The sequence below is a fragment of the Hemitrygon akajei genome, chromosome 17, assembly GCF_048418815.1.
Source record: "Hemitrygon akajei chromosome 17, sHemAka1.3, whole genome shotgun sequence".
In the NCBI taxonomy this organism is placed as follows: Eukaryota; Metazoa; Chordata; class Chondrichthyes; order Myliobatiformes; family Dasyatidae; genus Hemitrygon; species Hemitrygon akajei.
The window spans coordinates 3784581-3906476 of record NC_133140.1 but is presented as its reverse complement, the minus strand read 5'-3'; the positions used below and the strand labels follow the sequence as shown (position 1 = coordinate 3906476).

The window sequence follows — 121896 nt, the reverse complement described above, 5'->3', positions numbered from 1 at the left end:
GTTTGCCTGTTCTCCATCTCCCTCTGGTGCTCTCCCCCACTCCTTTCTTTCTCCTGAGGCCTCCCGTCCCATGATCCTTTCCCTTCTCCAGCTCTGTATCACTTTCACCAATCACCTTTCCAGCTCTTAGCTTCATCCCACCCCCTCCGGTCTTCTCCTATTATTTCGTATTTCCCCCTCCCCCCACTACTTTCAAATCTCTTACTATCTTTCCTTTTGGTTAGTCCTGACGAAGGGTCTCAGCCCGAAACGTCGACAGCGCTTCTCCCTATAGATGCTGCCTGGCCTGTTGTGTTCCACCAGCATTTTGTGTGTGTCCTCTTGTTGTATTGAGCAGTGGTGCCCTGGGGAAGAGGTGCTGGCTGTCCACTCTATCTATTCCTCTTAATATCTTGTATACCTCTGTCACGACTCCTAAGAACTTTCTACAGGGGCACAATTGAGAGCATCCTGACTGGCTGCATCACTGCCTGGTATGGGAACTGTACCTCCCTTAATTGTAGGACTCGTTTTCTTGGCAACTGGAGCTCCAAACTACATGCAGCTGGTTGACAACATGCTTCAAGCATACAAAACCATGAAGTGGAACATGTCACTAAAGATTCATTTTCTGCATTCCTATTTAGACTTGGTCCCTGCAAATCTTGGCACTGTCAGTGACAAGCATGGTGAAAGGTTTCACTGGGACATTGCAGTCATGGAGAAATATATCAGCGCAACTGGATTCCATCAATGTTGGCTAACTATTGTTGGACACAGTGTCTGAGGCTTCTTGCTTGAGTACAAACAAATAGTTGAACTATTGACAAGCATCAGCACCATTATGCAATCAAATGCATTATATTTAATAAAAGTTAATTTCTTGTTTCTCTAAATTTCTACGTGATTCAAGTGGTCTGAATTTATTTGTGTTCAGCTTCAAGTGGTCTATCATGTCAGAAAAAAATTCTGAAGCAGCGCTTTGGAAAAAATTGCTGTCCAGTGTAATCAAAGTTACACTCCAAAAAAAACCCATTACCCATGCATTTTTGCTATAGGAAAGTTTAATCACTGGCCACAACTTGGACTCCAGCTCACACCACAATAGACCACCTAAAATGATCAGTTCACACAGTAATTTGCTATTGATTATTTTATTTTTTATTTTCACTACATTATTTATATTTGGATGCTATGAACAGTAGAATGGAGGTGACACAGCCCTCAAGCCCTCACACACACATACACACACTCCCAGATTCTGCCTGTCTCGATATCCACAGGCAGAGCTCACCGACTCTGGGCAATCCCAGTTAGGTTCTTCACCTGTGTCACGAGAACAAGAGAAAAAACATTACAGCAGGAACAGTACAGCCATGCAAGGGAAGGGAGCGAAGGACAGTTGATGACTGTTCCCGATCCATACTTTGCATAAAATATCCTCTCGGTCACAAATTATCATGCTAAGATACTCCCAAACTGCAAAATGGATCTCAGTACTGCCCATTCCATCACACACCCTTATTGCTGAGATCATGCCCAAAGGGAATAGATTTAAGATGAGAGGAGCCAAGTTCAAAGGAGACGCATAGGGCAAGATTTTCCCCAACGAAGAGTAGTGGGTACGTGTAATGCACTCCATGGGATGGTGTTGGAGGCAAATATGACAGAGGCATTCAAGAGGCTATTAGATATACACATGAATGTACATGAAATGGAAGGATATGGACATTATGCAGGTAGCAGAGAATAGTTTAATTTTGTCATAGACGATCCCAATCCCTGCTGTGAAAGGAAGAAGATTTGGCTTGGGGCTAGCAACTCCATCCCATAAAAACCCAGTGTTACAGAAATTCCAAAGACTTCATCCCTGGGGGAAGGAAGGATCTTTGTCTAGAAGACACCAAGAAAATGGGCTATACATGGGGGCAACTGGAAACACTGGCCCAAGGCAGGACTCTAGCAACTGCTGTCAGCAGCCTATGCTCCAGTAGGGGTGAAGGGCTAACAACAACAGATTACTTTAGTTGGGCATTTGACCACTAACTTAATTAGTTTGACACAACATAGTGGGCCGAAGAGCCTACTCCTATGATGAAGTGTTCTATATTTTATCAGGAGCACAGACAATGGTCCAAATCAATGTGAAGAATGGGGAAAGAAAGGGGACAAGATCAAGCTTGTTTTCTCTACCAGCTGGAGTCAGTCACCAGCCAGGGATGGGCCTTTGGGACTCAGCAACAACTGAAATGGGTTGTTACACAGCCTGGATTCTGGGTGTGATACTTACAGTAACCGCAGCTCCCATCAGTCCTTGCAAAACAGCCTTCCCTGTCAACTGGGCCTACAAAGAAATACAACCATGGTTAGTCTGAGGGCAGCACAGTGGTAGAACTGCTGTCTCACAACTCTAACAACCCTGGTGCTGTCTGTATGCACTTTGCACATTCTCCCTCTGTGTGGGATTCCCCTGGGTGCTCAGAATTCCTCTCACTTTCCAAGTCGTGCAGGTCAGTCAATTAATTGGTTGCCTCTGCTGCACGTGGGGAATGCAAGAATCAGGGTGGGAGGGGTTGGTGTTTACAGGAAAGTGAGGAGGAAGTGTCGGATTGATGTAGATGGATGTAAGCATGTACTCAGTGACCAGTCTGTTTCTTTTTCAATCTTTTTATTATTATTATTAATATCAACAAAATAAAATTGATATAGATAATGGGATTACAAACATACACATTACAACTGAACATGAAAGAATACAGCAATAGTTACAGTATAAATGAGTATTCCCAAATCATGGACGATACAAGTAACAAATAAACAAGGCAAACCTAGGAATATCATAATATATATTAAAAAAAACAGAAAAAAGAAAAAGAAAAAAATTAATGCAAAAAAACTAATCTAATAACTAATAAGGAAAAAAATGAAAAAAGAAAGAAGAGAAAAAGAAAAAATGGAAAAAAAAGGGCTGTTTATAATATCTCACAAAAATACAAAATCATCAGTGTCATCAACTCTGATCCTCTCAACATATATAAAATCGAAACTGGAAAAACAAATAGGCTTGGAACAGGGTCATATTACATCATGTGAAAATATTGAATAAATGGTCTCCATATCTTTTCAAATTTAATAGAAGTATCAAATACAACACTTCTAATTTTTTCTAAATTTAGACATAACATAGTTTGAGAAAACCAATGAAATACAGTAGGAGGATTAATTTCTTTCCAATTCAACAAAATAGATCTTCTAGCCATTAATGTAAGAAATGCAATCATTCGACAAGCAGAAGAGGATAAATGGAGTGAGTCCATCATTGGTAAACCAAAAATTGCAGTAATAGGATGAGGTTGTAAATCAATGTTCAATACCGTAGAAATAATATCAAAAATGTCTTTCCAATATTTTTTCAAAAGCGGACACGACCAGAACATATGAGTTAAAGATGCTATCTCAGAATGACATCTGTCACAAATAGGATTTATATAGGAATAAAAATTAGCCAATTTATCCTTGGACATATGAGCCCTATGCACAACCTTAAACTGTATTAATGAATGTTTAGCACATATAGATGATGTATTAAATAATTGAAGAATTTTATCCCAATTCTCAATAGGGATAGTAAGGTTAAGTTCTCTTTCCCAATCATTTTTAATCTTATAGAAGGGCTCTGAACATATCTTCATAATTATATTGTAAAGTTTTGATATTAGCCCTTTCTGAGAAGGATTAAGTTCAAACAAATTCTCCAAAATACCTGAAGACACAAAATTTGGAAAAGGAGGAAGTACAGTATTTAAGAAATTCCTAATCTGTAAATATCTAAAAAAATGAAATCTAGGCAAATTATATTTATTAGATAATTGTTCAAAAGACATAAAACAATTATCCAAAAATAAATCAGAAAATCGTAGTAATCCTTTAGTCTTCCAAGCTGAATAAGCTTGGTCTATAATAAAAGGATAAAAAAAGCAATTGGATACAATAGGAATATTTAAAACAAACTGAGTCAATCCAAAAAATTTCCGAAATTGAAACCATATATGTAAAGTATGTTTAACTATCGGATTGTCAATTCGTTTCGGCAATTTAGAAAGAGCAAAGGGAAGAGAAGACCCTAAAATAGAACCCAATGAAAATCCTTGTACAGATTTAATTTCCAGGTTCACCCAATGAGGTCTAAAAGATAAATCCCAATCCTTTAACCAACATATCAAATATCGGATATTAACTGCCCAATAATAAAATCTAAAATTAGGCAATGCCAATCCACCTTCCTTCCTTGCCTTCTGTAAATATTTTTTACCTAATCTAGGATTTTTATTCTGCCATATATATGAGGAAATTTTTGAATCAACATTAGCAAAAAAAGATTTCGGAATAAAAATTGGTACCGCTTGAAATATATATAAAAACTTGGGTAAAATAACCATCTTAATAGCATTAATCCGACCTATCAGAGATAAAGATACTGGTGACCATTTAGTAAACAAACATTTAATCTGATCGATTAGGGGTAAAAAATTAACCTTAAATAAGTCCTTATAGTTTTTTGTGATTTTAATCCCTAAGTAAATAAAAAAGTCATTAACTAATTTAAAAGGTAAATTTCCATAAATTGGAACCTGTCTATTTAAAGGAAACAATTCACTCTTATTAAGATTTAATTTATACCCGGAAAAATTCCTAAATTGAGTCAACAATGATATAACTGCAGGAATGGATTTCTCAGGATCAGAAATAAATAATAATAAATCATCTGCATATAGTGATAGCTTATGTATATCCGTCCCACGATTAATGCCAAAAATGTTCGGTGATTCTCTGATAGCAATTGCCAAGGGTTCTAAAGCAATATCAAATAATAATGGACTAAGAGGACAGCCTTGTCTAGTACCCAGAAATAAATGAAAAAAAGGAGATCTTTGATTGTTAGTAAGCACCGAGGCTACTGGAGTATGATATATCAGTTTAATCCAGGAAATGAATGTCGGACTAAAATTAAACTTCTCAAGCACAGTAAATAAGTATGGCCATTCAACTCTATCAAATGCTTTCTCCGCATCTAGTGAAATGACACATTCTGAAGTGCTATGTGAAGGAGTATAAACAATATTCAATAATCTCCTAACATTGAAAAAAGAATAGCGATTTTTAATAAAACCAGTTTGATCTTCTGAAATAATTTGGGGTAATACCTTCTCCAGCCTGGATGCCAGTAACTTGGAAAAGATCTTGGAATCTACATTCAATAAAGATATTGGTCTATAGGATGCACAGTCAGTAGGGTCTTTATCTTTCTTCAATATTAAAGAAATGGAAGCTCTATAAAAAGATTGTGGCAGATTACCCAATCTAATTGCTTCTTCAAAAACCCTGCATAACCAAGGAGAAAGAGTAGCAGAAAAACATTTTAAAAATTCTACTGTATACCCATCTGGACCTGGTGCTTTCCCAGAATTCATAGAGGAAATAACCCCTTTAATTTCTGCATCCATAATAGGAGTTTCTAATATTGAAAGATCATCTGATGATAATTTTGGAAAATTCAATTTCCCAAGAAAATCACACACGGTATTATAATCATGACGGAATTCAGAATGATACAGGGAGGTATAAAAATCTTGAAATGATTTGTTTATCTCATCATGGTTAACTGTCAGATCCCCATTCTGCTGACGAATCTTAGTAATTTGATGTTTAACCAAAGCATTCTTCAATTGACTAGCTAACAGATTACCCGATTTATCACTATGTATATAAAAATCAGATCTGGTTTTCATTAATTGATTTTCAATCGAAGATGTAAGTAATAAACTATGTTCCATTTGAAGATCAACCCTTTGTTTGTAAAGCTCCTTACTAGGAGTAGTTGAATATTTCTTGTCAATCTCTTTAATTTTATCAACCAATAAAAGAGTTTCCTTCTTAATGCGTTTTCTCAGACCAACGGAGTAGGAGATAATCTGTCCACGAATATATGCTTTAAAAGTGTCCCAAAGTGTTCAACAAGAAATATCATCCGTGGAATTAGTTGAAAAGAAGAAATCGATCTGTTCCTTCATAAATTTAATAAAATCCGGATCTTGCAGTAAGGTAGAATCAAATCGCCATTGTCTAGCACTAGAAGCTGTATCCGTAAATTTAATAGAAAGTTTTAATGGAGCATGGTCAGAGATGGCTATTATATCATAATTACAACCAATTACCGATGGAATAAAACAAGAATCAATAAAAAAATAATCAATTCTCGAGTAGGAATGATAAACATGTGAGAAAAATGAAAACTCTTTGTCCTTAGAATGCCGAAATCTCCAAATATCAAAAATTCTATTATCAGTCAAAAAAGAGTTAATATAAGTGGCCAACTTATTAGGTAAAGTCTGAGTAGTTATAGATTTGTCCAACAAAGGATTTAAACAACAATTAAAGTCACCACCCATTATTAACTTATATTCATTTAGATTAGGTAGAGAAGTAAATAAGGACTTAAAAAAATTGGGATAATCCACATTTGGAGCATAAACATTAACCATAGCAACCTTTTTGTTAAAAAGTAAGCCAGTAATTAACAAAAATCTACCATTCGGATCCGAAAAGATATCGTGCTGGACAAATGCAATAGAGGAGTCAATAAAAATTGAAACTCCCTTTACTTTAGCATTCGAATTTGAATGGTACTGTTGACCCCTCCAAAACCTAAAAAATCAATAATTATCCTCTTTCTTCACATGAGTTTCTTGTACAAAAATAATATGTGCATTAAGTCTTTGGAATACTTTGAAAATCTTTTTCCGTTTAATCAGATGGTTTAAGCCATTAGTATTCCAAGAGACAAAATTAATGGTCTGAGCCATATTTCTGAAATCAACCCTTTGGTATATAAAGGGTTAACCAAATTATGAACTCATGCACCCGGAAGAGGAACAAAAATAAGGAAGTGATGACATCGCGGACATTTTAGTAGTTTAATATCAGCCCAAACGAAGAAACTAAAAAAAACTGATGTAAAGAACATAAGATTTAGAAAAACACCCTCCACCCACCACCCAAGAGGAGAAAAGACCTCCCCAGCCAGGAAAAGGCTGGGAAAAAGGAGAGATGAAACTAAGTCTACCCCCATATCAGAAGGCAACTCCGTATATAAAGGATAAAAAAGATCCACCCAAACTCTAAAGAAATAATAATCACTATACTAAAACCAAGCTTCTTAATATAATTGGTAGTAAAAAAACCAAAAAGAATATAATCACTAGTAACTTATAAATCGGGTTAAAACCCAAACAAACCAAAAAAAATTTAAACTGTGATAAGAAATGCATTATAGGAAGAAGACGAGAGAAAAAAAAAATGGCGAAATCAAAAAAAAAGCCAAAAATATTTTAGAGAAGAAACCGCCATCTTAGTAAAAAAAAATTCACCTTCGAAGGATTAATGAAAATGACCAAAGCTAAAGTACAGTGATTGAAGTAAGTAAAATAAAAAGATTAGCACATCAAAAAAAAACTTTAACTAGAGTATAAAATATAGAGTAAACCTATACCAATAGCCAGAAACAAAATCTGGTTTCGGAAACAAAAACCATCTTGCAACGATCAAAATCACTCATTTATTAGAGATGAGAATCCGTAGCAGTAGGGAAGTTCTCATTCAGAAAGCTTCTCGCTTCAGATGTAGAAAAGAAAACACGCCGTGATGCATTGGGAGACGAGATTCTGAGCTTCACAGGGTATAAGAGCGCAGGTTTTAGATTTTTCTCATAACATTCGGACATCAGAGGTTTAAAAAGAAGCCTTGCCTTCATTACTTCTGGACTAAAATCTTCCACTAATCGAAAATTGAATTCTTGAAATTTGACCATCCCTACACGCCGAGCCACACGAATAAGTTGCTCTTTAACATGCACATAATGAAATCGGACAATTACAACCGGTGGTTTAGCTGAAGCACTTGGTGATCGACGCATAATTCTGTGAGCGCAATCAAGTAACGGAGGACTGTGTGGGAATACAGAAGGGAAAGCATCCTTTAAAAGTTGAGCAAAGTACTTCGAGGGGTCCCCTTGTTCAATACCTTCCGGGAGACCAAGTATGCGTAAGTTCTGTCTTCTGGACCGATTCTCAAAGTCGACACTCTTGGTTTTAAGTGTTTCCACCTGTTTAATCGTCGAAAGTAATTTCTGCTCCAGTTTTTCAATTATCAAGTCTCGCTTCCGAGCGTCCTCTTGCAAAGTTGCGATTAGAACTTGCTGCTGGTTAACTACTGAATCCGTCTTATCCATATAATCTTGAAAAGCCTTTATATCCTGTTTGAAAATTTGTCGTTGTTCTTCAAATTTTTCATTTAAAACCTCCAATAATATTTCATAAGTCGATTCAGTGCGCTTAGGATCGGTCTTTTTCTTCTTCCCGTTCCCGTTAGGATCTTTCCCAGGTTCTCACCCTTTAGATCTAAGAGCCATTTCTGTATTCATTTCTTCAAAATTCACAATAAACTCTTAAAGATAAGTCCAAGAAAGTAGCAAGAATCTTTTGGTGTAGGTAAAAGTAAGTTAGATAAGGGTGATCATAGGTTAAAAAAAGTAAAGGTTATGGAGCCAATCTGAAACAATGCTCACTCCATGAGCGTCTCCTGCTGCTATCGACCAGTCTGTTTCTATGTCATAACACTAATGACACTGCTCGGATTCAGAGTGGGAGAGCGTGTTTGTGAGTATACCTGTGTAAGTGATTGGGCAGTGGGTGCAGTTATCCTGTGCAGGCTGAGTGTGAAGTATGTTACAGCTCAGTTGCACCTGCAACAGCTCCCTCCCCATTGGTAGGACTCACCTGCTTGGCGGATTGAGCTATGCTGACCACGTCATTGACACGGTGCTGCAGGAAGGTCCACGTGTTCTCATAGTCAGGGGACGAGTCCTGCACTAGTACCAGCTCCGTGGTGTTGTAGATTCCAGCCAGGACTGCTCTCTTTGTGTACCAGTTGGACTGTTCACAGGCCGAGAAAGAGAAATTGTTACTGTCAGTGGATGATACGAGCATCAGACTCACTTTGGTGACTGTTCTCCTGCTGCTAGGAGCCACAAGTGTGGTGGGGAGAGGAGTTAACTGACCATGGTGAATGACTCCAGAGTTCACCCAGTCAGTCACAGACCCTGTACAGACCACTGGTGTCACTGTCACAGCCCCAGATGCAGAGAGGCAGCATCACTGCATGACACAGGACAGGCAGAGATGATAGTGTCACTGTATGACAAGCAGAGGGATAACCTGTCATTCTGTAGCTGTATGACAGTTAGGATATCCTCTTGCCAACTCAGGGAAGGTCTGTGAACTGCAGCTCCCGAATGCCCAAGCACCATTCACCTCACCAAGGCACTCAGCCAAGAGGAACCCCACACCTTGGCTGATCTCCTGCCCCACCCAGATCAGGAACCACTGCCTCCTTCAAAGTTGTCCTGGTCCACACACTCACTCTCCACCAAACCACCCCCCTCCTAACTCCATCTGCTCACTTCCTTCCCCAGCTGCATGCTGTTGGCTATTCACTCAGCCCCAGTGCCCTTCCTCTCACTTGCCCAGCAACTCTGCCCCGAGTCTCCCTCTCCCCAAACATACACCAGGCAGCAGTCAATTAGCCCAATCACCTGTACCACATGTCCTTGGGATAGGGGAAGGAACCATAGCACTCAGAGATGGGAAGACCCACATGGTCACAGAAAGAGCATCAGACAGTGACAGAGAAAGAGCCTAAGTCTGCTGAGTGGTGAGGCAGCAGTTCCACCAACCTGACACCTTTCCCACTGCCCTCCTTAGCGGCCACTCTCTCCCTCCTCCCCAGTGTCTTCTAACCAGAACCCGCTCCCAGCTGAGCTCTTCTGCATCCACAACAGACACCCCCTCCATTACTCACATCAGTTGACTTATCTCCCGCGTAGAACCAGATCTCATCCACCATCTCCGTCAGTATCCTCAGACTGTCAGCCACATTCTCTGGCATCAGCAGAAGACTCATTGCCTGTCAGAAAAAAGGGTGCTTGTTGGTGTGTCCGCCGGCCAACCAACTGCAATGTCACCGTGTGACAGAGGAGTCAGGGTCTTGCTCCACCTTTGCCAGCATCCATCAAGGAGCAGGGGCTTATTAAGGGGAAGGTCAGCCTCAGCCTTACACTTGCACTCCATCCTCTCAGACTCTGAGTGGGGTTCGGAGGGGCCCACACCCTTGGATTGTCTGGATGGGGGTTGGGGGGGTGGTGAAGGAGCCTGACCCCCTCAGTGTCAGGAAGGGTCTGTTCCCTTTGGGCAGAAGGTGTGGGGGGGGATCTATTCCCATTCCCTGCATGAGTGGAGGGTTCCCTTGAACTCTCTTAGATTGAGATTCAGGGAGTCTATTCCCTTTGATGCCATCAGAGGTTGGAGGATCTGCTCCCTCAGACACATCTCTGCCCTGGTGCACCCAATGACCAGATAAATTTACAAGGCGTAATGTTCTTGTCCCATCGTTTGTTTATGCCCAGTCTCCTCAGGGTTCCAGCCCTCTCCCTTGGAGTCCATCCTTCATCCTACTGTAGAGGTGGAGTGACCGATGTACTCTCACCTGTGGCCAGCTGTCGATGTAAGGGATTACCATACGTAGACGGGCCTCCACAGCATCCATGATGAATACATCCGTCTTCTTCGACCTGTGGCCCAAGAAAAAACGAATAACATTGCAATAGGTCTGGAAAAGAAATGTGTTTCCAACATTTCATTGGCGCTGCTGCATACACCAGGAATGAGGGACTGGGTAATACTTCATAAAGTTATTTAAAAGACAATTAGATGTGTATAGGGGTAATTTACAGAGACAGATGAAAAGAGGGCAAATAGGACAAGCACTGTGGTTGGCATGGGTAAGTTGGTCTGAAGGGCCTGTTGAATGTTGTAGGACTCTATGCATCTCTGGAGTTTAGAAGATGGGGAGGAGAACTTGAAACATACACAATTCCTATGGGGCTCGACAGGCCATAGCCAGGGAGGGCGTTTCCCCAGGCTCAGGAGCCCAGAGCTAGGATCGTAATCTCCGAGTAAGGTGGGTCTGCTTACAAATTAAACAAACTGATGCCGGAAGGTGGTGAGTCTTTGAAATTTTATATTGCAGGGAATGTTGGAACTCAAGTCACTGAATACATTTAAACAGACATGTAACGGTCACTGAGTACAAAAGGAATCAGTGTGTCAGGGTCAGGGACATTTCAGATTGTGTCCACAGCATTTTGGAGTGGGAGGGAGAGCAACCAGATGTCTTGGTACATATTTGTACCAATGGCCTAGGAAGGAAAAGCAAAGAGTCCTGAAGAGAGAATTTAGAGAGCTAGAGAGAAAGCTGAAAAGCAATACCTACAGGATAGTAATTTCTGTATTGCTACCTGTGCCTTGCACTAGTGAGAGTAGAAACCGGATGATTTGCCAGATAAGTAAGAGGCTGAGAAGCTGGTGCAGTGGGCAGATCTTCAGGTTTTTGGATCATTGGGATCTGTTCTGGGGGGTGGGGTATGATCTGTACAAAAGGGATGGGTTGCACCTGAACCCTAGGGGAACTCACGGGCAGGTTTGTTAGAGCTGTTGGGGATGGTTTGAACTGATTTGGCAGGGGGATGGGAACCAGATTGAAGGGAGCCAGGATACGATGGATGGTAAAAAAAAGCAAAGATAGATGCAGTCAGACTGTCAGGAAGGGCAGACAGATTATAGAACAAAATTGCAGACAGCAGGGTAAGTATCAGTGCATTAGAGATGCAGAATCAAAAAGGGTAGCAAATACTTTACTTTATTGTCACCAAACAATTGATACTAGAGCGTACAATCATCACAGCGATATTTGATTCTGCGCTTTGCGCTCCCTGAAGTACAAATCAAATTAAATATAATAAAAATTTAAATTATAAATCATAATTAGAAAATAGAAAAGGGAAAGTAAGGTAGTGCAAGTCAGGTCCGGATATTTGGAAAGTACGACCCAGATCCGGGTCAGGATCTATTCAGCAACTACAGTACTAAACTTGTTATATCTCAATGCACAGAGTATAAGGTGAATGATCTTGTTGCACCTCTACAGATTGTCAGGTATGATTTTGTGGCCATCAATGAATCTTGGCTGAAGGATGGTTGTAGTTGGGAGCTGAATGACCAAGGTTAAACATTGTATAGAAGGACAGGAAGGTAGGTAGAGGGGTTGGCATGGCTCTGCTGGTAAAGAATGGCATCAAATCGTTAGAAATATTTGACGTAGGATCAAGCCTTGTGGCTCGAGTTAAGAAACTGCAAGGGTAAAAGTACCCTGATTGCATTTATATACAGGCCTCCTAACAGTAGCTGGGATGTGAACTACAGATTACAATGGTAAATAGAGTGGGAAAATCAGGTCGGTAATGGATACGGAGAGTGAATTTTTTGAATACCTATGAGATGGCTTTTTAGAGCAACCTACTAGGGGATCAGCTATACTGGATTGGGTGTAATGTAATGAACCGGAGGCAATTAGGGAGCTGGAGGTAAAGGAACCCTTAGGAGACAGTGATCACAATATGATTGAGTTTAACTAGAAGTTTGATAGGGAGAAAGTAAAGTTTGACCTAGCAGTATTTCAGTGGAGTGAAGAAAGTTACAGTGATGTGCGAGAGAAGTTTGCTAAAGCAAATTGGAAGGAGATGCTGGCAAGGATGACAGCAGAGCAGCAATAGCTAGAGGTTCTGGAAAAATGGGGAAGGTGCAGGATAGGTGTATTCCAAAAGTGAAGGAATACTCAAATGCCAATATAGTACAATGATAGCTGACAGTGAAGTCAAAGCTGATGTAAAAGCAAAAGGAAGGGTATACAACAAAGCAAAACTTAGCCGGAAGATAGAGGATTGGGTAGTGTCTAAAAGCCCACAGAAAGCAACTACAAGAATTATTAGGAGGGAAAAGAAATATGAAAGCCAGCTAGCAAACAATATCAAAGTGGATAGAAAAAGCTTTTTCCAAATATATAAAAGATAAAAGAGAGATGGGAGTGGATATAGGACTACTAGAAAATATAGACGGAGAAGTATTAATGGGGAACACGGAATGGCAGATGAAATAGACAATTATTTTGCGTCAGTCTTCACTGTGGAAGACACTAGCAGTGTGCCAGGTGTTGAAGGGTGTGAGGGAAGAGAAGTTAGTGCAGTTGCTATTACAAGGGAGAAGCACTCAAAAAGCTGAAGGACCTAAAGTACGCAAGTCACCTGGACCAGATGAACTAAACCCTAGGGTTCGGAAAGAGTCAGCAATAGAAATTGTGGATGCATTAGTAATGATCTTTCAAGAATCATTAGACTCTGGCATGGTTCCAAAGGCCTGGAAAATTGCAAAAGTCACTCCACTCTTTAAGAAAGGAGGAAGGCAGCAGAAAGGAAATTATAGATTAGTTAGCCTGACCTCAGTGCTGGAAGATGCTGGAGTCAATTGTTAAGAATGAAGTTATGGAGTCCTTGGTGACACAGGACAAGATGGTTTTCTTAAGGGAAAATCTTGCCTGATGTACCTGTTGCAATTCTTTAAAAAGATTACAAATTGGATAGGTAAAGGGGATGCAGTGGATGTTGTATACTTGAATTTTCAGAAGGCCTTTGACAGAGTGCCACACCTGAGGCTACTTGCCAAGTGAAGAGCCCATGGAATTACTGCAAAGTTACTACCATGGTTAAAACACTGGCTGATTGGTAGGAGGCAGTGAGTGGGAATTAAAGGATCCTTGTCTGGTTGACTGCCAGTGACTAGTGGTGTTCCCCAGGGGTCGGTGTTGGGACCACTTCTTTTTATGTTAAATATCAAATTAGATGATGAAGTGGATGGCATTGTTGTCAAGTTTGCAGATGATATGAAGTTTGATGGAGTGACAGGTAGTGTTGAGGAAACAGGAAGGCTGCAGAAAGATTTAGAAAATTAGCAGAATGGGCAAGAGAGTGTGGCAAATGGAATACAATGTTGGAAAATGCATGGTCATGCACTTTGCTGGAAGAAAGAAATGTGCAGACAATTTTCTAAACGGGGAGAAAATGCAAATCTGAGATGCAAAGAGAGTTGGTAGTCCTTATGCAGAACACCCTAAAGGTTAACTTACAGATTGTATCAGTGGTGAGTAAGGAAAATGCAATGTTCGCATTCATTTCAATAGATCTAGAATATAAGAGCAGGGATATGATGCTAAGGCTTTATAAGGCCCTGCTGAGGTCTCACTTTGAGTATTGTGAACAGTTTTGGGCTCCTTATTTAAGAAAAGATGTGCTGGTATTGGAGATGGTCCAGAGGAAGTTCCCAAGAATGACTCTGGAATGAATGAGTTATCATATGAAAGGCCTAGACAGAGTAGATGTGGAAAGGATGTTTCCTATATTATGGGAGTCTAGGATAAGACGGCACAGCTTCAGGATAGAAAAGAGTCCATTTAAAAAAGATGTGGAGAAATTTCTTTGGAAACATAGAAAAATTATTGCACAATACAGGCCCTTCGGCCTACAATGCCTTAAAATGCCACCTTAAAACTGTTCCCTCTCGTGATAGCCATTTCAGCCCGGGGAAAACACCTCTGACTATCCAGACGATCAATGCCGCTCATCATCTTATACACCTCTATCAGGTCACCTCTCATCCTCCGTCGCTCCAAGAAGAAAAGGCCAAGTGCACTCACCTAGTCTCGTAAGACATGCTCCCCAATCCAGGCAACATCCTTGTAAATCTCCTCTGGACCCTTTCTATAGTTTCCACATCCTTCCTGTAATGAGGTGACCAGAACTCAGCCCAGTACTCCAAGTGGGGTCTGACCAGGGTCCTAAAGAGCTGTAACATTACTTCTCAGCTTTTAAACTCAATCCCATGGTTGGTGAAAGCCAATGCGCCGTAAGCCTTCTTAATCACAGAGTCAACTTGTGCTGCAGCTTTGAGCGTCCTATGGACTCAAACCACAAGATCCCTCTGATGCTCCACACTGCCAAGTGTTTTACCATTATTATATTCTGCCATTATATCTGACCTACTAAAATGAACCACCTCACGCTTATCTGGGTTGAACTCCATCTGAAACTTCACAGCCCATTTTGCATCCTATCGATCTCCCACTGTAACCTCTGACAGCCCTCCACACTATCCACAACACCTCAACCTTTGTGTCATCAGCAAATTTACTAATCCACCCCTCCACTTCCTCATCCCAGTTGTTTATAAAAATCACGAACAGAATTGACTATTTCTTACTCGATAACCAACTTATCCCATTTGCCCACTCTTGTGACTATCAGAGTATACTGATCTCTGACCATGCCCCAATTACCCTCTCTCTGAACTTTCCTGGTCTCCCTCAGAGGAACAAACACTGGCGGTTCGATTCAACTTTACTATCGGATGATGATTTCGTAAAATTTATTAAGGACCAGATAACCTTTTATTTCAACACTAATACATCACCTGAAGTGCCATCCCAGATTTCTGGGATGCCATGAAAGCATATCTGAGGGGTCAAATAATCTCTTACACAGCAAATCTCAATAGAAGATCCCATGCAGATCGAGCAGACCTCATTAACCAGATTAAAGATTTGGATCAAATATATGCCCAAACTAAGAACCCTGAATTATACAAGAAGCGCGTTGAACTCCAAACTAAATTTAACCTTCTGTCCACTCAACCTGTCGAACGCCAACTTCTCGAAAGCAAGAGCCGCTTTTACATTCATGGGGATAAGTCTGGTAAATTCCTAGCCAATCAGCTGAGGCGTTCCAAAGTCAAACAACATATTACAAAGATTCGGAAGGAGAAAATCGGATCATTTAGAAATTAATGACGCATTTAAAAATTTTTATTCTCGGCTTTATTCCTCTGAATCCCTGAATGACAATATCTCTGTGGATCAATTTTTACAGAATCTGAATATCCCCTCACTTTCATCTGATCTCAAAGCCAAACTCAATGCGCCTATATCACCAGAAGAAATATCTTTTGCAATTTCTGCACTGTCCTCAGGGAAATCTCCTGGACCTGATGGGTTCCCTGTGGAATTTTATAAATCATTCTCCTCACTTCTTTCTCCTCAGTTACTTTCAGTATTATCTGACTCGTTTAATTATGGCAAATTGCCACCCTCTTTCAATGAGGCATCTATTATTCTTCTTTTAAAAAAGGGCAAAGACCCAACAGAGTGTTCCTCGTACAGGCCGATCTCTCTGCTCAATGTTGATGTAAAGATCTTAGCTAAAGTGTTGGCTCATAGATTAGAAACCGTTATTCCCTCCATTATCTCTGATGACCAAACAGGCTTTATTAAAAACCGTCTCCCTTTTTTTAACATTCGGCGTCTATTTAATATTTTATACTCAGTTCCAACTGGGACTCCTGAATGTGTTATCTCCCCTGATGCGGAGAAAGCATTTGACCGTATAGAGTGGATCTACCTTTTTGCAGTCTTAGAAAAATTTGACCTCGGCCAAAGTTTCATCTCTTGGATCCAATTGCTGTACCTGTGTCCTACTGCTTCTGTTCTAACTAATTTTCAGAAATCCCAAGTATTTAATCTCAAACGTGGCACCCGTCAGGGATGCCCCTTAAGTCCCTTTCTCTTTGATTTGGCTATAGAACCTCTGGCGATAGTATTTCGAAATTGTCCTGAATTGACCGGGATTTGGAGAGGGGGTGTTGAGCATAAAGTTTCTCTCTATGCTGATGACTTATTACTCTTTCTCTCAAATCCGTCTACATCCTTACCTCTAATGTTTTCACTTCTTGACCAGTTTAGCCAGATCTCTGGCTATAAACTCAACTTACATAAGAGTGAACTTTTCCCAATTAATAAAGAAGCACAAGAACTAATATTTTGTGATCTCCCTTTTAAAGTAGTCCATAATCAATTTACCTATCTTGGAATTACAGTCACAAGGAAGTTTAAAGATCTCTTTCGTGAAAACTTTGTCAATCTTTCATATGCTATAAAACAGAGTCTGGTACAATGGTCACCTCTATCTATGTCCTTGGTAGGTCGTATTAATGTTGTTAAAATGTATGTTCTCCCCAAATTTTTATACTTATTTCAATCTATCCCAATTTTCATTCCTAAATCTTTTTTTGATTCCTTAGACTATTATTTTGTCATATCTGTGGCAGAATAAGTGCTCTAGAATTAATAAAATCCACCTCCAAAAATCTAAAAAAGAGGGTGGCATGGCTTTACCTAACTTTCGCTTATATTACTGGGCAGCTAATATACATTGTGCTGCCTTCTGGTCTTTCTTCCATGGTCAACCCGAGTGCCCTAACTGGGTGGCAATGGAGTTGAGCTCCACTAAAGAATTATCTATATCTGCACTTCTTGGCTCTGCACTCCCTAGCAGTCTGCCCAGATCAATAGCTAATCCTCTGGTTAGACACACTTTGCGTATATGGGCTCAGTTCAGGAAATGCTATGGTTTCCAGGGGTTTTCCGTTTCTAGCCCTGTTGCACATAACCACCTTTTTTTACCTACTACGTACGATTCAGCATTCCATGTTTGGTACAGGAAGGGCATTAGACATTTTGAAGATCTCTTCATTGATAATCGCTTCGCTTCTTTTCAGCAGCTCTCCGTTAAGTTCAACCTGCCTAACGCTCACTTTTTCAGATATCTCCAAATCCGACACTTTACTGCTCCTTTAATTCCTAACTTTCCTGAAATGCCTGCGAAAAATGCTATGGACCTATTTCTTTCCATTAATCACTAGGTAAAGGTTTAATATCAATTATCCGAGATAAACTAGCAGCCTTACGACGGGCCCCTGTGGATAAAATTAAAATGGCCTGGGAGCAGGATTTAAATATCTCCTTATCCGAGGAGAGCTGGGACTCAGTTCTCAAATCGGTTAACTCAACCTCCCTCTGTGCTCGCCATTGCCTCTTACAGCTTAAGATTGTTCATAGAGCCCATATGTCTAAATCTAAACTATCTCGATTCTACCCTGGCATTAGTCCGCTCTGTGATAAATGCAAGAGGGGCGTGGCCTCTCTCATCCACATGTACTGGTTCTGTCCTAGTTTGGAGAAATTCTGGAAAGACGTCTTCACTACACTATCGGTTATTCTGAATCAGCACCTAGAACCTAACCCCTTAATTGCTCTGTTCGGTTTTTGGGGCGAGACAGATTTATGTCTGGGTCCGACCAAATGCCGAATACTATCCTTTGCCTCTCTCCTGGCGAGACGCTTGATCCTCCTTAGATGGAGAGATGTTGCCCCGCCCACTCATGTGCAATGGCTTAACGACATTATGGCCTGCTTGGACCTCGAAAAAATTCATTACTCAGTTCTTAATTCGGATCTAAAGTTCCATAAGGTCTGGGGACCTTTTATCAAGTACTTTCATAACCTTCCTCTTGACTAGGGTTTTTTTTTTCTTTTTTTTCCTCTTTTCGGTCCCTTGCTTTCAGCTCCCTTTTTTTTTCTGGTAGTAGGCATTATTACCCTCTGTTACTAAGTGTATTCACAGTCTGGGAGTTTGATTGTCCGGACTTATACTTTTTATACTGTGTGGTGGTTGGTCTGGAGTTGTTGTTGTTTTTTTCTTGTGTTGTGGGGCTTGGGGAGGACACTAAGCTCACTTGTCTTTAATTTAGGTGCTTTTTTGTTAAATTCTCTTCCTTTGTAGCATATTGTTATTGTATGCTTAATCTTGCACTGTATTAATGCTCCCCATTGGGATTTGGGGTTTTTAATTTTGTAAAATGTTTTGAAAAACTAATAAAAAAAATCACGAAGAGGAAGGGTCCCAGAACAGATCCCTGAGGCACACCACTGGTCACCGACCTCCATGGAGAATATGACTCGTCTACAACCACTCTTTGCCCTCTCCATGAGCAAGCCAATTCTGGATCCACAAAGCAAGGTCCCCTTGGATCGCAGCCTCCCTACTTTCTCAATAAGCCTTGCATGGGTACCTTTCAAATGCCTTCCATATACACTACATCTACTGTTCTACCTTCATCAATACGTTCAGTCACATCCTCAAAAAATTCAATCAGGCTTGAAAGTTATGACCTGCCTTTGACAAAGCCATGCTAACTATTCCTAATCGCATTATGCCTCTCCAAATGTTCATAAATCCTGCCTCTCAGGATCTTCTCCATCAACTTACCAACCACTGAGGTAAGACTCACTGGTCTATAATTTCCTGGGCTATCTCTACTCCCTTTCTTGAATAAGGGAACAACATCTGCAACCCTCCAATCTTCTGGAACCTCCCCCAACCCCATTGATGATGCAAAGATCATTGCCAGAGGCTCAGCAATCTCCTCTCTCGCTTCCCACAATAGCTTGGGGTACATCTCATCCGGTCCCGGAGACATATCCAACTTGATGCTTTCCAAAAGCTTCAGCACATCCTCTTTCTTAATGTCCATATGCTCAAGTTTTCAATCCACTGTAAGTCAACCGGACAATCACCAAGATCCTTTTCCATAGTGAATACTAAAGCAAAGTATTCATTAAGTACCTCAGCTATCTCCCCTGGTTCCATACACATTTTTTCACTGTCACACTTGATTGGTCCTATTCTCTCACGTCTTATCCTCTTGCTCTTCACATACTTCTAGAACGTCCTGGGATTTTCTTTAATCTTGCTTGCCAAGACCTTCTCATGGCCCCTTCTGGCTCTCCTAATTTCATTCTTAAGCTCCTTCCTGCTAGCTTTATAATCTTCTAGATTAGTGATCACCAACCTTTTTAAGCCCAAGATCCCCTACTTTGGCCTTAGTGAAAGGTGAGATCGACCCCAAATCAATTAGTTACACGCACGCGCACTGGGGGCAGAAAAGACCGGAAATAAAACCCCGCAACCCAGAAGTAGAAATAATGCATAAACACCATGGGTACCCACCGTTTTTTGCACCGAGGGACCGGTTTAATATTGACAATATTCTTGTGGACCGGCCGACGGGGGTGGGGGGTGTTGTTAAACACAATAGGAATACAGCGATACTCAAAGCAGGTTTCTTATGTCCAGTCTATTCCGCAATTTAGTTTTTTGCAGCTCTCAGCACTTAGCTGCTGTCCCGCGCTGCTCATGTTTTTTCCCACTTAAAAAAACTCAGCTGCTTCGTCTTTAAGTACAGGGTGCTTGGACTCAGGGTACTGAAGCAGCTTTGAGGGCTTCATTGTCTCATTAGGCAGCCTCCCGGCCCGAACTCCAGCCTCTGCCCGCTTGCCGCCAGACGCCCTGGCCAGGTGCAGCTGGTCGTGGGTGGGGTGAGAGGACAAGGTAAGGGCTGGAGGTCCCCGTACCGGGGACGGGGCAGTCGCAGTCCAAAGAGAACGACCGAGCAAGGAGAGCGACAGGCCCATGCCCACACCCCTTGTAGGATCTATCGGCCAAGAAAAGTTTGTTTCAGTAGATCGCAGCAAGGTAGCTGCTCTGATAGTTACGAAACCTTGAGCCCAAATTAGATTGACTGTGAATATTTGAGCACTGGATTCCTCATGAACATTCAGTGTGCTAAACAGGTTCAGAGGCAGCACCCATCTGTCCGCGCTCCGGGCCAGTAGCATTGGCGGTTCCCACCGACTGCGCTCTGGGCCAGTAGCATCGGCAGTTCTCGCCGGCCGCGCGAGGCTAACACTGGCGTGAGGGTATCACTGCGTTTAGGCGACTAATGACCTCGCGTGGGTTCAAGTTCAACAGTGGCCTTGACAGGGAATGAGGAAAGGTGCGGCTGACTCATATTGTTACCTTGCAGCCCAGTGGTTGGGGACCACTGAAGTACACTGTGTAGTACGGGGGAGCTATGCACATGCGTACTGGGCAGAAAGAACGGAACTAAAACCCCGCAACCCGGAAACAATCTCTCAACAGTATCTGTGTATTTATTTTTCATTTTTTTTCAGGATCTACTGGGAAAGTCTCAAAGATTGACCAGTCGATCGCAATTGACAGGTTGGCAACCACTATTCTAGATCTTTATCATTACCTAGTTTTTTGAACCTTTCATAAGCCTTTCTTTTCTTCTTAACTAGATTTTCAACAGCCTTTTTACACCACGGTTCCTGTACACCAACATCCTTTCCCTGCATAAGGTACCTATGCAGAACGCCACAGAAATATCCCCTGAACATTTGCTTCGTTTCTGCCGTACATTTCCCTGAGAACATCTGTTCCCAATTTATGCTTCCAAGTCACCCACAGAGACTCAGTAGACAATCTCTCCATAACATCCTCCTATTCTGTGGCCGTGACATAACCTCTGATCAGCAGTGTCACGCCCCCACCTCTTCTGCCTCCCTCCCTGTCCTTTCTGAAACTTCTAAAGCCTGGCACTCTAGGTAACCATTCCTGCCCCTGAGCCATCCTAGTCTCTGTAATGGCCACAACATCATAGCTCTAAGTACTGATCCACACTCTAAGCTCATTTGCTTTGTTCATGATGCTTCTTGCATTAAAATAGACACATCTCAAACCATCAGTCTCAGCGTATCCCTTCTCTATCACCTGCCTACCCTCCCTCTTGCACTGTCTCCAACCTTTCTCTATTTGTGAGCTGACCACCTCTTCAGTTTAGTTCCAACCCCCCAGTAATTCTAGTTTAAACTCTCCCCAAAAGCCTTAGCAAACCTCCCCACCAGGATATTGGTCCCCCGGGATTCAAGTGCAACCTGTCCTTTTTATACAGGTCTCACCAGCCCCAAAAGAGGTCCCAATGAATCTGAATCCCTGCCCTCTGCTCCAGTAACTCAGCCACACATTTATCCTCCATCTCATTCTATTCCTATACTCACTGTCACTTGGCACAGACAGTAATCTTGAGATTACTACCTTTGAGGTCCTGCTTCTCAACTTCCTTCCTAACTCCCTGCAGTCTGTTTTCAGTACCTCCTCCCTTTCCTACCTAAGTCATTGGTACTAATATGTACCTCGACCTCTGGTTGTTCACCTTCCCACTTCAGGATATCATGTACACGATTAGAAACATCCCGGACCCACCAGGCACTTGGAAGGCAAACTGCTATCCGTGTTTCTTTTCTGCGTCCACAGAATCACCTGTCTGGCCCCCTAACTATAGAGTCCCCTATCACTGCTGCCTTTTTCCTTTCCCTATTCTTCTGAGCCACAGTGCCAGATTCTGCACGAGAGGTGCGGCCACTGTTAGAAACATAGAAAATGTACAGCACAATACAGTCCCTTCGGCCCACAAAGTTGTGCTGAACATGTCCCTACCTTAGAAATTACTAGGCTTACCCATAGCCCTCTATTTTTCTAAGCTCCATGTACCTATCCAAGTCTCTTAAAAGAGCCTATCGTATCTGCCTCCACCACCACTGCCGGCAGCCCATTCCACGCACTCACCACTCTCCGAGTAAAAAACTTACCCTGACATCTCTTCTGTACCTATTCCCCAGCAACTTAAACCTGTGTCCTCTTGTGGCAACCATTTCAGCCCTGGGAAACAGCCTCCGACTATCCACACGATCAATGCCTCTCATCATCTTATACACCTCTATCAGGTCACCTCTCATCCTCTGTCGCTCCAAGGAGAAAAGGCTGAGTTCCCTTAACCTATTCTCAGAAGACATGCTCCCCAATACAGGCAACATCCTTATAGATCTCCTCTGCACCCTTTCTATGGCTTTCACATCCTTACCGTAGCGAGGCAACCAAAACTGAGCACAGTACTCCAAGTGGGGTCTGACCAGGGTCCTATATAGCTGCAACATTGCATCTTGGCTCCTAATTTCAATTCTACGATTGATGAAGGTCAATACACCATACACTTTCTTAACCACAGAGTCAACCTGTGCAGCTGCTTTGAGCGTCCTATGGACTCAGACCCCAAGATCCCTCTGATCCTCCACACTGCCAAGAGTCTTACCATTAATACTACTTTCTGCCATCATATTTGACTTTCCAAAATGAACCACTTCACACTTATCTGGATTGAACTCCATCTGTCACTTCTCAGCCCAGTTTTGCATCCTATCAGTGTCCCGCTGTAACCTCTGAAAGCTCTCCACACTATCCACAACACCTCCAACCTTTGTGTCATCAGCAAATTTACTAACCCATTCCTCCACTTCCTCATCCAGGTTATTTATAAAAATCACAAAGAGTAAGGGAGCCAGAACAGATCCCTGAGGCACACCACTGGTGACCGACCTCCATGCAGAATATGATCCGTCTACAACCACTCTTTGTCTTCTGCGGGTGCCAGTTCTGGATCCACAAAGCAATGTCCCCTTAGATCCCATGCCTCCTTGCTTTCTCAATAAGTCTTGCATGGGGTACCTTATCAAATGCCTTGCTGAAATCCATATACACTACATTTACAGCTCTTTCTTCATTAATGTTTAGTCACATCCTCAAAAAATTCAATCAGGCTCGTTAGGCACGACCTGCCCTTGGCAAAGCCATGCCGACTATTCCTAATGATACTATACGTTTCCGAAAGTTCATAGATCCTGCCTCAGGATCTTCTCCATCAACTTACCAACCACTGAGGTAAGACTCACTCACTGGTCTATAATTTCCTGGGCTATCTCTACTCCCTTCCTTGAATAAAGGAACAATACCCGCAACCCTCCAATCCTCCAGAACCTCTCTCGTCCTTGTTGATGATGTAAAGATCATCGCCAGAGGCTCAGCATTCTCCTCTCTCGCCTCCCAGAGTAGCCTGGGATACATCTCATCTGGTCCCGGCAACTTATCCAACTTGATGCTTTCCGAAAGCTCCAGCACATCCTCTTTCTTAATATCTACATGCTCAAGTTTTTCAGTCCACTGCAAGTCATCACTACAATCACCAAGATCCTTTTCCTTAGTGAATACTAAAGTATTCATTAAGTACCTCCGCTATTTCCTCCAGTACCGTACATACTTTCCCACTGTCACACTTGATAGGTCCTATTCTTTCACATCTTATCCTCTTGCTCTTCACATTCTTGTAGAATGCCTTGGGATTTTCCTTAATCCTGCCTGCCAAGGCCTTCTCATGACCCCTTCTGGCTCTCCTAATTTTCTTCCTAAGCTCCTTCCTGTTAGCCTTATAATCTTCTAGATCTCTCACAATACCGAGCTCTTTGAACCTTTTGTAAGCTTTTCTTCTTGACTATATTTATTAAAGCCTTTGTACACAATGGTTCCTGTACCCTACAATAACTTCCGTACCTATGCAGAACTCCACACAAATATCCCTTGAACATTTGTCACATTTCATCCATACTTTTCCCTGAGAACATCTGTTTCCAATTTAAGCTTCCAGTTTCCTGCCTGATAGCCTCATAATTCCTCTTACTCCAATTAAACGCTTTTCTAACTTGTCTGTTCCTATCTCTCTCCAATGCTATTGTAAAGGAGATAGAATTATGATCACTATCTCCAAAATGTTCTCCCACTGAGAGATCTGACACTTGACCAGGTTCATTTCCCAATACCAAATCAAGTACAGACTCTTCTCTTGTAGGCTTATCTACATATTATGTCAAGAAACCTTCCTGAACACACCTAACAAACTCAACCCCATCTAAACCCCTTGCTTTAGGGAGATGGCAAATGATATTTGGAAAATTAAAATCTCCCATCATGACAACTATGTTATTATTTCACCTTCCCAGGATCTATTTCCCTATCTGCTCCTCGATATCCCTGTTACTATTAGGCAGCTTGTAAAAAAACACTCAGTAAAGTTATTGACCCCTTCCTGTTCCTAACCTCCACCCACAGAGACTCCACAGACAATCCCTCTATGGCTTTTCTGCAGCCACGACACTATCTCTGATCAACAGTGCTACGCCTCCACCTCTTTTGCCTCCCTCCCTGTCCTTTCTGAAACATCTAAAACCCAGCACTTGAAGTAACCATTCCTGTCCCTGAGCCATTCAAGTCTCTGTAATGGCCACCACATCATATCTCCAAGTACTGATCCATGCTCTGAGCTCATCGGCTTTGTTCATAACACTCCTTGTGGTCTGAGTGCATCCCTTCTCTACCACCTGCCTATCCTCCCTCTCACACTGTCTACAAGCTTTCTCTATTTGTGAGCTAACCTCCTCTTCCCCAGTCTCTTCAGTTCAGTTCCCACCCCCAACAATTCTAGTTTAAACTCTCCCCAGTAGCCATAGCAAACCTCCCCACCAGGATATTGGTCTCCTGGGATTCAAGTGCAACCCATCCTTTTTTTGTACAGGTCACACCTGCCCCAAGTGGTTCCAATGATCCAGAAATCTGAATCCCTGACCTCTGCTCCAATCCCTCAGCCACACATTCTATTCCTATTCTCACTGTCGCGTGGCACAGGCAGTAATCCCGAGATTACTACCTTTGAGGTCCTGCTTCTCAACTTTCTTCCTAACTCCCTGTAGTCTTTTTTCAGGACCTCTTCCCTTTTCCTACCTATATCATTGGTACCAATATGTACCACGGCCTCTGGCTGTTATCCCTCCCACAGCAGGATATCTTGGACATAATCTGAAACATCCCAGACCCTGGCACCTGTGAGACAAACTACCATCCGTGTTTCTTTCTTGCATTCACAGAATCGCCTGTCTGACCCCCTAACTATAGAGTCCCCTATCAGTACTGCCTTCCTCTTCCTTTCCCTACCCTTCTGAGCCACAGGGCCAGACTCTGTGCCAGAGGCACAGCCACTGTCGCTTCTCCCAGTTAGGCTGTCTCCCCCCCCCTCCCCCAACAGTACTCAAACAGAAGTACATATTGTCAAGAGGTGCAGCCACAGGGATATTCTCTAGTACCGGACTCTTCCCTTTCCCTCTCCTAACTGGGACCCACTTGTCTGTCTTCCGTGGCTCTGGTGTGACCACCTGCCTATAACACCTATCACCTCCTCACTCCCCCTGACCAGCAAAGGTCATTGAGCTGCATCTCCAGTTCCCTAACTTGGTCCCTTAGGAGCTGCAGCTTGACACACCAGGTGCAGATATGGACGTCCGGGAGGCTGGGAGACTCCAGGACCTCCCACATCTGTCACCGAGCACAGAAAACTGGCCTTACACACATACTTCCTTTCCGCAATTAACACAGTTAAACCTACCTCGCTTTGTCCCATTGAGCCAAAGCCCTATCACTCTGCTACCTGTTGTTTCCCCAGGTAGGCCATCCCCCCCAACAGTACTCAAACAGGAGTACTTATTGTTAAGGGGGACAGCCACAGGGGTATTCTTTAGTATCTGACTCCTGCCCTTCCCTCTTCTGACTGTTATCCACTTATCTGTCTCCAGTGTGGACAATTTGTGGAACTTGTTACTACAGGCAGCTGTGGAGGCCAAGTCATTGGGTGTATTTAAGGCAGAGATTGATAGATTCTAATTGGCCACATCATCAAAGGTTACAGGCAGAAGGCTGGGGAGTGGGGCTGAGGAGGGGGAAGATACGGACCAGCCATGATTGAATGACAGAACAGACTCGATAGGACAAATGGCCTAATTCTGCTCCTATGTCTCATGGATTTATGGGTACGGGGACAGTGCTCAAAAATGTCAAATTCAGCCATGATTTTGGTGAACAGCAGGCCAGGTTCGTGGGTTTGAAAAACAACACCCTCCACCACCTTCTCAGCAGTCTCCCTGCTGATGTTGGCTGACTGACCTTCCCCACCCAAAAGTCAGCAAGATGCAATCAACACACCCCCAAAGTCAGTTGACCATGACCCTCATTGTCATTAGCATTTGGAGCTAGAGATAGCATGAGCCAGACCCTCAAAGCAGTGTGTGTAGTGGGGACAGGTAGCAAATTATTCCTGTGCAGTGGAAGATTCCTTCCCAAGGACATCAGTGAAACCACCAGATGTTTTATGACAATCCATTAGTTTCACTGCCTTTTGCTGTCATCAGCAGTTTATTACCAGAACTGGCCTCTCACAGTCTGGATTGGATTCCCTGAATCAGTGGCTAGACACTGTCACTATTGTAAAAGAAAACGTTCCACTCAACGGTACTTACTCCTCCTGCCCCAGCTCAACCAGCTTGTGTTGCTTGGCGAGTACTTGTGAGAGCTGCTTGTTGCACTGGGTGACGAAGTGCAGCACTAAATCGCCTGGACCATGTCTAAACATCCCAATAACAGCTGGCGACAGCTCCAACACCTCAAACAAGAACACAGAAAGAGGTCACATTAATCCATGTGTTGCAGTCCCAACCACTGATTCCGGCCGGCAGGTATGGGTTGGTAAGAGAATAACTCTGCTATGTAATGGGTTAAATTTTACTTCAATGTAATTTTCCTGCATCACCCTTGTGATAATTACTGAGAATCCGACAATATCTGTTCAGCATTAAGTTAGTTACCAAATGTCCACAGCTTTTAAGGTAGAGAACTCCAAATATTTACCTTAACTCAATCCTAAATGACTTACCTGTTGTATGGATTCTGTGACCCTAGGGAAACACCCCCACTGCTATGCAGGAAATCCCTTTGAACTCTATATAGTAGATTCCGGACTACAGAGCGCACCTGATTAAAAGCCGCTGGCTCTAATTTTAGAAATAAAATCAATTTTTTAATTGTACAGGCCGCACCGGATTTCCGGCCGCACTGGATTTTCGGCGCACCGGATTTTCGGCCGCAGGTGTCCCACGTTGTAATATGAGATATTTACACAGAAAGATATTACACGTGTTGGGCTTCAAATTCTGCCCTGTGTTCGTTTTGGAAGAGAGACAACCAACACCGGATTATAGTACAGCGTGGCTTTATTGCAGAACGCGTTTTGCCTTCCCCTTACATTCTGCTCTTATTTATACCCCTTTTTCCCCCCAAACCAAACCCTCGCTACACATATTTGGTAAGGCTAAACTTTGTTATACCTACCGGTATTTGGTAACATCGGACACTTGTGTCCTTATTGGCCCGATACCATTCACTCACGAGTTTTCCTGTTTTTTTGTTTACTGAATCGCTAGCAGTTTCGGTGCAGCGGAATCCTCAGTTTCGCTCCCTCCCTCCCTTGTACTGCTGTCTAATATCACGTGAGCCACTCCTGACCCTGAAGCGGCAGTCCCAAATTAATCCTAACACACGTGAGGATTTTTTAAACTTTTAATTAAATCCGTATGGTAACATAAACAAATACATATTGCAAATGCTTTTTTTCGAACCGTGCCTGTAACACGGCTACTTTTAAAATACATACCTATCGGTAACACACAAATTACGTTGGGTATACTTTTTTACTGAACAGTGCATGAACAACATTCCAACATCTCCTAACGACTGGTTAAAAAAAATATATATACTGCAGCCTACCAGGAAAAGTTATTGATCGCCTTCTTCATCTTCCTCCTGCGCACTAAAACCATCAAAGTCCTCTTCTTCAGTGTCCGAATTGAACAACCTCAGGATCTCATCACTCACTTCAGTCTCTTCGTTGTCGCTCTCACTTGAGCGCACGCGATCCTCTTCATCACGCAGCAGTCCAGCCTTTCGAAACCCGTTGGTGATGGTGGATGTTGTGACATGGCTCCAAGCATTTAGGATCCACTGGCAGACTTGAGTTAAAGATGCTCTTCGCATGTGGCCTGTTTTGGTAAAGGATTTCTCGCCGCTCGTCATCCAAGTCTCCCACTCAATGCGTAATGCCACTTTAAATGCCCAGTTCACGCTGATGTCCAGTGGCTGCAAATACTTCGTGCTGCCCCCAGGGATCACAGCTGGAATTGAGTTTGTACTCTTGATGGCAGCTTTCACTGAATCTGTTATATGAGCCCTCATGCTGTCCATAACGAGCAACGCTTTTTTTATGTGAAAAAATCCCCCCGGTCGCTTGGCGTAGCACTCTCTGAGCCAATCCTTCATTAGACTCTCCATCATCCAACCTTTCTTATTGACTTTCACCATGATTTCTTTTGGGAATTTTTCCTTTGGCATTGTCAGCCGCTTAAAAATCACCATCGGTGGAAGCTTTAGTCCGGATGCTGTGCAGCTCAGAACACAAGTAAAATGCGTTCTCTCATGGCCACTTGTTTTCAGTATGATGGACGAGTCACCTTTTTTATTAACAGTCCGAGTGAGAGGCAGGTCAAACGTCAAAGGTACTTCATCCATATTTATGATTTCATCTGGCCCGATGGAATTCTCCGCTATCTTTGTTTGAGTGAATATGCGGAAGTTAGCAAGTTTTTCCTCATGGTCGGGAGGGAGCTGCTGACAGAGAGTCCTGCGTACCCTGATGGACAGGCCTTTTCGTCTCATAAATCTAAAACACCACGATGGCCCACCTCTAAAATCTTCGATTTTCATTTTGGTGGCGATTGCTTTAGCCTTCAGTCTGATCTGCACGGTGGAAACACCGCGGCCGCCTGCTCTCTGTGTGTTAACCCAGTCTTCAAGAAAGTTTTCAAGTTCGGGCCATCTGCTGTGATTACCTCTGAAAGCTTTTGTCATCTTTTTGCATTGATTCAGTTCATCGCGCTGGCGTCTCCACCGTCTGACCATCGATTCATGTATGCCAAGATTACGCGCAGCAGCTTGATTTCCTTCTTCAACCGCCAGATTGATTGCCTTTAACTTAAAAGCTGCATCATATGCTTTTCTTCGAGTGTTTTCCATGTTGATGAGGGTGAGTACAAATGGCTGATTTACAATAATTTGTGAAGTGCGCTTGATTTATCGTACAATTTCATTGGACCTCTGTGAACTACTCATCAATTTTATTGGTCTACTGTTACGAGGTAAAATGTTTTGGCGGCATGAAAAAAACCCATCTATTAGCCGCACCGTATTAAAAGCCGCTGTGTTCAATGCTGTTCAAAGCATGGGAAAAAAGTAGCGGCTTATAATCCGACATCTACGGTACTTCAATCGGGGTCATCTCTCCCTCTTCAAGAGACTGGTGATCTAGCAGGCTCCATCTTCCTTCAGCACTCCTCATGTTAGTTTGTGCTATCACCAAACTGGGAACTATTGCATTTGATCTTCTCAGCCAAATCAGGTACAGACACTATGAATGGTTGGGGTCCAAGTACTTCCATCTCACTGGCCCTACACTCTCCTCTCAAGCATCTGGACAGTAAAGACATCCATGTTAGCCTAGTGTTTATTGACTGCAGCTCTAGTCTAAATAGTATAATTCTAAATTCCTAGTCCTGCAACTCAAAACCTTCCTTTGCAACTGGATCCTTAACTTCCTGACCTAGAGACCACATTCAGCAAGGTTGCTTCCTCAGCAGCCTACTCTACTCCCTATTCACTCACAACTGTGCAGCCAGGTTCTGCTCTAGGTTGATGTAAAAGTTTGCAGATGACACCCACCACAGTAGGCCAATGTCAAACAATAATGACTTGGAGTAAAGGAAGGAGGCAGAGATTTTGTAACATGTGTCATGACAACAACCTTTCTCTCAATGCCAGCAAATCAAAAGAGCTGAGCATTGACTTCAGGAAGGGAGAAGTGCACATACTCCTCATCTTAACAGTGCTGAAGTCGAGGATAGAGAGATTTGAGTTCTTGCGAGTGAACAATAGCCTGTCCTGGTACAATCACGTAGATCCAACGGTCAAGAAAGCTCATCAATGCCTCTACTTCCTCAGGATGCTGAAGGAATTCAGCACATTTCAATTTTTACAATCACAGCACAGTTAACTATACAGTCTGTATCGTAGTGAGTGTAACACCTCTTCTTGCCACAGGATGGAGAGAAAAAATGAGAACTTAGATCCGCTGACATGTTAAGAGTGGCACAGTAGCATAGTGGTTAGTGTAATGCTCTATGGTGTCAGTGATCCAGGTTAAATTCACACTGCCTGTAAGGCGTTTGTACATTCACCCCATGACTACATGGTTTTCTTCTGTATGCTCCAGTATGCTCCTTTGGCTGTGATGGTCATTAAGCAAACAGTGCATTTTACTGTATGCTTTAATGTACATGTGACAGATAAAGCTATTCTAATCTGTTCTCAGCAAATCTCTGGAATCTCTCTAGCACTTCTAGAGCATAGTATAATTCGGTTGAATCAAGAAGGGAAAATCATACTTGACAAACCTGAGTATTTTGAGGATGTAACTGATTGGATGGATATTATGGGACTTGAGGACTGTGTAATTAGATTTTTCAAAGAATTAGTCATAAAGAGATATAGCATCAAAAAGACCCTTCAGCCCCATCAATGATAGAAATTAGAAGGTTATGATGCAGCTGTACAAGATGTTGAAGAGGCAGCATTTTGAATATTGTGTTCAGTTTTGTTTCAGAAATATGCTAGTATGCTAGAAAAAGTGCAGAGGAAATTTAGAAAATGTTGCTGGTATTCCAGGGACTGATTTATGCAGAGTTGGGAAGACTAACTTTTTTTTCACTGAAGTGTACAAGGTTGATTTTGATAGAGGTGCATATAATTATGAATGAAAAATAAGGGGGAATATATACAGTCTTTTTCCCCAGGATAGTGGAATCAAGGACGAGAAAACATATGTTTAAGGTTATAGAGGAGTGATTTAATAAGCATCTTAGGGGCAACTTTTTAACCCAAATGGTGATCAGTATATGGATTGAATTGCCTGAGGAAGTACATATTGTGCCTATAAAAAGTGCAAACAGTGCATTTTACTGTGTGCTTTAATGTACATGTGACAGATAAAGCTACTCTAATCTGTTCTCAGCAAAGCTCTGGAATCTTCGCTTGGAAGTTTCCATGTTTTATTGTTTTACAACATTGAATCACGGTGGAATTAATCTGGCTTTTTGTTTTACAATGATTAACAGAAAAAGACTCTTTCGTGTCAAAGTGAAAACAGATCTCTACAAAATGATTACAAATATAAAACACAAAATGATTGATTGCATAAGTATTCACCCCCTTCAAGTCAGAATTTAATAGATGCACTATTGGCAGCAATTACAGCCTTGAATCAGTGTGGATAGGTCTCTACTAGCTTTGCACATCTGGACACTGTAATTTTTCCCTATTCTTCTTTACAAAACTGTTCAAGCTCTGTCAGATTGTACGGAGATCGTGAATGAACAGCCTTTTAAGTCTGCCCACAAATTCTCAATTGGATTTAGGTTGGGACTGTTACTTGGCCACTCCAAGACATTAACTTTGTTGTTTTTAAGCCATTTTTGTGTAGCTTTGGCTTTATGTTTGGGGTCACTGTCTTGCAAAACAAATCTCCCAAGTATCAATTCTCTTGCAGACTGCATCAGGTTTTTCTCCAGGATTTCCCTGTATTTTCCTGCATTCATTTTACCCTCTACCTTCACAAGTCTTCCAGGGCCTGCTGCAGTGAAGCATCACCACAGCACCATGCTTCACAGTAAGGATGATATATTTTTGATTATGTGCGGTGTTTGGCTTACGCTAGTGCTTAGTCTGATGGCCAAAAAGCTCAATTATGGTTTCATCAGACCATAGAACCATCTTCCAGTTGACTTCAGAGTCTCCTACATGCCTTCTGGCAAACTCTAGCTGAGATTTCCTGTGAGTTTTTCCCCCCCTAACAGTGGCTTTCTCTTTGTCATTCTCCCATAAAGCTGCAACTGGTGAAGCACCTGGGCAACAGTTGTTGACCCCATCTCAGACACTGAAGCTTGTAACTCCTCCAGAGTTGTCACAGGTCTCTTGGTGACCTCCCTCACTAGTCCCCTTCTTACAAGGTCACTCAGTTTCTGAGGAAGGCCTGCTCCTGGCAAATTTACAGCTGTGCCATATTCTTTCCATTTCTTGAAGATTGACTTAACTGTACTCCAAGGAATATTCAGTGACTTGGAAAATTTCTTGCATCCATCTCCTGAATTGAGCTTTCCATAACCTTTCCAAGGAGTTGCTTGGATTGTTCTTATGTCTTCATGGTATAGTTTTTGCCAGGATGTTACCTCACCAGCGTGGCCTAGTGGGCAAGGCATCAGACTAGTAACCTGAAGGTCACTGGTTCGAGCCTCAGCTGAGGCAGCATGTTTGTGTCCTTGAGCAAGGCACTTAACAACACATTGCTCTGCGACGACACCGGCGTGGAGAGGGGAAGGCCTGCAGCTTGGGCAACTGCCGATCTCCCATACAACCCTGCCCAGGCCTGCGCCCTGGAAACTCCAGGCGCAGATCTATGGTCTCACGAGACCGACGGATGTCACAACAACAACAACCTCACCAGCAGTTGGATCTTCCAAGATACAGGTGTACTTTCACTACAGCAATTGACACACCTTGACTGCACACAGGTCTCTAAAAACAGATCTCCATTTGACTAAATATGAGATTTCTAAAACCATTTAGCTGCACTAGTGATGATTTGGTATGTCACCAAATTGCAAAAGGGGGTTTAAAACTTATCCAATATTGTGTTTTTATATTTGTAATTAATTTAAATCACTTTGTAGAGATCTGTTTTCACTTTCAAACGAGTCTTTTTCCATTGATCAGTGTAAAAAAAGCCAAATAAAATCTACTGTGATTCAATGCTGTAAAACAAAGAAGTATGAAAACTTCCAAGGAGGGTGAATCCTTTTAAATGAACCGTAGTTGAGGCAGGGACATTACAAACATTTAAAGGTTCTTGGATGGTACATGGATAGGAAAGGTTTAGAAGGATATGGGTCAAATGTGAGAAAATGGGATTTACTTAGATGGGAATCTTCATTGGCATGGATGAGTTGGATTGAAGGGTCTGTTTTCATGCAGCATGACTATGACGTGTATACACTAATCCTACATAATCTCATTCACTACATTGCAACATTATTAGCACAATGCCCATCACGCCAAAAGTACATAAATTAAAGGGTACGAAATGGTTAAATAACTAAACATAAAACAAATGTAGTATTCAGTCTGGCAGGCTGTCATGATAATAGGAAGCCACAGGACCTGACCTTAACACTTAGTTATTTACATCACTCAGATAAACACACTTAACAATGTCTCCATGTTTAATGCTGAATCAAAGCTAGTGTGCTAGTGAGCAATAGAATCTTGGAGGAGTTGCAAGGAAAATTGAATTAACACAGGATGAATGTAAATGGGTGGTCGATATGGACTCATAGCGCTGAAGAGCCAGTTTCCAAGGGTAGCTAATGTTATCCCACTTTTTAAGAAAGGAGGGAGAGAGAAAACAGGGAATTATAGACCAGTTAGCCTGACATCAGTGGTGGGGAAGATACTGGAGTCAATTATAAAAGATGAAATAGCGGCACATTTAGATAGCAGTAACAGGATTGGTCTGAGTCAGCATAGATTTACAAAGGGGAAATCATGCTTGACTAATCTTCTGGAATTTTTTGAGGATGTAACTGTTACATACCCCGTGGGTATCTTGTGACTGTCACATGACCATGATGTAATTGAGGCTCTGCTGGGCACGATGTACTGGTCCTGTGATGGTGGAGTGATGTAATTTTCCCGCCAGTGAGAGGTCATGTCATGGCCTGTTTCAACAGGGTATAAAAGGACGACTCCTCCCTGTGACGCAGGTCAGTTCGTGGCTTAAGCCGTCAGTGACTCCGTTCTGCTGCGTATTTGATTTTATGACGCAGTTTTGTTTTAAAAGTGTTGTTTTAATTCCTACTGTAAGAATTATTGTGCCGGCAGTTCTGAAAATCACTGCCAGTTAAAGTCCAGTCAGAAAGTGAAGAATTATCGAAGTTTGGGAAGCTGAAGGATCCAGGAAAGTTGATGTTGTCGGCAGTGAAACAGGTTTGACCTTATTTGATCTTCATTCGGAAGGAATTAGTAACCTGCACCCCCGTTAGTCCCTGCTTTAAGAGCAGAAAGGACTGGGGCAGTGAGTTATTTGCCAAGGAAAGGTCAGTGCCTTTAAGCCATTTTATTTCCTTCATCGTAAATCCTTCGGGCAACGCATACTTTGGCTGGGATCAGCAGTAACGTCACGAAAGAGAATTTATTACTTCAAGGAAAGTCTCTCCTAACTGACTGTAAATCATTTTGGACTTTTTGCAATACTACTTTAAAGAACTGAGTTCGCATTTCTCGCTTTAAGAACTGTTCGAGCTGCCGTATAGCAGCCTACTTCCAGTTAAGTTAGTCGTTTGTTTACTTTTGGGTTTTTGTTTTAGCAGGGCTTAATAAATGTTTTATTTGTTATAAAAAACCTGTCTCAATTATATATTCATTGTTGCTGGATCGTAACAGTAACTATGAAAATGGACAAGGGAGAGCCAGGAGATGTAGTGTACCTGGAATTTCAGAGAGCCTTTGATAAGGTCCAACATAGGAGATTAGTGCGCAAAATTAGAGCACATGGTATTGGGGGTAGGGTACTGACATGGATAGAAAATTGGTTGGCAGACAGGAAACAAAGAGTAGGGATTAACGGGTCCCTTTCAGATTGACAGGCAGTGACTAGTGGGGTATCACAAGGCTCAGTGCTGGGACTGCAGCTATTTACAATATACATTAATGATTTAGATGAAGGGATTAAAAGTAACATTCGCAAATTTGCAGATGACACAAAGCTGGGTGGCAGTGTGAAATGTGAGGAGGATGTTATGAGAATGCAGGGTGACTTGGACAGGTTGGGTGAGTGGGCAGATGCAGTTTAATGTGGATAACTGTGAGGTTATCCACTTTGGTGGCAAGAACAGGAAAGCAGATTACTATCTGAATGGTGTCAAGTTAGGAAAAGGGGAAGTAAAATGAGATATAGGTGTCCTTGTTCATTAGTCACTGAAAGTAAGCATGCAGGTACAAGTACAACAGGCAGTGAAGAAAGCTAATGGCATGTTGGCCTTCATAACAAGGGGAGTTGAGTATAGGAGGAAAGAGGTCCTTCTGCAGTTGTACTGGGCCCTGGTGAGACCACACCTGGAGTATTGTGTGCAGTTTTGGTCTCCAAATTTGAGGAAGGGCATTCTTGCTATTGAGGGAGTGCAGCGTAGGTTCACGAGGTTAATTCCCGGGATGGCGGGACTGTCATATGTTGAAAGATTGGAGCGACTGTGCTTGTATACACTGGAATTTAGAAGGATGAGAGGGGATCTGATTGAAACATATAAGATTATTAAGGGGTTGGACATGCTAGAGGCAGGAAACATGTTCCCAATGTTGGGGGAGTCCAGAACCAGCCACAGTTTAAGAATAAGGGGTAGGCCATTTAGAACAGAGTTGAGGAAAAACTTTTTCACCAGAAAGTTGTAGATGTATGGAATTCTCTGCCTCAGAAGGCAGTGGAGGCCAATTCTCTGGATGCTTTCAAGAAAGAGTTAGCTAGAGCTCTTAAAGATAGCAGAGTCAAGGGACATAGGGAGAAGACCGGAACAGGGTACTGATTGTGGATGATCAGCCATGATCACAGGGAATGGTGGTGCTGGCTCAAAGGGCCGAATGGCCTACTCCCGCACCTGTTGTCTATTGTCAATGCTTATGATTTGAGAGACATGGAACAGTGCACTGTGCAATTGAAGAAGTGTGTTTCCCTCAGAGCACTAATGAAGTAAAACATTGCTGAACTTGTACAGAACTTAAAAAATTTCCAAACCTGGAGAACTGTGTGCATACTGTATCTTTGGCACTCTTCAATCAAGAACCTATCAATCTTTACTTTAAATATACCCAATAACTTCACCTCTATAACCATACGTGGCAATGAATTCCACAGATTCACCACACTCTCTGGCTAAAGAAATTCCTCTTCAACTCTGTTCTAAAGGAACATCCTTCTATGCTGAGGCTGTATCCTCTTGTCCTGCATTCTCCCACTACTGGAAACATCCTCACCACGTCCACACTATTTAGGCAATTCAATATTTAATAGACTTCAATGAGATTCTCACCCCTCCCCCACATTCTTCTAACTCCAGCGAGTACAGACCCAGAGCAATAAAACACTCCTCATACATTAACCCTTTCATTCCTGTATTCTCATAAACCTTCTCTAGACCCGCTCCAATGTTAGCACATACTATAAAGTGTAAAAGGGAGGTGAGAGTTGATATTGGACCACTTGAAAATGATGCTGATGAAGTAGTAATGGGGAACAAATAAATGGGAGATGAGCTTGGGTACTTTGTATCAGTATTCATTGTTGAAGACACTAGCAGTGTGCCAGAAGTCTGTGAGTGTCAGGAAGCAGGAGAGAGTGCCATTGCTATTAAAAAGGAAAAAGTGCCAGGCAAGCACAAAGGTCTTAAGGTGGATAAGTCACCTGGGCCAGATGGAATACATTCCAGAGTCTTGGGAGAGGTTGCTGAAGATGACAAATGCATTGGTCATGATCTTTCAAGAATCACTCGATTCTGGCATGGTCTCGGAGGACTAGAAGATCGCAAATGTCGCTCCACTTTTTAAGAAGGGATGAAGGCAAACAAAAGGAAATTATAGGCCAGTTAGCCAAACCTCATTGGTTGGGAAAGTGTTGGGAGTCTATTATTAAGGATGAGGTGTTGGAGAACTTGGTGTCTAATGATAAAATAAGTCAAAGTCAGCATGGTTTCTGTTGAGGGAAATCTTGCTTGACAAATCTGTTAGAGTTCTTCAGGGAAATAATAAGCCAGGTGGACAAAAGAGAGGTAGTGGATGTCATTGACTTGGATATTCAGAAGGCATTTGATAAGGTGTCACATGCGAGGCTGATTAACAAGATAAACTCCTATGGCATTACAGGAAAGCTACTGCATGGATAGAGGAATGGCCGACAGGCAGGAGGCAGCGAGTGGGAATAAAGGGGGCCTTTACTGATTGGCTTCCAGTGACTATTGGTGGCAGATGGAACACAATATTGGGAAATATCTGATAATACATTTTGGTAAAAGGAACAACAGTGCAGACTATTATCTAAATGGGGAGAAGGTTCAAACATCAGAAGTGCAGAGGGACTTAGGAGTCCTCATGCAAGACTCCCAGAAGGTTAATTTACAGGTTGAGTCTGTGGTAAAGAAGGTATATGCAATGTTCGCATTTATATCAAGAGGAATAGAATATAAAATTAAGGACATAATGCTGAGTCTTTATAAGACACTGGTCAAGCCAGACTTGGAGTATTGTCAACAGTTTTGAGCACCATATCTCAGAAAGGACGTGTTGTCATTGGAGAAAGTCCAGAGGAGGTTCACAAGGTTGATTCCAGGAATGAAAGGGTTTCTCTTCCCGCCATTACGGACATTTATACTACAGGCTGCATCTGCAAAGCAAACAGCATTCTGAAGGACCCCATGCACCCCTCACACAAACTCTTCTCCCTCTTGCCATCTGGGAAAAGTCACCGAAGCATTCGGACTCTCATGACCAGACTATGTAACAGTTTCTTCCCCCAAGCTATCAGACTCCTCAATACCCAGAGCCTGGACTGACACCTTACTGGCCTGTTGTCTTATTATTATTTATTGTAATGCCTGCACTGTTCTGTGCACTTTATGCAGTCCTGGGTAGGTCTATAGTCTAGTGTAGTTTCTTTTTAGGGTTGTTTTTTAACATAGTTCCGTCTAGTTGTACTGTGTCATGTAACACCATGGTCCTGAAAACGTTGTCTCATTTTTACTATGTACTGTACCAGCAGTTATGGTTGAAATGACAATAAAAAGTGACTTGACTTGATATGAGGAGTGTTTGGTAGCTTTGAGCCTGAACTCACTGGAATTTAGAAGTATGCTTGGAGATCTCATTGAAACCTAACGAATGTTGAAAGGACTACATAGGGTGGATGTGGAGAGGATCTTTCCTATGGTGGGGGTATCCAGAACTAGAGGGCACAGCCTCAAAATTGAGGGGCAACCTTTTAGAACAGAGGTAAGGAGGATTTTTTTTAGCCAGAGGGTAGTGAATCTATGGATGCTTTGCCACAGATTACGGTGGAGGCCAAGTCTGTGCGTATATTTAAGGTGGATGTTGATAGTTTCCTGATTAGTCAGGGCATCAATTGCTATGGCGAAAAGGCAGGTGTTTGGGAGTGAGTGGTATCTGAGATCAGCCATGATGGAATGGCAGAGCAGACTCAATGGGCTGAATAACCTAAATCTGCTTCTAGGTCTCATGGTCTTACATTTGTTTTTAGATATTGTACCCAAAACTGCTCAGAATACTCCAAACGTGGTCTCAGCATTACATCTTTGCTTTTATATTATAATCCTTTTGAAATGATTGCTAATACTGTAATAGTCTTCCTTAATACTGACTCAACCTGCAAGTTAACTTTTAGGGAATCCTGCATGAGGACTCTCAAATCCCTTTGCACGTCTGACTTCTGAATTTGCTCCCCATTTAGAAAATAGTTTACGCCTTTATTCCTCTACCAAAGTGCATGAGCATACACTTTCCTGCACTAAATTCCATCTGGCACTTCTTCGCCCATTTTCGTAATCTGCCCTTCTGTAGATTTCCTGCTTCCTTCAACATTACCTGCCCCTTCACCTATCTTTGTATCATTCATAAACTTGGCCTTAAAGCCATTAATTCTGATTGATGACAGATAACTCTGAAGAGAGACTCAGTAAAAATGGCTGAATTTGTACAATATCATTAATATGCAACATTTTTATAGCAGATGATGAGGGGCTATTTCCTATCGCTGGGAGTCTGCACAATGAAGAGGTGAGTATGGTCTCTCTTTGGAATTCTTTACCTCAAAAGGCTCAACCATGAAGGTTATTTAATGAAACCCATTGATTGAGTGGATCTCCAAACAAGTGTGTGGATTGGGAGGGAATCTGGCCTTTGGGGGAACATTCAGCCAGATTCTTATTCCAGCCTACTGCTTTGATTTCTTATGTACTTAACCTATATCAGGAATAGCATTTTCTCTACTTTTCCCCACTGGTCAAGGTCCATTCTAAATAGAAAGAGTGAGCAAAATTCCTGAGGAGAGTGAGGATAAACTCCTGGAAAGCGATTCTGATCATAAACTCTACTTCTGCACAAAAGGAGCTGCGCCTACACTTCCAACATTTTAACTGAAACAACAGAATGAATAACAGTGACTCAGCATTGTGTCCTAACTCTTTGAAAGCAGTGCTGGGGTTAATACTTGAGGAAGAACACAACTTCCAAAGCAAGGGTACATTATATTCTCTAATCTGCAGCAGGTTTCCTTATTGGAACACTTAAAAGGCAATAAGGAGGGAAAAGAGGGCAAAAAATATCACTGGCAGATAAGAGTTAAATTAAAACAAAGCATTTTATAATTACATTAAAGAGTAAAATGATAACCATGGAAAGAAAAGGGCCAGTAAGAGACCAAAGGGCAACATGTGCTTGCAGCCAGATGTTGATGAGGTTTTAAACAAGAAGGTTATTGGGGTCTCTCTACCTTCTGTCCAAGACCTCTTTCAGAGTTGATGCCTCCAAAAGACACAGTACATCATTAAAGATCCCTCACACCCTCTCCATAAACTGTTTGTTCTTCGGCCATCAGGCAAACATTACAGGAGCATCAAAACATAAACCACAAGGCTACTAAACGGCTTCCTCCCACAGGCAGTCAGACTGCTAAATAGCTGCTCTACCTGACTCTGCTTTGGGCACTTTTAACTTGCACTGGACACTTATAACTTGATTTTAACCAACGTGGCTGTTGTGTTTTTCTATTTATTGTTTGTGTTTACTATTTATTGTTGTGTTTGTTATGTTATGATTGCACTTATCCCTGGGAAACGCTGTCTCATTCTGCCCTGCAGAGCTGATGTATGGTTGGAATGACAATAAAGTTTTTGAATCTTGAATTTGTACACACAAAGGAAAAGGATATTGTCATTGCACATTTACTTGAAGGGAATGAGGATATTCAGACTGTGTTAACATTGAAAAACAACAAATCTAAGGTGTATAACTTCCCTGGGCCTGATGAAATGTGTCCCAGGATGTAAAAGGAGGGAAGGGAGGAGATTGCTGAGGCCCTGATGGAGATTTTTAAATTCTTACTGACCAAAGGTGAGGTGCCAGATGACTGGAGGATAGCAAATGTGGTTCCTTTATTCAAGAAGGGAAACAAGGATCAGACAAGTGAGTCGAACATCTGTGGTAGGGAAGTTACTGGAAAAGTAGCTCTAAGGTACAGCATTAATCTTCAACTGGTAAGGTAGTGATGCCATAGATTCTGGTGGAGATACTGTTCAGCTGATCTGGTTCAGTTTTGTTGATGTAGTAAGAAATTATACCGATAAAGTCACTGCAGTTGATGTCTACATGAGCTTCAGTAAAGCCTTTGACAAGGTCCCATGTAGAAGTTGGTCGAAAAGGTTGGAGGAAAACTTCTTCAGCCAGAAGCTGAAATCTGGAGCACTGCCTGAGAAGGTGATCGAGGTAGAGACTCCAGTATATTTAATTGTATCCAGATGAGCTTGTGAATCACAAAGGTATAGTCGGCTAAGGACCAAGTAATGGTGAATGGGATGAGTATAGATATGTACTTGATAGTCAACACAGCTATGCATAACCAAAGGGCTGTTTCTGTGCATTATGACTCTTATCAGACAGCATAGAGGCACATATGAAATGCATTCACAGTGCGAGAGGATGGTTATAGTGTTACAAATGCATCTTGCACTATAAGTGAGGGTGTCAGAGCTCAGAGTGAACCAAATGTAATCAATGAGAAGCCAGCAAGATCAGTAGAATGTGGTCATGCAGATATTTGTTCTTAAAGTGTCACAACTTTTAACAGCTTTTACCTTGGCTCCTTCTGCAATGGCCTCCACTGACCAGCCATACTTAGGAACAAATTTCAGTGCCGCTGAAAAGAGCTGCTGCCGCAGCTGATCCTCAGACTCGAAGCCCTCTCCCTTCTCTGCACTCTGATCTGAATAACTGCAGTGGAAAGGGGAATTGAACTGTAAGAAATGCACCCAATGCCTGTGCCATGTATATCTAACTTAACAGCAAATTCAAATGAGTGAACCCTACCACTCCCAGTTGTCATTGTGCTGATACTTGTTAGTAAAAGCCACAGAAAATTGCTGTTGTGGACCTTCCTAAACACAAACTCTGTGCTGTGATGCACATGTAAACTGCTGGTGTAAACTCTCACAGATGTACACATGCATCCAAATGCAGGAGCCCCACACAAGTCAGAATTTGCCGTTGATAGGCTTCTGGATTCTGCACAGGACACCCTGGTCACACATCCACCAGCTCTTTAATTCAACAGAAAGTCTAGAGTTGTGAGGAAGGGCAGAAGGCACATCTTTAAATTATTCCCCCACCCACTCCCAGGAGTTCATCATCTTAGCATCCACCCTACCAAATGCCCTCAGAAGTGTTCATATTTCAACATGATCATCTCATTCTTCTAAGTTCCAGTAAGTACAGGTCCAAACAGGACTAACTCTTTATATACATCCCCCTTCATCTCAGGAACCAACACTGTAATCCTCTGTGCTACCTCCTATGCAGACCCATCTCTCATTAAACTCAGAGACCAAAACTGTGATCAGTACTCCAGGTGTTGGCCCCACAGTACCTTGTAAAGTTGAATCAAAATCTCACTATTTTTACACTGCATACCCATTGCAATAAAGGCAGTCAATGCATTTGCCTTTATTTAATTCCTGCATGTCCTGTGCATTTCCTTTTGTGCTTCAAGTGTTAGAAGCCCCAAGAACACTTTATCATCTCACTTTGGAAAGAATGAGAGAGCAAATTATTTAGACAAAGTGTATAATCTCACAATTTCCCACATTACACTCCATCTGCTAAACCTTCCTCATCCACTTCACCACTCCATATCCCACCATCCACTGCCCTCATGGTAGGTGTGACAACTCCCCCCTCACCACCATCCAGGGAACTAAAAAGCCCTTGCAGGTGAGGCAAAGGTTCAACCATACCTTTTCCAATCACACCCACTGCAATTTGGCTACAGCATTAACAACTGAGGCCCCAACTCTGATCCCTCTGACTAGTTACTGACTGTTGAGCCAAACGAGACCTATGGCCTTCTTTCCAGACAATTTTTAAGAAGAATCCCTCTTTTATAAAACCACAATTACTCTGCTTTTTTCTTTCATGATTTTCCTGCTATAATGTCTTCAAAAATTTGCCAATGACATAATCAGCCTACAAATTCCTGCACTAATGAAAATCAAAAGAACTGCAAACCTGTAATGGTAACTCTTTCTCTTCCTACCAATAAAACCTTTCTGGTTTATGAACTGAATTCACTGCCACTTCTCTTCCAGGAATGGCTAACTTAAAGGCACCACTCAGCTCTCCAGACTTGTTCAGTGGTTCCTATTTCCCTTGTCTTTGCAGATTCCTGTTCTCTGTTCCTTTCTTGAATTCGTAGTTTTCAAAACTTCTGGGACCCTGACAGCTTACAGGGAATTTTGGTAGATTACAAATAACAAAACCCGCTTACAGGGAATTTTGGTAGATTACAAATAACAAAACCACTATCTCTGCAGTTTTTGGTTAACAATTTCTGATATTCCATTTTCAACGTTAGATACCTCTCATACCTACTAAACCATTCAAGTTGGCCTCTGAGTGGGACTTATGATCCTCAAATGTCAACTACTTGCAGAACCTTTCCAATCAGGTCTGGGATATTTGTACTCAGCTAGTATGGGCCTCTCAAAGACCAAACACACACCATCTGCTGCTCCTTCCTCATCTAATCTGTAGCTTATCAAGAAAATTGACATTCATAAACGCCAGCCAACTCACTATCCATTCTACAGTCCACAGCAGTCAACCCTGGAAACAAAGGAAATTAAACACAGAAAATCTCCAGATACTGGAAATCCAAAGCAACACACACAAAATGCTGGAGGAACACAGTAGGTCAGGCAGCATCCATGAAAATGAACAAATAGTTGATGCTTCAGGTCAAGAATCCTGCTTCAGAATCAAAGGGGGGTGGTGAGAAGGGGGATAGTTAGAAGGTGATAGGTGAAGCCAGGTGGGTAGGAAAGGTAAAGGGCTGGAGAAGAAGGAGTCTGACAGGAGAGGAAAGTGAACCATAAGAGAAAGGAGAGGAGGAGGCGCACCAGGAAGAGGCAAGAAGCCAGAGTGGGAATAGAAGAGGGAAGGGGAGGGAATTTTATTTTTAAAACAGAAGGAGAACTCTCTTTTCATTCCTCAGGGTGGAGACTACCCAGACGGAATATAAGGTGTTACTCCTCCACCCTGAGGGAGTCCTCATCATGCCACAAGAGGAGGCCATGGTTCAAGAATGGGAATGGGATTTTAAAAGTTTGGCCATTAGGAAGTTCCACTTTTGGCGGATGGAGCAGTGGTACTCGACAAATTAGTCCCCTAATTTATGACAGGTCTCACCAATGCAGAGGAGGCAACATTGGGAGCACTGAACATACTGGATGGCCCTAGCAGAATCATAGGTAAAGTCTTGCCTCACTGAATGGTGGTGAGGAAGGAGGTGTAGCTCTTTGGCCACTTGCAGGGATAAGTGCTGGCAAAGAGATTTGTAGGAAGAGACAAATGGACAAAGGAGTCACAGAGGGACTGATCCTTGCAGAAAGAGGGGGGAGAAAAGACATGTTTGGTGATAGGATCTTTTTGGAGATCGTGGAAGTTGCGTTAAATGATGTGTTGGATGTAAAAGTTCATGGGGTGGTAAGGGCAAAAGGAACTCCAACACTATTAAGGGGCCAGGAAGATAGGGTGAGCACAGATATTCGAGAAGTGGAGGAGAACTGAATGAGGCAGCATCAATAGTGAAGAAAGAGAAACCCCATTCTTTGAAGGGGGGCATCTCTGACGTCCTGGAAAGGAGAGCCTCATCCTGAGAACAGATGTAGTAGAAACAAAGGAACTGAGAAAAGGGAATAGCACTTTTATGGGAGACAGGGTGGGAAGAGGTATAGTCAAAACAGCAGAGGGAATCAGTAGGATATTAAAACCACAGTACCTAAACAGCCCAAACACCCAAGCTGGGTTTACTCTCTGAGATTAGTCATCTGATGCTCCCAGTTTCATTGTCAGCCTTTCTTTCAATCAAATGTATCAAGTATATAAATAATTCTTAAAATGTTGACATTGTCCCTGTTTCAATCATTCAACCTAGTAATTATACATTTTCATAACTTCTCTATCTGTTACATTTGTAGAGATCCCACACGGAAAAAAGCTCTTCAGCTCACAGTCCATGGTAATCAGAAAATACCCAAATGCACCCCAATCAACTTCCCCAGAATTTACACTTACTTACGCACTGTGGGCAATTCAAAGCTGCTGATCAACCTACTAGTACAACTTTGCAAATACCCAGGGAGAAACCTTCAAGGTCATAACATGCTCATTTGATGCAGAGAAAAATACAAGGTCAGGACTGAATCCATGTCTCTGCAGCTGTAAGTAAGCACACTTCAATGGTGATGGTTCTTTTAACTCTGAAAACAGTCAGCAGATGCACACTTTTTCTAGGTTAACAAAATTTAAAGACTCCCATTCAATTATCTGCTGTAACAAAAGACAATCCATTTATCTTCATATTTCCATACACATCTGAATGAATAGTTCAGCAATCCACAGTTCAGGAAGAGTTAGCATCTATGGAAAAAAGCACTGCCGATGTTTTGGGCCAAAACCTTTTGACAGGACTATAGATGCTGCCTGGCCTGCTGAGTTCCTCCAGCATTTTGTGTGTTTTGCTCAGATTTCCAGCATCTACAGATTTTCTCTTGTTTATATTCTGAGGTTTCATTTTTTTGAAAGAATAATGCAGTCAGTTGTATTTCCTGAACTTTCTACATTTTCCTGACAATGGATCCAGTTTATGTGAACATTCATTTTTGACAGCAATAACTTGCACCATTTGTAGACCATTTCACAAATCGCAAATCCCTGAACAATCAACTCCAATTAACATTGTTTTCTGACACAAATTTTACAATCCACACTTGACAAAAAAAACTTACTAACTTTTCCTTGGTCTCCTTCACAGGATGCAGCTGTTAAAACCCCAGAACCTACAGTCCTGCTATTGCAAATAACACGACTTTACCGTGTGGAACTGGAGCAGTTGAGCTTACCTGGAGTGGAAGTTTTGATGCTCACTGTCTGTCTGGGAGTTGTGGGGGTGTTCCCCACTAACCGTTCTTAATTGTACCGATGTATGCAGAAGACCCCTGTACAGTCTGTTCTGGAAACAAAATCCAGCTGGCAGGAGAGAGAAAGGTCTTCAGTCCTCTCCAGTCAATAAGGAACACAAAACGTACCATTCACATCAAGCACAGCACAGGAACATCAGAGATTAGATACAATCAATTCTGCAGACTCCTCAGATAAGGTACTGACCGGGTTACGCACAAAAAGAAATTCTCCAAACATCACTGGGATATGACAATCACTGTACCTTGGCATCAAGCCAGAGGTCCAGAACACCCAATTCTACCAAACGGTTAGGGGGTTCAGCTCAGCTCCTTGCATTGTATACCATCCTCTCCTAAGCCATTTTCGCCAAAGAATTCCCCTCCCCTCTTTGCCTCCTAGTCCATTCTCGCCCCACCCCAATACTCACCTCTCTAACATACCCAAATATCTTTCACACCCTCCACTACCACCTCCCGCACACACCTGACAGACCCTCATCACCTCACATTCACTCATATCCCCTAGCTCCGACTCCCTCTTTGAACACCGTCGTACCCTCGAACTCTAACCCTCGCCCGCCTTCAGCAAGATGATGCGGTGCCCAGCCCGGAGCCGACCAACCGCCAGCCATCACTCGATACAGCAGCCGCTGAGCAGACCTCCACCGAAGCGCCATCACAGTCCACCTCCCCGCTCATTGGCGTCATCAGCGCGCTCTCGTCCGCTTACTGACGTCATCAGCGCGCTCTCGTCCGCTTGCGCAGTTCACTGGTTCGTTTGCGTTCGACCGTCCTCAATAGATCAAGGAGAAGGCCCGGGATTGAGCCCGCGAGTGAGTGAAATGTTTTATGTAGAACGGTACTGAGAAGTACAGTATATGGAAGTAGGGTTGGGGTTTGGGAATGGTAGAGATGTGGAATCTAGAGGTTGTGTGGTGTTGAGGTGAGGGTGGGCTCACTGAGTGAGATGGTGTTTGAGGAGAGTTTGGTGCCAGTCTACCGCACAATGATGGGGGTTCAAAATAAATTCTTTGTCAAAGTATACACTTGTCACCATATATTACCTTAAGATTCATATACTTTCGGGCATTCACAGTAAATCCAAAAAAACACAGTAAATTAATGAAAACCACACACAAGACTTCCAATGAGCAAAAGGCAACAATCTGCAAATGCAAAAGCAGTTCAATGTTGGGGTGAGTGAAGTTATCATCTCCTGTTCAAGTGCCTGATGGTTGACGGGAAATAATTATTCCTGAACCTGGTGGTGTGGGTGCTGAGGCTCCTATACCTTCTTGATGGCAGCAGTGAGAAAAGAATATGCCCTGGGTGTTGGGGGTCCCTGATGATGGATTCTGCTTTCCCCAGACAGTGCTCTGTGTGGATGTTCTCAATTGTGGGGAGGGCTGTACTTATGATGGTTTGTTTCTCTCGCTCTCTCACTCAAAGAATGGCATGACATTTGCAATTTTCCAGTCCTCCAGAACTATTCCAGAATCTGGTGATTCTTGAAAGATAACTACCGGTACTAATGCTCTTCCACTACCTTTTTCAGAACCCTGGGGTGTAGTCCATTTGGCCCAGGTGACTTGGGCCTTTCAGCTTCCCAAGCACCTTCTCCTTAGTAATTGCAACACTCATTGCTGCCTCCTGACACTCAGATTTCTTGAATACTTCTAATGTCTTCCACAATAAAGACTGGCACAAATTACTTATTATGCCCGTTGCACATTTCTTTGTCCCCCTTGGTCTTCAGTGATCCACTATCCACTCTTGCTTCTCGTTTATATAAATGAAAAATCTTTTGGTATCCTTTTTTATATTATTGGATAACTTGCCTTCATATGTCATGCTTTAGCTTGTCAACTACAACAAATGTACAAAGATACCAAAATGATTTTGTTCAGAGGAGTGAGGCTGTTGAGGGTGCAAAAGCAGAGATGATATCATGGGCTGTTAGAGACAATATATAGTGTGTGTGGATGATTGTGAAATCGGAAATGAAAGTAAGTAAATTGGTGCAAGGCTGATCCCACCTCCATATAAAACTGGTATTGACGACTACAGCATTATGTTCTATTTGGGACATTGAAGATGTTGAGACTTAAAAGGAGGTACAGAAGGGGTTTACACCATTACTGAGGGTGAAGTTTAGCTGTGTGGAAAGACTGGAAGAAGCTGAAGCTATTCTTATTGCAGAGGAAATTTTTCCATCTCACCCCAACCACCTGTGTTCTACCTTGCCACCTCTACAGCTTCCTCCCACCTTTCCCTGAACCCAGCTGTTTTCTGCCAATCAGCACAATCTTTATGCCACCTTTAGTATTCTACCTCTTGTGGTGAATGATCTTGTAAATTCTACTCCCAGGCAGCATTCTAACGTTTACACAAAATGCTGGTGGGACACAGGGTCTCGGCCTGAAAAGTTGACAGCGCTTCTCCCTATAGATGATGCCTGGCCTGCTGTGTCCCACCAGCATTTTGTGTGTTGTTGTTTGAATTTCCAGCATCTGTAGATTTCCTCGTGTTTGTTCTAACGTTTACCATCTGTTCCAAAGCAGGTTTGCAATGGATTTGTTTGATATCAAACCAGGAGACAATGTGGCAGTGATCTGGGACAATGTGACCACAGCTGAATCTAACTCCAAGCTGGTGCAGGATATTCGGACAGTTACTGGCTCTTCAACGCACGTGGCAATGGAGAACGTTGAGAGGTTGCAGATATGTAGGTATTTAGCACAAGGATTGTTTGTTGTTTACCTTTCCATATAGGCTCTCGGGGAGACTTTTCATGGCCTGACCATAACTTTTCTTTGGACAGCATTGTAACATGGCAGTTAGCGCAGTGCTTTACAGCACAATTGATCACAGATAAGAGTTCAATTCCTGCTATTTTCTGTAAGGAATTTGTATATTATCCCTGTAACCACATGGATTTCCTCCTACATTCCAAAGATGTATAGTTAGTGAGTTTTGGGTATGCTATGTTGGCAGCAGAAACATGGTGACATTTGAAGGCTGCCTCCTGGCACAACCTTGGACTGTGTTGGTGGTTGATGGAAATGAAGCATTTCACTGTATATGTTGATGTTTAGATGTATGTGTAATAATTAAAGCTAATCTTTATCTTTGACCCATACTGGTTCCAAGCAGAGCAATCCCATCATTCCAATTCCTCCCTTTTCCTGTTCCCCTCTAACCCTGCTACTTATTCCCTCAGACCTATCCATCAACACCAGCTTAATTCATTTGTTCACTCTTCAGAAGAAATAATAACTGTGACTGTGACCAAGTCACTGGAGAAGTTTGGTAGACATGAAAGTCTTTATTCATCAAGACAAACAAGCCCGTGGTATTACAGGAAAGATTCTTGCATTAATAAAGCGGTGGCTGATTGGCATGAGGCAAAGAGTGGGAATAAAGGGAGCCTTTTCTGACTGGCTGCTGGTGACTAGTGGTGTTCCGTAGGGGTCTGTAATGGTACCGATTCTTTTTACATTAAGTGTCAATGATTTGGATGATGGAATTGATGGCTTTGCTGTAAAGTTTGCAGATGATATAAAGACAGGTGGAGGGGCAGATAGTTTTGAAGAAACAGGCTACAGAAGGACTTAGATTAGGAGAATGGCCAAAGAATTGGCAGATGGAATTTAGTGCAGGGAAGTTGTATGGTTAAGCATTTGGTAGAAGAAATGAAAGTGTACTCTATTTTATAAATGGAGAGAAAATACAAAAAATTGAGATGCAAAGGCTTGGGAGTCCTTAGGCAGGATTCCCTAAAGGTTGATTTGCAGGTTGAGTCTGTGGTAAGGAAGGCAAATGCAATTTTAGCATTCATTTCAAGAGGACTAGAATATAAAAGCAAGGGTGTAATGTTGAAACTTTATAAAGCACTGGTAAGGCCTCAATTGCAGTATTGTGTGCAGATTTGAACCCCTTATGTTAGAAAGGATGTGCTGAAACTGGAGAGGGTTCAAAGAGATTTGCAGAAATGATTCCCAGATTGAATAGCTTTTGATGGCTCTGGGCCTGTGTATTCACTAGTATTAAGAAGAATGAGGGGTGACCTCATTAAACCTATCAAATGGTGAAAGGCCTTGATAGAGTAGATGTGGTGAAGATGTTTCCTATGATAAATAGATAGATACTTTATTGATCCCTGAGGAAATTGCAGTGTCACATTAGCATTACAAGTGCACAGTCTAAGACCAGAGGATACAGCCTCAGAATAGAGGGACGTCAATTTAGAAAGTTGAGAAGGAATTTCTTCAGCCAGAGAATGGCAAATCTGTGGAATTCTTTGTCACGGGTGACTACAAAGCCAAGTCTTTGTGTATATTTGAGGCAGATGTTGATCGATTCTTGATTGGTCAAGGCATGAAGGAATACAGTGAGAAGTCAGGAGATTAGGGCTGAGAAGGAAATTGGATCAGCCATAATGAAATGGCAGAGCAGACTGAATGGGCCAAAAGAAAGCTATAGCTGGTAGCTTAGTATCGAAGGATGTACTTTGTACTGAGAGGGCAGACAGGGAGGCATAGGCGTTGATGTGTCTCTGTTGGTAAGAGATGGAATTACATCTTTAGAAAGAGTGACATAGGGTCGGAGAATGTTGAATCTTCATGGGTGGAGTTAAGAAATTACAAGGATGCAAAAAACATTATGGGAATCGTATATAGGCCTCCAAACAGTAGCCAAGATGTGGAGTTGAAATTGCAAAGGGAGCTCGAAAAGGCATTTAATAAGGGTACTGACAATTGTAATGGGGGACTTCAGTATGCAAGGGATTGGTAAAATCAGGTTGGTGTCGGATCACCAGAGAGGGAATTTGTTGAATGCCTACGAGATGGCTTTTTAGAGCAGCTTGTGCTTGAGCCTACTCGGGGAAAGCCTTTCTTGGATTGGGTGTTCTGTAATAAACCAGATCTTATTCGGGAACTCAACGTGAAGGAACCATTAGGAGGCAGTGATCATTATATCATTGAATTCATACTGCAAATTGAGATGGACAAGCATAGCTCACATGTATCAGTATCATAATGGAATAAAAAGAATTACAGAGGCATGAGAGAGGAGCTTGCCCAGGTGGATTGGAGGAGGATATTGGCAAGGATGATGTCAGAGCAGTGATGGGTGAAGTTACTAGGGATAGTTCACAAGGCGCAGACGAAGAAGTTTGCAAATAAGGTACTTATTTGGCCTTGGTAGGCCAAGTAAAGGGCATATAAGGTAGCAAAAGTGAGTGGGAAGTTAAAAGCTTTTAAAAATCCAGCAAAAGGCAACTAAAAAAGCTATAAGAAGACAAAAGATGAAATATGAGGGTAGACTAGCCAAGAATATAAAGCAGGATACCAAAAGTTTATTCAGTTCTATAAAGATTTAAATGGAGGTGAGAGTTGATATTGGACCACTGGAAAATGATGCTGGTGAGGTAGTAAAGGGGGACAAAGAAATGGCAGATGAATTGAATGGGTACTTTGCACCTGTCTTCACTGTGGAATACTCTAGCAGTGTGCTAAAAGTTTGTGAGTATCAGGGCGCAGGATTATTTTATTATAAAGGAAAAAATGCTTGGCAAACTCAAAGGTCTTCAGCTGGATAAGTCATGTGGGCCAGATGGATGTCATCCCAGAGTCCTCAGAGAGGTTCAAGAGATAATGGATACATTAGTAATGACTTTTCAAGAATTATTTGATTTTGGCATGGTCCTGGAGGACTGGAAGATTGCAAATGTTACTCCACTATTTAAGAAGAGAGGATGGCAAAAGAAAGGAAACTATAAATCAGTTAGCTGAACTTCAATGATTGGGAAAGTGTTGGAGTCTGTTAAGGATGAGGTTTTGAGGTACTTGAAGACTAATGATAAATAGTCGAAGTCAGAAACAAGAAAGAGTCTTCAGGTGCTCGAAATCCAAACAACACACACAAATTGCTGGAGGAACTCAGCAGGCCAGGCAGCAACTATGGAAAAAAAAAGTATAGTCGATGTTCTGGGCCGAAATCCTTTGGCAGGACTGAAGAAGAATAGCTAGGAAATGGTTATCACGGGAGAGCCCAACTTTGAATACGTGGATGGAAATTACAATGGACATTTACAAAATGGAGAGGATAACAGCATCTGTTAATCATAAGCTGCAACATACTGGGATTCGTACTGGGAAAATGGTTTAACTACATAATGCCTCAAAGGCCTGATTTTATTCTCACAAATCAATGAATATGTTGTAAAAAAAAGATCACTCCCTACTTGTACATAGTTCTTTCCTTTTGCTTGTTTTTTATTTCCACTCTTTTCTATAAGTGTATACCTCAGATAAATACTTTGTGGAGATTTGTTATATAAATGATTATATGATATATATGTACAATGTCTGAAATACATCTTATGGAATGACGAACTTCAATAAAAAAAATAAATTAAATTATGAAATGTGAGGGAAAGGGACAGAGAAATGCCAGGCGATAGGTAAAATGGAGTGGGAGAGATGAAGCAAAGAGCTAGGAAGTTGATTGGTGAAAGAGACAGAAGCCCATGGAAGAAAGATGAAGGGGGGGAATAAGGGAGGTGATGGGCATGCAGGGAGATAACATGAGAGAGGGACAAGAGGATGAGAAATAGTGAAGGGAGGGGTGGAAGCATTACTGGAAGTTTAAGAAATCAGTGTTCATGACATCAGATTGAGGCTACCCAAATGGAATATAAGATGTTGTTCTTATAACCTGAGTGTGGCCTTATCACTGGAGGAGGCCATGGGTGGACATATCGGAATGGGAATGGCAAGTGGAATTAAAATGCTTGGCCACTGGAAGATCCCGCTTATTCTGGCAGACAGAGTGTAGATGGTCAGTGATGTGGTCTCCCAATCTACATTGGGTCTCACGGATATATAAGAGGCCACACCAGGAGCACCAAACACAGTATATGATCCCAGCAGACTCACAGATGAAGTTTTTCCTCACCTGGATGGACTGTTTGGGTTCCTGAATGGTAGTGAGGGAGGAGGTGTAGGGTAGGTGAAGCACTTGTTCCGCTTACAAGGATAAGTACCAGGAGGGAGATCAGTGTGGAGGGATGAATGGACAAGGTAGTTGCGTAGGGAGCGGCAAGTGGGAGTGAGGGAAAGAGGTGTTTGGTGGTGGGATCCAGTTGGTGGTTGTGTAAGTTTCGGAGAATTATGTATTGGATGAGGAGGCTGGTGGGGTGGTAGGTGAGGACAAGAGGGCAAGGCGAGACCCAACACAGATTGGGGGACCGCTTCATCGAGCACCTCTGCTCCGTCTGCCACAACAGACAGGATCTCCGGATTGCCACCTACTTCAACTCTGCTTCACATTCCCATTCGGATATGTCCATACATGACCTCCTCTACTGCCATGATGAGGCCAAACTCAGGTTGGAGGATCCGTGAGAAAAGAGTAGCCAACATTTTGGGCCAAGACCCTTCATCAGGAATGGGGGGGGGGGGGGGGAAGAGAGGGCCGAAGCCCAGTAATAGATAGGGGAGGGGGTAGGGCCTAGAGGTGCCAGGTGGAAAACCAATCAGATAAAGGGAGAGGGGGAGGGGATAAGCATGAAAGAACTGTAAAGATAAAGAAGCAGAAAGTTGAAAGGGGAGAGAGGCAGAGAGGGACCTGGGATAGGGGGAGGGGGCGGGAATTACTGGAAATTGGAGAACTCAATGTTCATACCACGAGGCTGGAGGCTACCCAGATGGTAGATGAGGTGTTGCTCCTCCAACCTGAGTTTGGCCTCATCATGGCAGTAGAGGAGGCCATGTATGGACATATCTAGATAGGAATGAGAGGCAGAGTTGAAGTGGGTGGCAACTGGGAGGTCCTGTCTATTGTGACGGACGGAGCGTAGGTGCTCGACGAAGCGGTCCCCCAATCTGCGTCGGGTCTCGCCGATGTAGGGGAGGCGGCACCAGGAGCACTAGATGCAATAGACAACTCTAGCAGACTCGCAGGTGAAGTGTTGCCTCACCTGGAAGGACTGTCTGGGGCCTGGAATGGTGGTAAGGGGGAGGTGTGGGGACAGGTGTAGCATTTGCGCTTGCAGGGATAAGTGCCAGGTGGGAGTTCTGTGGGGAGGGACATGTGGACCAGGTAGTCGCGGAGGGAACGATCCCTGCAAAAAGCTGAGAGGGGTAGGGAGGGAAAGATGTGCTTGGTGGTGGGGTCCTGTTGAAGGTGACGGAAGTTGCAGAGAATAATATGTTGGATCCGGAGGCTGGTGGGGTGTTAGGTGAGGACAAGGGGAACCCTGTCCCCGTTGTGACAGGAGGATGGTTTAAGGGCTGAAGTGCGGGAAGTGGAGGAGATGCGGGTGAGGGCATCTTTGATGACGTCAGAAGGGAAACCACGATCCTGAAAGAAAGGGGACATTTGAGAAGTCCTGGAATGGAAAGCCTCATCCTGGGAGCAGATGCGGCGGAGACAGAGGAACTGGGAATAGGGAATGGCATTTTTGCATTGGGCAGGGTGGGAAGAGGTATAGTCAAGATAGTTATGGGAGTCAGTGGGTTTGTAGAAGATGTCAGTGGATAGTTTATCTCCAGAGATGGAGACCGAGAGATCAAGAAAGGGGAGAGAAGTGTCCGAGATGGACCAAGTGAATTTAAGGGCTGAAAGTTAGAGGCAAAGAGACAGACTAGTTCCTCTGTCTCCGCCACATCTGCTCCCAAAACGTTGGCTACTCTTTTCTCACGGATGCTGCCTGACCTGCTGAGTTCTTCCAGCATTGTGTACATATTCTTTGATCCACAGCATCTGCAGTTGTATTTTTGTGTTTTCAGGTTGGAGGAGCAACACCTCATATACCACCTGGGTAGTCTCCAGCCCCTTGGCATGAACATTGAATTCTCCAACTTCCGGTAATTCCCTCCCTCTTCCTTCCCCCATCCCAGTTTCACTTTGCCTCCTCCTCCAGCTGCCTATCACCTCTCTCATGATTCCGCCTTCTTCTACTACCCATAGTGCTTTCCCCTTACATTCCTTCTTCACCTTTCCTGCCTATCCCCTCCCTGCTTCCCCTCCCCCACCCCTTGATCTTCTCTCTTACTGGTTTTTCACCTGGCACCCTACCAGCCTTCTTCTTCCCACCCTCCCCCCTCCTTCTTTATAGGGCCCCTGCCCCCTCCCTCTTCAGTCCTGATGAAGAGTCTCGGCCCGAAACGTTGACTGTTCGTTTCCATGGATGCTGAGTTCCTCCAGCTTGTTGTACGTGTTGCTTTGACCCCAGCATCTGCAGTGTATTTTGTGTTTAAGAGGAACCCTAACCCTGGTAGCGTGGTGGGAAGATGGGGTAAGAGCAGACGTGCATGAAGTGGAAGGGATGAGGGCAGCATTGATTGTGGAAGAAGGGAAGCCCCTTTCTTTGAAAACAGAGAGCGTCTCCTTCATTTTAAAATGAAAAGCCTCATTCTGAGAGCAGATGTGACGGAGACATAGGAGTTTAGAGAAGGCGTTTTTACAAGTAGAAGGGTGGGATGAGGTTTAGTCCATGTTAGTGTGAGAGTCTGTTGGTTTATAATAGACATCAGTGGATAAGCTGTCTCTGGAGATCGAGACAGTGAGATTGAGATCGGGAAGGGACGTGTTGGAAATGGACTAGGTGAATTTCCTCCCTCTCTACCATTCAGGGCTCTAGACGGTCCTTCCAGGTGAGGCGACACTTCACCTGTGAGTCTTTTGCGGTCATACACTGTGTCTGGTGCTCCCAGTGTGGCCTCTAGTATATCGGTGAGACCTGATGTAGACTGGGAGACTGCTTCACCGAGCATCTACGCTCCATCCGCCAGAACAAGCAGGATCTACCAGTGGCCACCCATTTTAATTCCACTTGTCCCATTCTGATATGTCTATCCATGGCCTCCTCCACTGTCGGGATAAGGCCACACTTAGGTTGCAGGAACAACATCTTATATTCTGTTTTGGTAGCCACCAACCTGCTGGTATGAAATTATTTTCTCAGACTTCCAGTAATGTCTCCACCCATCTCCCCCCCTTCACTATTTCCCATCCCCTTGACCCTTTCTCATGTTATCTCCTTGCCTGCCCATTGCCTCCCTCTGGTGCTCCTCCCCCGCCCTTTCTTCTTTCTTCCATGGCCTTCTGTCTCTTTCACCAATCGACTTCCTAGCTTCATCACTCCCCCTCCAAGTTTCACCTATCACCTGGTGTTTCTCTCTCCCCTCCCCCCACCTTTTAAATCTACTCCTCAGCGTTTTTTCTCTCCAGTCCTGCCGAAGAGTTTCAGCCCAAAATGTCAACTTACCTTTTTCCATAGATGTTCCCTGGCCTGCTGTGTTCCACCAGCAGTTTGTGTGTGTTAGTCAAAGTCAACATGGTTTCTGTTAAGGGAAATCTAGCCTGACAAATCTGTTAGAGTTCTTCACGGAAGTAACAAGCAGGGTAGACAAAGGGGTGCCAGTAGATGTCATTTTCTTGCATTTTCTGAAGGCATCTCATAAGGTCTCACACATGAGGCTGCTTAACAAGATAAGATTATATGGCGTTACAGGGAAGATACTGACGTGGATAGTGAAATGGCTGATAGGCAGGAGGCAGCGAGTGGGAATGAAACTGGCCTTTTCTGGTTGGCTGCTGATGACTAATGGTGTTCCTTAGAGGTCAGTATTGGGACCACTGCTTTTCACATTGTTCGTTTCAATGATTTATAAAAAGGAATTGATGGCTTTGTGGCAAAGTTTGTACATGTTACAAAGATAGGTGGAGGGGTAGGTAGTGCTGAGGAAACAACGCGACTTCAGCAGGATTTAGACAAATTGGAAGAATGGGTAAAAAGTGGCAGATGGAATACAGTGTTCGGAAATTTATGATAATGCATTTTGGTAAAAAGAACAATAGTGCGGACTATAAGACTGTGAGACATAGGAGCAGAATTAGGCTATTTGGCCCTTCGAGTCTGCTCCACCATTCACTCATGGCTGGTCCTTTTTTCTCGTCCTCAACCCCATCCCCTGGACTTCTCACTGTAAACATTGTTGCCATATCTAATCAAGAGCCTATCAAGCTCTGCCTTAAATGCACCTACCGCAGCTGCCTGTGGTAACAAATTCACGGCTGTCTGCTAAAGAAATTTCTCCGCATCTCTGTTTTAAATGGGTGCACCTCTATCCTGAGGCTCTTGTGCTAGACTCCCCCACTATAGGAAACATCCTTTCCACATCTACTCTGTCTAGCCCTTGCAACATTCAAAAGTTTCAATGAGATTTCCTCCCGCACTCATACTTTTCAATTTCAGTGAGTACAGGCCCAGAGCCATTAAAAGTTCCTCGTATGATAACCCTTTCATTCCTGGAATCATCCTTGTGAATTGCCTCTGGACCCTCACCAATGTTGGATCATCTTTTCTTAGATGAGGAGCCCAAAGCTGTCATGATACTCATGGTGAGGTCTCAACAGTACCGTATAAAGCCTCAGTATCACATCCCTGCTCTTACATTCGTGACCTCTTGAAATCAATGCTAAAATTGCATTTGCTTTCCTCACCACTGACTCAACTTGCAAGTTAACCTTTAGGGTGTTCTTAAGTCCCTTTGCTTCTCAGATATTTGTATTTTATCCCTGTTTAGAAAATAGTCTGCGCGTTTATTTCTACTACCAAAGTGCATGACCATGTATTTTCCAACATTGTGCTTCATTTCCCACTTTCTTGCCCATTCTCCTTATCTGCCTAAGTCTTTCTGCATCCTACCTGTTTCCTCAATGCTACCTGCCCCTCCACCATTCTTTGTATTATCCACAAACTTGGCAACAAAGCCATCTATTCCATCATTGATATACAACATAGAAGAGTCACCAGGAGATGCTCATGGAGTCAGTACTGTTTCTGATTCGCTCCATAACCTTTACTTTTTTTAACCTATGATCACCCTTATTTAACTTACTTTTACCTACACCAAAAGATTCTTGCTACTTTTTTGGACTATCTTTAAGAGTGTACTGTGAATTTTGAAGAAATGAGTACAGAAATGGCTTTAAGATCTAAATGGCGAGACCCTGGGAAAGATCCTAACTGGAACGGAAAGAAAAAAAAGACTGATCCTAAGCGTACTGAATTGACTTATGATATATTATTGGAGCTCTTAAATGAAAAATTTGAAGAACAACGACAAACTTTCAAACAAGATATAAAGGTTTTCCAGGATTCTATGGATAAGACTCATTTCATAGTTAAACAGCAGCAAACTCTAATCGCAACTTTGCAAGAGGACGCTCGGAAGCGAGACTTGATCATCGGAAAGCTGGAGCAGAAATTATCTTCGACGATTAAACAGGTGGAAACACTTAGAGCCAAGAATGTCGACTTTGACAATCGGTCCAGAAGACAGAACTTACGCATACTTGGTCTCCCGGAAGGTATCGAACAAGGGGACCCCTCGAGGTATTTTGCTCAACTTTTAAAGGATGCGTTCCCTTCTGTATTCCCAGACAGTCCTCCGTTACTTGATCGCGCCCACAGAATTATGCGCCGATCATCAAGTTCTTCATCTAAACCACCTGTTGTAATTGTTCGATTTCATTATGTGCGTGTCAAAGAGCAACTTATTCGTGTGGCTCGGCGTTTAGGGATGGTTAAACTTAAAGATTTCCAATTCCGATTAGTGGAGGATTTTAGCCCAGAAGTAATGAAGGCAAGGCTTCTTTTTAAACCTCTGATGTCTGAATGTTATGAGAAAAATCTAAAACCAACACTTTTGTACCCTGTGAAACTTAGAATCTCACCTCCGAATACACCACGGCGTGTTTTTCTCTCCACATCTGAAGCTCGAAGTTTTCTGGATGAGAATTATCCTACTGCTTTGGACTCTCGTTTCTAATAAATGAGTGATTTTGATCGTTACAAGTTAATTTTTGTTTCCAAAACCAGATTTTGTTTCTGGCTATTGGTGTAGGTTTATTCTACATTTTATATTCTAATTAAAGTTTTTTTTTGACGTACTATTCTTTTTAATTTACTTACTTTAACCATTGTACTTTATTTTTTGTCATTATTATTAATCCTTTGAAGGTGAATTTTTTTTAACGATTAGATATATATCCTTTTCATTTTTTGTGTGACTAAGATGGCGGTTTCTTCTCTAAAATATTTCTTGCTTTTTTTTGATTTTGCCATTTTTTTCTCTCGTCTTCTTCCTATAATGCATTTCTTATCACGTTTTAACTTTTATTTGTTTGGGTTTTAACCGGATTTATAAGTTACTAGTGTTTATATTTTTGTTTTTTTTTTACTAGCAATTATATTAAGAAGTTTGTTTTAGTATAGTGTTAATTACTTTTTTGGAGTTTGGGTGGATCTCTTTTTTCCCTCCTTTATATATTTGGAGTTGCCTTCTGGTGATACGGGGATAGATTTAGTATCATTCCTTTTTTTTTCCTGACCTCCTTCAGGCTCAGAAAGGGCTTTTTTTTTCATGGGTGGTGGGTGGGAGATTCCTTTCTAACTCTATTGCTCTTTTTACTAGTTTTTAAAAAATTTTTTCATTTGGGCTGATTTTAAACTACTAAAATGTTCACGGTGTCGTCATTTCCAGGTCCGCCCCTTATTTTTGTTCCTCTTCCGGGTGCATGAGTTCATAATTTGGTTAACTCTTTATATACCAAAGGGTTGATTTTAGAAATATGGCTCAGACCATTAATTTTGTCTCTTGGAATACTAATGGCTTAAACCATCTGATTAAACGGAAAATGATTTTCAAAGTATTCCAAAGATTGAATGCACATATTATTTTTGTACAAGAAACTCATGTGAAGAAAATCAATGTTTTTTTAAGTTTTGGAGGGGTCAACAGTACCATTCGAATTCGAATGCCAAAGTAAAAGGAGTTTCAATTTTTATTGACTCTTCTATTACATTTGTCCAACACGATATTATTTTGGATCCGAATGGCAGATTTTTGTTAATTACTGGGTTACTTTTTAACAAAAAGGTTGCTATGGTTAATGTTTATGCTCTAAATGTGGATTATCCTGATTTTTTTAAGTCCTTATGTACTTCTCTACCTAATCTAAATGAATATATGTTAATAATGGGTGGTGACTTTAATTGCTGTTTAAATCCTTTGCTGGACAGATCTATATCCACTCAGATTTTACCTAATAAGTCGGCCACTTACATTAATTCTTTTTCGACTGATAATGGAATTTTCGATATTTGGAGATTTCGGCATTCTAAGGACAACGAGTTTTCATTTTTTTCACATGTTTATCATTCTTACTCGAGAATTGACTATTTTTTCATTGACTCTCATTTTATTCCATCTGTAATTGGTTGTAATTATGACATTATAGCCATCTCTGATCATGCTCCATTGAAACTTTCTATTAAATTAATGGATACAGCTTCTAGTATTAGGCAATGGCGATTTGATTCTACCTTACTGCAAGATCCAGATTTCATTAAATTTATGAAGGAACAGATCGATTTCTTCTTTTCAACTAATTCCACGGATGAAATTTCTTGCGGAACACTTTGGGACACTTTTAAAGCATATATACGTGGACAGATTATCTCCTATTCCGTTGGTTTGAGAAAACGTATTAAGAAGGAAACTCTTATTGGTTTTATTGGAAGGAAACTCTTATTGGTTTTATTGGTTGATAAAATTAAAGAAATTGACAAGAAATATTCGACTGCTCCTAGTAAGGAGCTTTACAAACAAAGGGTTGAACTTCAAATGGAACACAGTTTATTACTTACATCTTCGATTGAAAATCAATTAATGAAAACCAGATCTGATTTTTATATACATAGTGATAAATCGGGTAAACTGTTAGCTAATCAATTGAAGAATGCTTTGGTTAAACGTCAAATTATTAGGATTCGTCAACAGAATGGTGAATTGTCAGTTAACCATGATGAGATAAACAAATCTTTTCAAGATTTTTATACCTCCCTGTATCATTCTGAATTCCCTCATGATCATAATACCATGCATGATTTTCTTGGGAAATTGAATTTTCCAAAATTATCATCAGATGATCTTTCAATATTAGAAACTCCTATTACGGATGCAGAAATTAAAGGGGTTATTTCCTCTATGAATTCTGGAGAATTCTGGGAAAGCACCGGGTCCAGATGGGTATACAGTGGAATTTTTAAAGTGTTTTTCCTCTACTCTTTCTCCTTGGTTATGCAGGGTTTTTGAAGAAGCAATTAGATTAGGTAAACTGCCACAATCTTTTTCTAGAGCTTCCATTTCTTTAATATTGAGAACTATTATGCACTGACTGTGCATCCTATAGACCAATATCCTTATTGAATGTAGATTCCAAGATCTTTTCCAAGTTACTGGCGTCCAGGCTGGAGAAGATATTGCCTCAAATTACCTTGGAAGATCAAACTGGTTTTATTAAAAATCGCTATTCTTTTTTCAATATTAGGAGATTATTGAATATTGTTTATACTCCTTCACATAGCACCTCAGAATGTGTCATTTCATTAGATGCGGAGAAAGCATTTGATAGAGTTGAATGGCCATACTTATTTACTGTGCTTGTGAAGTTTAATTTTAGTCCGACATTCATATCCTGGATTAAACTGATATACTCCAGTAGCCTCGGTCTTTACTAACAATCAAAGATCTCCCTTTTTTCGTTTATTTCTGGGTACCAGGCAAGGCTGTCCTCTTAGTCCATTATTATTTGATATTGCTTTAGAACCTTTTGGCAATTGCTATTAGAGAATCACCGAACATTTTTGGCATTACTCGTGGGATGGATATACATAAGTTATCATTATACGCAGATGATTTGTTATTATATATTTCTGATCCTGAGAAATCCATTCCTGTAGTTATATCATTGTTGGCTCAATTTAGTAATTTTTCTGGGTATAAATTAAATCTTAATAAGAGTGAATTGTTTCCCTTAAATAGACAGGTTCCAGTTTATGGAAATTTACCTTTTAAATTAGTTAATGACTCTTTTATATACTTAGGGATTAAAATTACAAAAAATTATAAGGAGTTATTTAAGGTTAATTTTTTTACCCTTAATTGCTCAGATTAAATGTTTGTTCACTAAATGGTCACCATTATCTTTATCTCTGATAGGTCTGATTAATGCTATTAAGATGATAATTTTACCCAAGTTTTTATATATATTTCAAGCGGTACCAATTTTTATTCCGGAATCTTTTCTTGACAATGTTGATTCAAAAATTTCCTCATATATATGGCAGAATAAAAATCCTAGATTAGGTAAAAAATATTTACGGAAGGAAGGTGGATTAGCATTGCCTAATTTTAGATTTCATTATTGGGCAATTAATATCCGATATTTGATATGTTGGTTAAAGGATTGGGATTTATCTTTTAGCCCTCATTGGGTAAACCTGGAAACTAAATCTGTACAAGGATTTTCATTGGGTTCTATTTTAGGGTCTTCTCTTCCCTTTGCTCTTTCTAAATTGCAGAAACGAATTGACAATCTGATAGTTAAACATACTTTACGTATATGGTTTCAATTTCGGAAATTTTTTGGGTTGGGTCAATTTGTTTTAACTATTCCTATTGTATCCAATTTCTTTTTTCATCCTTTTATAGACCAAGCTTATTCAGCTTGGAAGACTAAAGGATTACTACGATTTTCTGATTTATTTTTGGATAATTGTTTTATGTCTTTTGAACAATTATCTAATAAATATAATTTGCCTAGATTTCATTTTTTTTTAGATATTTACAGATTAGGAATTTCTTAAACACTGTACTTCCTACCTTTCCAAATCTTGAGTCTTCGGGTATTTTGGAGAATTTGTTAGAACTAAATCCTTCTCAGAAAGGTGTAATATCAAAACTCTATAATATAATTATGAAAATACGTTCAGAGGCCTTCTATAAGATTAAAATTGATTGGGAAAGAGAACTTAACCTTACTATCCCTATTGAGAATTGGGATGAAATTCTTCAATTAGTCAATTTATCATCTATATGTGCTCAACATTCATTAATACAGTTTAAAGTTGTGCATAGGGCTCATATGTCCAAGGATAAATTGGCTCGTTTTTATTCCTATATAAATCCTATATGTGACAGATGTCATTCTGAGATAGCGTCTTTAACTCATATGTTTTGGTCATGTCCGCTTTTGAAAAAATATTGGAAAGACATTTTCGATATTATTTCCACGGTATTGAACATTGATTTACAACCTCATCCTATTACTGCAATTTTTGGTTTACCAATGATGGACTCAATCCATTTATCCTCTTCTGCTTGTCGAATGATTGCATTTCTTACATTAATGGCTAGAAGATCTATTTTGTTGAATTGGAAAGAAATTAATCCCCCTACTGTATTTCATTGGCTTTCTCAAACTATGTTATGTCTAAATTTGGAGAAAATTAGAAGTGTTGTATTTGACCCTTCTATTAAATTTAAAAAGACATGGAGACCATTTATTCAATATTTTCATATGATGTAATTTGACCCTGTTCCAAACCTATTCGTTTTTCCGGTTTTGATTATACATATGTTGAGAGGATCGGAGTTGGCGACACTGATGATTTTGTGTTTTTTTTATAGATACTATAAACAGCCCATTATTCATTATATTTTTTTTATTTTTTTCTCTTTATTAGTTATTAGGTTCTTAGATTAGTTTTTCTTAGGGTTAAATTTTTTCTTTTTCTCTTTTCTGTTTTTTATTGCATATACATGATGTACCTAGTTTTGCTTTGTTTATTTGATATTTGTATCATTCATGATTTGGGAAGACTTAACTATATTGTAACTATTGCTTGTGTATCCTTTCATGTTCAGTTTAAATTTATAAGTTTGTAATCCCACTATCTATGTATTAATCTTATCATGTTGATATTAATAATAATAATAAAAAGATTGAAAAAGAAAGATATACAACATAGAAAGAAACGTTGCAACATCGACCCCTGTGGAGCATCGCTAGTCACTGGCAGGCAAGCAGACAAGATCCTTTTATTCCCACTTGCTGCCTTCTGCCAATCAGCCAATGCAAAAACCATGTTAGTAACTTATGGGCTCTTAACTTGGTAAACAGCCTCATGTTTGGCACCTTGTCAAAGGCTTTCTGAAAGTCCAAATATACAACATCTTCTGCATCCTATGTCAGTGGTCCCCGACCACCGGGCCGCAGACCGGTGCCAGTCCGCAAAGCGCGTGCTACCGGGCCACGAGGCAATGATATGATATGACAATATGAGTCAGCTGCACCTTTCCTCATTCCCTGTCATGCCCACTGTTGAACTTGAACGCATGCGAGGTTATTATGCATGTGAAGTCAATACCCATGCGAGGTCATCAGTCGCCTAAACGCAGTGATACCCTCGTGCCAGGGATCACTGGTTGGCCTCGGGTAACCGGCCTCCTTGTGCGGCTGATGAGAAGTGCCATTGCTACTGGCTTGGAGCACAGACAGATGGGCGCCGCCTCTCAACCTGTTTAGCACACCGAATGTTCATGGGGAACTCGGTGCTAAAATATTCACAGACGACCTAATTCGGGCTCAGAGTTTCGTAAATAGCAGAGCAACTCCCTCACTGCGATCTACTGAAAGTCATCCCTCGAGCCAAACTTTTGTCGGCCGATAGATCCTACCTACCTACAAGGGGGCGCGGGCACGCGCTTGGTCGTTCGCTCTCTCTGGACTGCAACCACTGCGGCCCCGGTACAGGGACCTCTGGCCCTTATCTTGTCCTCTGACTGATGTGTTGCAATAATTTTATACGTTCATGTGAGGAATCTATGCACTGTGTTTAATATCCAAATGTTATGATGCTATTGACTTATAAGTGAGTTATAATTGGCTTATTACTATATTCATGCGAGGAAAATATGCGCTGTGTTTTTAATATTAAATTCGTTAGATAAACCCTTTTAGAAACAAAATTGAGTGTATTAGCCACTTATAAGTGACTTATAGTTGACTTATCACCTATATTCCGGTCGTGATTAGCACCCCCCCCCCCCCCCCCACTGTTGGCTGGTCCACAAGAATATTGTCAATATTAAACTGATCCGCCATGCAAAAATGGTTGGTGACCCCTGTCCTCTGTTACTAAGTACTCCATAACCTAATCTTTAACAATTGACTCCGGCATCTTACCAACCACTGAGGTCAGGCCAATTTCCTTTATGCTGCCTTCCTCCTTTCTTAAAGAGAGGAGTGACATTTGCAGTTTTTCAGTCCTCTGGCACCATGCCAGAGTCCAATGATTTTTGAAAGATCATTGCTAATGCTTCAATAATCTCTAACACTGCCTCATTTACACCAATCACCCATTTACACCCATATTAATCCCATTTGGTATTCTCCCCACATTCCCATCAACTCTTCCCAGAATTTCCCACTATGTACACAGAGTAATTTACAATGGCCCATTAGTGATTCTTTGGGATGTAGGAGGAAAGCAGAGCAACCAGGGGAAATCCATGTGATACAGGGAAAATATACAAGCTCCACACCAATAGCATCCAAAAATCAAGCCCAACTTTCTGGTGCTGTGAAGCAGTGGTTCTACTAGCTGCACCACTCTGTTGTCTTATGCCCATTAGGTCTCTGCTCATCTTGGTTCATGACCAGACAGCATTACCATCAATCACTGTTTACTATTGAGTAATTGGAGCCAGATATGTGTGTGCAATGTCCTCAAAGATGGCTGTGCCTCAGTGATGACATACTCACCTTTGAATCTAAAGTTCATGGTTTCAAACCCCATAGTGTGGCCCTGAACAACTTGCTTCCATCTTCTTCCTGACAAAGTTATTTTGTATGCAATCGGCCCTCCTTATCCGCGGATTCAATCAACCGCAGATCGGGACAACCCGGAAGTTCTCTCTCCAACACTCATTGCTTGAGCATGTACAGACTATTTTTTCTTGACATTATTCCCTAAACAATACAGTATAACAACTATTTGCATACATTTACATTGTATTAGGTATTATAACTAATCTAGAAATGACTTAAAAGTACAGGCAGTCCCCAGGTTATGAACTAGTTCCATTCCTGAGTCCGTCTTTAAGTCGGATTTGAAGTCGGAACAGGTATATCCGGTATTATTTAGCGTCAGTTAGTCAAACGTTTTTCTTAGTATATAGTACATATTTTACCTTTCTATGCATATAAAACACTTAAGAAACATACGTATTTCAATAATTTAGCCACTGCGTTGCTTAGTAATAATTGTAGCTTTCATTGGGGTAGGGCCTTTCACATTCTCCATTAAAATTGTTCCGATCGTTGACCGACTACCCTAACGCTTTTCCAATGACCGATGGCGTTTCACCTCTTTCTGATCGCGTTATTACTTCCACCTTATTTTCAATCGTGATTATTTTCGTGAACAGAAACACTGCGGATTCAGAGCTGCGCCGCCAGGTCCTAATGTCCACCGCATGGAGACATGTTAAATAACGTCCGGGGTTCCGCTGGGTCCTAAAGACCACCACACTGATACATGTTAAATAGGGGACTTGAGCATCCGCGAATTTTGGTATCTGCGGGTGTCCCGGAACCAATCCCCCACAGATAAGGTGGGCTGAATGTATTTGGACTTTAAGAAGGCCTTTGACAAGATACCACACATGAGGCTGCTTACCAAATTATGAGCCCATTGTATTACAAGAAAATTACTAACATGGTTAGAGCAGTGGCTGATTGGTAGGAGGCAAGAAGTGGGAATAAAAGGATGCTTTTCTGGTTGGCGGCCAGTGACTACTGGTGTTCCACAGGGGTTGGTGTTGGGATCACTTCTTCTTAGGCTGTATACAAATGATTTGGAAGATGGAATGGATGGCTTTGTTGCCAAGTTTGCAGATAATACGAAGATTGGTGGAAGGACGGGTGTTCAGGAAACGGGTAGGATGCAGAAGGACTCAGACAGATTAAGCGAATGGGCAAGAAAGTGGCAAATTAAATACAATGTTGGAAAATTCATGGTCATCCACTTTGGTAGTAGAAATAAATGTGTGGACTATTTTCTAAATGGGGAGAATATTCAAAAATCTGAGATGCAAAGGGGCTTGGGAGTTCTTGTACAGAACACCCTGAAGGTTAACTTGCAGGTTGAGTTGGTGGTGAGGAAGGCAAATGCTATGTTAGCATTCATTTCAAGAGGTCTAAAATACAAGAGTAGGAATATGCTGAAGCTTTATAAGGCATTGGTGAAGCCTCACCTTGAGTATTGTGAACAGTTTTGGGCCCCTCATCTTAGAAAAGATGTGCTGGCATTGGAGGGAGTCCAGAGGAGGTTCACAAGGATGAATCTAGGAATGAAAGGTTTATCATACGAGGAACGTTTGATGGCTCTGGGTCTGTACTCGCTGGAATTCAGAAGGATGAGGGGGGATCTCATTGAAACCTTTCGAATGTTGAAAGGCCTAGACAATAGATGTGGAAAGGACAAGAGTCTAGGACAAGAGGGCACAGCCTCAGGATTGAGGGGCGCCCTCTCAAAACAGATGCGGAGAAATTTCTTTAGCCAAAGGGTGGTGAATTTGTGGAATTTGTTGCCACTTGCAGCTGTGGAGGCCAGGTTGTTGTTTGTATTTAAGGCAGAGATTGAAAGGTTCTTGATTGGACATAGCATCAAAGGTTACAGGGAGAAGGCTGGGAACTGGGGTTGAGGAGGAGAAAGAAAAAGGGTCAGCCATGATTGAATGGCGGAGCAGACTAGCTGAGCCAAATGGCCTAATTCTGCTCTTATGTGTTATGGTCTTATGGTCTAAGCTGTTCATAGATTTTTGCTTTGATACTCACCCAGTACTGGGTCTGTACCTGGCTGAAATCAGGTAGCTTCACAAATAACAATGGGCTGCTGGCATTTTTCTATGCATTATCTCCCTTTAACTCTTATTTAGTGCAGTTTCTCTATTCTGCTGATCTGCTGCCAATATTGTTGAAAAACAGCAAAAGAAATTTTATAAATTCAATCAATATCCTCTACATGAATACTCTATTCATGATTTCCTGCCATGATCCACATCCCTTCCTCACCAGCATAGACCTGTAAACTTCTATGTGGTTTCTAACTGGTGGCATATTCCACAGCCCACAAACTTCTCTGCCTAACATAAGATTCTTGTGTTTATTTATATTTACATGCTCTGTTAAGTAAGTTGCTTTTGACACTGGGTCACTGTGCTGAGGATCTATTGATTATATAGTGGCTGCTTCCCAACTGCACCCTGTAAGTTCCTGTCAGTGTGAATCAATTACTGTTCTCTCTTTCCAGCTGCTCACAAGAAGTCCAGCTTTGACATTGTGCTCTCTGGTGTCGTGCCAGGCTCTGCAAGTCAACACACTTTTGACACTTTTGCTGAAATAGCTCGAATTCTGAAACCTGGAGGAAGATTTTACTTCAAGGAACCCGTGTGTATATCAGGTGGCATTTTACTTTGTATTTTGTAATCCACTACAGCATAAGTTCAGGTGCAATGTTTATAGAATGGAGAAGTGGTAACACGCAGACACTGATAAGAATGAGAACTATACAAAGCTGAAAAAGCAAATGTACAAAATATGGACATGCTCGGGTTAGAGAGCATCTGTGGACAGCGAAACAGAGTTAACATTGTCAATGACCTTACAATGGAACCGGGAAATATTTCAGTGAGTATAGAGGCAAGGAGAGGAGCACTGCACTTGGCTGGAAGGGCATTAAATGATGGGGAATGATTGTGCAAGGTAAACAGAGGCAGCAAGTCACATGGTGACGAGGGAGGTAGATAGGATAGCAGGGTCATTGCCAATGATATCAAGTACGCTTGGTAATGGTAAGGAGTGGTGTGGTAATGGATGGTGTAAAAGACAGGGTTTGGTCTGTTGTACATAAAGCAAGGAGATCACACTATGAGATCTGGGTCCTTTTGTGGTTCCATTGTAGGTCCAAGATGCAGGGAAAGATGAAAGCAGAATACGGGGAAATGGGAGAGACATAGCAGAGGGACCTATCAGCATTGAAAGGGTATTGTTGGAAAAGTAGTTTGTAGGCTCCAGTTTTGTATTAAAGTGTGAAATTTTACACTGAACTTCTGTGCTCCAGCACCTAAATCAAAACTGGTAAGCCAATGGAAAGAGCCCCAATGCCATCATGTGTCTTGTACTAGTATTGGTGCCAGTCCATTAGGACTGAGTTGCGAATGGTAGTCTTCATGGCAACTCAATAACCCTTTGCTATATGGTTTGTGACAGTAAAAATGTAACTCTCATACTTTCCACTATTAGAGAGGAAACAACAGGAAACTAAAAGGTCAAACTGGGTTTAAAATAATGAAACTTTTTACAAGAACTGTTATCAGAGGGAGAGGGATGAGGGATACCCAGCTTATGCAGGATATTTGGATTTCTGATTAAAAAAAATTATGAAGTGTCAAATAAAATCAGATTGGGGCTTTTATCTCTCTATGACATCAAAGTTCAAGTTCTTTTTAAAAATATTTTATTTATAATTTTCTACAAACTACAACGAAGAAAAGAAAATCAATAATATATATAGAAGGATCATTGCCATATAAACAAAAATAACAATAATACATGTCTTAACAAATGAACAACTCACCCATAGTAAAAAAGGGAAAAAAAAGAGAAAAAGAAAGAAAAGCACCCAATCCATCACCTATCCAACTCCAAGCCAACCATTATATGAGATACACTTTTATTACCCCAGAACTATATATTGTAATAAAAAAAAGGAGGGCGCAGCCTGCTACCTGATCAGAAAAAAAACAAAAGTCAAGAAAAAGCTGGAAATGTAGGGTCCAATTATCAAGGGAAAAAAGAACAAACACCTGTCAATCTAGGTGAGAGTTATGAAAATATTTGAGAAAAGATCCCCACATCCTATGGAACTTTATGTCCGAATTAGAAAGTGAGTAGTGAATCTTTTCGAGATTTAAACAAGACATAATATCCCTAAGCCATTGAGCATGGGTAGGGGGAACTACATCTCTCCATTTAAGAAGTACTGCTTGTCTGGCTAAAAGAGAGGCAAAAGACAATGTTTGTCATTTAGCCGGGGTCAAATGCTTGTCAGGGTCTCGAAGGATACCAAAAAGAGCGATCAAAGGATCAGGTTCCAAATGACAATTTAATATAGAAGATAAAGTTTTAAAAATATCTTTCCAAAATTTTTCCAGAGTAGGACAGGCCCAATACAAATGGAAAAGGGAGGCCTCACCTCCTTTGCATTTGTCACACAAGGGACTAATATCAGGATAGAACTTCGCCAATTTGGTTTTGGACATATGAGCCCTGTGGACGACTTTAAACTGCAGGAGACAATGACGAGCACATAAAGAGATTGAATTGACGGATTTAAGAATTGAAACCCAAACCTTGTCGGACAAAGAAAAACCTAAGTCATGCTCCCAAGCAGTTTTAATTTTATCACAAGGGGCTTGTCTGAGAATCATAAATTTAACACGAATAGTAGAAATTATGCCTTTGCCCAAGGGGTTCATTTGAAGAAGCAAGTCTACAACAGTTTTATCAGGTTGTTCAGGAAAATGTGGTATTAAAGGGCTAATAAAATGTCTAGTTTGAAGGTATCTAAAAAAATGAGTATTCGGTAAATTAAACTTTATAGACAACAGTTCAAAAGACGCAAACCGATTGTCTATAAAAAGATCTTCAAAACGCCTGATACCTCTCCTACACCAGTCTTGGAATGTGGAATCCTGCATAGACGGTTGAAATAAATGATTGTATAGACTAGGACTGGAGAGGGAAAATCTATAAAGACCATGGTATTTTCTAAATTGAGCCTATATTCTCAGAGTATGCCTGATTACAGGATTAATAATAGATTTTGGCAATTGGCAAGGAAGGACAAATCCGAGTAAAGCTGGAATAGATAATTTCTTATAAGCGTTTAATTCCATTGCCACCCATGTTGGACAAACAGACTGATTATAAAAGTAGGACCAAAAGATAATATTACGAATATTGGCTGCCCAATAATATAAACGAAAATTAGGCAACACCAAGCCACCTTCTCTTTTAGGCTTTTGGCGATGAGCTTTATTGAGTCTGGGCTGTTTACTCTTCCATAGGTATGACAAGTTAATAGAATCTAAAGAATCAAAAAAAAACTTTAGGAATAAATATAGGTAAAGATTGAAATAAGTATAAAAATTTAGGGAGAATATACATTTTAATTACATTAATTCACCCAATTAAAGACATGGAGAGAGGTGACCACTGTGCTAATCTCTGTTTTGTAAAATTTAAAAGATTATTGAAATTCTCATTGAACAGTCGATTATAGTTCCTTGTTACGATAATACCAAGATAAGTAAAACAATTGTTTGAACAAACACGAGGAAATCTGCAGATGCTGGAAATTCAAACAACAACACACACAAAATGCTGGTAGAACACAGCAGGCTAGGCAGCATCTATAGGGAGAAGCGCTGTCGACGTTTCGGGCCGAGACCCTTCGTCCAGCATTTTGTGTGTGTTGTTGTTAAAACAATTGTTTACTACTTTAAAAGGGAGATTGTGAAATTCTAATTCTTGTGCTTCCTTATTTATCGGAAAAAGTTCACTCTTATGTAGATTAAGTTTGTATCCGGATAGCTGACTAAATTTATTGAGAAGTGAAAACAACAAAGGTAAGGAGGTGGTCAGGTTTGATATAAAAAGTAACAAATCATCGGCGTATAGAGAGACTTTGTGCTCAAAACCGCCCCTCCAGATACCAGTCAGTTCAGTACAACTGCGAAACGTAATTGCCAATGGCTCGATAGCCAGATCAAATAACAGAGGGCTTAAAGGGCATCCCTGTTGGGTGCCACATTTAAGATCAAATGGTTGGGAATGCTGGGAATTAGTCAAAACTGATGCAATTGGATGGGAATATAGTAACTTAATCCACTTAATAAAATTATATCCAAAATCAAATTTTTCTAAAACCGCAAATAAACAGTGCCACTCCACCTGATCAAACACCTTTTCAGCATTAAGAGAGATAACACATTCAGGGGTCCCTGATGAATATGATTATAGAATATTAAAAAGACATCTAATATTGAAAAAGGGAAGGCGATTTTTAATAAAGCCAGATTGATCCTCAGAGAAAATTAAGGGTAAAATAGTCTCCAGCCTACGGGCCAAAACTTCAGTTAAAATTTTAGCACCTACATTTAATAGAGAAATCGGCCTGTATGAAGCACATTCTAATGGATCCTTGGGGGAAACACAAGGAAATCTGCAGATGCTGGAAATTCAAACAACACACACAAAATGCTGGTAGAACACAGCAGGCTAGGCAGCATCTATAGGGAGAAGCGATGTCGACGTTTCGGGCCAAGACGTCAACATCGCTTCTCCCTATAGATGCTGCCTAGCCTGCTGTGTTCTACCAGCATTTTGTGTGTGTTGTTGTTCTAATGGATCCTTGCCTTTTTTCACTAAAAGAATGATACAAGCCTCATCAAATAATGCAAGCAATTTATTTTGTTTAAGAGAATCAGAAAAAACTAAACTAATTTGGGATAAGAGCAATGAGGAAAATGATTTATAAAATTCTGTAGAGAACCCATCAGGACCAGGAGATTTACCAGGCTGCAAAGCAGAAATAGCAGAGGATATTTCCTCTAAGAATAATGGCTCATTCAATTTATGTTTAAGATCAGAAGAAAGTTTAGGAATATTTAAACTATCTAAAAATTGCATAACAGTAGTATTACCATTAAAGGATTCAGAGGTGTAAAGTTGAGAGTAAAAATTCCTGAATGTATCATTAATTTCAGACTGGTCCACACTAATGTTCCCATTACTCATTCAAATTTTAGTGATGTGTTGTTTTGCTAAGTTGGTTAACTAAGGACTTACCAGATTTATCCCCGTGAATATAGAACTTACTCCGACTGCCCAAAAGTTGGCGTTCAATCGAATAAGTAGAAATAAGATTAAATTTAGTTTGAAGTTCCATTCTTTTCTTATATAACTCCGGATCCTTGACCTGGGTGTATAATTGGTCTATAGCTTTAATCTGATTGATCAATTCTAAATGTTCTTTGTGAGTCTTTCTTTTCAAATTTGCTGTGTAGGAAATTATTTGACCTCTTAGATATGCTTTCATTGCGTCCCAAACCACCTGACTAGAGGTTTCAGGTAGTGCATTAGTATTTAAAAAGAAAGTTATCTGATCCTCCATAAATTTTACAAAGTCATTATCCGACAACAAGGTCGGATTAAAACACCAGTGTTTATTTACTTGAGGGAGGCTGGGGAGAACTATGGACAATGTATGTGAGGCATGATCTGAAATCAATATACTCCTATAGTCACAAGAACGGACGGATGGGATCAATTGATTATCAATTAAAAATAGTCGATTCTAGTAAATGTATGGTGAACTTGTGAGAAAAAGGAGTAATCTCTTTCATGTGGATGAAAGAAATGCCAAATATCAGATATTCCATAATTAGAAAGAAAAGATTGAATAAATAAAGCAGATTTACTTAATTGTCTAGGGATAGAAGAAGATCTGTCCAAAACTGGATCCAGCCAACAGTTAAAGTCACCACCCAATATAAGAGAGTATGAACTTAGTTCTGGCAATGAAGGGAAAAAAACGGTCAAAAGACCCTACATCATCCGAGTTAGAAGTGTAAAGGTTGGTTAAGACCACCTGTGTATTATAAAGTTTCCCCGAAACAATAATAAAATGACCATTAGGATCAGATATCTTATTATGAAGCTCAAAATAAACATTTTTGTTTATAAGAATTGAAACGCCCCTCGCCTTGGCTTGAAAAGTTGAATGAAAGTGATGTCTTGCCCATCGTGCCATAAGACGAGAATTATCTGAGTGACGAATATGTGTTTCTTGTAAAAAGACTACCTCTGCTCTAAACTATTTAAGATGTGCGAGCACTCTCCCCCTTTTAACCGGATGATTCAAACCCTTAACATTCCAGCTGACAAAGTTCAGTGGACTAACCATTGAACATAAGTTCAAGTTCAAAGTAAATTTATTATCTCTGTATGCAACTGACATTCATTTTCATGCTAGCATATTCAATAAACCCATAATAGAATAATAACCGTAACAGAATCAGTGAAAGACCACACCAACTTGGGTGTTCAACCAGTGTGCTAAAGACAAAAAAAAGAAATAATTAATAAGCCAAAAATATTAAGAACATCAGATGAAGAGTGTTTAAAAATAAATCCAGAGGTTGAGGGAACATTTCAATGATGGAGTGAAGTTATTTCCTTTGGTTCAAGAGCCTGATGGTTTAGGCGTAATAACTGTTCCTGAACCTGGTGGTATGAATACCTCTGCCTGATGGCAGCTGCAAGGAGAAAACATCTTCTGGGTGTTCGGGGTCCCTGAAGATGGATGCTGCTTTTGTACGATAATGTTTCATGTAGATGTGTTCAGTGGAAGGGCTTTACTTTTGATAGACTAGGCCATATCTACTAGTTTTGTAGGATTTTCCATTCAAGGACATTGGTGTTTCTATACCAGGCTGTGATGCAGCCAATCAATATACTTTTCACTACATGTCTATAGAAGTTTGTCAAAGTTTTAGATGTCATGCTGAATCTTTGCAAACTCCTAAGGAAGTAGAGGCACTGCTGTGCTTTGTTTGTAATTGAACTTGCATGCTGGGCCCAGGACAGGTCCCCTGAAATAATAACACCGAGGAATTTAAAATTGCTGACCTTCTCCACCTCTGATCCTCCAGTGTAGATGGTTTATGAAACACTGATTTCTTTCTCCTGAAGTCAATAATCAGCTCCTTGATCTTGCTGACCTTGAATAAGAGGTTGTTGTTATAGCACCACTCAGCCATATTTTCAGTCACCCTCCTGTATGCTGTATCATCACCACCTTTGATTCAGCTTATGACAGTGGTGTTGTGAGCAAACTTGAATATGGCATTGGAACTGTACTTAGCCACACAGTCATAAGTGTAAAGTGAGTAGAGGAGGGGGCTAAGCATAGAGCCTTGTAGTGAACCTGTACTGATAGTGATTGTGGAGGAGATGTTGCTGCCAATCCAAACTGACTGGGGTCTGCAAGTGAAGAAATTGAGGATCTAATTGCGCAAGGTGGTATTGAAGTCAAGGTCTAGGTGCTTATTGATTAGTTTTGAAAGGATGATGGTATTGAATGCTGAGCTGTAGTCGATAAAGAGCATCTCCCTTTCTACCTGCATCACAACATCTGGCTGATTGTGAGACCAAGTCCATTTTATTAAATGTGGGAACCATTTAATTTTCATAAAATAGCAGGATAGAAGCTATCCTTGAGCCTGGTAATATGTGTTTTTAGGCTTTTGTATCTTCCTGTCTAATAGGAGAGGAGAGAAGAGAGAATGTCTTGGGTAGATGGGATCTTTGATTACGCTGGGTGTTTTACTAAAATACCAAAAAGTGCAGACAAAGTCCATGGGGGGAATGCTGGTTTCCGTGATGTGCTGAGAGTTGAGTCCCCATGAGAATATTTTGTAGCCACTCTGAGGTGACATTGACCTTGGCACCTCACAGGCGTCACCATCCTGACATCTCTTTTACAGTCACAGAATATCCTGTCTGTCCCCCTAATGTTGACTCTTGAAAAGCTGGGGTGGGGAAGTAAACTTTTAAGGAGGTCCCAAGGGTTCTGCAAAGGAATATTCACAGAGTTTGGTGAATGAATAGGAAGTTCTAGATAGATTATAATGTTGAAAAATGTAAGGTGACTAATTTTCCAGTAGAAAGTTGTGATTCTTTGTAAACAAAGGATCCAGGTGTCCTTGTGTGTGGAAGGAAAGTGATTGCTATGTTGACGTTTATTTCAGAGTACCTGCATTGCACAGAGTGTTGATATCACATTCTGATTAATGTTGTAATTAACAGACTTCCTGTCAGAGCAAGCAATATTTCAGAATCAGTATTAGGTTTATAATCACTGATTATGATGCAAAGTTTGCTGTTTTATAGCAGCAATATGGTGCAGCACATAAAGAATACCGTAGTTGAAGTTACAAAAACTTAAATTAATTAATTGTGCAAAAGAGATACTATTCATGGACCATTCAAAAATCTGATGGCCGAAGTGAAGAAACTATTCCTAAAATGTTAAATGTGTGACTTCCTCAATTGTCCTGGATGGTGAAGCTCTTTAATGATGGCGCCCCCTAATTGAGGTATTGCATTTTGAAGATATTCCCGATGGTGAGGAGAGTTATACTCTTGATGGAGATGGCTGAATCTACAATCCTCTGCATCCTCTTGCGATCATGCACATTGGACTCTCCATACCATTGTTGTGTAGGGACACCAGGACAGTGAGCTTGCTGACATTTGAGTTTTCAACATGGTTCCTGTTGTTGGGTATTCACTCTGTTTTTGTAAGTCTGTGGTCATTCTCTCACCAAGTGTTACAAGTATCAACACATGGTAGAAAAGGGTTAAACTAATAACCTGGTCCTAGTAGCAGTATATCAGTCATTAACATGGACAGCACCACTCCCTGACCCAATATACTGTTGCATTCATATTAGGTGACAACGGCAGATTGAAGACTGCATCACAGCTCATCTCTCTGCTGAAACTGGCTGGCTTTACAGAGGTCTGTGAGGTACGTCTGAGCCCAGGTATTGTCACTTGTCTAGTCAGTGATAAAACTGGCATCTTGGTCCATGCTGGGGAGAGCCAGCAATGTTATGGGTGGGGGGGAGGAATTTTGGTATGAGGTGACTTTGAAAAGAGAGCAATTTTGAAGAGCAATTGGGAGGTGCAGAGGGGAGAAGTGTGAGCTTGGAGTATTATTGAAGAGAGCATTGTCTCATATAGGGAGAGATGGCATACAATGTATAAGGTTGGGGTGTCTAAGGGCAGTAGGTTCAATGTAGGAGATGTGGGGTGAAATGGCTCAGGGTGGGATGTTCTGGGTTACTATTGAGTGAGAGGAAGATCTGAGGGAGGAGCTAGGGGAGCTCCCACGGAAGCATTATGAGAAGTGGAGGTGTATGAGTGAATGAGAGGCCTTAAGCCGCTGAGGGGTTGGATGAAAGGGGAGAGGATATATGTAAGTCACATTTAGTACATCACAGGTTTGCTCCTTAACTTCAGAATCTGTGCCCAGTCTTTTGGAAAGTTTAGTATGGTATTTTACTTGGGTTAAATTCATGGCTTTGCTTGGGTTACAGTCCTGGTTTTTAACAAGCCCTTTCCTTTTCACTTTTTTAATATTTTTCGGATGTCTCCCCTGGTGAGGTTGCACTTGGAGTATTGTGTTTGGTTTGGTCACCCTGTAATGGAAAAGGTGTGGTTAATTTGGAGAGTGCAGAAACGATTTATGAAGATATTACTGGAAGTAGAGGGCTTGAGTTCTATGAAGAAGTTGGCCAGGCTAGGTTTTTATTCCATGGAACACAGGAGACTGAGAGAAGGCCTTATAGAAATCTTTAAAATAATGTGAAGCATAGATAAGGTGGATGGTAACAGTCTTTCCCCTAGATGGAGGAGTCCAAAACTAGGGAGCATAGACATAGAATGAGAGAGATGAGATTTAAGTGGGACCGGAGAGGTAACTTCTTCACTCAGAGGATGATGAATATATGGAAGGAGCTACCAAAGGAGGTGTTGAAGTAAGTACAATAATATCATTTAAGAAGCACTTGGAGGGGCGGGGCTTAGAGAAATACAACCATGTCACTTGGTTGCTAGTGCTCAAAGTACACATGCTCACTAAATCAATAGCAGTGGTCCTTGGCTTCAGTACTAGTTCATTTGCTATGGATTGTTCTAGCTCCACTCTGCATCCTGTTCAGCCATGACTATACCTCTGCCTCTTTGACACAGATTGAGAAGGAACCTTTAACTGCTGAACAGCTGAGCTCCATGAACCAAGCCATTGGCTTTCCAGGTGGCAACCTCATAAAACTGGCAGTAAAGGCTGAGAAACCAAACTTTGAAATCGGATCTTCTTCTCAACTCTCACTGTCCTTTGTGAAGAAAATAAACCCAGCACCAGGTGAGTGTCGGTTAGCAGGCAGGGGAAGGATCATTTTACATGTTTAAGGTTATGAGAGGCTAACGGTCATGGCACTGGTAAGATGAAGGGTCAATGCTCAGCCAGCATAGGTGCAGCAACACACACAAATACAGGTGACCCCCGTTTTTCGAAGGTTCGCTTTACGACACCTCACTGTACAAAAGACCTACATTAGTACCTGTTTTCGCTAACCAAAGAGGATTTTTGCTTTTACGAAAAAAAGACGCCTGCTTTATACGTGTGTTTACCCCGAGAAAGACTACCATGACCATGAAGCCTAGTGCGGGCAGTTGTGTGCGTATGCATGTACGTGTACTTGCGTGTACGTGCCAATTCTTTTTCTCCACATCGATTTTGGCTTGCTGTCTTCCTGATTTTGTTAAGTGAAACTACACCGTACATACAATATTTCTACTTTATATAGGCTGTATATTTATCATATCATTCCTGCTTTTACTATATGTTCATGTTATTTTAGGATTTATGTGTTAATTGGTTTGATTTGGTAGGTTATTTTTTGAGTCTGGGAACGCTCAAAAATTTTTCCCATAGAAATTAATGGTAATTACTTCTTCGCTTTACGACGTTTCGACTTACAAACTGTTTCATAGGAATGCTCTACCTTCGGATAGCAGGGGAAACCTCTATTGGAGGAGCTTGGCTGGTCAGGCCGCATATATGGAAGGGAATAATCAGTCAACATTTTGTATCTAGACCCCTCATCAGGATTTTTCCCACATGTAGAATCTCTTGTGTTTAAATCCAGTGCAGGTTTGATCAGAATGCATTTCCCAGTTTGTGAGATATCTCTCCTTCTGCACTGTTGTTTGGGTGTTTGCTAGTGTCATGTTTTTATTCTTTGAGTTAACCACAGTAGAGTTTATTAAATTTGTATGCTAGATCTTAAATCCATTCACAGAACAAATGCCATTCTTGTTGTGATACAAGATGCTGAAATCTAGTGAAATTGTGCCAAATCAATCTCAGTTGTGCACTAATGCATCTAACTCCTTCTTGGCTGAGGGTGCTGCCTGTGTGAATGCATGTTTCGGATGTTCCCTTTCTCTGTGGCTCTTTCCTGTCCATTTAAAGAGGTTTGTGTCCATGCACGCTCAGTTGTCACTGTAACTGAGAAAAGGCAGAAGTTAAAATGTATCATAGTGCAGCACAGGAACAAGCTCAAGAGTTTGCATCTGTTTCATTCCTAGTTTTGGAATTTTCGTGAGAGCCTCTGACTGTACTCACCGTGGCTTGGCTCAGACACCCAGTTTCCTTGTCGTTAGATCCACTGTGATGCACGTAGAGAAAGGTAGTGAGCTCACACAGGCCAGGGAGCTGAGATAGCACTGACAGTGTTTGAAGAGGAAGAACTGATCTAATCACACAGTATATACGGTATAGCAAGGTGGACAGGATCACCACTGAAAGTCATTAAACCATGTTAGAACTGTTGCATTAGTTTGCTGATTGATTCGTGAGCAGAGTTAGCAGCCCACAGTGTAGGCTGGGTCTATGATCTGAAACATGCAGAATAAGTGAAATTCAGCTATACCTGTCACAATGTACTCCACAGGACAATTATAATTCTGTATAGCTCCTATCACAAATGGGGTACTTCATAGGGTGTTCTGTGAGTGTGAAAATGATAAAGTAAGAGTATTCACTGAAGAAGTGAGAGCAGTGGGATAGATTTCCCTCTTCTGTTCATGAAGTTTGTATATATGCAAGGTACTGTGTCTGGCTTTATTGTTTCAAAAGACGGTAGGAAGAGTATCTACAGGCAGTTGAACTAACTGATGGAATTTGCTATTCCAGAGAGGCCACAGTTGGACCCCAATACAGCAAAGGCCTGGACCTTGTCAGCTACTGATATGAATGATGACGATGTGGTGAGATTCCTCAGAACTCTCTACCTTTACCTGTTCAATGTGGTGTGTTTCTTCAGTCTCCACTATCTCTTTCTAGACAATGTGAGATCCCTCTGTTCCCACTACTTTTCTCCAGACAATGTGGTGTGATCCTTCAGTCCCTCAACCTTTCCCTGTACAGTGTTGTGAGATCCCTCTGTCCCCATTAGCTTTCCCTGTTCAATGTGGTGAGATCCCTCTGTTCCCTACACCTTTCCCTGTTCAAGGTGGTGAGATCCCTCTGTTCCCATTAGCTTTCCCTGTTCAATGTGGTGAGATCCCTCTGTCCCCATTAGCTTTCCCTGTTCAATGTGGTGAGATCCCTCTGTTCCCTACACCTTTCCCTGTTCAATGTGGTGAGATCCCTCTGTTCCCATTAGCTTTCCCTGTTCAATGTGGTGAGATCCCTCTGTTCCCTACACCTTTCCCTGTTCAAAGTGGTGAGATCCCTCTGTCCCCATTAGCTTTCCCTGTTCAATATGGTGAGATCCCTCTGTTCCCATTAGCTTTCCCTGTTCAATGTGGTGAGATCCCTCTGTTCCCTACACCTTTCCCTGTTCAATGTGGTGAGATCCCTCTGTTCCCATTAGCTTTCCCTGTTCAATGTGGTGAGATCCCTCTGTTCCCTACACCTTTCCCTGTTCAATGTGGTGAGATCCCTCTGTTCCCATTAGCTTTCCCTGTTCAATGTGGTGAGATCCCTCTGTTCCCTACACCTTTCCCTGTTCAATGTGGTGAGATCCCTCTGTTCCCATTAGCTTTCCCTGTTCAATGTGGTGAGATCCCTCTGTTCCCTACACCTTTCCCTGTTCAATGTGGTGAGATCCCTCTGTTCCCATTAGCTTCCCCTGTTCAGTGTGGTGAGATCCCTCTGTCCCCATTAGCTTTTTCTGTTCAATGTGGTGAGATCCCTCTGTTCCCATTAGCTTTCCCTGTTCAATGTGGTGAGATCCCTCTGTCCCCATTAGCTTTCCCTGTTCAATGTGGTGAGATCCCTCTGTTCCCTACACCTTTCCCTGTTCAATGTGGTGAGATCCCTCTGTCTCCATTAGCTTTCCCTGTTCAATGTGGTGAGATCCCTCTGTCCCCATTAGCTTTCCCTGTTCAATGTGGTGAGATCCCTCTGTTCCCTACACCTTTCCCTGTTCAATGTGGTGAGATCCCTCTGTTCCCATTAGCTTTCCCTGTACAGTGTTGTGAGATTCCTCTGTCCCCATTAGCTTTCCCTGTTCAATGTGGTGAGATCCCTCTGTTCCCTACACCTTTCCCTGTTCAATGTGGTGAGATCCCTCTGTTCCCTACACCTTTCCCTGTTCAATGTGGTGAGATCCCTCTGTTCCCATTAGCTTTCCCTGTACAGTGTTGTGAGATTCCTCTGTCCCCATTAGCTTTCCCTGTTCAATGTGGTGAGATCCCTCTGTTCCCTACACCTTTCCCTGTTCAATGTGGTGAGATCCCTCTGTCCCCATTAGCTTTCCCTGTTCAATGTGGTGAGATCCCTCTGTTCCCATTAGCTTTCCCTGTTCAATGTGGTGAGATCCCTCTGTTCCCTACACCTTTCCCTGTTCAATGTGGTGAGATCCCTCTGTCCCCATTAGCTTTCCCTGTACAGTGTTGTGAGATTCCTCTGTCCCCATGAGCTTTCCCTGTTCAATGTGGTGAGATCCCTCTGTCCCCATTAGCTTTCCCTGTTCAATGTGGTGAGATCCCTCTGTTCCCTACACCTTTCCCTGTTCAATGTGGTGAGATCCCTCTGTTCCCTACACCTTTCCCTGTTCAATGTGGTGAGATCCCTCTGTTCCCTAAACCTTTCCCTGTTCAATGTGGTGAGATCCCTCTGTTCCCTACACCTTTCCCTGTTCAATGTGGTGAGATCCCTCTGTTCCCTACACCTTTCCCTGTTCAATGTGGTGAGATCCCTCTGTTCCCATTAGCTTTCCCTGTTCAATGTGGTGAGATCCCTCTGTCCCCATTAGCTTTCCCTGTTCAATGTGGTGAGATCCCTCTGTTCCCATTAGCTTTCCCTGTACAGTGTTGTGAGATTCCTCTGTCCCCATTAGCTTTCCCTGTTCAATGTGGTGAGATCCCTCTGTTCCCTACACCTTTCCCTGTTCAATGTGGTGAGATCCCTCTGTTCCCATTAGCTTTCCCTGTACAGTGTTGTGAGATTCCTCTGTCCCCATTAGCTTTCCCTGTTCAATGTGGTGAGATCCCTCTGTTCCCTACACCTTTCCCTGTTCAATGTGGTGAGATCCCTCTGTTCCCATTAGCTTTCCCTGTACAGTGTTGTGAGATTCCTCTGTCCCCATGAGCTTTCCCTGTTCAATGTGGTGAGATCCCTCTGTCCCCATTAGCTTTCCCTGTTCAATGTGGTGAGATCCCTCTGTTCCCTACACCTTTCCCTGTTCAATGTGGTGAGATCCCTCTGTTCCCATTAGCTTTCCCTGTACAGTGTTGTGAGATTCCTCTGTCCCCATTAGCTTTCCCTGTTCAATGTGGTGAGATCCCTCTGTTCCCTACACCTTTCCCTGTTCAATGTGGTGAGATCCCTCTGTCCCCATTAGCTTTCCCTGTTCAATGTGGTGAGATCCCTCTGTTCCCATTAGCTTTCCCTGTTCAATGTGGTGAGATCCCTCTGTTCCCTACACCTTTCCCTGTTCAATGTGGTGAGATCCCTCTGTCCCCATTAGCTTTCCCTGTACAGTGTTGTGAGATTCCTCTGTCCCCATGAGCTTTCCCTGTTCAATGTGGTGAGATCCCTCTGTTCCCATTAGCTTCCCCTGTTCAGTGTGGTGAGATCCCTCTGTCCCCATTAGCTTTCTCTGTTCAATGTGGTGAGATCCCTCTGTTCCCATTAGCTTTCCCTGTTCAATGTGGTGAGATCCCTCTGTCCCCATTAGCTTTCCCTGTTCAATGTGGTGAGATCCCTCTGTTCCCTACACTTTTCCCTGTTCAATGTGGTGAGATCCCTCTGTCTCCATTAGCTTTCCCTGTTCAATGTGGTGAGATCCCTCTGTTCCCATTAGCTTTCCATGTTCAATGTGGTGAGATCCCTCTGTTCCCTACACCTTTCCCTGTTCAATGTGGTGAGATCCCTCTGTTCCCATTAGCTTTCCCTGTACAGTGTTGTGAGATTCCTCTGTCCCCATGAGCTTTCCCTGTTCAATGTGGTGAGATCCCTCTGTCCCCATTAGCTTTCCCTGTTCAATGTGGTGAGATCCCTCTGTTCCCTACACCTTTCCCTGTTCAATGTGGTGAGATCCCTCTGTTCCCATTAGCTTTCCCTGTACAGTGTTGTGAGATTCCTCTGTCCCCATTAGCTTTCCCTGTTCAATGTGGTGAGATCCCTCTGTTCCCTACACCTTTCCCTGTTCAATGTGGTGAGATCCCTCTGTTCCCATTAGCTTTCCCTGTACAGTGTTGTGAGATTCCTCTGTCCCCATGAGCTTTCCCTGTTCAATGTGGTGAGATCCCTCTGTCCCCATTAGCTTTCCCTGTTCAATGTGGTGAGATCCCTCTGTTCCCTACACCTTTCCCTGTTCAATGTGGTGAGATCCCTCTGTTCCCATTAGCTTTCCCTGTACAGTGTTGTGAGATTCCTCTGTCCCCATTAGCTTTCCCTGTTCAATGTGGTGAGATCCCTCTGTTCCCTACACCTTTCCCTGTTCAATGTGGTGAGATCCCTCTGTCCCCATTAGCTTTCCCTGTTCAATGTGGTGAGATCCCTCTGTTCCCATTAGCTTTCCCTGTTCAATGTGGTGAGATCCCTCTGTTCCCTACACCTTTCCCTGTTCAATGTGGTGAGATCCCTCTGTCCCCATTAGCTTTCCCTGTACAGTGTTGTGAGATTCCTCTGTCCCCATGAGCTTTCCCTGTTCAATGTGGTGAGATCCCTCTGTCCCCATTAGCTTTCCCTGTTCAATGTGGTGAGATCCCTCTGTTCCCTACACCTTTCCCTGTTCAATGTGGTGAGATCCCTCTGTTCCCTACACCTTTCCCTGTTCAATGTGGTGAGATCCCTCTGTTCCCTAAACCTTTCCCTGTTCAATGTGGTGAGATCCCTCTGTTCCCTACACCTTTCCCTGTTCAATGTGGTGAGATCCCTCTGTTCCCTACACCTTTCCCTGTTCAATGTGGTGAGATCCCTCTGTTCCCATTAGCTTTCCCTGTTCAATGTGGTGAGATCCCTCTGTCCCCATTAGCTTTCCCTGTTCAATGTGGTGAGATCCCTCTGTTCCCTACACCTTTCCCTGTTCAATGTGGTGAGATCCCTTTGTTCCCATTAGCTTTCCCTGTTCAATGTGGTGAGATCCCTCTGTTCCCATTAGCTTTCCCTGTTCAATGTGGTGAGATCCCTCTGTTCCGTACACCTTTCCCTGTTCAATGTGGTGAGATCCCTCTGTTCCCATTAGCTTTCCCTGTTCAATGTGGTGAGATCCCTCTGTTCCCTACACCTTTCCCTGTTCAATGTGGTGAGATCCCTCTGTCCCTACTACCTTTCACCGTTGAATGTTGAGAGATCCCTCTGTCCCCATTAACTTTCCCGTACAATGTGGTGAGATCCCTCTGTCCCTATTACCTTTCACCGTTGAATGTTGAGAGATCCCTCTGTCCCCACTACCTTTCCCTGTTTAATGTGGTGAGGTCCCTCTGTCCCCTCCACCTTTACCAAGCACATCTTTTCCTTCCCCCCCCCCCCCCTTCTGCTTTCCTCAGGGATCTCTCCCTACGCGACTCCCTTGTCCATTCGTCCCCCCCCATCCCTTCCCACCGATTTCCCTCCTGGCACTTATCCTTGTAAGCAGAACAAGTGCTACACCTGCCCTTATATTTCCTCCGTTATCACCATTCAGGGCCCCAGACAGTCCTTCCAGGTGAGGCAACACTTCACCTGTGAGTCGGCTGGTGTGGTATACTGCGTCCGGTGCTCCTGGTGTGGCCTTTTACATATTGGTGAGACCCAACGCAGACTGGGAGACCGTTTTGCTGAACACCTACGCTCGGTCCGCCAGAGAAAGCAGGATCTCCCAGTGGCCACACATTTTAATTCCACGTCCCATTCCCATTCTGATATGTCTATCCATGGCCTCCTCTACTGTCAAGATGAAGCCACACTCAGGTTGGAGGAACAACAGCTTATATACTGGCTAGGTAGCCTCCAACCTGATGGCATGAACATCGACTTCTCTAACTTCCATTAATGCCCCTCCTCCCCTTCTTACCTCATCCCTGATATACTTAGTTTCTCCCCCCTCTTTTTTTTCTCTCTCTTTCTGCCCATCACTCTGCCTGTTCTCCATCTCCCTGTGGTAATCCTCTCCCCCTTTCTTTCTCCCTAGGCCTCCCGACCCATGATCCTTTCCCTTCTCCAGCTCTGTATCCTTTTTGCCAATCACCTTTCCGGCTCTCAGCTTCACCCCACCCAGTCCGGTCTTCTATCATTTCGCATTTTCCCCTCCCCCTCCTACTTTCAAATCTCTTACTATCTTTCCTTTCAGTTAGTCCTGACGAAGGGTCTCGGCCCAAAACGTCAACAGTACTTCTTATAGATGGTGCCTGGCCTGCTGTGTTCCACCAGCATTTTGTGTGTGTCCCTCTGTCCCCCTACCCTTTCCCTGTTCAATGTGGTGAGGTCCGTCTGTCCCCTCTACCTTTCCCTATTCAATGTGGTGAGATACCTCTGTCCCTATTACCTTTCACTGTTGAATGTTGTGAGATCCGTCTGTCCCCATTACTTTCCTTGTTCAATGTGGTGAAATCCCTCTGTCCCCTCTACCTTTCCCTATTCAATGTGGTGAGATACCTCTGTTCCTATTACCTTTCATTGTTGAATGTTGTGAGATCCCTCTGACCCACTACCTTTCCCTGTTCAGTGTGGTGAGATCCGTCTGTCCCCATTACTTCCCCTGTTCAATGTGGTGAGATCCCTCTGTCCCCTCTACCTTTCCCTATTCAATGTGATGAGATACCTCTGTTCCTATTACCTTTCATTGTTGAATGTTGTGAGATCCCTCTGACCCACTACCTTTCCCTGTTCAGTGTGGTGAGATCCCTCTGTCCCCATTACTTCCCCTGTTCAATGTGGTGAGATCCCTCTGTCCCCTCTACCTTTCCCTATTCAATGTGATGAGATACCTCTGTTCCTATTACCTTTCATTGTTGAATGTTGTGAGATCCCTCTGACCCACTACCTTTCCCTGTTCAGTGTGGTGAGATCCCTCTGTCCCCATTACTTCCCCTGTTCAATGTGGTGAGATCCCTCTGTCCCCTCTACCTTTCCCTGTTCAATGTGGTGAGATACCTCTGTTCCTATTACCTTTCATTGTTGAATGTTGTGAGATCCCTCTGACCCACTACCTTTCCCTGTTCAGTGTGGTGAGATCCCTCTGTCCCCTCTACCTTTCCCTATTCAATGTGGTGAGATACCTCTGTTCCTATTACCTTTCATTGTTGAATGTTGTGAGATCCCTCTGTCCCACTACCTTTCCCTGTTCAGTGTGGTGAGATCCCTCTGTCCCCATTACTTTTCCGTTCAATGTGGTGAGATTCCTCAATCCCCACTACCTTTCCCTGTTTGATTCTTTGCACCATTCTATTTTGTATTTATTATTATTACATTATGTGTACTCTGTGAGTTTTATGCTAACAAAGAATTTCATTGCAGACTGGTGTACAATATGTGACAATAAAGGAATCTAATTGAAAAAAATGTTGGAAAGCAGGTCAGGGTTATCTGTCAAGAGAGATATAGGGTTAATATTTGGATCAAAGTTAATCACTATCATTAAAACCTGCTTTCTGTATTCTTCAATTATTGCTGCTTGATCTCAGTATTAGTAACTAAAAGGTGAAATGTATTTCCTGATGCCACAGGCTTCAGCTGATGTCCTGAAAGGATGGGTGATTCCATCCTTTTCCCAGTTAGACCATAAGATCATAAAACATAGGAGCAGTATTAGGCCATTTGGCTCATTGAGTCTGCTCCACCATTCAATCATAGCTGATGCCTTTTTCCCTCCTCAACCCACTCCCCGGCCTTCTCCCTGTAACCTTTGATGCAATGTCCAATCAAGAACTTATCAAGCTCTGCCTTAACTGCACCCAACAACCTGGCCTCCACAGCTGACTGTGGAAACAAATTCCACAAATTCGCCTCCTTCTGGCTAAAGAAATTTCTCTGCATTGCTGTTTAAATGGACACCCCTCTATCATGAAGCTGTGCCCTCTTGTCCTAGACACCCTCACCATGGGAAACATCCTTTCCACAACTACTCTGTCTCGGCCTTTCAACATTCGAAAGATTTCAGTAAGGTCCCCCTTCATCCTTCTAAATTCCAGCGAGTACAGATCCAGAGCTATCAAATGTTCCTCAAATGATAACCCTTTCATTCCCAGGATCATCCTTGTAAACCTCCTCTGAACCCTCTCCAATGCCAGCATATCTTTTTTTTAGATGAGGAGCCGAACACTTCACAATACTCAAGGTGAGGCCTCACCAGTGCCTTATAGTCTCAGAATCACATCCTTGTTCTTGCATTCTAGACCTCTTGAAATGAATCCTAACATTGCATTTGCCTTCCTCACCACCTCTCACTCACTTTTCCAAGCTTCTGAATCCACCCCTACTATTTAATCTAAATCCCTATCCACAGTCCTGGTTATGTAATTCACCAGGACCCCATCAGAACAGCTTCCTGCTTTCCAACAATGGCACCACTATCCCACAAATTCAAACCCACTTAACCCAGACCAATCTTTTACCAAGTGATTTAGGTAACAGTCCAGATATTATTGCCTCTTTGGTTATGCATTTTAATTTGGTCCTTAGCTGCTTGAATTCTCTCAATAGAACCTCTTTCCTTGTTAACCCTATGCCATTGACACTCACATGAACTACAACTAAATGTTTCCCCTCCCATTCCACATTCCTCTGCAAGTCAAATGGGATGTCCTGAATCTGGACATTTGGCAGAGAATACTGCCTTCAGGACTCTCAATCCTTGTGATAGAGAATTGTGTCTATTCCTCTGACTGTACTATCCCCAATTGTAACTACATTTCTCTTCTCTCCCCACTCTTGAATGGCTCCCTGAACCACAGTGCCACAGCTCAGCTGCTCATCTTTCCTAGAGCCTCTCATACTGGCAGGGAATAACAATCTCAGACCTGTTGGCAAGTTCAAGGGCTGAAGTTACTCTATGATTCCCCTACCTGCCTCACTCACAATCGTACCCACTTGTCCCTGGCCATGGACCTTCTCTGAAGCAGTTAACCTAATGGGTGTGACTGCCTCTTGCAACAGTGCTCAGGTAACTCTTGCCCTCCCTGATCTATTGCAGAATTTGAAGCTCAGATTTCAGGTCATCTACTTTGAGCCTGAGTTCCTAGAGCAGCCAACACTTGCTGCAGATGTGATCAGCAGGAAGTCCAGTGGTTCCACATCATGCAAGCTACAATACATTACCTGATCATACATCCCTACTTTATTTACAGTAAATAGTTGTCTCCAAGTAGTTTAAATAGTAGTCCCCTCTCTCTCTTCCTCTCCCTCTCCTCTCACAACACCTCCCCCTCCATAACTCCACACTCCCTTTCACCCCACGTGCTCTGCTGCCTCATCCTTCTACTTTTTATACACTGTTCCAGCTGCTTCTTTCCCCAGCACCTTCACTCCACCCTCTCTTTTCCCCACAGTGACATATTCCTGCTGCCCTTTCCCTCACCGTGAGTGGAATCTGAGTCTCCAACTTCAACTCCTTCATTCTGAGTGCTTTCCCGCTTGGGTGTCTTTTCAGTTCTGGTGACTGCGCAGGTTGTTAATCAGCATTGGGGCAAGCACGTAGGTGATCTTCCTGCCCATGTCCTGACTGGAAGAACATGTCTAGTAATTGGGAGGAGAGGGCAGTGATATCATTGTCTAGTTCTCCAGAGGCTTGAGCTGCATGTCCAACCTGCAGGTATGAATTTCAAAGGTTGTCACTCTGGTGTTAGGTTGACGATGACACCACAATTGTTGGCGAATCAAAGGTGCTGATGAATCAGCAGATAAAAGACAAATTGAAAATCTGGCTGAGTGGTGCCATAGGAACAACCTCTCACTTCAGTGTCAGCAATTGAGAACACCTATATGGAACACTGTCACTGGAAAGCAGCATCCCTCATCAAGGACCCCCACCATGCTCTATTCTCACTATCAGAAGGAAGGTACAGGAGCCTCAGGACCCACATCAGCAAGTTCAGGAGCAGCCCTCAGCCATCAAACTCTTGAATTGGAGGGGATTGTTTCACTCATCCCATTACTGAACTGTTACTACAACTTATGGACTCACTTTCAAGGTCTCTTCATCTCATGATCTCGACATATATTGCTATTTTTTTTCCTCAGCGCAAGCCGGTAAAACCTGTGATACTGGCAGAGCCAAGCACACATTTCTCAATTGCCAGAAACTTTCAGACTGTTCTAGTGCTGTTTAGTGTTGTGGCTTTCTGAAGATTTACATAAATATTGTGTGCAGGCCTTAATGTGTAGTGACTTTGAGATGATACCAGTTGTAGATGTTACTATTGGAACAATGTATACCCTGTTCATGTTCCATTCTCTTTCAATTTCCTTTTTTTAATTTAGCATATTTCTGGTGTTTTTCATCTTATTGATTACTATATGGTATGTGTGTTTGGAAGGGCTGTAAAAAGTTGTTTTTGCTTGTTTATCCTGTAATATTATATTTGGATTGTTATTATGAATTGTCCTATTTGTAATAAAGGTTCAGTTGTAATATAATTTATCGGACTCTGATGGAAAACTGGATCAGGCTCGTATTTATAGGAAGGTATGGTTTTTATGAGTTTGTACTTTAAAACAAGGTTTTGGTGAATGATGTTTGCCACTTGATTGTGCCTGTATAACTAATCAGATTAAGTTAAACTGCTACTGGATCCCACAAAGGTTGGGGGGGGGGGGGGTTGTGGATAGTGTGGAGGGCTGTCAGAGGTTACCGCAGGACATTGATAGGATGCAAAACTGGGCTGAGAAGTGACAGATGGAGTTCAACCCAGATAAGTGTGAGGTGGTTAATTTTGGTAGGTCAAATATGATGGCAGAATTAATGGAATTAATAGTATTAATGGTAAGGTTCTTGGCAGCGTGGAGGATCAGAGGAATCTTGAGGTCTGAGTCCATAGGAACTCAAAGGTGCTGCACAGGTTGACTCTGTGGTTAAGAAGGCATACAGTGCATTGGCCTTCATCAATCGTGGGATTGAGTTTAAGAGCTGAGAGGTAATGTTGCAGCTATATAGGACCCTGGTCAGACCCCACTTGGAGTACTGTGCTCAGTTCTGGTCGTCTCATTACAGGAAGGATGTGTAATTACAGAATTACACTCATTACAGAAAGAGTGCAGAAGAGATTTACAAGGATGTTTAAAGAGCAAACACGAGGACATCTGCAGATGCTGGAAATTCAAACAACACACACAAAATGCTGGTGGAACACAGCAGGCCAGGCAGCATCTATAAGGAGAAGCACTGTCAACGTTTCGGGCCGAGACCCTTCATCAGGACTAACTAAAGAGAAAGATACTAAGAGATTTGAAAGTAGTGGGGGGAGGGGGAAATGCGAAATGATAGGAGAAGACCGGAGGGGGTGGGATGAAGCTAACAGCTGGAAAGGTGATTGGCGAAAGTGATACCGAGCTGGAGAAAGGAAAGGATCATGGGACGGGAGGCCTCGGGAGAAAGAAAGGGGGAGGGGGTGGAGCACCAGATGGAGATGGAGAACAGGCAGGGTGATGGGCAGAGAGAGAGAAAAAAACAAACCACTAAATATGTCAGGGATGGGGTAAGAAGGGGAGGAGGGGCATTAACAGAAGTTAGAGAAGTCAATGTTCATGCCATCCGGTTGGAGACTACCCAGCCGGTATACAAGGTGTTGCTCCTCCAACCTGAGTGTGGCTTCATCTTGACAGTAGAGGAGGCCATGGATAGACATATCAGAATGGGAATGGGACGTGGAATTAAAATGTGTGGCCACTGGGAGATCCTGCTTTCTCTGGTGGACCGAGCGTAGGTGTTCAGCGAAATGGTCTCCCAGTCTTCATCCCACCCCCTCCGGTCTTCTATCATTTCGCATTTCCCCCTCCCCCCACTACTTTCAAATCTCTTAGTATCTTTCTCTTCAGTTAGTCCTGACGAAGGGTCTCGGTCCGAAACGTCGACAGTGCTTCTCCTTATAGATGCTGCCTGGCCTGCTGTGTTCCACCAGCATTTTGTGTGTGTTGTTTACAAGGATGTTTCCTGGATTGGGGAGCATGCCTTATGAGAATAGGTTGAGTGAACTCGGCCTTTTCTCCTTGGAGCGACGGAGGATGAGAGGTGACCTGACAGAGGTGTACAAGATGATGAGAGGCATTGATCATGTGGATAGTCGGAGGCTTTTTCCGAGGGTTGAGATGGCTAACATAAGAGTGCACAGTTTTAAGGTGCTTGGAAGTAGGTACAGAGGAGATGTCAGGGTTAAGTTTTTTACACAGAGAATGGTGAGTGGATACAGTAGGCTCTTTTAAGAGATTCCTGGATAGGTACATGGAGATTACAGAAATAGAAGGCTACGTGTAACCCAAGGTAATTCTAAGTTAAGGACATGTTTGGCACAGCATTGTGGGCCGAAGGGCCTGTATTGTGCTGTAGGTTTTCTATGTTTCTATGTAACGAGATAGATTGTTTCTGGTTTTTCGTGGCATTTTCTGCATATATCATCTTGAATCTGGTGGTCTTTTATTATGTACTTTTGATCATTTTTGTGTTAACCAGCAGGTCCTGTATTGCCACAAGGCATCCTGTTTCTGGGTAGAAGTCTCCAACTCTAAGCCAGGTGTTCAATGCTTCCTTGTCAACATCTCGTCTGTTCAGATCATGGGGATCTCTTCCATTAGTTAACATTTTCTTCAATAGTGATCCTTGTGTGGAGTACTGAATCCTATTTTTGTTGATGAAAGTATATCCTTAAAAGTTTATTATTATTATTTCTATTTTTGTATTTGCACTATTTTTTTTAGTTTTGCACATTGGTTGTTGTCTATCCTGTTGGGTGCATCTTTCATTGATTCTGTTGTGTTTCTTGTAGTTACTGTGATTGCCTGCAAAAAATGAATCTCAGGGTTATATATTGTGACATATATGTACTTTGATGATAAATTTACTTTGAACTTTGAGTGTAGAATATTTTCAGGGGAAAGGAGAACAGCCAAAGTTCACATTGCATTTCGTTACTAATGTCTTAAGTAGAAAACAGGATGAGGCCCTTCCTTCTGTCTCTTGGCCCCTTACCCACTGCCCCACTCATCCCACTCCCTATCTATCTGCTTAACTAATGTTTATTAGGGTGAGAAACCTGTTAACTTGCCCACACAGGCAGCCCTTTGGGACAACTTCTGTTACCGTGGACATGTGATGTCATTCTAGGTTTTAATGTCTTTACCATAGAAACTATGAAGTGGTGGTGTTTATGCATATCCAAGAAGCATGAAGAACTGTGAGGATTGACATCAGTTCTCCCCTCCCTGTTCTTCCACAGGATCTTATTGACTCTGATGAGCTGCTGGATGAAAATGATTTGAAGAAGCCCGACCCAGCCTCGCTCCGTATTATGAGCTGTGGAGACAACAAGAAAAAGAAGCGGGCCTGTAAAAACTGGTCAGTGTTCAGCTCACATCCAAATCCCTGAGGTGGTACAGAGACCATATGAACTGTCTGCCTGGTAGTCTGTGATGCCAGCCAATTGTACCCCTGCCCAGAACCTCCCTGCTGACATATCTACTTGATGTACATTGCACCTTCTGGTTTTCATTTTCATGTACCTACCTCTCCAACCCAATGTGCTGTTACTACCTCCTCAGAATCTGTCCCTATTTAATCCTTGCCCTCACCCACGGGAAGCTCGTCTCCCCCCTTTGCTCTTGTACTCCCTGTTCCATGGCCAAGGAATTGACACCTATTAGCCTTTAACAATATCCCAATTTACCTGCACTGCCACTGGCCACCCCTATCTTTTTACACGTCCTGCTCCCCCCCCCCCCAGCCGCTGTCTCACTTCCACCACATCATAGTAAAACCCTAACTCTTGAAACACCTGCTCACGAAATGCACCTCTACCCATAATTGTGCCTCACTCCCCTCTCCCTTATTACCTTTCCACTCCTCATCTGCCCTCTTACCCCCGAAGCTCTCAGCTTTATATGTTTCTGTGGTCGTGCGGGTCTGTAGGATGATATGTTGGCTCACTGGTGCCAGGGATATGGTTATAGAGCCGGTACAGAACATTCTGAAGAAGAGGAGTTCCTACAGAGTGAATTAAGGAGTTGGGTAGAAGGTTAAAGAGTGCAACTTTGAGGCTACGTCCACACTAGACCAGATAAATCCGTAACCAAAGCTTTTCCTCTTCGTTTTGACCCTCCGTCCACACTGAAACGGTGTTCTCCCCCAAAAACGGAACTTTTCTAAAGCGCCCTCCAGAGTGTTTAAATTTGAAAATGCCGCTTGGGCAAGAGTAGTGTGGACGTGGTAAGCAGAGATTTCTAGAAACGCTGTCATGACGTGCCGGAACAGATGGCCGCATTTCATTGTTTTCCTGAACGCAACCCCCACACAACAGACAGCAATGAGACTGAAGCCAGAAGAGTTAGAAATGTACACACCAAATACTTTGACCCATAACTTACTAAATAAATAAGCATACTCACTTTGCCCTGTTTTCTGTCCTTGCTTTGTATGAAGGTGGTTTATCTATTTATGCAAATCTCTGACAATAGATGTATAACAGCCTACTGTAACATAGTATAGAAATACAAGATAACACTGATGCAGACATGTTTTATGCATTTAACAAGGTGCTTTATTAATGCAACAGAGTTATTCAGTTTTTCAATGTTTGTCGTCAGCCAGGTCATACTGTCCGTGAACTCCCTGTCGGTTACCTCCATACGCTCCAGTATTTGTTTTTTTAGTTTTAAGTCCTCTGGTGCGAGAGGCAACAAGCTGTCTGTTGTTTGGCAATTTTGTTTTAAGTTTTTCTAGTCTGTAACTACAAACGTGGACTTCCACTGCGAGATTCGACACCAAATGTTGCTTTTTTTCTGTAGATGTGTCCTGCACATGCCCAGTAGGAGGAAATTCGCCTAAATACCCATTTTAATGTGGACGGAGGTATTTTCAAAAACGCTTGGTGTGGACGTCTGTCGTTTTTACACGAAACTGGCATTTTCAAAATTATCCGGTCTAGTGTGGACGTAGCCTAAGATTGTACTCTCAGGATTATTCCCTGTGCCATATGGTAATTAGGAGGATAGGACAGATTAACACGGACTTATCTGGTACAAGAAGGAGGGCTTTAGATTTGAGCATCAGTAGATTCACTTCTTGGGTAAGCACAAAGACTGGTTGCACCTAAACAGGAGGATTGCCAATATCTTTTTAAGGAGGTTTGTTTATGGTACTTGGAAGAGTTTAAACTGATTTGGTAGGTGGGTGGGAAGCATTATAGCAGAAGGCAAGATTGATCTGAATATAGAGGGGAATTCCTGTGATCAAAATTGCAGGTAAGAAGAGCATTCAGAGCTAGTAGGCTCTGTAGCATTTATGAACAATCTCATGGGTAAGTCTGATGAGCTTGGATCAGCAATTTGGTTTATGATATTATTATAATCACGGTAGAGAGAAGGGCATTGACTAGCATCTCAAAGTTCCAGGCTTTAGAAATTTCAAAAGTGACAAGGGGAGTCACACATTTGATTAGAAAGAACATAACAAGTCTTGCGATATTCTGGAGGGGTCCAACGAGTCCATAAAGGTAGAATTTAGGAATAAGAGAAAGTTCAATCAGTTTACTCTAGGCCTCCCAATAGTCATTGGGAGAGAATATAAAACAGTACAACAGAGCTCTTTAGCTCTGATATTAAATCAATTACTTCTAGGACTGCTTTTCAGATTGGAAGTCTGTGACCAGTGGTGTACCACAGGGATTTGCAGCAATTCTGAATTCTGTGTTGTGTAGTTAGGAAGACAATTGGGGAGCTTAAGGTGAAGGAACCCTGAAGAGACAGTGATCATGATATAATGTAATTCACATTGATTGAGGGAACTGCAATTTGGTGTAACACTATTAGAGTTAAGTAAAGTTAACTATAGTCACATAAGGGAGGAGCGAGACAGAGTTGATTGGAAGTGGACTATAGCAGAAAAGATGATGAAGCAGCAGTGTCAGGGATTTCTGAAGAGACAGCAAAATTTCATCACAAGAAGAAGCACTAAGACACCATAGCTGACAAAGGAAGTCAGAGACAACGCAGTAGTGTAGCAGTTAACATAATGCTTTGCAGTACCAGCAAGAAGGTTCTGGGGAAGCTGCAAAGCCTGAATTTGGATAAATCATCTGGACTAGATAAGACTACAGCCCAGAGTTCTGAGAGAGGGACCTGAAGAGATTGTGGAGGCATTCGTAGTGATCTTCCAAGGAACAGTGAAATTCAGGGTGTGTTCCAGGGGACTAGAAAACTACAACTATGACACTACTGCTTAAGGAAGGAGAGAGGTAATGTAGGATGGTCATCTTGGGTAGTATGAGCCAGATTTGGAGTGTTAAATCCATCAGTTTGTTCTGGTGGCTAGAGTGGGTATAGTGAAGATGTTTCCATTATTGGGTCATAAAGCAACACAACACAATTATAGGCCCCTGAGCCCAATTAGTCCATACCACCCAGGTGCCCAGTTTCTTGGGTTTGGCTCATATTCCTCTAATCTCTGCCCTTAACATGTACCTATCCAAGTGTTTCTTATATGATGACTGCCTCAGCCATAAACTAGTGGGAAAGTCTATTAAACTGAGATGAAGAGGAATTTCTTCACCCAAAGGTGAATGTGTGGAAAATTTTTGCCTGTGAGGGCTGTGGAATCTGTTATTGGGTGTATTTAAAGCAGAGATTGAGAGGCTGTTGTTTGGTAAAGTGGTTCAAGATTGAATGATGGTGAGAAAATGGGTTTGAGAAGAAATATCAACTGTTATTGAATGATGGCACAGTCTCAATGGGCAGAATGGTATAGTTCTGCTCCTACGGCATATCTTGTGGTTTTAAGGATTCTTGGTGGTGTTATAGGTAGCAAGGAGGTTGTGTTACACTTCAGTAGAATATACATCAGACAGAAAGTTAGGCAGAGCATTGGTAGATAGAATTCAATCCTGACAAACGTGAAGTATATTTTGGAATGTCAAATATAGTAGGACATATACAGTCAATAGTTTAGCACCAAGAAATGTTGATGAACCTAGAGACAGAGGATTCTGTCCATTGTTTCTTGAAAGTAGCAACACAGGTCAATAGAAAGATGAAGAAAGCATATGCCTTGCATACCTTCATAGATCAGAGCACAGGATATAATTATTGGGGCATTATGTTGAAACTTTACAAAACACTAGTTAGGCCTGACTTGAAGTTTTGCCTTCAGTTCTACTCATTGCACTATAGGGAAGGTGTGATTGAGTTGGAGAGAGCGCAGAAGAGATTAATAAAGATGTTCCGTGGATTGGAGGGCTGCAGTTATGGAGAGAGATTGAGTAGGCAGTGTTTGTTTTTCGGCTGGAGCAAACGAGGCTAAGGACTGACCTGCTGGAGGTATGCATGAGAAGCATAGACAGGGCAGATGGTCAGAATCTTCCCATAGTAGTTTTAAAAACAAGAGGATATGGGTTCAGGGTAAGAGGAGGAGTTTTTAAGAGGATATGAGGGTAAGAGGAGGTGGTTGAATCAGATACAATCACTACATTTAAGTGGCATTTAGACAGTTATTTAAATAAACAAGGCATAGAAGGATATGGACAACTGTAGATGGACCTAAAAAGTCAGCATGAACATGGTGAACTGAAGCATTTCCTTCTGTGCTGCACAACTCTGACTCTACCCTCAACACATAGTCTTCGAATATTTGATGGTCCTTCCCTATACAGCTACCCATGTTCCCACTCCCAATATATTCTCTATATGGTCACTGGACATGTACTGGAGCCTTCCGCTATTACCCTGCTGTAGCAAGTCTTGTTAGAGCAAAGGAGCCTGTATGTACACTGTGTAACTTGCTCTTTTTTCAGCACGTGTGGCCTCGCAGAGGAGTTAGGAGGGAAAGAACCCAAAGATGTGAAGACTTTCCAGGTGAAGTCGGCGTGTGGAAGTGTGAGTTTCACCAAGTTATCTAAAGAGATGGCAGGAGCTTGAACTAGTGCCCAAGCCTTCCCTCTGAAGTATTAAGAAACGAGAATCAATCCTGCCCCCAATCTTGTTCTGTGCTTATCCCTTCAAATACTGTAATATTAGTGTTTTCCATGAAATGTCCCAGAAATAGGTGCATCAAGAATAAGGATGGAGGGGAGGAAAATTACCTAAAAACTAATCTTGGAGGGTGCAATGAGGAGAATTGATAGAGCTGTCATGCATTTAGATTTCCAGTGCCACCTAAAAGCTGGTGCACAAGATATGTGCTGACACTACTTGGGGAAAGTGTGTTAGAGGTTGATGATTTATCACACAGAAGACAGAGAGAATAAATAGAGACTGAAGGGACTGCTGTCATTAGAATTTGGAACAATACACAATCTGGTGGAGCAACTCAGTGAGGCAAGCAGGATCTACGGAGACAAAGGAATAGTCAGTGATTCAGAACAAGATCCACTCACTGAGGTCCTGCAGCAGTTTACTTTTCATTACTGGTGGAATAAACAGGTCTTTTCCCAGCTGGTGGAAGTGACAATTGATGGCCCCCCATTATTCACTGTCTCATGCACATTTCCTGTTGGAAATATCATGTTCGCATCCACTCTATTTGGGCCTTTCAATGTTCAGTAGATTTTACTGAGACCTCCCCTTCATTCTTTAAGCTCCACCGAGTACAAGCCCAGAGCCATCAAATGCTATTCATATGTTAACCCTTTCATTCCAAGAATCATTCTCGTGAATGTCCTGTAGACCCGCTCCAATGCCACCAGATCTTTTAGATAGGGGCCCAAAACTTCTCGCAATACACAGTGCAGTCTGATCAATGTCTTATAAATCCTCAGCATCACATGATTGATCTTATATTCTAGTCCTGAAATGAATGGTAACACTGAATTTGCCTTCCTTACCACCAACTCAACCTGTAAATTAACCTTTAGAGAATCCTGCACAAAGACTTCCAAGTCCTTTTGCATCTCTGATGTTTAAATGTTCTCCCCGTTTAGAAAATAGTCCTTGCCTTTATTCCTTCTACTAAAGTGCATAATCATATACTTCCTTACACAATATTCCATCTGCCACTTCTTTTCCCATTCTCCCAATCTTTCCAAGTCCTTCTGCAGACTCCCTGTTTCCTCAACACTACCTGCCCCGCCACCTATCATTGTATCATCTGCAAAGCTGGCCACAGCCATCAATTCCGCTATCCATATTGGTGACATATAACATGAAAAGAAGCAGTTCCAGTACCAACACCTGCAGAACACTACTTGTAACCGGCATCCAACCAAAATATGCCCCCTTTATTCCAACTCTTTGCCTCCTGCCAATCAATCTATCTTATATCCATGCTGGTATCTTTCCTGTAATTACATGGGCTCTTATTTTGTACATGTGCAGCACCTTCTCAAAGACCTTGTGAAAATCCAAGTAAATAACATCCACTGACTCGCCTTTATTATTTCCTCAAAGAATTCCAATAGATTTGTCAGGCGAGATTTCCCCTCAAAATAACCATGCTGACTTCAGCCTATTTTTTTCACGTACCTCCAAGTACCCCAAAATCTCATTCTTAATAATGGACTCCCAATATTTCACCACCTCTAAAGGGTAACTGGCGCATAATCTCCCTTCTTTTTGCCTCTCTCCCTTCGTAAAGAGCAGTGATATTTGCAATTTTCCAGTCCTCTGGAACCATTCCAGAATCTATTAATTCTTGGAAGATCATTACCAATTATCATTACCAATGATAATTTCTAATTGTTCCCAAAGTTGTCCTTATGTCTCTTCCTCTGTATGGTCTTGCTACTCTTATTAATTGAATTGATTTTGTTTCTTACATACTACCCATATATGAGGAGTAAAAATCTTTACGTTGCCATCTAAATGTGCAATGTGCAATCATAGTAATTTATAATAAATAGAACAGTCAATGTAATATAGAGTACGCTCAAGTCAGTGTTAGTTCATCAGTATGATGGCGTGGTGGAAGAAGCTGTCCCGGAGCCTGTTGGTCCTGGCTTTTATGTTACGGTACTGTTTCCCAAATGGTAGCAGCTGGAATAGAGTGTGGTTGGGATGGCTTGGGTTCCCAGTGATCCTACAGGCCCTTTTTACACACCTGTCCTTGTAAATGTCCTGAATCGTGGGAAGTTCACAGCTACAGATGCACTGGGCAGTCCGCACCACTCTGCAGAGACTTGTGATTAAGGGAGGAATGGTTCCCATCCCAGGCAGTGATGCAGCCAGTCAGGATGCTCTCAGTTGTGTCACTGTAGAAAGTTAAACGTTGAAACATAGAAAACCTACAGTACAATACAGGCCCTTCGGCCCACAAGGTTGTGCCGAACATATCCCTACCCTAGAAATTACCAGGCTTACCTACAGCCCATGTACCTTTTCTAAGTTCCATGTACCTATCCAAAAGTCTCTTAAAAGATCCGCCTCCACCTCCTTTGCTGGCAGCCCATTCCACGCACTCACCACTCTCTGAGTAAAAAGCTTAACCCTGACATCTCCTCTGTACCTACTCTCCAGCACCTTAAACCTGTGTCCTCTTGTGGCAACCATTTCAGCCCCGGGAAAAAGCCTCCGACTATCCACACGATCAACGCCTCGCAACATCTTACACATCTCTATCAGGTCACCTCTCATCTTACATTGCTCCAAGGAGAAAAGGCCGAGTTCACTCAACCTATCCTCATAAGACATGCTCCCCAATCCAGGCAACGTCCTTGTAAATCTCCTCTGCACCCTTTCTATGGCTTCCACATCCTTCCTGTAGTAAGGTGACCAAAACTGAGCACAGTACTCCAAGTGGGGTCTGACCAGGGTCCTATATAGCTGCAACATTACCTCTTGGCTCCTAAATTCAATTCCACGATGATGAAGGCCAATACACCATATGCCTTCTTAACCACTGAGTCAACCTGCGCAGCTGCTTTGAGTGTCCTATGGACTCAGACCCCAAGATCCCTCTGATCCTCCACACTGCCAAGAGTCTTACCATTAATACTATATTCTGCCATCATATTTGACCTACCAAAATGAACCACTTCACACTTACCTGGGTTGAATTCCATCTACCACTTCTCAGCCCAGTTTTGCATCCTATCAATGTCCCACTGTACCACTGACAGCCCTCCACACTATCCACACATCCAACCTTAGTGTCATCAGCAAACTTACTAACCCATCCCTCCACTTCCTCATCCAGGTCATTTATAAAAATCACGAAGAGTAAGGGTCTCAGAACAGATCCCTGAGGCACTCCACTGGTGACAAACCTCCATGCAGAATATGACCCGTCTACAACCACTCTTTGCCTTCTGTGGGCAAGCCAGTTCTGGATCCACAAAGCAATGTCCCCTTGGATCTCATGCCTCCTTACTTTCTCAATAAGCCTTGCATTGGGTACCCTATCAAATGCCTTGCTGAAATCTATATACACTACGTCTACTGCTCTTCCTTCATCAATGTGTTTAGTCACATCCTCAAAAAATTCAATCAGCCTCATAAGGCGCGACCTGCCCTTGACAAAGCCGTGCTCACTATTCCTAATCATATTATACCTCTCCAAATGTTTATAAAAACTGCTTCTCAGGATCTTCTCCATCAACTTACCCACCACTGAGGTAAGACTCACTGGTCTGTAATTTCCTGGTCTATCTCTACTCCCATTCTTGAATAAAGGAACAACATTTGCAACTCTCTAATCCTCTGGAACCTCTCCCATCCGTATTGACGATGCAAAGATCATCGCCGGAGGCTCAGCAATCTCCTCCCTCACCTCCCACAGTAGCTTGGGATACATCTTATCCAGGCCCGGTGACTTATCCAACTTGATGCTTTCCAAAAGCTCCAGGACATCCTCTTTCTTAACATCTACATGCTCAAGCTTTTGAATCTGCTGCAAGTCATTACCACAATCACCAAGAGCTTTTTCCATTGTGAATACTGAAGTAAAGTATTCATTAAGTACCTCTGCTATTTCCTCTGGTTCCATACACACTTTCCCACCGTCACATTTGATAGGTCCTATTCTTTCACGGCTATCCTCCTGCTCTTCACATACTTGTAGAATGCCTTGGGGTTTTCCTTAATCCTGCCCGCCAAGGCCTTTTCATGGCCCCTTCTGGCTCTCCTAATTTCCTTCTTAAGCTCCTTCCTGTTAGCCTTATAATCTTCTAGATCTCTAACATTACCTAGTTCTCTGAACCTTCTGTAAGCTTTTCTTCTTGACAAAATTTATTACAGCCTTTGTACACCACAGTTCCTGCACCCTACCATAACTTCGCTGTCTTATTGGAATGTACCTATGCAGAACTTCACACAAATATTCCATGAACATTTGCCACATTTCTTCAGTACTTTTCCTCGAGAACATCTGTTTCCAACTTAAGTTTCCAATTTCCTGCCTGCTAGCCTCATAATTCCCCTTACTCCAATTAAATGCTTTTCTAACTTGTCTGTTCCTATCTCTCTCCAATGCTATGGTAAAGGAGATAGAATTATGATCACTATCTCCAAAATGCTCTCCCACTGAGAGATCTGACACCTGACCAGGTTCATTTCCCAATACCAAATCCAGTACAGTCTCTCCTCTTGTAGGCTTATCTACATATTGTGTCAAGAAACCTTCCTGAACACACCTAACAAACTCCACCCCATCTAAACCCCTTGCTGTAGGGAGATGCCAATCTATATTTGGGAAATTATAATCTCCCATCATGACAATTCGTATTATTACACCTTTCCAGGATCTGTTTTCCTATCTGCTCCTTGATATCCCTGTTACTATTGGGCGACCTATAAAAAACACCCAGTAAAGTTATTTACCCCTTCCTGTTCCTAATCTCCACCCACAGAGACTCCGTAGACAATCCTTCCATGACGTCCATCTTTTCTGCAGCCTTAACACTATATCTGATCAACAGTGCCACGGACCCACCTCTTTTGCCTCCGTTCCTGTCCTTTCTAAAACATATAAAACCCAGCACATGAAGTAACCATTCCTGTCCCTGAGCCATCCAAGTATCTGTAATGGCCATCACATCACATCTCCAAGTACTGATCCACGCTCTAAGCTCATTCGCTTTGTTCACAACATTCCTTGCGTTAAAATAGAGACATCTCAAATCTTCGGTCTGAACGTGTCCCTTCTCTATCACCTGCCTATCCTCCCTCACGCTGTCTCCTATCTTTCTCTGTTTGAGAGCCAGATGCCTCTTCCCCAGTCTCTACAGTTTGGCATCTGGGAACATTTCTATCACATACAAACCTTTGATTTCTGTCCACACAAGCAGTCCTCACATGACCTTTATCCTCCTCCACCTCACCATCTGCTTTAACACTCTGGTTCCCCTCCCCCTGCAAATCTAGTTTAAACCTCTTGGAGCAGCACTAGCTAACCTACCCGCAAGGATGTTGGTCCCCTTCCAGTTCATGTGCAAACCATCCCGTCGGAGCAGGTCCCATAAGTTCTTAGGATTTTGGGGGCCCATACCAAACTTCCTCAACCGTCTGAGATGAAAGAGGTGTTGTTGTGCCTTTTTCACCACACAGCTAGTGTGTACAGACCACGTGAGGTACTTGGTGATGTGGATGCCGAGGAACTTGAAGCTGTTTACCCTCTCAACCGCAGATCCATTGATGTCAATAAGGGTTAGCCCGTCTCCATTCCTCTTGTCATCCGCAACCAGCTCTTTTGTTTTTGCAACATTGAGAGAGAAGTTGTTTTCTTGACACTACTGTGTCAGAGAGATAACTTCTTCTCTGTAGGCCACCTCGTTATTGTTTGAGATAAGGCCAATCAATGTAGTGTCCTCGGCAAATTTAATTAGCAGATTGGAACTGTGTGTATGTAGGGAGTAAAGGAGGAGGCTCAGTACGCAGCCTTGAGAGGCTTCTGTATTGAAAGTCAGAGGGTTGGAGATGAGAGAGTCCACTCATACAACCTTCTGGCAATCTGACAGGAAGTCCAGGATCCAGCTGCACAAGGCAGGGTCAAGGCCAAAGTCTCTGAGCTTATCAAGCCTGGATGGAACCATGGCATTGAATGCTGAACTGTAGTCCAAGAACAGCATTCTCACATAAGCATCCTTCTCCAGATGTATAAGGATGGTATGTAGAGCATTGGCTATTGCGTCATCTGTTGATCAGTTGTGTCGTTTGGCGAATTGTAGGGGGTCCAGTTTGGACGGTAGCAAGTTGCAGATGTAATCCTTGACCAGCCTTTCAAAGCAGTTGCTTATTATTGAGGTGAGTGCGACAGGATGCCATTTGTTACTTCGGTCTTTTTTTGGTACAGCGATAATGGTGGATAATTTGAAGCAAGAGGGCACTCTACACTGGGAGAGCTGCCTGAGGGCCTCACTGCATGCGGCTTTCTTTGCATACACTGTCTATTAGGAAAGAGGAGAGCTCTAACATTGTTACTTGATTTTGCAGTGTTATCTGGGCGATGCATTTCGATGTGCGAGTTGTCCATACATGGGGATGCCTGCATTCAAGCCTGGTGAACAAATTCTGCTGTCAAACAAGACTCTCAGTGATGCCTGACGTTTTCAAAGAAGGCTTTGATGGATCCGTTGCTGAATGTCTACCCATCAGGGTGAATCTGTTCCGTCCATCAGAACTGTCGGGTTTTGTTCTCACCTCAACCAAATCAGTGAAGCTTTGGACTTGATGCAGTCAGACAGAAATTATTGTCTCACTGCGAGTAGATTAGGTTTATTGTGATCTTAATTTGGGGGTTTATTGGGGTGGGGAAATAAATGGTCTGTTCTTCTGCTGGAGGAGAGAATGTGAATGCCTCGCTAGTTCCACCACTTGTCTCCCATGACAAAGGAATCGGCATGATGTTTCCACAATTTAGGTTTAAAGATTAGCTTTATTTGTCTCACGTACATTGAAAAATACAGTGAAATGTGTCATTTTGTGTCAATGACCAACATAGTCCGGGGATTGTGGTGGGAAGCCAGCAAATGTCGCCTGGCTTCCAACGACAACATAGCATGCCTGCAACTCACTAATTTTAACCATATGTCTTTGGGAACATGGGAGAAAACTGGAGCACCTGAAGGAAACACACGCAGTCACAGGGAGAATGTACAAACTTCTTATAGACAGTTGTGGGAATTGAACTCCAATCTTTCAGTTGGTGCTGTAGTAGCATTATGCTAACTACTGTGCTACTGTACCACCCATTCCCTCCTGGTCTATGACATGATTTTCTCCAAAGTATTTGCTATGAATATGCTCAGCACTTTGTTCACCATGTATGCTACTGAGAATTTATCAGTTTCACTTTTGCCTGATCTTCCACTCTGAAGGGTCTGAGTCTGATCACTGCACCCCTCATCCCAATAACAGAAGCTACACTGGCACAACAGCTGCTTGAAATTCATGAAACAATCACCACATTTCGTTTTGAAGGGAGAATTTGTACAGACAGGGTTGGAGGGATTCAGTCACACCTCTTGACTCTTGCAACTTGTATAACACACACAAAATGCTGGAGGAACTCAGCAGGCCAGGTATCACCTATGGAAAAAGAGTTAACGTTTCGGGCCGAAACTCTTTGGCAGGACTGGAGAAAAAATGCTGAGGAGTAGGTTTGAAAGGTGGGGGGAGGGAAGAGAGAAATGCCAGGTGATAGGTGAAACTGGAGGGGGAGGGATGAAGCAAAGTTTGAGAATTTGGTGTTCATGCCGTTAGGTTGAAGGCTACCTAAATGGAGTATAAGGCGTTGTTCCTGCAACTTATCCCAACAGTGGAAGAGGCCATGGATGGACACATCAGAATGGGAAGTGGAATTAAAATGGGTGGCCACTGGGGGATCCTCCTTGTTCTAGCAGATGGAGAGTAGATGCTCGGCAAAGCAGTCTTCCTGTCTATGTTGAGACTCACCGATATACAACAGGCCTCACCAGGAACACCAGACACAGTATATGACCGCAACAGACCCATAGATGAAGTGTTGCCTCACCTGGAAGGACCGTTTGGGGCCCTGAATGGTAGTGAGGGAGGAGGTGCAGGGGCAGGTGTAGTACTTTCTCTAGTTTGTGACTTGCAACTAGTAGTTGGTTTGGCCCAGGAACAAGATGGAACTCGAATAAGAATTCTATGAATGTTTCAGTCAAATATCTCCTATTTTGTTAATAAAATGAACAGTCTTTGGAAGTGTGGGCTCTGGACTTTGGCCAATCAAGGTCTAGCTAAAACACTGGCTCACATTTAACAACTACTGCATGACTTCCTCACAATTGTTGTAATTCCCTTTAAGTGCTGGCTCAAGACCAGCAGGAATTAGAATGAAGGTGACCCTCAGTTTTTGTTTCACGTTAAACACAATGTTAATCCAGAAACACTCCTCATTTATCTTCACCAACAAAAGGACGTGGAGGATAGTAAATGGCTATTTTGATAGGATGGGCTGGAACGAGTCTGCAAAGGTTTTGGAACATATAATGGTAGAGAAAGTCCGCCCAGTGTACAATGAAATCTGTCCCAGAATGTTATAATAATGATAGCTGAGGCCCTGATGGAGATTTTTGCAGCTTTTATAGCCAGAAATGAGGGAGCAGAAGACTGAAGGGTGAGCTTTATTTAAGAAGGATAACAGGAATAACTCGGGCATTTAGCCAGTGAGCTACGTCTCAGTGGTTGGATTATTATGGAAGAAAGTTCTAAAGGACAGGAGTTAAGTACATTTGGAAAGATAGGACTGACCAGGGTTAGTCAGTGTGGCTTTGTGTATGAGAAATCCCATCTCACTTATTTGATAGAATATATGGGGTGGCAGGGTGGAGATACATTTCTACAAAAGGCATTCCTTCCCTCTGCTAGCCAGCAGGTCACTGTTGAGCAAAGTATAGCACCTGTTTAACTGTGCTCCCCCCCCCCCCCCCCCCAAATCATGTGAAGCCATGGGAGCAAGTAGTGGATGGTCATATTAGCAGCTGGTACATTATCAGAAGTCTTGGTTGTGCAACCAATTACACAGGCAGACAATCTCTGAAGAGTATTGATAATGGCTGGGGCCATCTGTCTTATAAAGGTACTATCCAGAAGAAGGTAATGGCAAACAACTTCTGTACAAAAATTTGCTAAGAACAATCATGGTCATGGAAAGATCATGATCACTTATGTCATATGACATTGCACATAACAAACGAACAACATTGAAGACAGGATGTTAAATATGTGGAGTTCAGCAAGGTCCTGCATGTTCGGCTCATCCAGAAAGTTAAGGCACACAAGGTCTAAGGTGAGCCAGCAAATTGAATCTAGGATTAGCTTAGTGATAAGAGGCAGAGTATATTGGAAGGATGCCATCCTGTCTGGAAATCTGTGAGCAATGGTCCCTCACCGGGATCAGTGCTAAGACTCTTGTTTGGATGTAAAACAAGAAAATGGTGTGAGTGTGAGGAAGCTACAGCTAGGTATCGATCAGTTGGGCAGAGCATTGATACATATCTTTGTGGGCAGATTTGCTAGAGTCGTTTAAGAGAGATTAAACTAATTTGGCGGGGGATGGGAACTGGAGTGTTAGTACTGAGGATGAGGTAGTTGGTTTACAAACTGCTAGCAAGGAGAGGCTGATGATTGGGCAAAATTGCAATCAGCAGGATGAGTTGCAATGTAGAAGGCAGACAAAAAGGATGAATACAGGACAAAAGAATGTGCAGTGTATGGAATAAGATAGATGAACTTGTAGCAGTTACAGATGGGCGTGTATGATGTGGGCACTGAACTGTGGCTGAAAGATTATAGCAGGGGGGTTAAGGTCCAAGGATACACATTGTATAGAAAGGACAGGCAGTTAGGCAGTGGGAGTGGTGTGGCTTTGTTAGTTAAAAAAATGAAATCAAATCATTAGAAGTGACATAAGGTTGGAAGATGTTAAATCATTATGGGTGGAGCTAGGGAACTGCAAGGATAAAAAGACCTTGATGGGAGTTGTATACCCGAGCAATAGTAAGAATGTAGTCTAATAATATAACGTGAGCTAGAAATTGGGGATTTCAATTTCAGGTAGATTGGGAAAATGAGGTTGGTGCTAGATCACAAGAAGGGGAATTTCTAACATGCCTACAAGATGGCTTTTTAGAGCAGCTCATGGTTGAACCCACTAGGGGATCAACTATTCGGGATTGGGTGTTGTGCAATGAAATGTAATTGATTAGAGAGCATAAGGTAAATGATCCCTTAGGGGCAAGTGATCATAATATGATAGAACTCACCTGGCGATTTGAGAAGACGCTAAAGACATGTATCAGTATTACAGCGGAGTAAAAGGAACATGAGGGAAGAGCTGGCCAAGACTGAGTGGAAAAAGACACTGGCAGACAGCAATGGTTGGAACTTCTGGAAGGAATTTGGAAAGCTCAGGATATATACATCTCAAAGAGGAAGAAGTATTCTGAAGGCAAGATGGCACAACTGTGACTGACAAGAAGTCAAAGTGAACACAAAAACCAAAAAGAAGGCATATAATAACAAAAATTAGTGGGAAGCTTTAAAAATAACACAATAGAGGGAGCAACTACAAAAGGCACATGATAAAATATGCTGTAATTGGCATGTTTTCCTCAAGGGAAACTGTTGCTAACAAATCTGTTGGAATATTTAAAGAAGTAACAAGCAGGATAAACAAAAGGGAATGGGTAGATGCTGTGCACCTGGATTTTCAGGAGATCTTTGACAAAGTGCCACACATGGGCTGAGCCCATGGTATTATTGGAAAGATATTAGCATGGATAAAGTAGTGGCTGAATGGCAGGAGGCAAAGAGTGGGAATAAAGGGAGCTTTATAAAGCACTGGTGAGGCCTCACTTGGAGTACTGTGAGCCATTTTGGGCCCCTTATCTAAGAAAGGATGTGCTGACATTGAACAGCATTCAAAGGAGGTTCACGGAAATGATTCTGGGATTGAAAGCTTGTCATATGAACAGCATTTGATTGCTCTGGGCCTGTACTCACTGCAATTTATAAGAATGAGTGGTGACCTCATTGAAACCTATTGAATGCTGAGATGCGTTGATAGGATGGAGAGTTTGTTTCCTATGGTGGGAGAGTCTAAGACCAGAGGGTACAGCCTCAGAAAAGAGAGGCACCTTTTTAGAATGGAGATGAAGAGGAATTTCTTTAGTCAGAGAGTGGTGAATCTGTAGAATTCTTTGCCACCGATGGCTGTAGAGGCCAAATCATTTGATTGGAGTATGGTGCAGGTGCAGTAGGAGCATTCCCGCATAAGTCTGGTGAAGAACTCTAGTAACCCAGTCTCCATAAAAGAGGGGTACTGTCTAGTGGAATGGTCATCATCGATGTGGTCTGAGTCAGACTAGTAAGGCTTTGGCTTAAGAGCAAGTAGAGGCAAGGTAAGTAGGTAAATTCATTCCTTATTTCTGTTTTCCTTTCTCTTATATAACTCTTGAGAGAAAAGGGGGTATGTCTACAGGGCCAGTGTTCTGTACTGGGTATCAGAAGTGGGATTTCTGGGAGAATACCAGCTTCCCCAGTGGCCACATCTGTGCCAGGTTGATCGATATGCAGCTCCTTAAAGACCATATTATGGAATTGGAGCTGCAGCTCGGTGACCTTTGGCTTGTTAGGAAGTGAAGAGGTGATAGACAGGAGCTACAGGGTGGTAGTCACTCCAAGGCTACAGGAGACAGATAAATGGGTGACTTTAAGGGGAGGGAAGGGAGAACATCAGATAGGGGAGAGCACCTCTGTGGCTGTCCCCTTCAACATCAAGTACTCCATTTTGAATGCTGTTTGTTGGGGGGGGGTGTGATCTGCCTGGGGGAAGCATCAGTGGCTATGCTCTGGCACTGAGTCTGGCTCTGTTACTCAGAAGGGTAGGAAACTGAAGAGGATGGTGGAACTAATAGGGCACTTTATAGTTAGGGGGACAAATGGGTGATTCTGCGGATGTGATAAAGAAACATGGATGGTAGTTTGCCTCCTAGGTGCCAGGGTCTGCAATGTTATCCTGAAAAGAGGTAGAAAAAGGGAGGAGATCCTGAAAACAGAATACACGGAGTTAGGAAAAAAGCTGAGGAGCAGGATCTCATGTGTAGTAATCTCAGAAATGCTGTATATGCCACGTGACAGTAAGGATAGGATGAGGTGGCAGATAAATGTGTAGCTGAATAATTGGAGCGGGGGCAGGGATTCTGATTTCTGGATAATTGGGACCTCTGCTGGGGCAGGTGTGACCTGTACAAAAGGGATAGGCTAAATTTGAGGGGGACCAATATACTTGTGGGCAGGTTTACAGGAGCTGTTGAGAATGGTTTAAACTAATATGGCAGGGGACACATGCAAAATGCTGGAGGAACTCAGCAGGCCAGGCAGCATCTATAGAAAAGAGACAGCTAAGGGTCTCGGCCTAAAATGTTGACTGTACTTTCCATTGATGCTGCCTGCCTGTTGAGTTCCTCCAGCATTTTGTGTGTGTTGCTTGGATTTCCAGCATCTGCAGATTTTCTCTTGTTTGTAGTATGGCAGGGGAATAGGAACCAGTATGACAGAGCACAGGATAAGCCAGCAGGTTTGTAAGTAGATCAGAATCAGGTTTATTATCACCAGCATGTGACATGAAATTTGTTGATTTAGCAGCAGCAGTTCAATGCAATACATAATCTAGCAAAGAGAGCAAAAATAATAATAATAAATAAAATAAAACATCATAATAAATGAACAAGTAACTCAATTACATATATTGAATAGATTATTAAAAATGTGCAAAAACAGAAATACCGTATTAAAAAAGTGAGTTAGTGTCCAAAGCTTCAAAGTCTATTCAGGAATCGGATGGCAGAGGGGAATAAACTGTTCCTGAATTGCTGAGTGTGTGCCTTCAGGCTTCTGTATCTCCTACCTGATGGTAACAGTGAGAAAAGAGCGTGCCCTGGGTGCCAGAGGTCTTTAATAATGGACGCTGCCTTTTTGAGACACTGCTCTCTAAAGATGTCCTGGGTACTTTGTAGGCTAGTGCCCAAGATGGAGCTGACTAGATTTATAACCTTCTGCAGCTTCTTTTGGTCCTGTGCAGTAGCCCCTCCATACCAGACAGTGATGCAGCCTGTCAGAATGCTGTCCACTGTACAACTATAGAAGTTTTTGAGTGTATTTGTTGACAGAACATAGAACAATACAGCACAGTACAGGCCCTTTGGCCCACAATGTTGTGCCGACCCTTAAACCCTGCCTCCCATATAACCCCTCCCCACCTTAAATTCCTCCATATACCTGTATAGTAGTCTCTTAAATTTCAATAGTGTATCTGCCTCCACCACTGACTCAGGCAGTGCATTCCACGCACCAACCACTCTCTGAGTAAACAACCTTCCTCTAATATCCCCCTTGAACTTTCATCCCCTTACCTTAAAGCCATGTCCTCTTGCTTTGAGCAGTGGTGCCCTGGGGAAGAGGCACAAGCTGTCCACTCTATCTATTCCTCTTAATATCTTGTATACCTCTATCACATCTCCTCTCATCCTCCTTCTCTCCAAAGAGTAAAGCCCCAGCTCCTTTGATCTCTGATCATAATCCATACTCTATAAACCAGGCGGCATCCTGGTAAATCTCCTCTGTACCCTTTCCAATGCTTTCACATCCTTCTTATAGTGAGGCGACCAGAACTGGAACAGTACTCCAAGGATGGCCTAACCAGAGTTTTATAGAGCTGCATCATTACCCCACGACTCTTAAACTCTATCCTTCAACTTATGAAAGCTAACACCCCATAAGCTTTCTTAACTATCCTATCTACCTGTGAGGCAACTTTCAGGGATCTGTAGACTTGAACCCTCAGATCCCTCTGCTCCTCCGTACTTCCAAGTATCCTGCCATTTACTTTGTACTCTGCCTTGAAGTTTGTCCTTCCAAAGTGTACCACCTCACACTTGTCTGGGTTGAACTCCATCTGCCACTTCTCAGTCCACTTCTGCAAATTGCTTACCAAATCGCTTCAAACTCCTAATGAAGTATAGCCGCTGTCTTGCCTTTCTTTATAACTGCATCAATGTGTTGGGACCAGGTTAGATCTTCAGAGATCTTGACACCCAGGAACTTGAAGTTGCTCACTCTCTCCACTTCTGATCCCTCTTTGAGGATTGGTATGTGTTCCTTCGTCTTATCCTTCCTGAAGTCCACAATCAGCTCTGTTGTCTTACTGACATTAAGTGCCAGGTTGTTGCTGCAGCACCATTCCACTAGTTGGCATATCTCACCCCTGTACACCCTCTTGTCACTAGCTGAGATTCTACCACAATGGTTGTATCATCAGCAAATTTGTAGATGGTGTTTGAGCTATGTCTAGCCACACAGTCACATGTATACAGAGTAGAGCAGTGGGCTAAGCACACACCCCTGAGGTGCGCCAATGTTGATCATCAGCGAAGACGATATGTTATCACCAATCTGCACAGATTGTAGTCTTCCGGTTAGGAAGTCGAGGATCCAATTACAGAGGGAGGTACAATGGCCCAGGTTCTGCAACTTCTCAATCAGGATTGTGGGAATGATGGTATTAAATGCTGAGCTATAGTCGATGAACAGCATTCTGACATAGGTGTTTGTGTAACATGAATGCTACGTTCATGGGGGGACAAGCCAATGATTGGGTACAAATGCAGACAGAGCAAAGTGTTAAATTGTACCACAGAGGCAAAATTCAAAAAAGGTGAAGAATGCAGGACTGGATGTGCAGTATTTAAGTGTACCTAGCATTCACAATGAGATGGACGAACTTGTGGCGCAATTAGAGATTGGTATGTATCAATGAGTCGTGACTGAAAGAGGGTCATAGTGGAGAGCTTAACGTCAAAGGACATTCTTTGTATCAAAAGGAGAGGCAGGAAGGCATAGGCAGTGGTTTGGCATTATTGGTAAGAGATGGAATTACATTTTTAGAAAGAGATGACATATGGTTGGAGAATGTTGAATCTTTGTGGGTGGAGTTAAGAAACTGAAAGGGTAGAAAAATCATGATGGGAATCATATAGGCCTCCAAATAGTAGTCCAGGTGTGGGGTGGAGATTGAAAAGGGAGCTGGAAAAGGCATGTGATAAGAGTAATGTCACAAATGTAATGGGGGAGTTCAATATGCAAAAGGATTTGGAAAATCAGATTGGTTTTGGATCGCAAGAGAGGGAATTTGCTGAATACCTTTGAGATTGCTTTTTAGAGCAGTCTGTTCTTGAGCCTACTCAGGGAAAGGCTACCTTACATTGAGTGTTGTGTAATAACCCAGATCTTGTTAGTCATCTTAACATAAAGGAACCCTTAGAAGACAGTGATCATAATATGATTGAATTCATACTGCAATTTGAGAGGGAGAAGCATATGTCACAGGTATCAGTATCGCAATGAAATAAAAGGAATTACAGAAGCATGAGAGAAGAGCTTGCCCAGGTGGAATGGAGAAGAATACAGGCTGGGATGACAGTAGATCAGAGGTGGCTGAAGTTTCTGGGAATAGTTCACAAGGTAGATGTGTCCCACAGAAGAAGTTGTCTCAAATGGCAGGGATAGGCAGCTGTGGCTGACAAGTGAGGTTAAGGACTGCATAATAGCCAATGAAAGGGCATAAAAGGTGACAAAAATAAGTGAGAAGTTGGATGATTGGGAAGCTTTTAAAATCCAATAAAAGGCAACTAAAAAGCTATAAGAAGGGCAAAATATGAGGGCAAACTAGTCAATAATATAAAGTAGGATACTCAAAGTTTTTCTCAGTTATGCAAAGAGTAAAAGGGAGGTGAGAGTTGATATTGGACCACTGGAAAATTATGCTGGTGAGGTAAAAAGGGTGGGGGGAACAAAGAAATGGCTTTGCATCAGTCTTCTCTGTGCAAGACACTTGTAATGTGCCAGAGGTCTGTGAGTGTCAGGGAGCAGGAGTGAGTGCCATTGCAATTACAAAGGGAAAAACTGCAAGGCAAACTGACAGGTCTTAAAATGGATAAGTCACCTGGACCAGATGGACTACATCCCAGAGTCCTGAAAGAGCTTGCTGAAGAGATAACAGATGCATTGGTCATGATCTTTCAAGAAGTACTTGATTGTGGCATGGTTCCGGAGGACTGGAAGATTTCAAATGTCATTCCATTCTTTAAGAAGGGAGGAAGGCAAAAGAAAGCAAATTATAGGCCAGTTAGCCAAACCTCAGTGGTTGGGAAAGTGTTGGAATCTAATATTAAGGATGATGTTTCAGGGTACTTAGAAACTATTGATAAAATAATTCAAAGTCAGCTTGATTTCTGTAAAGGGAAATCTTGTCTGACAAATCTGTTAGAGTTCTTCAAGGAAGTAACAAGCAGGGTGGACAAAGGAGAGACAGTGGAGGTCATTTACTTGGATTTTCAGAAGGCATTTGATGAGGTGTCACACATGAGGCTGCTTAAGATAAAGTACATTAGCATTACAGGAAAAATACTGTCATATATAGAGGGATGGCTGACAGGCAGGAGGCAGCAAGTGGGAATGAAGGGGGGTTTTTCTGGTAGGCTGCCAGTGGCTAGTAGAGTTCCTCTGGTGTCAATATTGGGACAGCTACTTTTCTCATTGTTTGTCGGTGATTTAGATAATCGAAATGCTGGCTTTGTGGCAAAGTTTACGGATGATACAAAAATAACTGGAAGTGTAGGTAGTGCTGAGGAAGTAATGCGATTGCAGCTGGACAGACAAGTTGGAAGATTGGGCAAAAAGTGGTAGATGGAATATAGTATTGGGAAATGTATCATAATACATTTTGGTAAAAGAAGCAATAGTGCAGGATAAAATCTAAATGGGGAGAATATTCAAGCATTAGAGGTGCAGAGGGAATTAGGAGTCCTCTTACAAGACTCCCAGAAGGTTAATTTACAGGTTGAGTCTGTGGTAAAAAAAATGAAAATGCAATGTTGGCATTAATTTCTAGGGGAATAGAATATAAAAGCAAGGAGATAATGCTAAGGCTTTATAAGACACTAGTCAGGCCACACAGATTATCAACAGTTTTGGGTCTCATATCTCAGAAAGGATGTGTTGTTATTGGAGAGAGTCCACAGGTGGTTCATGAGAATGATTCTGCGAATGAATGGGGTTAACATATGAGGAGCGTTTGGCAGCTGTGGGCCTGTGCTAACTAGAACTTTGAAGAACGCAGGGGGGATCTCATTGAAATCTACTGAATGTCAAAAGGACTAGATAAGATGGATGTGGAGAGGATGTTTCCTATGGTGGGGGTATCCAGCACTAGAAGGCACAGCCTCAGACTTGATGAGTGACTTTTTAGAACAGAGATAAGGAGGGATCTTTTTAGTCGGAGAGTTGTGAATCTGTGCAATGCTCTGCCACAGACTGTGGAGGCCAAATCCGTGGGTATATTTAAAGCAGAAGTTGATAGTTTCCCGATCGGTCAGGGCATCAAAGGGTATGTCGAGAAGGCAGGTGGGGTTGGGCGGGATCCAGAACAGTCATGATGGAATGAAGGAATGAAGGAGCAGGTTCAATGGCCTGAATGGCCTTTCTATGTTTTATGGTCTTATGTTCTATATTTAAGGCAGAGGTTGATATATTATTGGTTAGTCAGGGCATGTAGGGATACAGGGAGAAGGTAGGAGATTGGAGCCGAGAGGGAAAATGGATCAGCCATGATGAAATGGTGAAGAACACTCCATGGGCTAAGTTGCCTAACTCTGCTCCAATATCATATGATCTTATTTTTTGAAGCCAGGTAGAAGTAGGACACTGAAGATCGTTGTTAAACAGAGGAACCCAGGGATCTTTCCATCGTTCCTTGAAAGTGTTGACATTGTCAAAAGAATGGTGAAGAAGGCATATGGCATGCTTGCCTTCATAGGTCATGGCGCAGAACTTATGTATTGAGACATTTTGTTACAACACTATTGAATATTACTTTAACTACTCTGGAATGCTGTGTGCAATGCTGGTCACCACACTTTTGAGCGAGTGCAGAGGAAATTCACCATCATGCTCTCTGGAATTGAGAATATTAGTTATAGGAAAGGATTTGGATTGATTAGGTTTGTTTTCTGTGGCATCAAAGAGACTTAAGGATTGAAAGAAGTGTCTACGATTATGGAAGGCACAAATAGGGTAAATGGTCTCTTTAGCCCTATGGTAGTGGTATCAACAACAAGAGTTAGAATCAGATTAATTTATTAATCATGTGTACATTGAAACATACAGTGAAATGTGTCATTTGAGTTTACAATGGCCACATCCAAGGATGTGCCGGGGCAGCCTGCAACGGCAGGTTTAAACAAACAAGTAAACACAAAAAACACAAATTCTGAAGATTTTGGAAATTTAAAGCTACACACACAAAATGAAAATGAAAAGAAAGAAAATCTCCTGGAGAAACTCAATGGATTGAGCAGCATTTGTGTGTCAGAGGAATTGTGGATGTTTGGGGTCAGGGTCGTGCATCAGGTCTGAAAATGGAGAGGAAGGTAACCAGTATAAATATGATAGGGGAAAGGTGAGGGGCTGTTAAATAACTGGTGGTCCGAGAATCAATGAAGGCTGATGGGCAGAAAGAGCCTGGAGAGGGAGAGGTAAAGTTTTCAGATAGGTGAGGAGAAGAAGATTTAAAAATGATCTGAGGGGTAAAGCTTTTTAAACAGAATTTGATTTGTTGCTCACTGCCAGAGATGATGATGGGATCAGGTATATTATCTCATTCAAGTGACATTTTGCCACATAAATAGGCAAGGTATAGAATGATACTGTCTTGTGCAGATAAGTGGGATAGTTGCAGATAGATTTAGAAGGCTAGCATAGACAGAAGATGTTTTAAAGTTTTGCTCTTTAGTCTGAGCAGTGGGATTGTAGTTGTAACAGTGCTATGTTTCCCCTACTGAATATGAGAGATCAGAGAGACTTCAGGTGCCCCTACAGAGGTGGAAAAGGTGTGCTGCTGCATGAAGTAACTGGAGATAGAGTAGGATGCTCTCAGGATCATCCTAAAAACTAAGAGTATCGTAGATAGGAGTTTTAGTGAAGTGGTTATACCGAAGATATCAGTGCAAAGTAGTTGGGTAACCACAAGTAAATGAAAAGTGAAGAGGCAGAGGCTGCTGGATTTCCCCATGGCCATTCTCTAAGGAAATAAGTATGTTGCTTTGGATACTGTTGTGTGTGGGGTGGTGATGAACTTCAGGAAAAGGTAGCAGCAGCAGCTAGGTCTGTTGTACCTGGACTGGTTTTAAGGTTCGGCAGAGAAGGATAGAGGCAGAAAGGATTATAGTAATGTGAGACTCAGCAGTTAGGGGGATAGACTGGAGATTTGGCGACCGCAGTGGGACTCCACCTGGTGCGAGGATCCAGGATGTCATGGAGCAGTGGCAGAATATTCTGAGAGGGAGGGTAAGCAGCCAGAATGGCACAAATGACATGGATAAAAAAGGAAAGAGGTTCTGCAGATTGAATACAGAGAGCTAGGGAAGAAGTCAAAAAGCAGAACTTCTAGAGTCTGATGTTGGCCATGGTGGATTTAAAATATGGAAGAAAGTATTGAACTCAAATGGGTTAAGGACAGTGGAAGCAGGCAGATCAATTGTCTTTGTTACTACCATGTGTTTGGAGATGGAGGCTGCCATTTTGTGAACTGTTTTACATCCTCCATTTTGTCAGATGGAGTTGGTTTGCTTTCTGTGTTTTAAAGTGATGTTTCAGGTAATCTGCTGGACTGGAGATCATTTCCAAATAAGAAGTTGTTTGTGAGGTGCCCTGTGATATGCAGGTTTGTGATTGTTGGGGTTGGTGCCTGCCTGGAGTGATTCGACCTGGTTACCGAAGAGAACAAACAGCCATAAATTACTGAATCACTTGCTGGAAAGAGGGCTGGAATGGATGCTGGCCTGGTGCAGAGCCAATAAAAAGTGTAAAAGTTAATCAGATAACTTACAGCCAATGACACTGGAATGCAATGTTTGTATTGGTAAGGAACGAGTATAAAAGTGGACACTTTGTGTGTGCTATCAGGGATAACTCTCTAAAGAGACCCACCATTGCAAGGAAGAGCCCCCGTGCCAGGGGGTGCGTGAAGAAAGGATTGATAACCTGGCCAAAAGAGATCCCCTATTTCACTGTCGTAAATTGTAAAAGTGGTCTGAGTGAGTATTGGTACAGAGGGAACAGTAGAATTCATGTTCTAAACTGTTGGCCTGGTGTCATAGTTACATTGTTGTTTGTACACAGACAATAAAGTACAAGCTTTGATTAATTATGAGTTGTTCAGTGAATTCCCTAACCTAGTTCCACAGACAGTCAACACAGATGTACTTGAGAGTCAGAACAGGAGGATGTAGCAGATTAACGCAGGTTGAAGAGTTGTACAGTCAACAAGTATTCAGTATTTTTGGACTATTTAGATCTCTACTAGGGGATTGGTGACTTGTACAAGAGGGTCAGGTTGCAGCTGAACTGAAGAGGAACCAATATCCTGGCAGACAAATTTGCGAGTGGTGCAGGGAGTATTTAAAGTAGATTTTCGGTGGGGGGAGGTGCTTGAGGAATCCAAAGCAGCAGAGAAGCAAATGAAAGCCTGAAATGTGATAAAGAAGTCAACAATGGGATGTTGAATATACAAGACAAAACAGTGTGGCAAGGAGTGAGCAAAGACTGTGGAGGGCTGACAAGTAATGCAGATGAACTTTGGGCGTGGATAGCTATGTGGGACTGGGATATTAGAGAAACATGGCCAGGAGAGGGACAGGACTGGCAGCTTAATGTCCCAGGGTATGGTTGCTATAGATGGAGTGAAGAGAGATGGGTGGTTACATTTTTTCATGGCAGCATGACAGCAGTAGTTAGAAATACCATCACAGAAGAATGATCTGCTGAGGATTTATGAGAAATAAGAATGGGATTGTTGACTGGTTGTGATTGTACTATAGGTCTGCAAATATTCAACAGGAATTAGAGAACAAGTATGCTGGCAGATTGTGGAGAGTTGCAAGAATAACATGATTATCAAGGTAGGGAATTTTAATTTTCCTAATGTAACCCTCAGGCTCGCCCAGCCTACATTCATCAAGGAAAAAACAACCTTTGGGCCCGCCAAATTGAGAAATCACATTTGTGTGGATGCTGTGTAATGTACCATCCAGTTACAAACCCACAACGCAAAATATCAGAAAGTACACCATATGCAATTAAATGATAGAACTTTATGAATCTTAATCTGAATATAGGGTTAGTAATGAAAATTTTAAAAAGGCCCAATTCAAGGAAAAGTCAAAAGTGCACGTTGGAACTCACTCAGTCGTCATTCTTCCAACATCGACCTCCTCCGAGCGTTGCTAACATTCGGACCCTCAGACCCCAGTCCACTCTGTCCGGTGATCTACCAGCTGTCTCCACACGTGTCTTCTCTCTTCATCCCTCCTCAACAAAAAGACTGCGAGAAACATCCTTCCAGATTCACGAGACAGAGCAACAATCTCTGATTGGCTAACATGCATACCACAGTCCTGTTATCTCCAGCCATAACCCAAACATTGCTGCTACAGAGAAACCATTACCTCAGCAATGAACATTACAGGGAAGCCATTACATCAGCCTTAGCAGTGAAACATTACAAAGAAGCCATTACCTTAGCAGTGAATCCTTACAGCGCGTTACACTATAATAGACTGGGACTGCAATTATTGCTAATAAATTTACCTGGATGGGATTATGAACTGTGCTAAGGAAAGTTTCCTCAGGCAATATATAGAAGACATTACGAGGCAGAAGGTAAAGTGCAACCTGCTCTTGGTTAATAGGACAGCGCAGGTGTCTTGAGCTGTCAGTGGGATCACTTAGGGACTAGTGACCATATTTCTATTAGTTTTAAATTATCATGAGAAGAGATAAATCTGTAACATAGGTTCAAATTCTAAATTTGGGTAAAGTGAATCTTGAAGGTACTAGACAAAAGCTTGCAAAGATTGACATACACACAATATGTTGGAGAACCTCAGAAGGTGCTCTCGGCCTGAAACGTTGATTCTTTATTCCTCTACATAGATGCTGCCTGACCTACTGACTTCCTCCAATATTTTGTGTGTGTTACACTGGATTTCCAGAATTTGCAGAATCTCTGGTGATTATTACAGCTTGCAAAGACCGATTGGAATAGGGTGTTTGCTGGTAAGTGGAACACTTTTAAAAGTGAGACAGTGAAGGTTCAAGATCAATATGTCCCCATTAGTGTGAGAGGAATGTCTGCATGGAGTAGGGAACCCTGGATAACAAGTGATTTTGAAGCCCTGGCCAGAAAAATAAAGTTGGCTCAGGTTCAGATAGCTGGGATCAAGTGATCAAAGCATCTCCCTCCTGGCACTTATTTCTACAAGCAAAAGCGCAGAGCAGGTATAGGCAGGTAGGAACAAATGAGGTGCTTATGGAGTATAAGAATTGCAAGAGAACATTTCGAAAGAAATCTGAAGGGCTAAAAGAAGGCATGAGGTTGCACTGGCAGACAAAGTGAAGGAGATCCTAAGAGAATCTACAGATATGTTGAGAGGAAAAAGATTGCAAAAGACAAAATTGGTCCTCTGAAAGATCAGAGTGGTATTCCATGAGTGGAGCCAAAACAGAAGGGGAAGAAACAAATACACTTTTTGCATCTGTGTTTACTCAGGAGATGGACATGGATTCTATAGAAGTGAGGCAAAATGGCATCAACTTCATGGACCCTGTACAGATTACTGAGGAGGAGATGTTTTCTACTCTGAGGTAAATCAAGGTGGATAAATCCTCAGGGCCTGACAAGGTGTTCCCTCGGACCTTACAGGAGGCAAGTGCAAAAATTGCCGGGCCCTGAGCAGAGATATTTAAATCATCCTCTGCTTTAGGAGAGGTACCAGAGGATTGGAAGATAGCCATTGCTATTCTGATGTTTAAAAAGGCTCTAAACATAAACCAGGAAATTATAGGCCAGTGAGTCTGACATCAGTTGTAGGAAAGTTATTGGAAGGTATTCTAAGGGACTGAATATATAAGTATTTGAATAGACATGTATTTATTAAGGATCGTCACCATGGCTTTGTGTGTGATAGGTCATGTCTAACCAGAGGAGGATAATAGATGGTAGCCCCTCTGCCTGGAGGCCTGTGACTAGTGGTGTACCACAGGCATTGGTGTTGGATCCTTTGTTGTTTGTCATCTATATCAATAATCTGGATGATAATGGGGTTAACTGGATCAGCAGATTTGCGGATGACACCAATACTGAGGGTGTAGTGCTCAGTGAGGAAGGCTATTGTAGCTTGCAGAGGGGTCTACATTAGCTAGAAAAATGGCAGATGTATGAAGTGTTACACTTCGGTAAGACCAACCAGGTCTTACATAGTGAAGGGCAGGGCACTGAGTAATGTGGCAGAACAAAGTGATCTGTGAATACAGCTCCATAATTAATTGGAAATTGCATCACAGGTAGATAGGGTCGTAAAGAAAACTTTTGGCACATTGGCCTTCATAAATCAATGTGTTGAGTACGGAATATGGGATGTTCTGTTGAAGTTGTATAAATTGTTGGCGATGCCTAATTTGGAGTATTGTGTGCAGTTTTGGTCACCTACCTACAGGAAAGATGTGAACAAGATTAAAAGAATACAGAGAAAATCTACAAGCATGTTGCAGGGTCTGGAGGACCTGAGATATAAGGAAAGATTGAATACGTTAGGACTGTATTCCTTGACACATAGAAGATTGAGAGGAGATTTGATAGAAGTATTATCAAAATTATGAGTTGCAGAGATAGGATTTTTGCAAGCAGGCTTTTTCCACTGAGGTTAGGTGGGACTACAGACAGACGTGTATGTTAAGAGTTAAATGTGAAAAGTGTAAGGGGCACATGAGGATAAACTTCTTTGCTCAGAGGGTTGTGTGAATGTGGAATGAGCTGCCAGCATATGTGAGCTCAATTTCACCATTTTGTCAGGGCACTGGAGCAGGGATCCAATCACAGACCCAGTACTGTGCATACAGTGGTATTGAGTAACAAATCCCGAGGTACAAACAAAGTCGGTGTCAAAGTTCAGGCAGAGATCAAAACATCCAGAGAAATCCAAAAAAATAACAGAATTGGGAAACAGGCAGAGTCAATATTCAGACAGACAGAGTACAGATACGAATGCTGGAAAGGCTCAGGAAAACTCACTGGTACAATCTGGCAACAAACAGGTGAAAACACAGGACTGAAATACACTGAGCAATAAACAGAAAGGCAGATGATAGTTGGAGCACAATGAGACACAGGTAATAATGAGAAGCAGGTAAGAGATGGAGTACTCAGTAATACAGGGGCCGGAGTAGAGCAGGAGCAGGGACAGGAGCACATAGCAATACAAAACCACAGACTGGTGGCTAGGGGGAAAACATACAAAAAGACAGTTCAACTGGAGGTACTGATGGTACCCACCCCTTTACAGACGGCTCCTGGTGTCATGGCAGGTAGAGCTAGGTGCTGGCAAATGGTTCAATCCTATGAATATAAAGAAATTGCTGTTTCAGATCATGCTCCTGTGTTTTTTTCTTTAAATCTTCCGGGTGTCTCCCAAATAAACAAATTCTGGCATTTTAATCCAACTCTATAATCTGATAAGGATTTTAAAAAAAATTTTGGAGAGACAAATTACTCTTTTTTTCAAGAGAATACGCTAGAAGAGACTTCTAGTCTTATTTTATGGGATGCTTTTAAGGCTTATATTAGAGGATGAATTATTTCTTTTACTGCAAGTGTTAAGAAAAAAGCTAATAAGGAGAGAATTGAATTAGCCAATCAGTTGAAACAATTA

The 121896-nt window shown here is 42.3% G+C and overlaps 2 protein-coding genes across 5 annotated transcripts; one reads left to right on the top strand and one right to left on the bottom strand.

Moving 5' to 3' along the window:
* Positions 1–1117: 1117 nt before the first annotated feature.
* Positions 1118–46651, bottom strand: coq9 (coenzyme Q9 homolog (S. cerevisiae)). Of its 2 annotated transcripts, XM_073069586.1 has the most exons (9): positions 46484–46648; positions 45868–45994; positions 41548–41683; positions 26944–27086; positions 10579–10663; positions 9895–9999; positions 8814–8969; positions 2270–2323; positions 1118–1305 (listed from the first exon to the last, which is right to left on the bottom strand). In XM_073069586.1, the coding sequence occupies exons 1-9, from the start codon at positions 46602–46604 to the stop codon at positions 1270–1272; spliced, it is 963 nt and encodes a 320-aa protein (XP_072925687.1). In that variant the 5' UTR covers positions 46605–46648; the 3' UTR covers positions 1118–1269. The 2 variants fall into 2 exon arrangements, with proteins under 2 accessions (XP_072925687.1, XP_072925688.1); XM_073069587.1 differs by lacking the exon at positions 8814–8969 and having other exon boundaries at positions 46484–46651.
* A 5-nt stretch (positions 46652–46656) lies between these two features.
* Positions 46657–103887, top strand: ciapin1 (cytokine induced apoptosis inhibitor 1). 3 transcript variants are annotated; one of them, XM_073069585.1, is made up of 9 exons: positions 46657–46760; positions 48489–48652; positions 68165–68314; positions 76434–76510; positions 77737–77908; positions 79745–79818; positions 92410–92528; positions 96973–97054; positions 103541–103887. In XM_073069585.1, exons 2-9 carry the CDS (start codon positions 48496–48498, stop codon positions 103649–103651), a joined length of 942 nt encoding a protein of 313 aa, XP_072925686.1. In that variant the 5' UTR covers positions 46657–46760; positions 48489–48495; the 3' UTR covers positions 103652–103887. The 3 variants fall into 3 exon arrangements, with proteins under 3 accessions (XP_072925686.1, XP_072925684.1, XP_072925685.1); XM_073069583.1 differs by having other exon boundaries at positions 79745–79860; XM_073069584.1 differs by having other exon boundaries at positions 46674–46760; positions 48486–48652; positions 79745–79860.
* The last annotated feature ends 18009 nt before the right edge of the window (positions 103888–121896 follow it).

What these genes read in the sequence shown, in the direction of transcription:
- ciapin1 (XM_073069583.1), top strand. Translation starts at nt 48,496, where the DNA reads ATGGATTTGTTTGATATCAAACCAGGAGACAATGTGGCAGTGATCTGG. An exon ending in GGAACCCGTGTGTATATCAG is followed by an intron (nt 68,315 to 76,433) that starts GTGGCATTTTAC and finishes CATTCATATTAG; the next exon opens with GTGACAACGGCAGATTGAAG. An exon ending in TGAAGTCGGCGTGTGGAAGT is followed by an intron (nt 97,055 to 103,540) that starts GTGAGTTTCACC and finishes TTGATTTTGCAG; the next exon opens with TGTTATCTGGGCGATGCATT.
- coq9 (XM_073069586.1), bottom strand. Translation starts at nt 46,604, where the DNA reads ATGGCGCTTCGGTGGAGGTCTGCTCAGCGGCTGCTGTATCGAGTGATG. An exon ending in GTTGAGCTGGGGCAGGAGGA is followed by an intron (nt 10,664 to 26,943) that starts GTAAGTACCGTT and finishes CTTGGGCCACAG; the next exon opens with GTCGAAGAAGACGGATGTAT. An exon ending in TGATGGGAGCTGCGGTTACT is followed by an intron (nt 1,306 to 2,269) that starts GTAAGTATCACA and finishes CTCGTGACACAG; the next exon opens with GTGAAGAACCTAACTGGGAT.